This window comes from Haliotis rufescens, unplaced genomic scaffold, assembly GCF_023055435.1.
Source record: "Haliotis rufescens isolate VD_foot unplaced genomic scaffold, xgHalRufe1.0.p SCAF_109, whole genome shotgun sequence".
Classification (NCBI taxonomy): Eukaryota; Metazoa; Mollusca; class Gastropoda; order Lepetellida; family Haliotidae; genus Haliotis; species Haliotis rufescens.
In genome coordinates, this window is record NW_025963790.1 from 423,401 (window position 1) to 567,579 (window position 144,179).

The following is a 144,179-nucleotide window of genomic DNA, read 5'->3' on the forward strand; positions in this document are numbered from 1 at the left end:
ATAGATAAAAGCGACAAATATATTCCACAATCATAAGACATCACTGCAAAATACAAAGTCCTTTGTAAGTTTCTGACTATTTCATAAGCATGTGTTTTTGAATTATTTGAATCTCATTTCATAATTCCTTGCTACTCTTCATATGACCCTTTTTTAGTAAAGTGACAACCTGGTTTAGTCCATGTCCAGTTTCCCTTGACGTACAACCTTGTTAGAATGACATAGATACATGGTTGTTTGTTTGTTGTTTAACGCCGCACTCAGCAATATTCCAGCTCTATGACGGCGGTCTGTACATAATCGAGTCTGGACCAGTTAATCCAGTGATTGACATCAGGAGCTTCGATCTACGTAATTGGAATGACATGCAACTGACCCCCCCCCCCCCCCCCCCCCCCCCCCCGCCGGAATCCGTAGAACTGGGTTGATTATACATGTCAACAGGTGCACTGTCAACAACCATTGTATTGTATGTGTCATGTTGACATGGTGTAAGGAAAATAACTGACAAGGTGTAGTTTTCCTGAGAAGTGCCTTGTCATGCGTTAGATATTTAGTAATGAGGTTGTTGGGTTGAATATGGTATGAATAGGTTGTTTTGCATGCTATAAGAAAATGATTGGTTGCCTTGCTTTTCATTTTCTAAAGGTACCGACCACGAGTCATTGTGCATAAATACATAGCTTCATGTGCATCCTGCACAATCACACCCGACACGACATCCATTCACGCTCTGGTTACCATCTACAACAGGCATGGATGAGGCAGTGCTATTTGGTGTCGCTATGCGCTGTGCAGAGTTCCATCCCCTAATCGTCTGGTGATCATGTGGTTGAATTCCAGATTCTCAATTATCTTTCTGTCGGCATCATAATTATGGATGTGGATTGTAAGACTACCGTCACAATGTCCTTTTCTTCCGCATTTCAACAGACATTATAATTAGTATCGTGTGTGACAACCTCTATCTATGTCATAAGGGTAATCAGGGGGCACTGGTCGCTAAGGCGCCGTAATTCGCTACTTGAGTTGCGTCCCTTAGACGTGCCAGGAACGTATGATTTGTGCAGGGATCTGCTGATCATGGGTGGCGATTTCACAGGAACTCGTTATTGGTCAGTAAATAAAAATATAGTATTTCTCTCTCTCTCTCTCTCTCTCTCTCTCTGTCTCTCCCTCTCTCGCACTCACTCCCTCTCCCTGTCTCTCTATGACGTGTGTGTGTGCGTGCGTGCGTGTGTGTGTGTGCGCGTGCGTGCGTGCGTGTGCGTGTGCGTGTGCGTGTGTGTGTGTGTGTGTGTGTGTGTGTGGGGGGGGGGGTTATGCAATTTGTCTTCATCATACCCTACTCCCAGCCCATTGTACGATTCCAACTATATCAGGAGCTTCAAATTGTGGTTATGAATGAATCATTAGGAATATTGCTAAAAGCGGCGTAAAACTATACTCGCTCACTCACTCGCGTCAGTGCACCAGTTAAAACAACCACCCGAACACAACGAATGACTAACTTAACTCTACTGTGGCTGGATGTGTTTAACAAATAAAATAGCGATGATAGCAGGTTTTTACGAAAAGATAAGAGTATCCTGCCCCATCGATTGCACCCGTCATAAACACATGCAAAGGAAAGTAAACTTTTCACCTGAACAAACACGGAAGATATAGAACAAGTCAAATAAGGAATTGCATCGGACACTATTTTGTCACTATTTGGTGCGTCAAAATTCGAAATTTCACCACACATCTACTTCTGTTAATTACAAAGCTATTTTTTTATAAGAATCTCGGGGTCTTTATTCCAAAACTTTCTCTTTTATTGATAACCTGTAGTTTACTTAACTTTACTTTACTTAACAAAAGTGCAGTTATCAAAACTTTTCATGGTGTTTCTAAATATGAATTATGACAGAAAGACGGACGAGTATTTCACATCATTTATGGATAACAACGACTGGTTTATTGCATTGAGCGACGTTTCCACTTAGATCCTTACGCGTTATCATTCTGGTGTGTCATATCACGGCGTGTCAGCTTAATGTGGGAGGAAAGCCCGAAGTGATGCAGGTCTCAGACCTTTACCACCTCGGTGAAACCCACGAGCACGGGTATGGTGCTGACAAACCTAGAAACATAATCGGGGCGAACCGGGATTCGAACCAACAATCATAGGTTTCTGGCGTGCCAAAGGGACGCAACTCTGCACAGCGAATCGCGGCGCCTTAGACGACTGGGCCACCCGTGCCCCCCACCAAGTAATGGAAGGTTATATACATGATATGTTGTGATTAGCAGCAGATTAACATTAACAACGGGTAATGGATAACAAATTGTTGTTTGTTGTTTAACGCCGCGCTAAGCAATATCCCAACTATATGACGGCGGTCTGTAAATAATAGAGTCTTGAGCAGACAATCCAGTGATTGACATCAAGAGCATCGATCCACGCAATTGGGACATGATGACATGCATCAACCAAGTCAGGGAGTCTTACCACCCGATCTCGTTAGTCGTCTCTTACGACAAGCATAGTCGCTTTTTACGGGAAGCATGGGTTGCTGAAGACCTATTCTCCCCGGATCTTCACAGGTAGGATAACTAGGAGAACATAGATAATAGATGAAGCGGAAGAAATGACCCACAGGTAATGGAGCACATAAACAGTAAGGATTAAAACAAAAAAATCCACAAATCTCACGAATTATTGTTACTATTCCACCCACGTACACAACACAAACCTGACCAGCCCTATGGTTCTATCAACAGGTTCTAGGTCAACGAATATAAAGCATCATTTCGCAAGTAATAGTACGGAAGTGTATTCATCCGGCTGTCGGAGTTTTGTTCCGGGAGTAAGAAATATGGACACGACGATCCGCTTGAGAGAGTTTCTGTAGTATCACTTCAACACTTCTCCATCTCTGTCTCGTCATCATCCCTCGCGGACTGGGTGACTGCGGGGGTTGGTGTCAACGGTTTTAGAACCTTGGACGTACAATACACATGTCCTGATATACGATATATGCTGGGCTTAAACCGACAAAGACCTAGCTTAACTCGATATCCTGAACATGTGGTATCTGTGTATTGTAGTCTATACACAGGCTTCCGAACAAGGAACTAAGGTTGAGGAGAGCGATTACATATCAATTCATTATATAGGTTTCGTGAGAGGGTGAATTGGTTTTAACGCGCTTTTCGAACATTATTCCAGTTATATCAAGGCGTGTCAGCTTCAAGTGGGTGGGTGGGGGGCACGGGTGGCCCAGTCGTCTAAGGCGCCGCGATTCGCTGTGCAGAGTTGCGTCCCTTGGGCACGCCAGAAACCTATGATTGTGGATTCCAATCCTGGTTCACCCCGATTATGTTTCTAGGTTTGTCAGCACCATACCCGTGCTCGGGGGTTTCACCGAAGTGGTAAACGTCTGAGACCTGCTTCACTTCGGGCTTTCCTCCCACATTAAGCTGACACGCCGTGATATAACTGGAATCCTGTTAAAAAGCGGCGTTAAACCCAACTCACTCACTCACTCACTCACTCACTCAAGTGGGTGGAAAGCCCGATGTGATACATGTCTTAGATGTTTACCACTTCGGCGAGAAGACGGGATTAGGTATGGTCCTGACAAACCTAGAAATATTATTAGGGCGAACCGAGATTCGAGCCTACGATCATAAGTCTCTGGTGTCCCCAAGGGACGTCACTCTTCACAGGGAATTACGGGCCCTTAGACGACTGGGCCACCTGTGCCCCAAATCTACATAGGTTTTGAGTTATGTATGAATATGTTACCCGTGCTGAACAGCATGGATCATTTATATTATTAGACGAGCTTGGGATGAATAAACTTGTCAGTTACTTTTATATTCATGTATTGGAAATGTTGACATGTATAACCCCATCATGCTGTGAGTAATAATGAAATATGGTTTTACATTTGGTTGCCAAGAAAAGGGTCTACGTTCATGGTGAGATATAACCACTTGACTCCCCCTACCAACTCTGATAACTTGTAAGCCAGGTGTTTTGTATTTATTTACTATATCAGTAATCAGATGGAGTACCAATAAATGAGTAAGTATGGTTTCACGCCACTTTTAACTTTTTGTTTGTTGTTTAACGCAGCACAGACATATTACAGCTATATGACGGCGATCTGTAAATAAGCGAGTCTGGACGAGAGAATCAAGTGATTGACATCATGAGCATCTATCTAGGCATCGAGTCTGACCACCCGATCCCATAAGTCGCCTTTTATGGCAAGATGGGGCGTTGAAGACCTATTCTAACCCGGATCTTCACGGGTAGCCCCTTTCAGCACAACTCCAGCAATATCCCATTGTAGTCATGTGCACAGGTCTTCAGCGTGACCAGCGAACGCTTTAACCTCTAGGCTACCCTACCACACTGGAATGACAGTGCCTCGGTTGGACACTTATATACCTGTACATCACATTAAATATGCCTTGTGTAACATAACAGTATTTGTTTGTTGCTGCACCGCACTTTGTATTTAAATCTTTTATCTTGATGTTCTTTGTATTTAAATCTTTAACTAGATGTACTTTGTATTTCATTTTTTTACCTGGGTGAAGTTTGTATTTCAGTCTTTTAGTTGGATGTACTTTGTATTTCAATCGTTCACCTGGATGTACTTTGTATTTCAATCGTTCACCTGGATGTACTTTGTATTTCAATCTTTTCCTTGGATGTACTTTGTATTTCAATTTTTACCTGGTAGTTGTTTGATTTCAATCTTTTACCTGGATGTACTTTGTATTTCAATCTTTTACCTGGGTGTAGTATGTATTTCTATCTTTTACCTGGATGTACTTTGTATTTCAATCTTTTACCTGGGTGTAGTTTGTATTTCTATCTTTCACCTGGATGTACTTTGTATTTCGATCTTTTTTTACCTGGATGTACTTTGTATTTCAATCTCTTACTTGGATGTAATTTGTATTTCAATCTTTTACCTGGCTGTAATTTGTATTTCAATCTTTAAACTGGATGTACTTTGTATTTCAGTCTTTTACCTGGGTGTAGTTTGTATTTCTATCTTTTACCTGGGTGTAGTTTGTATTTCAGTCTTTTACCTGGGTGTAGTTTGTATTTCTATCTTTTACCTGGATGAACTTTGTATTTCAATCTTTTACCTGGGTGTAGTTTGTATTTCAGTCTTTTACCTGGGTGTAGTTTGTATTTCTATCTTTTACCTGGGTGTACTTTGTATTTCAGTCTTTTAGCTGGGTGTAGTTTGTATTTCTATCTTTTACCTGGATGAACTTTGTATTTCAGTCTTTTACCTGGGTGTACTTTGTATTTCTATCTTTTACCTGGATGTACTTTGTATTTCAGTCTTTTACCTGGGTGTGGTTCGTATTTCCAGCTTTTACCTGGATGTACTTTGTATTTCAATCTTTTACCTGGGTGTAGTTTGTATTTCTATCTTTTACCTGGATGTACTTTGTATTTCAGTCTTTTACCTGGGTGTAGTTTGTATTTCTATCTTTTACCTGGATGAACTTTGTATTTCAATCTTCTACTTGGATGTTCTTTGTTTTTCAATCTTTTACCTGGCTGTACTTTGTATTTCAATTTTTTACCTGGCTGTAATTTATATTTCAATCGTTTACCTGGCTGTTCTTTGTATTTGTATCTTTTAGTTGGATGTACTTTGTATTTCAATCTTTTACCTGGATGTACTTTGTATTTCTATCTTTTACCTAGATGTACTTTGTATTTCTATTTTTTACCTGGGTGAAGTTTGTATTTCAGTCTTTTAGTTGGATGTACTTTGTATTTCAATTTTTTACCTGGATGTACTTTGTATTTCAATTGTTCACCTGGATGTACTTTGTATTTTAATCTTTTCCTTGGATGTACTTTGTATTTTAATCTTTTACCTGGGTGTAGCTTGATTTCAATCTTTTACCTGGATGTACTTTGTATTTCAATCTTTTACCTGGGTGTAGTATGTATTTCTATCTTTTACCTGGATGTACTTTGTATTTCAATCTTTTACCTGGGTGTAGTTTGTATTTCTATCTTTCACCTGGATGTACTTTGTATTTCGATCTTTTTTTACCTGGATGTACTATGATTTCAATCTCTTACTTGGATGTACTTTGTATTTCAATCTTTTACCTGGCTGTAATTTGTATTTCAATCTTTAAACTGGATGTACTTTGTATTACAGTCTTTTACATAGGTGTAGTATGTATTTCAATCTTTTACTTGGATGAACTTTGTATTTCAGTCTTTTACCTGGGTGTGGTTCGTATTTCTATTTTTTACCTGGATGTAATTTGTATTTCAGTCTTTTACCTGGGTGTGGTTCGTATTTCTATCTTTTACTTGGATGTACTTTGTATTTCAATCTTTTACCTGGGTGTGGTTCGTATTTCTATTTTTTACCTGGATGTACTTTGTATTTCAGTCTTTTACCTGGGTGTGGTTCGTATTTCTATCTTTTACCTGGATGTACTTTGTATTTCAATCTTTTACCTGGGTGTAGTTTGTATTTCCAGCTTTTACCTGGATGTACTTTGTATTTCTTTTTTTTACCTGGATGTTCTTTGTATTTCAGTCTTTTACCTGGGTGTGGTTCGTATTTCTATCTTTTGCCCGGATGTACTTTGTATTTCAGTCTTTTACCTGGGTGTGGTTCGTATTTCCAGCTTTTACCTGGATGTACTTTGTATTTCAGTCTTTTACCTGGGTGTAGTTTGTATTTCTATCTTTTACCCGGATGTACTTTGTATTTCAGTCTTTTACCTGGGTGTAGTTTGTATTTCTATCTTTTACCTGGATGTACTTTGTATTTCAGTCTTTTATCTGGGTGTAGTATGTATTTCTATCTTTTACATGGCTGTAATTTGTTTTTCAATCTCTTACCTGGATGTACTTTGTATTTCAATTTTTTACCTGGCTGTAATTTGTATTTCAATCGTTTACCTGGCTGTTCTTTGTATTTGTATCTTTTAGTTGGATGTACTTTGTATTTCAATCTTTTACCTGGATGTACTTTGTATTTCTATCTTTTACCTAGATGTACTTTGTATTTCTATTTTTTACCTGGGTGAAGTTTGTATTTCAGTCTTTTAGTTGGATGTACTTTGTATTTCAATCTTTTACCTGGATGTACTTTGTATTTCAATCGTTCACCTGGATGTACTTTGTATTTTAATCTTTTCCTTGGATGTACTTTGTATTTTAATCTTTTACCTTGGTGTAGTTTGATTTCAATCTTTTACCTGGTTGATCTTTGTATTTCAATCTTTTACCTGGGTGTAGTTTGTATTTCTATCTTTCACCTGGATGTACTTTGTATTTCGATCTTTTTTTACCTGGATGTACTTTGTATTTCAATCTCTTACTTGGATGTACTTTGTATTTCAATCTTTAAACTGGATGTACTTTGTATTACAGTCTTTTACCTAGGTGTAGTATGTATTTCAATCTTTTACTTGGATGAACTTTGTATTTCAGTCTTTTACCTGGGTGTGGTTCGTATTTCTATCTTTTACCTGGATGTAATTTGTATTTCAATCTTTTACCTGGATGTACTTTGTATTTCAGTCTTTTACCTGGGTGTGGTTCGTATTTCTTTTTTTTACCTGGATGTACTTTGTATTTCAGTCTTTTACCTGGGTGTGGTTCGTATTTCAATCTTTTACCTGGATGTACTTTGTATTTCAGTCTTTTACCTGGGTGTGGTTCGTATTTCTATTTTTTACCTGGATGTACTTTGTATTTCAGTCTTTTACCTGGGTGTGGTTCGTATTTCTATCTTTTACCTGGATGTACTTTGTATTTCAATCTTTTACCTGGGTGTAGTTTGTATTTCCAGCTTTTACCTGGATGTACTTTGTATTTCAATCTTTTACCTGGATGTACTTTGTATTTCAGTCTTTTACCTGGGTGTGGTTCGTATTTCTATCTTTTACCCGGATGTACTTTGTATTTCAGTCTTTTACCTGGGTGTGGTTCGTATTTCCAGCTTTTACCTGGATGTACTTTGTATTTCAATCTTTTACCTGGGTGTAGTTTGTATTTCTATCTTTTACCTGGATGTACTTTGTATTTCAGTCTTTTACCTGGGTGTGGTTCGTATTTCTATCTTTTACCTGGATGTACTTTGTATTTCAGTCTTTTACCTGGGGGTAGTATGTATTTCTATCTTTTACATGGCTGTAATTTGTATTTCTATCTTCTACTTGGATGTACTTTGTATCTCAATCTTTTACCTGGCTGTACTTTGTATTTCAATTTTTTACCTGGCTGTAATTTGTATTTCAATCGTTTACCTGGCTGTTCTTTGTATTTCAATCTTTAAACTAGATGTACTTTGTATTTCAGTCTTTTACCTAGGTGTAGTATGTATTTCAATCTTTTACCTGGGTGTACTTTGTATTTCAATCTTTTACTTGGATGTACTTAGTATTTCCATCTTTTACCTGGATGTTCTTTGTTATTCAATCTTTTACCTGGTTGTTCTTTGTATTTCAATCTTTTACCTGGCTGTACTTTGTATTTCAATCTTTTACCTGGGTGTACTTTGTATTTCAATCTTTTACTTGGATGTACTTAGTATTTCCATCTTTTACCTGGATGTTCTTTGTTATTCAATCTTTTACCTGGTTGTTCTTTGTATTTCAATCTTTTACCTGGCTGTACTTTGTATTTCAATCTTTTACCTGGATGTACTTTGTATTTCAATCTTTTACTTGGATGTTCTTTGTATTTCAATCTTTTACCTGGATGTTCTTTGTTATTCAATCTTTTACCTGGTTGTTCTTTGTATTTCAATCTTTTACCTGGCTGTACTTTGTATTTCAATCTTTTAGCTGGATGTTCTTTGTATTTCAATCTTTTACTTGGATGTTCTTTGTTATTCAATCTTTTACCTGGTTGTTCTTTGTATTTCAATCTTTTACCTGGCTGTACTTTGTATTTCAATCTTTTAGCTGGATGTTCTTTGTATTTCAATCTTTTACTTGGATGTTCTTTGTATTTCAATCTTTTACCTGGATGTACTTTGTATTGCAATCGTTCACCTGGATGTACTTTGTATTTCAATCGTTCACCTGGATGTACTTTGTATTTCAATCTTTTAGCTGGATGTTCTTTGTATTTCAATCTTTTAGCTGGGTGTTCTTTGTATTTAAATCTTTTACTTGGATGTTCTTTGTATTTCAATCTTTTACCAGGATGTTCTTTGTATTTCAATCTTTTACCTGGATGTTCTTTGTATTTAAATCTTTTACCTGGATGTTCTTTGTATTTCAATATTTTACCTGGCTGTACTTTGTATTTAAATCATTTACCTGGATGTACTTTGTATTTCAATCTTTTACCTGGATGTACTTTGTATTTCAATCTTTTACCTGGATGTACTTTTAATTTCAGTCTTTTACCTGGGTGTTCTTTGTATTTCAGTCTTTCACCTGGATGTATTTTGTATTTCAATCTTTTATCAGTCCAACAAAATCAGAAAACAGGTATACATTTATTCACATGATAGGGTTGTATGTTACTGTAAATAAACTATATACATTATAAATACTTCCAATATTATAACAATCCACAGTATATATGATTTGTACATAAACAAAATATATGTGCAAGGTCCACGACTTCTCACAAGAATTCTGCAACATTCATCTAGTTCAAGGCAACAGGAAATACTGAATTCCAAAGGTCAAACTGTATTTAATAATACACCTCCTGGAATCCAACAGACAGACAAGGCTTTGTAAGACACGGTCGGTACAATAGAAAGTTACGATCTAATAATATCACTTAATTATCACTCATTATAAAAACAAAACAATGCAATCAAAAACCTGCAATTATTTTGTTTCCAAAATGAATAAAGTCAAAAGCAGTTTTCCGCAGAAAATATATGTAAAACTATCACAGGACATAAAGCTCGAAGCAAGGACTTTGATACATATCATAATATTCGGAATTGATATGCCTCAATGATTTTAAATTTAAATGCAATTTTGCAAGATGAATCTTAGGGCTTCCATGTGATGACCTTGACAGCGATCTGGGCGGCTTTCACGACTGCTGGGATTTCATCCTCTGTCCGGGTCTTGATCTGAAATAAGCAAGCACCTGTTAATGGGCTGGTTTTATCAGAAAGCATTATCTAATCACAGACTGTCAGCTGTTAACAGAGAGAGCGGGAGACAGGACGGGTATTTCTGTTTTTCAGTTAGTTATCTTCTCCCCTTCTACTCAGACATTTATACATCAGAAGCCCCCCAAATGTTGGCACTACTTTTCAGCAGCACTATTTTTCATCTAAGTTGTATTTCTGCATTGATCATAACCATTCTAATACTTCATAATCTACAAGGTGATGACTACAATCTTGACTGCCCTAAAGATTAAATTGTATATTCAAACTTTTATTGTAAGTTAATTCCCTAACCTCAGGAAGATGCATTTTCTTGACTTGACTGATCCCTCAAAAAGGCTGAATTTTAGTTAGCTAGGATTGAACTCCCATGTAGATGAGAAAATGAAATGTGTGAAGTCGAACAGGAATGATGCTGTGATTTTACAGATGCTTCAGAGTGATGCAGGTCCCAGATGATTACTTTATGATAGGCATAAACTTTGAACAGAATGGACTAAGGGACACAACTCTGTACAGCGAATTTAGGCCCAGGACTCAACTAAGTACCACTCAATAAAACCGTGAAGAAACTACATGACATGCACAACTGGGATAAGCAATGCTCAACTTAACACATCAATGTACTGATCAACATGCTCATCACTGCTCAACAAAACACAGCTTAACTAAGAACTACCAGACAGAACACTGCTCAACCATTGTGTTTTAATATCATGATCGATCATCAAAATTAATTGGTCATCGTAATATTGCTGACACATCACACATCACACACAATCATGATCAATCTATGAATATTTCAATTATTTGAAACACCACAACACAACTAAGAACTATACAACTAAAATCCTCAATTAAGCACTACCTAACAATGCACTGAACAACTATATGAAGTATTCAACTAAGCAATACTCAACTAAGCTCTACTCAACTAGGCACTGCTCAACTAAGCTCTACTCAACTAAGCACCACTCAACTAAGCTCTACGCAACTAAGCACTGCTCAACTAAGCTCTACTCAACTAAGCACTTCTCAACTAAGCTCTACTCAACTATGAACTTCTGAACTAAGCACAATTGACTGACGTCAAGGTCAACTCACCAGGTCCACATGGCTGAGTAGCGTCTCCCTCCCCTCGGGGGCCTCGGACAGACACGTGAGGGCCTGGGAAAAAAAGGGGACATATAAGATTAACAGGGGAGGCTCAGTTTCATACATTCTAGGTGGGAATCTTTTAATTTGAGTTCTAATGCACTTGGTGTCTTTAAGATCATACTCCAAGTTTCGAAGTCAGTTGTTCAGATGTGTGACAAAATTGATTTCATGCAGAAGGGCTATCATACTTGTTTGTTTGTTGTTTAATGCCGCACTCAGCGATAGTTATACGACGGTGGTCTGTAAATAATCGAGTCTGAACCAAACAATCCACAGTAAATGATATCATGAGCATCGATCCACGCTATTGGGATACGATGTCATGCATCAATCAAGTCAGCGACCCTGACCACCAGATCACGTTAGTCACCTCTTACGAAAAGCATAGTCACGTTTAATGGCAAGCATGGTTTGCTGGAGACCTATTCTACCCCAGATCTTCAGGGACATCTTAATCGCCATCAGATATTAACATGATATTATTGTTAACATTACATCTGTATGTCTGGCATTATAAAGCATTTGACCTTGAAAAAACTTTATAGCTTTTACAGAGAAATCTGCTCTTGCCTCTTAGCTTGTAATGATGCTTTGGGCAGTATTCAATCACCTCAAAGATCCAGGCAAAACAAAGGGACACAACTCTGTTCAACAAGTTGTGGTGTTTCAGTTGTGTTTGGTAGTTAAAGTAAAAATAATAACCGCTCAAAAGAATTCAAGAACCACCCGATTCTATCATATTACTATTGTTGTCTGTCATGGCATGGACCGCCTCCGTGGTCTAGTGGTAGAGCGTCCGCCAGGAGCGCGGAAGGTCCGGGGTTCGATCCCCGACCGCGTCATACCAAAAGACGTTAAAAGATGGTACTTGTTGTTACCCTGTCTGGCGCTCGGCATTAAGGGGCAAAAACAAGGACTGGTCGGCTCGGAGTCAGTATACTGTGTCTGAGTGGGGTATTCATGTTAAACAGCGGCATGGTATCACAGTGAGCTATCACTATAAATCGGCATCAGTCCGGCCTAGTACAAGCAGCCACACACACACACACGTGCATGCACGTCGCTATATAAGTGCAATAATCTTGGACGCGACGTTAAACCCAATTTCACCTCACCTCACCTGTCATGGCATGATAGATAACTACTGCATGGTCCTTGGAGCAGTGGGGTAGCCTAGTGGTTAAAGCTTTTGCTCATCATGCCTAAGGTCTGGGTTCGATTCCCCACACGGTTAAATGTGTGAAGCCCATTTCTGGAGTCCCCCCCCCCCCGTGATATTGCTTGAATATTGCTAAAAGGGGCATAAAACCAAACTAACTCAGACACTTGGGTGGTACTTAACTTCTTTAGACTAGAATACATATTGTTGTCTCATAATGACTAGTTTGATGATTCAGTGGTGCCAAACTTTCAACAGTTCATCCTATCTGACCGTTGTACTTACTTTAAGGGCGTTGAGTCGCACCTCACTGATGGGGTCATTGACAAGCTCCACCAGCTGTGGGATAGCGTTGTCTTTTATTGCTGTGTATTTTCCTTTTGTTGTGATTGTTATTCTGTCAAAATCAAATCAGGAAAATAGAATCATAATACAAATTTACATAAACATCCACATAAATCCTGCAATATATTCTCACACAACGTTTGTAAAGTGGTGTTATGTAATGCTTGGAAAACTCTGACAGGTTTATTGAAGTGACCAAGGAAATATTTCAGGGAGATTTGCTATAAAATGGTATCTACTAACTAGAAGTAGGACGATCCACTCATGCATTGTGAAGTTTTTTAATGATACAAGTAATGATCACAATTGCACACTAAGTAAAAAGTATCTATTCTTACCTTAAACGTATTCTTTAATAAATGTTACACCAAACACTGATAGATTTATTGCAGTGTCCAAGGAAATGGAATCTACTAACGTCATCAAGGCTCCTGCAGCATTAGCTCGCACGTCCGGCGTGGCGTCTTTCAGCATCTCGACGAGGGCAGCGACAGACTCCACTTCCACAGCTTTGTTTTTGCCATCGAGGGGAACACTGGAACAACGAAATACACTGATTCTACACAAACACAGGCATCAGATGGAGTCCTTCAAAAACAGGAAGTCAGAATATTCAGGGTTAGGGGGCTGGTCATTTATTATAGGGGTGGTGTCAGAAGGAATCAGGGGTGGGTTACCAATAAATGACAGTCTCTAGGGGAGGGTAATAAAAGAAATACCGTATTCGACTTATTAAGCGCCCAGGGCGCTCTCAAAATTAGAAATAGGGGGCTCTTATTTGAATATTATTTTGGTGAAGAAAAAAAACAGTGTTGAAAGACCGTAAATTTCGTGGTTTATGCTGACAGCCTGAAATGTTTACATACGACAGATATATTTTTCCAGGATTTAATTTGCCATAATAAAGAGACATATAACACAAGAGTGTGTATTATACACGAATAAATAAGTCTAGTGTACATTGATCAATCGGAAGGGGTGCTAATTGGGATTGTTCACTAGCCAATATATTAGCAAATATCGCCGTGGGCGCTTATTAGAGCGGGGCGCTTATTACGGTGAATACGGTACACATATTTTGGGGCAGGGGACAATTTTATAACAAAACATGAAGTGCCTTCCAGGGACATCCTCTATGTCTCAAGGGTTCACGTTTCGGTAATGGTTCTCACGGTCTCAAATTACCCTCCCTTCTTCCCCTAATGCTTATCATTTCACCCTCCTGAAAATACAGCGAACAAAAGCACTGTAAATTATATCATAAAATGTCCATTTTCATGAGTCACCCCAAATTTATCATTTTTTTATGACCCTACCCCAGAGATGGTCATATTTTTTGGTGACCCTCCCAATTCCCTCTCTGGGACCCACCTCTTATAGATGACACGTCCCTTAGTTTTGGGGAAAATCTCTGTACAAAGGGACACTACTTTACATACAAATGATTTGCTTATCCTTGAATTTGTTAATGCTGCCATCAGGAAATCACGCTTTCTGAGTCCAGAAGTGAGTGAGTGAGTTTAGTTTTACGCCACTTTTAGCAATATTCCATCAATATCATGGCGGGGACACTAGAAATGTACCCATGTGGGAATCGAACCCTGATCTTCAGCATGACGAGTGAATGCTTTAACCACTACGCTACCCCACCGCCTCTAAGTAAAGCAACTATGTTCATTACGAACACGCTTATAACAAACGGACAGATATAACGACCTTGTTGTGTGGTCTCGGCCATATACTGTATATACGCTGTATATATGCTTATAACGAACTATGGTTATAACAAACATAAATAAGTGGTCACTTTGAGTTCGTTATAACCGTAGTTTACTGTATATCATGTGATGTTTCAACTCCGGAGGGTATAAAATCACACATTCCAAGACAGACACGATGTGTCGCACTCACCTGAGGTCCATGATGTCACGTGCAGCCTTGGCGCGGATCACCTCCGAGTCGTGAGCGAGAAGTTGGGTAAATGTTTCCATGGCGCCAGCCGCCAGAGCTTTCTTCGTATCTACACGCATACAGTAGTGCAGAGTGTCCAAAATCATCTCCTTCAAAATATGTTTGAAGTTTACTGTTTAACCAATCATATCAATCACATGAAACATCATTATTTTTTGGAAATATTCAACTTTGGGTGCTGATTTATAGCTGCACTCAATTACCTTGATTTCCTCCACTTCTGACTGCAGCTTCTTCACCAACATAGGAACCAAATCTCCCATCACAATGCCCTCCGCACCTGTCACAGGTAAACAGGAGAAATGAAACAAAGAAGTAAACATGATATATAGAAGATATTTCATGTGTCGAGTGACATAGCATGTTTCTCACATCGAGTGACGGGAATAAAGGAGATATTTACACGAGCGACAATATCTCCTTTTCCCCGTCACGAGATGAGAGAAACATGATTTTTCAGGACACATGGAATATCCTATTTATTATATACTTTTTGTGCTGTTGTCTAGTGGAAAATTAAATTATTTCATTACAAAAAGTATTTTCGTGTTTGCAAAATCATAAAAAACATAAACAAAAGTAACAAAAAATATTTAGGGTCGCGAAAAATCTGTATCATACAAATAGATATGATTATATAAAAAATCAACTGTGTGAAGCGAAAGAACACAGGCTGGTCAAGTAACAAAAATGGCGCTTTGCGAAACGAACGGTGTCGATTGATGAGTTAAGTGGGAAATTTACAGTTTATAACGGAATACTTTCAAGAGAAAAACAAATGCCATGAAGCGATAATTACTCCATAAATGACCATCTGTCATTATTTTGCCTTGTCAATGTGGAACTAGCATAAAAAGGAAGTTAACAGTTTGTGAACGGGTCAGACACTTGCGATAAAGGGAGACAATTTGAGGGTAGGTCACTCTTGTATGACAATAGTTTCGTCAAAGTGTTATGTTTACAGCAGTGAAATATCAAGTGTTATGTTCACTGCAGTGAAATATCAAGTGTAATGGTCACTGCAATGAAAATATCACTTTTCTCAACTTCTCAGTCTTTCACACTTACGTATATTGTAAAGTAAGCCAACAGGATGAAGGAAGTAAACAGGAAGAACTAAAGCTAAGTAAACAGGACGAAGTAAGTAAACAGGATGAAGTAAGTAAACAGGATGAACTAAAAATAAGTAAACAGGATGAAGTAAGTAAACAGGATGAACTAAAACTAAGTAAACAGGATGAAGTAAGTAAACAGGATGAACTAAAACTAGGTAAACAGGACAAACTAAAACTTAGTAAACAGGATGAAGTAAGTAAACAGGATGAACTAAAACTAGGTAAACAGGACAAACTAAAACTTAGTAAACAGGATGAAGTAAGTGAACAGGATGAAACACATAAACCCCTAAATTAGGCAGTACGTACCTGGAGGTGTTTCCGATATCATTTCAATAGCTTTATGAGCATTCTTCCTGGCGATATCCTCTTTGTCATCAAACAGTTTGGATATCGGCATGATGATCCCATGTTCAAGGAAAGCATTCCTCCCGATAGCATGGCCTGAAGTAAAACGTAATCTCATGAACGTCAAGAAATGAGATCATCAATGTATAATACACAACATAATCTTCATGAAACTCTTATCAATATTATCATTTCTTGAATCACCTAAGATTGTTGATTGATAGTTTGTTGTTCAAATATTCCTGCAATATGACGGCAGTCTGTAAATAATCGAATGCAGCCCAGACAATCCAATGATCGATATGAGCATCGATCCATGCAATTGGAATACGAGACATGCATCAACCAAGTCACTTGTCTGACCACCCGATCTCGTTAGTTGTCTCTTATGACAAGCATACGTTGCTGGGGGGACCTATATTATTTCCCAGGAATCAGCACGGGAACAAATCCAATCCAATGCTCTAAAAGAGACAAAATGCCTAGATGGTATACGGTGGACGGGGGCCATCTTCCCAAGGCAAGGGACTTTAAAAGTCCAGCTTCCACCCTTGCCAAACTAGGCTGGAAGTTTGGAGTTACGTTTTGGCAGGACTATTGAGTCTATGCATAATCCATTCAAAATCACGTAATGAAATAGACAATCTGTCCATAAACTGCCGTGCAGATTTTAGTCAATTGCAAGATTTGCAAAGCATGAGCACCTTCAACTGGACGTCGACAGACATTTTCCAAAACTTTTCATATTTTAAATCAAGGTTCTCAAGTAATTTCCTGTTTTTTAACAATATAGATCTTGATTATCGATCAGATCGTCTTGACTGGGCGTCGCCATTTTGCTTGAAGCAAATGCATGTAGTATGGTAAGTGGAATCTGATTGGTCAATAGGAGGGACATAGAGGGGACATTAGTCATAATAGCCACTGGTGGCGCTACAATCAAGCTACAAAATTCTAACCAAGTTCGGCAAGGGAGGAAACTGGACTTTTGTAGTCATGATCAGTTATCTCCCTTGCCTGGGAAGGTGGATGTGGGTCTGTACCTGCGATGACATGGAGACACTCTGTGGACTTCTGCCTTACTGTGATGTCAGCATCCACTAAAAGTTCTTTTAAACTCTGAGCAATACCTGAAATGGAGACAAAACACATCAGCCGTTGTTCTTGATGCAACAGATAATCAAGGACTACAGTCAAACCCTCAAAGTGTCGAACTCATGGGGACCTAGGGAAAAGTTTGCGTTTTCCAGGGTTTGAGACAACCAAAAAAGTGAATTTCCGAGAACCAAACATCTGACTTTACATGGAGATGGGCACTGTGGTAGACATGGTAGAGAGAATTGCCTACCCGACCTGCATTTACAGAATAACCTGACGTGCAAGGTACCTTATTCTGTATGCCCACTCTGAGGTCAGGGTCTACAAAATGTCATTGAAAATATGATGGCTCATAATGTGAGTGGACATTTGGGGGAATCGGGCCATGCAATCCACATTGAGCACTATATAAAGAGATGCAGATAAGATGTAAAGTTGGTTTTACAAGTCTGAATTCTCTCTTGCAGCATGTGAAAGAAGCAAAGCATGTTACGCGATCAATAAAAAACATGAGATCCATGCATGAGTGTGTAAAAATCTTCAGACTGTTGATCTTTAATCATAAGGCTATGATCTGAGAAGTATCATTTGAAAGAGCTTATTACAGTTACATTAAAGCATTTTATGTTCAAAATATCTTAAGAGTTAAGAACTTTCTGTCTCTAATGTGTGAAAACATTTGTCCCACTGGCCAAATAACATCAGGCAGGTAGTGATTAAATAAACTTGACATACTCATGTTACTGCGAGGTCAGTTATGATAAACTTTGTCGCATGATACATGATACAATACTACAAACGTGACATTTGCAATTCTCTGGATAAGTTTCATTATGCTAATGCATTGTTGGTCAACCTGAAGAATTAACGAGACATGATTTTTGTTGGTTTGTTGTTTAACGATGCACTCAGCAATATTCCAGCTATATGAAAGTGGCCTGTAAATAATCGATTCTGGACCAGACAATCCAGTGATTGACATAATGAGCATCGATAGGCGCAAATGGGATCTATGACATGCATCAACCAAGTCAGCAAGCCGAGCTTGACCACCCAATCCCTTTAGTTGCCTCTTACGGCAAGCATGGGTTGCTGAAGACCTATTTTACTCCAGATGAGTGTTAGCCAATCAAATGAAAGAGAATCTGTTTGCTGCTGAACTAATGCCTAGCAACCACTGAACCCTGTGCCATAGTAAGATTATTCACTTCAACTCATTTGCATCATGATGAAGACCTATATGTCACAAGAATGAAAGCTTCAGACATTGTAATAATGTATCAATTGACCTATTTTTGGCCGTATTACTATGGATGTATATTTAATTACGCCATACATATACTTATATGAATGTTATATGGACCACTGCATTTGTCATGCAAGGCACAAATTTTCAATCAAAGGCAGTGAATAAAACGAAAACAAACATAAATCTGAGTCAATTATACTCAATGTGATAACAGTAGACTGAGATCTCTTTTGTTTACAGTTAATTTTCATGCCTTGTTAGACACCCTCTTCAATATCGACTTGTATCATATTTGTATCGGTACATGACCATACATGTGTTACAGTGTAGAGTATGACATACAGTATGCTATACTTTCAGTGAATGTTACGTCCCTATAGATGCTGTAAAAAATACATAAAAAAACAAAATCTCACCACATCTAAGTGCCTCAGCTATGTGCTCTGGGTCATGCAGATAATCACAAAGTGACATGACTGCTCTCTGACGAACAAGCAATGTGCCATCATTCAGTTCACGATTCTGAAGATTGAAATGACAAAAATAATGAGAAACTATTCAAATTAATTTGTTCAGCTCGGACTGTCAACCAAATTGTCATAGAGTTAACATGCAAACACATCTAAATATATATTGAAATCTTGATGCGAGCAAACAAAACAACATGACAGTACCCAATATATAAGATGTACCTTTACATTAAATTAAAGTACTGATACTGCAGGCTAATATTTTATGTATCAATTTAATTCTTTCAAAAAGTAATTGTACACATAGTTATTATAATAAATCTCAGCGATAAATCACTGCACCAATGTGAATATAATAATAAATAGTGATATATATATATATAAGTGAGACACAAAAATATATATCGCGTGAAACCGAAATGTTTGTTATGTTGATACAAAATTATAAACACTTGATAAACAACAACCGATTGAGAAAACAAACGAAATACACGATCGTGAAAGTTTGCTAAATTTATACAAACTGTACCAGTCTCGGTAATGCTCGATCTCCATACGCAAATGGTGTCCGTGTAACATCAATTTGTGGGGGGTATTTCGCGGATATTACTGTTAGCGCCATGGTGTGAACGTGAAATGAACCGCTTTACTGAAGTTCCATTCACACCTGGCTCCAATTTCCGCGTGCGTTGCTATAACAACAGTTGGTCACCGTTAGTAAGCCGCACATGGTATGTAGGTGAACAGTAGATTAGACCTTATAGAATACTTCATTACACAGAAACATCCAAACACCAATTTAGACCGTTATTTTTTATATCATTACAGTTTACACAGTGAAGAAAAAATACCAACGGCGGCTTGACCCATTTCTTAGTTTTACAAATGGCGACTTGGCAGGCGCGCGATATTTGAATCATTAAACATCTCAAGCAAAGAAATACTGAAAAAAAATCTCCTTGGCGTTGCTCAAGTTGGTTGGTATGTTTATCTTTAATTCCGTTTTATCGTAAGTCTTCCTGGCGGATAAAAATACACAAAATACAAATATAAACAGTCAAATTTAGATCGTCTGAGAGAGAATTTCACTTTCCGATTTACTGGCTTCGGCCGTGTCTTCACTCAATGTCTGCGTGGCATATTAGGCCTAAGTCTAAAATGTAGGACTTACTTATGAAATCACCACGGCTATGCGTCATTTATTTCAGGTCTGCAAAAAAACCACCACCAGACAGCTACCAAACTATGGAATATGTAGATCTACGTAGTCTGCGTGATTTACTGTGTTTGGTCTCATTGAAAATGTGCCGGGTTCTTATTATGATACAACCTTTATGGTGATTGTGTCTTTGTGTGGCTATTTCTATGAGCCGGCAAATACCGATAAAATAACATTGTTGTAATGTTCTTCGGCGAAACCAGAGGACTTCAAATTTAAGCAAACATTGTTATAATATTATTCGGCGAGACCAGTCAACTACAAAGTATGAAATTATAAGTAGCAAGCTCGGAGGTTCACACAGTTTAACCAGCGCTTTTAAATCGTTCACACTTCAATGAACCCATCCAAACTGACGTTCCATTCTTAATTAAAGAGGTGTGTACATATTCTGGTACATGTAGCTCTCTACTGGTTTTCTTTGGCAGGGATGTATTTGATATGTTTCAAGTAAAAAATTTTCTTTTCATTTCATTTATCAAAAAGTAGGCTATGGGTCAATGGGAAAAGTGCACAAGAAACATGCATCATACGTGAATCTGATCTCAACAAAAGAAGACGAAATAAGAAGACAAAGAGAATCAATTCTTGCAGGTAAAAACAATTATGAATAAATATTGTATATTGCATTCAAGTTTCAACATTGAAACAATAGGCTGCTCATTGAATCAAGTGATAGAGAGAAAGTTTAGTTTCATGTTGCAGTCATCAGAACTTATATATCACACAAACAGGTGCTGTATCTTATCTGATGTACACTTATGGGGAACTCTGATAAGTCAGTAATCTCAATTATCTCATGTTTGGTGACAAATCCATTCAGCACTTTTCATTATGACCCCTGGTAAGTTAGTGTGGTATATTTTAATATAATTTTATTTATTTGGTAAGATGATTTAGGTCCATTTACCAACAAAAATAGCAAACTGAAAAAACACACAAGAAACACGCACAAAAAACACATGAGATCTTTGATGTTTGCCTTGATGGCAATATATCGCCTAGTTTTCATACTTTTGGACACAAAAGATCAGATGCACGTGAATTTACAAATACCCAGGGACTTTGGAGCCTTTTTCACTATTGCAATACCCCACACTTTTGCAATAGTATTGAGATAGTTGTCAAACTATTTTAATAGAAACTGCAATAGTAGCAACCCAACTTTAAGGCTTGATAATTATATTAATCAATGTAGTAAGAATGAATAAAGTATTTCTGACAATCCCATTTTACTTCCTGCTGCTACTCAGACCAAAGGAACCTAACTGATCTGAAGGGATTGTGTTCTTTGCTAACCAACCACAAAGGCAGGTTTGAAATTTGCATAAAATATGTTTTATTAATATACCTATTGCAACTATTGAAACTATCAATTGTTATGCATACTATCGATGACCCTATTGGCATTTTAAAATTCCTAACAAATGCTACCATAGGGCACACAGTAGGAATAATGATATATATTGTTACACTCTAACTTTATGGCGGAAGGTATGGGGTTCGATCCCCAGCCGCGTCATACCAAAAGATGTTGTTGTTACCCTGTCTGGCGCTCGGCATTAAGGGGCTAAAACAAGGACTGGTCGGCTTGGAGTCAGTATACTGTGTCTGAGTGGGGTATTCATGTTAAACTGCCTCATGGTATCTCAGTGTGCTAGCACTATAAATCGGCATCAGTCAGGACTAGTACAAGCAGCCACACACACACATACACGTGCATGCACGTCGCTATATAAGTGCAATAATCTAAATCCCATTTCACCTCACCTCACCTCTAACTTTATGATCCGTCATCAAACATTCCTAGGTGATATCATTTCACCATGAGCTAGATAATGGACAGTGTATTTTAGAAAGTTTTCCTCCTTCATTTTCATTGAAGTTAATACCATGTGATTCAATTTCTTATTTCCTGGGTTTATTTAAAAATCGAACTCTGCATTAAGCATGTTCTTATATTCATTTTACATCTTTGTCAAAATTACTTTTGAAAAGAACATTAATAATATCACTAGCTTTGTACAATATCCATCCTCATAAAATATTTCTTTTAAAAAAAATGATTTCTCAATGTGGCCTCCAATGTTTGAGTCTGTTATTAAATTCTGTTTCATCCTGGTTAACTGAGTTAATAGTGGCTATGTTCAGATGACAATCTATTGTCATTGAAAAGTTGTCACAGACAATGAACAACTAGGAAAACATGTATACATCTTTCTTCTTTCATTTTAGATTTTCGTAAACATTTCCAAGCAGCACCCGATGCAGTAAATAGAAGTGAAGCGAGCACGGCAGGTGTCACAGTTGTGACACACCCACCAGAGTCTGTCACATTGTGCTACTCATCAGATGCTAGTGACTCCAGTATGGGTAGTCAGGATGAAATACTTCAACGTAAACGAAGGAGAAAAACGAAGGCTGAAAGAAACAAAACAAGATCTAAATCAGTTTCTAGCAAGGTATCTTCGACAGTTCCATGAGTTTTATTTCTCACAGTTACACCATAGTGTAGAGTATTACTATTGGTATATCATTTAGAATAAATATACAATGACACAGCAAGATTATTAAATGAGCATGTGTTTCATACTGATTTTGCAAAACAAGTGTCAGAATTTTTGTATTTCCCAAGCGAGAGCAAGGGTAATACAGGATTTCTTACAGATTTTTATGCAAGTATAATAATGTCTTTATTTCCCATTATTTCTTAATTCTTTTGAGCTCCCCTTTTAGTAAAATACACTGATCACGACTGCCGTTTCTGAAAACCATAATTGATCAACAATCTTCACCTAAGACGTCGTTTCTAGTGTAATGTGAATTATTGATAGAATTCACAGATTAATATTAATGTTTGAAACTGAAAATTTGTCATGCTTCTCAAACTTTCGGTAATTACTTGTTTACCGCAGGATTCAACAGGTTTACAACCAGCAGATGTGAGATTGGAAAGTGGCATCAGACAAACTGAGTGTTATTGTTTTGACTGGTATTGTTATTTATGCGTTGTGAGACCTCATGTTTTGAAAATCATGGCTGCTTATATTTTGTTAACATGAAAAAAGTTGAATTCAGTTTGCACTGTAATTCTATTTCATTTTCAGAATGACTCAGACAGTAAAGCTGATGTAAACAAGCACTTAAAGACTGCTCACAGCATATCTTATGTAGGTGGTATTAAATACTGTTTATATTCATTTCACTGTTATATAATATTACATATTTATTGCCACCTCAACTCAGTTATAGATATTTGATGATTTTCAATCATAAATGATTTCTTTGTAAGTGAGGAGTTTGTTATATCTGGTTACCATTATGATAGGTAACAGTCCCTGCTTACATACCTATCTTAGGGAATAGTAAATACAGTATTCGACGTAATAAGCGCCCACGGCGACATTTGCTAATATTTTGGCTGGTGAACAATCCCAATTAGCATCCCTTCTGATTGATCAAGACTTATTCATTCGCGTATAATACGCACTTGTGTGTTATATGCACCCTTAGTTATGGGCTAATAAATTCTGGATTATATATATTATATCTGTCGTACATAAATACTTCAGTCTGTAAAAACCACGAAATTTATCTTTCAACTCTGTTTTTTTCACCAAAATAATATTCTAATAAGAGCCCCCGATTTCAAATTTTGAGAGCGCCCTGGGCGCTTATTATGTCGAATACGGTACGTGAAACTGTTCTTACATCCAGTAATATCTTGGTGTTTGTTTTATATTTGTATCCTATCTCTGTACTTCCCCTTTGTCCCCAGCCATTGCGATCCAAAGGCCTAAGCCAGAGAGATGACAGTTTCAATGTTATAACACAAGGCAGATTAACAGTAAGTCTGATGCCAGTAAGACAAGCCAACATAAGTCTACATATTGAACATTGATAACAACTGGCTCACCAAATATTCACTAGCCAAGTATTCCACAAAGGAACAAACTTAATCCCTTGAATTGTTTGTTTATTTTATGTCAGATTTGAATGATAATTAACTGATGGCATCATATCCAGACTGTATAAGTAACATTACTATCTATAGCTGTCACTGGGTGACTGGCTGGGAATTCTTGTGTTCAATTGTTGCTTAGTATGGACTATTATCTCAGGGGTGCCCACTTTCGTCTACATTGTTATCAAAATAAAGTTTTGCATCAGTTCTTAAAGGGGTAATAAGCTGACCCCTTCAGAAACACCAGCTGGTGTAGGATAACATAAAGAAGAATAAGAGAGAGTTGAAAATATTTATTTTATACCGTGACCAAATGTAACATATCAGGGTATAGTCAACAAGGAATATTCCTTAACACTGGAGTTCTGAACTGCAGCAGCAGATGAACAATATATATGAATTCAACAGTTCAACCAAGTTTAACTTAATGTCATGGAGCATAGAAGAATCTAAGGGGATTCATGCCTTTCTCTTAGTGGTCTTTCAGCCTTTGTAACCTTTGGGCAAGTGAGTGAGTATGGTTTTACGCCGTCTTTAGCAATATTCCAGCAATATCACGGCGGGGGACACCAGAAATGGGCTTCACACATTGTACTTTGGTCAAGTTCCCTGTATATTTCATGGCTTCAGTTTTGTATGATCCAGATAGTGTACTACACTGTAGTAGCCAAATAGTTAAAGCGAATTCACATAAAGACGAGGAGATGGCGTTACAATTTGTCTAACACTGTTGCTGGAATACATGTATTGCTAAATGCAGTGTACAACGAGATTCACATGTGTGATATATATACATGAATATTGTTGACAGCAATGTAAAACAACGTTCACTCACTCTTTGATTTAGAAAAGTAAAATCTATGGCAAAAATGTTTGGTTTATGTTTCAGAAGAGACTTGGACTCTTTAACAAGAGCAAGAAGTCAGAGACAATATCGCGAAGTAAGTGTCTTTCTGGTTTTTCGATTCCTTGAGTCTGACGTCTCACAAATCACTTTATGGTGTACATGGTATTCTAAATACAGATTTGAAGGCAAGAGCTTTGAAAAGAAATTTGCAAGAATATTGTTTACAAGATAGAAATTTCATCCTGAAATATATCTCATACTTCTAGGAAATCTCTTAATTTAGTATTTTAAAAATATCTGTCAAAATATAATAACATGTATTACCTAATGCTGGTGAATACTTCAAATGATCACAAATCAGAATTATACAAAACTTGACCTTGATGTAATATGTATTACATATTTTTGCAACATGACACCACATTTTTCAACCTGAAATCAATGTTACAGAACCGATTGTGCTGACAGAATCTACAAAGAAGGAAACCGAGGACGACTTGAAGAAGATATTAAACATTCCTCATGATGATAGCTCTGATGTTCCCATTGAGGTTGATGTGCTGACAGTCAGTAAACGGTAAGGGTCAACGATGCCCCTGCCTTTTATATTTTTGATAAGAAATTGTTAGAAGATGTTGAAAGGAATCCGAAAAACTCTGTGTTGTGCTTGGTAAAAACTTCAGTTCGGTTGTGAAGCAGAATTCAAATTCTCTCATGGGAGTCTGCAATTTATATAAACGTTTTTATATTTCATTTGAAATGTTCAAAATCATTACAGTTATTTATTTTGATTTTTTTAAACAAATATTTCAATCTGTGTCTCATCAGCACATTTAAGCATATGTATCTGGTAGGGCTGGGACGAGTCCAAATTTGCTACCCAGGTACCCACCTCCCTATTACCCGACCCTACCCGGGTACCCGCTGTAGGTCTCAAGAGATAGGAAAAACATGTCCGATTTGGAATCGTTTGACCATACTCCTGTCAAAATACATTGAGATACACGTATAAACCGATCTGGTCATGCATACACTGAAGTTGACTGGTGTTTTATCATCATGCAAACATATAAAGTCAGAAGGAATGTGTGCAAAGTCAGAAAGAAATGTGAGCATTTATCCCTAATAGTGTAACCACAGAGTTCTGGATAATTTTTGCCATTTAACAATATAATCACGTGACTAACCACGGGTCCGGGTAGTCCTGTGGCTACCCGGGTCCTACTCAGTACCCACCCGACCCAGGTACCCGAGTTACTCGTCCCAGCCCTAGTATCTGGATATTTGTTCTTAACAATGTCAGGGGCAAGAAGTAGCCATGAAATGTCTTAACAAGGAATATAGAAGTTGTTATCCATAAAGTTAGGTTCATGTCTTCAACAATTGTATAGTATACTATATGATTCACCCTGTGACTTCAGCAGTCCAGTAATGCCCTCTGGCCATTCAGCAGCAGTTTTATACCGGCCTGTGGCTAGTAAGAAGATGACACCAGTCTCCACACTGTTACAGGGGAAGTCTCATACCATCAGGTAGTAAGAAATATACCTCTCACTCAGGCAAAAAGTTGACATTAAAAGCATACACAAAGATGTAATTGTTAATTCAAAGTGTTCCTGACAATCCAAGATGTATCAAGTTTATAATCAACAATCTGGAACAAGTTGGGTGGACATGTAATTATCGTGTTTGAGGTTGAAGTCAGCATTGAGACTGTCTGGGCTGTTGTACACTGATGTCATAATGGTGTACACAGATGTCAGGATATGTATTGGGATATACACATCTTCCTGAGGCAAGGGAGTTAACTGACTCTAAAAAGTCCGGTTTCCATCCTTGCCGAACTAGTTAGGTGGATATTTTTTCACATTCTGCTAACCAGGCTGATTCAGTTATCACAGAAGATTATGATGTCATTGTAGCCTTGCTTCATAGCTTTCCAGCGTGACATCATTGTATTCCAAAGGGACCTCATATCTGTCTCACACGTGTGAGAGTTTTACTATAATATAACTTTCATTTACTCACTTCTGCTTTTTGGATAAGAGTTCAGTTCATTGTGATGATTTACCAGTATAGTACTCAGCACTGGATGATCCTGGATGATCCTGGATTCAGGAAGCTAATCAGGCACATGTTTTATTTGTCACTATCGTAGTGAGATGAAGTTTTGATATTTTGTTTCTATAGCTCCATATCCACTGGGATCTCCACATGTCCCAACTCAATGGAGCTAGACAATTTTTCCAAGGTCAGTAAAATTGTTAGTTTGGTAAAATTAAGCAAAACCTTCTATCTGAGATATTTAATTCACGACATTCCTCAGCTGTTTATCTGATTCAATGATTTCCTGTTGCTATTTTGTGATACTGAAGAGTAAGACATTTGTGTTTATGCTATTAATTATACAGTCCTTTTTTTCTTTAGTTCAGGTCTTTTGTATTTTTACAGTCTTTCTTTCTTCATTGGTCCTGTTATCAGTGAAAAAAAAGTGACCTTTGCTGAACTTGAAAACTCTGAATGTGTTTGCTTCTTGTAGGCAATACAGATATCACACATCAGTATCATATTGTGACAGCTCTAACCCAAGGATGTTTATGTTAGAAATCTGAAAAATGTCTTTGATTTAAATTATATTGCAACCACGGCTACAATCAATGTTTTGTTTGTTAATAGATTCTGCCAATACATGACATAGTCCAAGAATTATCACAAAAGCTGCAAGACCATAAGATATTCCGAGGAATTAGTAAGTTGCACATTACCCAGTGAAAATACCCACCCCATGCAGCTGATGATATACTAACCAATGACTCATCAATAAGTTAATCTCAGGAATTGGATGTTTTACTCAACATTTCTGTCTTCCTCATTGTCAATAAAAGATGAGCTGGGTTTAAGTCCATTTTTTAAAAATCCAATAACATTAATGTGAAATGCTAGTTTAAGAGGCTTTTGTTAACCTTGCAGTCCATTAAATTACCACTGTTAAAATTCTAAAAATGTTCCATTTCAGACACAGTCAGGGAAATATGTGATGATCTCAACAAACAGATGAAGCACAAGTTGGTGTCATTATTACAATTTTGAATGTTGATGTTCATGTTTCTGCATGTACTTCAGAATCATATTAATCTTCATGTATGTTTATCTGAGGTGCTGATTATGATTTATGTAACCAAGAACCAGACTATTCTGACAGTTCTGTCAATGTACCTGTATATATTTACCTCCATTGATATGACATTGCTTTGTAAGTCACTATTTTTTTATTTGTATCTTAACACAACTATCGCCTTTTCTCATGACTCCGAACACTTTCAGTGCCCTGCGGACTGTGACGCCTTGCTCCACCCGACTGCGGATGTGTGTATTGTCAAGTGGAGGCAGTGTTTGCAGATCACTAGCAGACAGTTTCACCCCTCAGTATATAGGTGGGGACTCAAACTTCTATCAACCCTTCAAGATTTGGGTTAGAATAGGTCTTCAGCAACTAATGCTTTCCGTTAAAAGGCGATAATGCTTGTCTAAGAGGTGACTAACGGAATTGGGTGGTCACTGGTCAGGCTCACTGACCTGATTGATGCATGTCATCATATTCCAATTGTGTGGATCGATGTTCATATCAATCACTGGACTGTCTGGTCCAGAGTCAATTATTTACAGACCGTGTCATGCAGCTGGAAGATTGCTGAGTTCGGCGTTAAACAACAAATAAATAAACAAACAAATCATAATTCTATCATTTTTCTGTAAAATAAGAATGAATTACAATATGTATCAGGTGAGGTGAAATTGGGTTTAACGTCGCGTCCAAGATTATTTCACTTATATAGTGACGTGCGTGCACGTGTGTGTGTGTGTGGCTGCTTGTACTAGTCCCGACAGATGCCGATTTATAGTGCTAGCACACTGAAATACCATGCCGTAGTTTAACATGAATACCCCACTTAGACACAGTATACTGACTCCGAGCCGACCAGTCCTTGTTTTAACCCCTTAATGCTGAGCGCCAGACAGGGTAACAACAAGTACCATCTTTTAACGTCTTGGTATGACGCGGCCGTGGATCGAACCCTGGACCTTCCGTTCTCTGGGCGGACGATCTACCACTAGACCACGGAATTGGTCCAATATGTATCAGAGCTCCAGATAAAATGCATTTTTGTGGAAAATTTCCCAATTACTTTTGAGTTGCTTGCTTACAATATCCAAGAAATATGTCGGAAACCTTATTGAGTGACAACACTGTGTAGTACTGAGTACCATCAGTCGCTGTCAGTTTGCATACTTCTATTTCTTTACAGATCTTTACTGGTATTTGCCAATCGAATACAGGCATGACATCTACATAAATCCTGCTGCAGTGAATAATGCACAAATTGTCAACTGAAACAGTAGTTTAAGCAAAATTCATTTTAAAATTATTTTTAGTCGTCATAGACACCCAATCGACGACCTAAGGGAGTTAAAGCATAATGAATACCCAGAGAAACCTATCAATACCTACGTGAATGACAACATGGGAGTAAATTCCCCTTAGCTCAGAAAATGATCTGGAGCCCTGATGTATGACAAACTTTCAGTGCTTCAGTTGTCTGAAAAAGAAGTCAACCTTTAAAACAAGTCTACTGTCTTCTCTAATTTTTTATTCAGGGGAAAAAGTATCTGAAGGTGAAATCTTAAACAATTACTCAGCCTTAAACATTTTTGAAAAAAAACAACTCACATATTGATATTCTGTTTACATTTCAGAGAATCCTTTCACACCTCACTCAGTGGAAAAGGAAAGAGATTCTAAAGGCCCAACTTGGGCCAACCAAAACAGAGAAACATCTTCTCTTGTGTATGAGAAAGTGGATGGGTCTGTCCAAAGTCAAGCAACCATAGCACGACATCGCCATCAAGCAGGACACAGCTCTCTACAGGACATACTAGGTGGTTCTCATCAAGTCAACCAGCCACCTACATCGGTCCGAGATCTGGCCCGCCTAGCTCAGAATACAAATCTGAGATCTCATTCTGGGATGTGTGCTTCAGACTCCGCATCCATGAATGCAATAGACCTTCTCAAACATAATGACAGCATGTGCTTGAAGCGGGAAATCAGCTGTACCATACCCAACCCGAACCAGATCAAACAGCAACCGTTGACTGCTTTAAATCTTCTAGCACAAAATGATACTTTTATGGAATCTAGAAACCAGGACAGCTTCTCAAGTCTCTCAAACAAAGACAAATATGACGTAGTGATGGCTGATGTGTTGCCCGACAGAGATGCATTGAGTCAGAATTCAAATTCTCAGTCATCAGGTTTCCATAGCCACTCCAGTGAGAAGATTATGCCGTCACGAAGACATCCAATTTTTGAGCAGTTGCTGAAAGGACTGGAGCCCTCCCACACAGAGGTTCCAAGACACAGCCCACTAGACACTATAGATTCTTCAGTTCTGGAGAATAGATGTAGCCATGGTGAAATGCATATGGTAAGCCTATATAAGGTATTCAGTGGCAGACCCAGCAATGGGCTGTTGGGTTCGACCCCTACATCTCTTTCTATTGGAATAGTTGTGTATGAAGTTACAAAATCAAAATGTGACCCCTCCCCAAAACCCCTTATTCCTGGATCCCCTTATTGCATTTATAACAAATAAAAGTTTTGACAAATTAATGCATTGCTGCCATATAACCTGTTATGGATATTATGCTAATGAATGATAACCAAGAAATGTTTTGCCTAACCATGAAGCATGTGGATTTTGAAGATTTCGAGGGCTTCTTTCTTTAACTTGCACTTTGTGTCTATAGTAATTTAACCTATGACTCATCAATGTAAGACAATGAATATTAGTTCAGGGATTTTTCTCGGATTCCTAACTAAGTGGCAGGCAGATTGGGAAAAGAAATTGTTATTTTGTTCAATGTCTTGCCAAAGCCATAATATTTGTAATAACTAAAATTAAACAAATTGAGAGATATTTAATTCCTATTTCGGAATTATTACAGACATCTGCTCCCGATTTGGGCCTGATTATTGGCCTCTGAACACGTCCAGAGGAGTCCCAGATTTATAAACTCCTTACCTTTAGCATACCAAGTCATCACACTCCCTGTATGGGAAATGTGTGCTCCTCAGCAGCGATAGAAACTAACAGTTTTAGTCCACTAGTCCTTATAATGATAACATATAGCAAAACCCTTAAAAATGGCAAATCTTTACTAGTCCTTTTGATACCTTAACTATTTGACAGGTGGCAAGGACTACAGGACTGGTGCCAATTTCTAAGGCTGTCCTTAGCCATTAAAATATTTTGCCCTAGTTTTCTGGGTTAGTTTATAAATGTCCAATATGGACCACTTTATCTCAGATGCCAGGCTATAACCTCTAAGCTTCTACTTGAATCTTGTGCTAGCAGGTAAAAGTAATCTTAGTATGAAAACTTCTTCCAATCAAACGCTGTATCTGAAATCCAGAACATGGTTTGATGTGCCCATCATCTGCCTACCAGTACACCATAGACAATAAAAAACAGTTTGTATGAATGTCATCTACTATATTGTGGGCTTATCTACAATAATGTTGACACCCATTAAACTTTGTTCTTACGAATACCAGAGCTACCAAGAAGCTGTGTATCAGTGTAATATTGGAATCACCATTACCCAATTAATTATAAGTTTCTTGTGGACAAATACACCTAAAATTAAAATACAAAACAATATTATAAACAACACTGTGTAATATCCAAAGCGGTCTTTCCAGAATGCATATCTATATTTTTGTACAGATCTGCATATACATTAACTCGAATGAATAATGCACATCTCGCTCATTGTAACTTCGACAGGTATATTGCTAATGAGACATGTGACACACTAACTGTAGCACATGAACAGATGCAAGTTAGAAGTCACCTGAAACAGCATTTATTAAGCAGAATTATTATCTCAAAATGTCTACTGATTGGTTTAAATATACCAAATAAACTAGACCTAATTTGATTACCCATAAGAAACATTATTTGGAGCCCTGGTAAAAGACCTACACAAGATTTTGCTCTCGACATTGTCATGGCTTCCTTCACTTGCTTGTTGAAGGCTGTTGTTGCTGAGTATCGAGAGGAGCCCAAGTACATGCCTCAGTTCCATGGCGACTTCTACAAGGACTCTCTGTGGTTTGAGAAGACCATCTTGTCAAGTATAGATCAAGGATCAGATCGAAGACTTCAAGCAGACATCATGGAAACTGATGTAAGGAAATGACCATGTTTTGGCTACGCTCATGTCAGTTAAAATTAAAGTGACTATTATTTTATATTAAAATGGATATGATGAAACAAAAATTGGAATAACCTGTCACTTTAACTTGTCTTCAACCATCCTTGCCAAGACCAAAATCTTCCAGAGCTTTTGTTTGTGTGAGAGTGATTGAGTAGGGTTTTACACTGTTATTTGCAGTAGGTTATAACTGTTTTAAGCAATAATTCAGCAATTTGGACACCAGAAATAGACTTACACATTGTACCCATGGTGGGAATTGAATCTTGGTCTTTGTGGACTTATAAGTAAATGAAAAACTAGATTAGTTTGGTGTGACAGAGAATGTCAGTTTACTATTTCTTGTAAGACTGGCCATGCCAGAGGGCACTCATGTAGACTCCAGAACCTTCTGTCAATAAATCAAGAGTGAAGAGCTCCTTCACATAGGTATGGGGTGATACAAACATCTACTGACTGAGTACAACATGGAATTGGCTGACATTCCAGTGTTCGGTTATCACAGTGAGGTTCTCAGTACCCTATGCCTGTCTATGAGCTGATGAATCTGAAGATATGGTCACAATGTTGCAACCCGGCCGGTTGGTTGTCTACCTATCATTGACTGTTGCTTTTTCTGTCAACCAGTTTTGTCAAAGCCAGACTTGATTATTGACATACCACTGTGATAAGCCTGAGTACTGATGCTAAAAACAACATTCACTCACTCAAGATTACAATGTGTAAAATGATATAGCAGAGCAGTAAAATGCAAACTACAGCATGAAACCTCATTGGTGAATCTGTGCCTTCCCATCTATCGCTGGGATGTCTACCCAGAATAGTGATAACATACAGCAATACACCTGAAAATGTTTGAAATTCAATTGGCACCATTAGAAATAGGCACTAGTCCTATAGTCCTTGCCAAACTGCCCAATAGTTAAGGTATCATAAGGATGAGTAGAAATTTGCCCTTTTTAGGGCACTATGTAACCATTATAAGCAGTAGTGGACTAAAACTTTAATATCCCAGTCCAGGCAAGCGAGCTGGTGCTTATTTCCCTGCTATCTATTTGTACAGGGAGCATAGTCCCTTGAAATCACTTTACATGACCATTTATTCTCAAGTTTTGAATGTATTCTTGTCTGTGTACATCTGTGTCATCTCTTGTGCAGGCTCATTCCATGGACATCCTGGAGTACCTTGACCGAGGCAACCAGGACTCACCATCCACCTTTCCCCACAGCAGTCAGTCCAATAGAACCGACTGGTCAAACACTGCTGACCCATATGCTCTGCCCAAACCCATGTCACCAGATTCACCTCAGATGTTTCCCAGAAGACTATACTAATTGTGTTGTCACAAAACTGACAAGAATCCCATTCTCCACTTACCAATATGTTCAACAATCACAATCTTCACACCTTGATGTTTTCAAGGAATGGTCACTACAGCAGATATCCTCACTGTACTGAGTTCAATATTGCCTATACTGACAACCTCTCAAGTGATTGCCACCCAAACAATGCCAGTGTTTAACACATACGCTTGTCCACGGGACAAAATACCAGTAAACATTAGTCATTTCCCTGTTTTTTTCTGTAACACTGCTCCTGTACATGGCAAAGAGATATTTGTCAAATCCCTGGGCCGTGTTGCTATCTGAGTCTGCCTGACTGGTGTATGGAGTGTGAGCAACCTTGCTGTGTTGTCATGCAACAGTCTAGGGTTTTTATAACTGGACCAAGCCTGCTAACACTTACTCATACAACCACTGTTTCGTGGAGCATGTGTCACCTGAGCCACTTACCAGTACCTGCGTATCTTCACTTGGTATTATGTATGAAGACAAGAGTTGTTGCCATGGAGAGTGTTAGAATATTCCATAGTGATAGCTTGTGATTGACGCCTTTATTTATAGATGTATTGCGTTACATGCTTTCTGTATTAATTATTTTTTCTGTTTTACTTGAATGGAAATTCTGAATTCTGAATATTTATGAAATGATATATCACATGTATAATGAATTGTTCATTTAATATGTACATACTAGTCATTTTCAGTTTTTTTATTTACAAATGAAAGGCACCTGTGATAAATGCTGCAATGGACTGTGTTTAATGACATGTATGACAACAATTTTACAAAATTATATGATGGCAGTTTTGGGGTGAAAAATGAGTTTGTGTCACAATTCATCACAGAACTGATTCATCATGATAGATGTGACTATAATACAGGATCATTGTGGGTTGCATAGCAACAACTTGCCAAGGGTCCTGTAAGACCCCTGTTCTTATTCCATGATTCTAACCATATATTGCAGAGACACATTAATATTTGGGCTAAAAGCAGAATGCCATATTTCTGCTTAGCAAGTAATCTGTCACTGTGCCCAATTGAATCAGATCAATGGAGTTTATTTGCTTTAGTCAAGACCAAGAGAAAAACTACATTGGGACAAACAATAAGAGCTATCCTCAAGTGTTCAAGTATTACTACTAAAATAAGAGGGTCATTGTGATTAGCTTTAGCCAATAGTCAGAAGAAAATGTCTAGTAAAATTCTGTTTGGTATGGTAAGCTCAGATAATAGAACTCCACGTAATAACACTAACATCTACTGAAAATGATTTTCAGTGTCATGTTCAGGAAAGCAGACTTAAAGGTTTTGGCACAAGAGGAGTTGCAGAGCAACAACTTGTCAAAAGTGTTTGGGTTATGTTCTATAAGTAAATGCCTATGAATGTTTCTAGCAACACAATTGCTGAGACACACTAATAGTTAGGCTAAATAACAAGTATTTGGAGGTGGTGGTGGAGAACTGTGGGATAATTATTGTTTCATAACTTTTTGAAGATTTAATTGTAAGATAACAATTGAGGTCACTAAGGTCTAAGGTTAATTTCACATCTGTATTGACAGACATAATGATGAAGCTGTGATCCTAAAATGTATATCATGTCATATTACATGAAACGATGGCAGATCATATGCCAAATGAGTGTCTGTGATAATTGATATATTGTTGTTAAAGCCTGTTAATGTTCAACTTGAAGTACAGATCTCTCTACACTTCCTATTTTTGTTTGTTGTTTCTTAGTCTGGTCTGAAATGTTTTTACTTTGACGTAGTGTATGTTGCTTAACACTGCAGTCAGGAATATACCAGCTATATCACTGCAGCTGGTAAATATACCAAGTCTTGATGCAGCAAACCAGTCACTAAATGTACCGATCCACACCACAATCAGTCAAGTCACAGACCCCACCTGATCCCATCTTCGTCAACACTGGGTCTGGAATTAATCTCAACCAATGGCAAAGAATAGAAATGTGCTGGACTAAGATAAGTTTCTTCATCCCCAAGTTTGTTACCATCAACAGGAAAGTTTCAAGACTTTCATACTTCGCTGGTCGTTGCGATTGACATCTCCACAATGCATAAACACACATGTACAGCAACAGTTTTCAATGTTTACTACAGTCATAGAGTTTGCAAAATGTTTGATATTGGCCTCACAGTCTGAAAATTTAAAGACTTACATACTTCGCTGGTAGTTGCACAATCTCCACAATGCATAAACACACATGTACAGCAACAGTTTTCAATGTTTGATACAGTCATAAAGTTTGCAAAATGTTTGATATTGGCATCATAGTCTGCAACTTATTAAGGATGATATAAGCTGGACAAAACCCACCACTTGACACAAAGCAGGGTCACCACTTTTTAATGCAATAATATTGCAGTTCACAACAAGAATAGGCTTCAAATGTCACGAATTATGCCTTTCACTGACAGTTCTGCCAATCTCATGATATTCCTAAATATGTTCCATAGTCTTCCTTCATGGCCAGCATCTTCAGCATCAGTTCATCATGGCAAGTCAGGTGGCTCCTCGTCCGAGTCAAACTCACAGTCATCATCTCGGATCCACTTCCCATCCCAGTCCTTCCGCCAGCCCGATCTGGGAAACAACAGTTAAAACAATTAAACAGTAATTCTGTAATAGTTATATTACCCATAAGGGTAGCATGATTATATGTAATAACTTTCTGAAATTTGCATATGTGCATTTTACCGATTCTCAAAGCTGTTGGTCAATTGAAGCCATATGACATCAGAGTGCTTCATTTATGAGAAAAATACGATATGACGTCATCAATTCTTCATGAGTCCCAAACTGCTGCCATTACACCATCTGAACCATAGGCTGCATTCAGTGAAGTTTCTCAGTAGAGTTGACATTTCATACGTTTTTTCTTTCTTCATTTTTGCTCTTAAAATGTCAATGAGTAATATACTACTCAAAATATGATGAAGAACATCATCCACAATTGGAAGACTGCATGTTGCATTACTCATCACCAATGACAGATTCCCTATAGTCATGAACATGTTCTTGACTTCTTTTGAGTAATATATTATAATCCACTTGAAACTTGGAATTGCAGATTATCAGTCCCACGTGAAAGGCAAGGAACTTGCACCATATTTACTTGGGGACAGATAATCCATAATTCCTTGTAGCTCCTAGGTTATACCCTAAATATGAAATACAGTTAAAGTTTCTTAGCCCAAGACAGATGCAAGTGTACAGGAATTGAGAGGAACAAAAAGTCCAAAATACAATGTAAAGGCTAATCTAATATTTTGCAATATTTTGTAGTAACTTTCTTGTTTTTTGCCTTTGGTAAAATTAACGGTATCGCAAAAATTTGAGTCGGGTAGCCTTGTGGTTAAAGCGTTTCCTTGTCACGCCGAAGACCCGGTTTTGATACCCAAAATGGGTACAATGTGTGAAGCCCATTTCTGGTGTCCCCCTCTGTGATATTGCTTGAATATTGCTAAAAGTGGCAAAAAACCTCTCACCCACTCTGAGTGAGTGAGTGAGTGAGTTCGGTTTTACGCAGCTTTTAGCAATATTCAAGCAATATCACGGCGGGGGACAGCAGAAATGGGCTTCACACATTGTACCCATTTTGGGAATCGAACCCGGGTCTTCAGCATGACGAGCGAACGCTTTAACCACTAGGCTACCCGACCGCCCCCACTCACTCTGAACACAAACCCATATAGCTATGTTAATTAAAGCCCTTGCATTGACTTTTGCAATCTGTGAAAATTGGAATAGTTAAAAGACCTACCCAGCCATCTGCCAATATTTTTCTGCTAATTCCTTCTTCTCTGAAGGAACTGTTTCTCTATCCTTGTCTTCTTTTGTCACTGTACTGTCTTTGCTTGACCCCCCTGGCTCGGGGGGAGGAGCGGGTGGGGCTGCTGCTCTCTCACCCTCCATTCGGCCAGCATGGGTCACCAGGTGGCCATTTTGTCCACTATTCCAGCCCGATTCTGAATCAGTCTTCGCCTCATTCACAAGGTTCTGATTGTCACCAAGCATTTCTGATTTTCTTTGGTATGGTTTTAATACAAATTCAGAGTCAGGGCTTTCAAATATTTTTTTAAGCTGCTTAGGATGTTTCAGCAGGCCCTGACTCTGTATTGCCTCAATGGCCCTGTTTCCTGGCAGTGCCCTAGACTGTGTGGCTTGTGGTGTTGAGGACAAGCTCAGCTTAGGTTTGCGGTCGTAAGGCTTCACTTTCTTTTTTACTCTAGGATCATATGGTGCAATGCTGCCGATGCCCTTGAAGTGTGTACTGGCCTGGAAGAATCGATAGACAATTAACATGTGTTCATGTTGACAAAACAATCAGTGTTTCTTGAATAGCCTTGAGAAAATCATTCCATGGTAAAATCACACTACAGTAGAACCTTGCTGACTTGAAATCCCCGGACCCCCAAAAATACATTGTCTCATCTATATATTAAGACAAGCATTGTGCCTATCATGTACACAATTTCATTAAAATCAGATCTTAGTTCTCGCTACCGCTAAACAAAGATCTGAGGACATCCCATTACGGGTCACGTGAGACCGACCTTGCGCGAACTATGACCGACCAATGGAATGACCAATCAGAAGGAAGCTTTCTCATGCTTTACGGCACTAATATCAAATTGGTGACTACGCTTCAAAACATATTTTGACAAATTCTCGATTACAAATTTGAAACCTAAACAAAAGAACATTCTGGAATGGCTAATAGATGGTCTAGATTGTATGAATTCATGTTAAACCCGTAACTATCGTTCGGAATACCCCGTGTTAAAGTTTTCGAAATTGCATGATTAGACATTCCGACTGTCACTTTCATAATGTGGTAAGCGACGCTCTGATTGGTCGGATGAAAGGTCGTTCTGACTTTAACACGGGGTATTCCGAACGATAGTTACAAGGTCATCTTCCTTTTCTTCCAGGTTGGCCTCTAAGTTGTGTTTATAAAGTAGCTGCCATAGAAATAACCATATACATGTACACAGTTCCTTGTGGTGCCTACTATACCTAAGTATTCATACACAACCTACATCATGACCTTATGACCTTTTCACCAGAGAGTTTGCATTTGACTATGTAACCTGAAACAGCAGGAGATAGGTAAATGTTTTTTTCAGTCATGCAGCATGTTTCTTTGATAAGGTACTTCTGTACTCAATGTATAGAATCCCCAAAAATTCACCAGGCAACCAGACTGGCAACATTGCAATGTTACTAGACAAGATCAAATGTTGCCAGTCCAGAATTTTCTAGACTAACGAACAAAAGTAACGAAAGGGTAAACATAAGAATCGTACTGTTTAATTGTCAACTTAGCAGGCGACCATTGGGCAAGCAACTTTTCAAAACTGACCATCTCGGACTGTCTTGTTGGCAGGTATTTCAAACACTGCTATACTACAAAATTGAAATCTGACCCTAAATCTCTGCCATTAGTTTCAAATCATATTTTCAGGCATCCAAATCCAGTTTATATTTCATCTTACTGGTATCAAAGGTATAGAGGACAACTTACAATCTTGATTTCACTGGACCCTGTCTTGACGAACGCCTCGTGCCTCCTCTTCCTGATGAGTTCCTGCAGTTCTGCCTTCTTCTCCTCGTGATGCTGTAGACCTGTGACAGCAACATAGCTGGAGTCACTGACCCACTGGTGCACCGCTCTACCAACACTTCAGCTATATCACAACAAAGCCGCAATAAATAAAATACTTTTCTCTTGCATCTAACCATTCCTCCTCCCCACTCTGTAATCAATAGTTATTTTCTGATCAAGCTTTTAGCAATATTCGAGTAATATCACGACGGGGGACACCAGAAATGGGCTTCACACATTGCAGGGTATGAAACTCCCAAAGATTTCAGCCAGACCAAAGGACTGGCTAGCTGAAATACTTGCCAGCCCTGACCAAAACCTGCCTGCCCACTATAATCATATGTTTCTCAGGATAAGCTAACGAGGTTTCTTTTTGGTTACATTTTATCATTCATCTTTACATGTGAATTAATGCTTATCATCAGGAAATATTTAGAATATTTTCACATATGAAATATAACCCGACCGTTGGGCAGGGTGATTTGAAAATCTGGCAGCCCGAGTTGAAATCAACCCGTCTTGGACGGTCGGGCAGGCAGGTATTTCGAACACTGCACATTGCACCCATGTCGGGAATCAAACCCGGGTCTTTGGCGTGACGAGCAACGCTTTAACCACTAGGCTACCCGACTGCCCCTCTGATCATAGACATTTTACCATATTAATATACTTATTTGATTACCTTGCAAAAATATGTATGTCAATATTAGAAGTAGAGAATGTATGACTCTCAGCAGAGAGAAAATTTATATGATGTAAAATCTGTAATATCAAATCATTACTATTCAGGACTCTTGAACTCTTGTTACAAAATTATTTCTTACTCAATTCCTGAAGAACAAATAATATAGGAGGAGATGGTATTGTGACTTAACCTAGCACCTCACGGATTACTTGGAGTGTATACTTCCCAGGGAGCAGAGAATGAAAACTGACTTCACACTGGCCCAGTGATTGGGATAATGATAAGATTTATATGATTTATCCGGGTTTTAGAACATTTGAGCAACAATAAATTTGGAAAAAAGTGCCATATAATAATAATAATCATAATAATCATAATAATACTCTATTTATTGTGGTCATGCAGGGGTTGATTTAGCTATAGAAACATGCACCAGTGCAACCTATCTAATATTTATACCAAGTGCATGTCAAAATCTTTCAAGTTTGTGTCTAACTCTTACTTGTCGACACATCAGTCCTTGAACACACTCAATACCTCTAAGCTTTATTTACCATACTACATCAGTAATCCCTGTGTTGTGTGTAAGTTGTCAGGCTATTTTGGCTTGATGTCATCAAAGTATGGGGACTACAACATAATGGGCACATGTTTCAACTAGGATAAATTATGGGACCTGGGTGCAACCTAGTTTTGTCTGGTGCAACAAGTTTGTCATGTCAATATGCATGTGGTGCAAGTTAAATCAAGTTGCTTAAATCGAACCTAGTCATGTGATAGTTTTGTTCTGAGAATCCTACCTGGCACTGATCAACAAGCATGAAATACTCATATCCCCTGCCAATATAACATGTCTGGTTGAGTGCATGGCACATTTTAAAGATCTGCTCTGGAAACAAGCACTACCCCCATTTTCAATTAAATGAAAGTCTTTGCCTTGGAAACTTGAAAAATAAATTTTAAAAAAATCCCATACTATCAAAAGGCACCAGTTCATCATTTGACCTATCTATGTGCCAAGTTTGGTTAGGATGTCTCTCACGGTTTATGAGTTCTGCTTCGGAAATGAAACGTGACGGATGGACGGATGGACAGCACCCATTCCTATATCCCCTTTCCATAATACTACCATAACACACTCTTGTAATGGACAGTACTATCTGCTTTTGTTGCTACAATGTGGGCCCACTTACTGGCTTCATGTCTCTTCCCACTGCGATGAACTGCCAACATGTCGACTGTGTCAAACACAGGCTTATGGTGGCACACGACACATGCAAATCTGTAATGAGATATTCGAAGTTGTTAATAACTGTCCATTTCACATCATAACAAGTTACTGTATCCTGCCTTGAAGGGAAATAAATTTCTCAGCAGGAGAATAAATCCTGTATACCCCGCCACGAAAAAAACAGGCTGCACACATATTTCTGAGAAGGAGAATAAATCCTTTATATTCTGCTTCAAAGCATAAAGCAGCATGCTTTTTCTGAGTCAATGAAAGTCACGTGACTCAGTCGAACAGCTCTTTTCTATCAAGTTTCAATCTGTTTTAATTCTTTTACAATGTCATATTAAAACATGTCGGTATGATAAACTTGGCATAACAGGATCACTCGGGGAACATGGGGTTTCATCATCTCATTAAGTTTAAAACCTAATGCAGAATGTATAAAACCCCATGTACCCCTCGTGATCCTGCTACAACTCATAACATACCCTCTGGCAACATAGCCAATTTCTTGCTGCCATGTGCCACACAATGCCAACAAACAAAATGCGACCAATAATCAGTCAGATCATCTGTCAAAATGAGATTATCAAAACGAACCTGAAATGTAAAAAAAAACATGAAACAAATTCATTGTCCAAAAAACAACTCTCAGTAGCATGTATGTGATCCATGCGATTTGATCACAGCCTAGCACCATCGTCTCATGCTCTCAATAAGTTTCTGGATGGTTGCCAAGGGAAGATTGTTCCACTCTTCAGTAAGAGCACTGCCAAGTTCCTGTAGAGTTGCTGGAAGGACAGAGGATTGTGAAATCTGCAGCTTGTTTGACATGCGTTCGATGGGGCACTCCATACGGACAATGGTCTCCTGCTCTATGTAGGCATCAATGACCCTGGCACTATGAGGTCCATAAGGATGAAGTCTGGTCCAATTGCACAAGCATACGGTCTCACATACACATCCAGAATGTCACACCTGTAGCCCACCTGTCATCGTGCCTCATAGGACGTGGAGATTGGTTCTTCCAGTTCTACTGATCCCACCCCAAATCTTGACTGAGTCCCCTCCATAGCGGTCATGTTCAGCTATGTTAGAATCCTGACATCTTTATCCTTGTCTTTCTCCACACTCAGGCATGACGGTCTGTGAAGTCGAGACAATATCTCGACTTATCAGTGAAAAGTACTGGAGCCCAATCTGTCAAATTGATGTGATCTTCAGCCCAATACAAACGTGCCTGTCTGTGATGTTAGGTCAGTGGGGTGTGGGGATTACGCACTGAGTAGAAACGTTAACACCACAGGCTTTCCGCATGTCATTTCTGAGCATGGTGGCAGTCACGAAGTGATGACATCTTGCTGCCATCAGGAGAAAGCTGTCTTCCCACTGTGTTGTGGAACGCTGCCTGTTGCCTGGTATCTGATCGATCCAAACATAGATTCCAAGCCATGCTGATCACACTTACGATGTCACCAAAGATGTTTGCAACGTGACATTTTGTCGAGTTTCAAGCATGCCTATGCATCTGCCTAATTCTTCGGTCGTCAAACGACGTCTTTTACACTGAGGGGTGTAAGTGCATTCAGTTGTTGCAATCCTCAGTAGCATATGTTGTTGTGCTCTCTGATCATGTTGTGCAATGATTCTGTCACGATACCTCCAAACACAGGTGTGCATACATTGACATTCTTGCGAATTAATGAATGGAAATGTACTACATCCCATTGTTCTAGTGTACAAAAAAAATGGTGGCCTGCAAGAAATTAACAATTTATCCATTTTCCGTAACAAATTACTCGATTAAATATGAAACAAAGTCCTTAGTTACTTCGGAAGATTTATAATATTTCCTTGTAGTGGCATAATCTATTTTGTTATTTATTTGGGTGTTTTGTAAAGGACGCCCATCAGAAAGATGAGATGGTGTTTGCTGAAATTTACAATAGAGACGTACTGATTGGACTACTTTCTCTGCTGAACGACAGATACATTTGATCAAATAATTTACTCATTTTCAAAATAATGAAAAAATAAATTTAATCAGAACTAATTAATAATGTGTGTGATCATGCATTACCTTCCATTGCTTAGCAGGGTGGCTTCATCTTCAGGGATGTCAACAGCTAGCAGGTCCCTGATTCGTCTTTGCTGTTAAAACAAGAAAAAAAGAGGGTATTTCTGCTCTGAGGAAGACCAATGCACTTCCTTGTTTTATGGAGGTCCATTACCAAAAATTAAAAATATAATTTTAAGGGTTATCTTATTCATATCTTATCCTCACTCATACTAATTTCTTGTCTCATCTCATTCCGAAAAGGTACTTAAACTCCTGTGTTGTGTTCCCAAGAACAGAGAAAATCATCTCACCTGAACACACCTCTCAGTCCACAGTTGCTCTGGAAGCATGTGACCAAGACAGTACGCTCATCACTGTCATTTCGCTTACCCTTACCGGCTTCACACGTATACCGTATTCGACGTAATAAGCGCCCAGGGCGCTCTCAAAGAGTTGAAAGATAAATTTTGTGGTTTATGGTGACAGCCTGAAATGCTTATATACGATAGATATATTTTCCCAGAATTTAATTGCCCATAATTAAGGGTGCATATAACACATGAGTGCGTATTATACGCGAATAAATGTCTTGTGTACATTGATCAATCGGAAGGGGCGCTAATTGGGATTGTTCACCAGCCAATATATCAGCAAATATCGCCGTGGGTGCTTATTAGAACGGGGCGCTTATTACGTCGAATACGGTACTTGAAGTGGGGACAGCATAGTAGGTGCTATAGCGTACGAGTCAGGATAAGCATAAATCATATTTTACCCTGAAAAATACATATTTTACCTTATCCTGACTCATACTAATTGTTTGAATCCCACAGTTGGTGGTGGGATTTACCGTCTTTCAGATCATGATCTGTTCAATTAACTCCATGGGAACCTCCGTACTTGTCAGAGTTGGACAAAATCAGGAGACTTCACGGATTTGTAAGTGCTCATAGAACCACATTCCAGCTTACTGAGGTTCCCTTGTTAAGAAAAGGTCATAATCTTGACACAATCGTTATCACTCATATCTGAATTACATAGTAATACAGAGGGCGTGGACTCTCGGTCGGTGGTTATGGGTCAGTAACCTGACATCTATTTAGCCCAACCACCCGGCTGGTGCAAACATAAGAGTGCGACAAGTGTACTAGCTTAGTCACCCGCTTCCAGTGTGGCTGCCGGGGCCTAGGGGTGTGTTCGGGAGAGATGATTTTCTGTTTTTTTGGAACATGGCACAGGAGTTTCCACTACGTTTTCATAATGAGATGAAGTTAACAATTAGTATGAGTCAGGCTAAGGTAAAATATAAAATATTAATGCCATTTTATTGAAATCATGTTTTTCTTGAGGCTTATCTAAATCATTATTCTAGGAAAATAATCTCGAAATAGGCCCTGAAATTACATTTGTTACTATATTTTGAACATTTTGAATGTATGTATGTATGTATGTATGTATGTATGTATGTATGTATGTATGTATGTATGTATGTATGCATGCATGCATAGTGTGTGTGTGTGTGTGTGGGTGTGTGTGTGTGTGTGTGTGTGTGTGTGTGCATGCATGCATGCATAGTGTGTGTGTGTATGTGATGTACTATTTAAGGTGTAATCAAAGGTGAGACGAAAATAAACAACTGTCTGTCTGTCTGTCTGTCTGTCAACAACCCCACTGTGACCCTGACCTGAAACACTGCACCTGAAACACCCTGACATGGATTTTGTCACAAATATTAACAACTGTAGAAATAAGCAAAGTCATAGATGCCAATTTTGCTTATGATGGCTGACAGATAATGTTAAATACAACACTGATAAGGATTAACACAGCAAACTCATCTGAGGTACTTTGAGTGAGAGAGTGAGTGAGTGATTGAGTGAGTATGGTTTAACACCGCTTTTAGCAATATTCCAGCAATATCACGGCGGGGGGACACCAGAAATGGGCTTCACACATTGTACCCAAGTGTGGAATCGAACCCGGGCCTTCGACGTGACGAGCAAAGGCTTTTACCACTAGGCTACCCCACTGGCCCCTTGAGTAAAAGAAGTGTCACAAGAGTAACATCACGACTGCAATATCCCAGCCATATAGTGAGTGAGTGGGTGAGTGAGTGAGTTTTACGCCGCTTTTAGCAATATTCCAGCAATATCACGGTGGGGGACACCAGACATGGGCTTCACACATTTTACCAATGTGGGGAATCGAACCCGGGCCTTCAGCGTGACGAGCCATCCCTTTAACCACTAGGCTACTTGACTGCCCCAGCCATATAGTGACTGAACCTAGACATAGATGTCATGTCCCAATAGCACTTATTAGACTTGAGACATTTTAATGTCTGTCCTGCTATGACCATGATGACAACATCTTCCACGTATTGATAACTGAGATGGTAGTAGGGCCCAGAGTTCAGCTTTTAGCTTTACACAGCTACATGGACTTGGATTTCATTGACCGATTATCATCCAAATATCTTTTTGTAAATTTGGTAATGATATAAAAGAAAAGTTGTTCATTTAAATTTTTTTGAAAATGTCGAAATGCCATCCGTCACTTGCAAAATAACTGGGTTTCAACAATAGTCATGATATGATGTCAGGAGCAGGAGACATGAATTACCATAGGAATACCAACAACACATTGAATAATTCTTAACTAAAATTACACCAGTTTTTTGTGATATATAATTTATATTCTTTATATATAAAAATAAATCAGCATACCTTGTGCATACTATCAGACAAACGAATGAGATGAGAAAAACAAGCACTAATTTACTATTTCAACATAATCATATTGCTACCAGTTAATAAGTGCTAGCCTATATCCTTACTATCACACCAAAGTATGTGTGCAGATTAACTTTCAAAAACTGTCATCCTTCCTTCATTAACAACAATCTGAACATCACTTTTGAAACTAATAACAGCTTCATAAGGGTCGTAATTTGAGTATGAATCATTATATTGATGGCAAATTAATATGTGAGGGATCTCAATTTTTATTACCAGTAAGTATCATTATTAATTGTCAATCATCGTACAGGCTGCACTAACAGGTAAACTTGCTGGGTTAACCCTTTACACTTTCCTCGATATAACACATTTTTTTAATTAAGATTAGATTTCCACCAGTCACTGAAATAGTAAATAGTGAGGTTATTACAAGGGTAATAATTTTATTGTCTAAATTGTCAGTTAGATTTGATAAACGACGGGTATTTCCACACATGTTCTACGTTATCGATTTCAACAGTAAATGTCCCGACAATTGTATTTTAAAAAAGCCAAAAATACACCTCGGGTTTTTCTCACGATAGCATTCATCATCAGTGCGTCATCATCGCGCTAGTGTGTCATTAGCCTACCTCTTGACTTGTCGACAACCCAGAGTGAGTTTTTTTCTTCGATTATAGTTAGATCTGTAGAAATTTCAAATACATATTATAGGATTTTGATTTAAAAAAATACTGTACTACCAACCCTTAATGAATTAAGAGAACTTCCGTCATTAGATTCTCTTTTGAAAGACATTCTCACTTATTTCTTTGCAAAATATTACATGTATCAACATGGTAAATTCCAGGATTAATTTTAAGTAGCCAATTAGAATATTCGTAGTAAATTATTTTATCCAATCACAATGTGAGATAGATATAATAGAAAGGAATTCCCCTCGAGAATCAACGCGAGAAACTCTTTTAACACGCGAGACATCCGGGCAGCTTGCGCAAATGATTGCGCACACGAACAATTTGTGTCTAGTAGTCAGAACCCGGTAGGAATCGGAGATATTTTAGAGGCGTAAGTCGGGTTGTATTGAACATAATTCGTTACAAGTAAAAGGATAAGAACAATATTGATTCAGATACTGTTTGAATATGTGATATGTGTCTTATCTCCGCGAGGTACACGACGCATGGTAAATCAAACGTCCTTGGGCTTCCGTCGAAGTCGAAATTGGATAGGTCAAATAACTGGAAGTCTTTTCATCATTAGATATTGGAAAGTTGCCAAACGTCAAATGTTCCGTATGTAAACATTTCAGTATTTACGTATATGCTTTCGTTTGTCACAGAGATGGCCAAATACATTTTTCCTGAACTTGTGTTCCAATTTTTAAACCTTCGAAATGAAGGCGTTGCCACTCTGTTGACAGATGTGTGGATTGTTGCAATCTGCCAGCAGAAATATGTAACGTCGACATTTTAGCATTCAGTCATACCTTTCAATTCATATTTGTATTTAACTTGTGGACATATTTTAAACCAGGCGTCGTGATAGCGATAGAATGTGTAACATGTCCAAAGAGATGAAAGCACTCAGTGGTTTTCAACTTAGGGAAAGTACTGTGCAGTCTACCTGATCATGCTGATAGATTGGTTCCATATTGACAGTGTGAAATGTCTGGTAGTTATCTTGAATGTAACATAGGTAATATGATTAAAAGGACTGACAATGCACATTGTACCTTTTTCTGTGGAATGTAATTGCAATGAGGTATTATGTCTGCTGTTTTTGGTATGAAGTCAGACATTAATTTGTTAACTGCTTTCCACTTTGGAAGCCTATCATTATGAGGATGTTTTACAAGCAGTGCACATGGAAATTGTGGCAGTATCTTTGTAAGGGCAAAGCAGCAGGTTGCTGTAGATAAATGCATGTTAGATTTTTCCAGTACCCTCTTTTGTTTTCAGTTTGTGCAACTTGGAAAATCAAACATGTTGAACAAGAAAACATGGAAAAAGATCATGTAACTTGTTACATGATCACTAAACTTCAAATCTTGCTTGCATTTGCTGTAGCTTGTTTATAGGGTTTTAGCCTTTTCATTCTGTTGTGGAGGTGGGTCCAATGTTCATTTTAAAAAAATTCATTCATTTTAGAGTTTAGATTGCAAATGTGAGGTTTGAAGACATGTTCAGTCTTGTTGTTTTTTTAAAATAACCATTGTGAATAGAATCAATACTGGTGGTGTAGCAATATTGCAATTATTTTGCCAAATTGTAAACATAGAAACATGGTATTGTTGAAGATAATACTATGTAAATTGCAATACTATGCATGAGGGTTAGTCAGTCTTCTGATTTTCAATATTGACATCTGTTGATATAAATAGTATTGGCTGTGAGGTTTTCTGTTTTGTTTTCTTGGTTAGAAGTTTTCATGCTTCACAAAAAGTAAGATTGACTTATTTTTGTGGTTTCAAACATCTATTTCTAATAGCTGAAATTCATGAAATTATTGTTGACAAACTGATCATAGTTTGGTGTAGTACTGGTAATGCTGTTATCACTTAAAATGAAATGCCAAATTTTAGATGGAAAATTCATGTATACAATACCATGTACGTCATGGACATGCAGCCGAACCTCGTCAAATTCCTGATTGTCTTGGGCTTCCCTTCCATTCCCTGCAATTTTTCATCTGTATTTTTCATCATTTATACTGGTCAAATTCCGTTTTCTCAACTCAGTTGGAAGTCCCAAGTATCCAAATTAAACATAACATTCCCCTGATGATTCGAAGTGTTCATTTGATGACATTTGAGAATTGTGTAAAACGTGTTAACATTGGTTAAGATTATGTTGGTGAATCTATTATTCAAGCTACGACTTTGACAATGACACTGGACCAGACAGCGACAGTGAGATCGATGATGCACCTGAGTTGTCACCCCCTTCACTACCACTAGCCACGGTCCTGAAATTAATGTATGCCTTGAAATCTAGTGTTGCATCTGGACAGGGTGATAATCTCCTGGTTTTCGAAAATTTGGTTTGTTGATTGTCTCAAATCCCAGATAACTTTGAACTTTTTTCCTGGTCCCCCGAGTTTGACACAAGGTTCGACTAACATGAATTGTTGTTCATCACTGTCAGTGTTATATAAACAAACCTATTGTTTATTTATTCATGAATGAAAGCAGCTCAACAATTGTTATGAAGATACTGAATACCGTAAATAATTTGAAATACCGGGAATATGTGAAACCTGCCATGATAAAATAGTTCCTTGTTGATGACTAACAAACTATTTCCTTATGACTGAAAGTCCCTATCATTTCCTACCCTGGATTATTTTATAGATAATGTTGTGTTGGCGTTGCTTTTTCTTATAATATTAGACATGTGCCAGTGGCTCTGTGCTGTGGTTAGTGTGAACAGCTGGTACTATCTCAAAATTTCTGTTCATATGCAGATTTCATACCAGTGCTGTCTACAAGCTGTGATTTATAACTGACAATGGCAGGAGAAGAGCAAGTCGAGGTGAGGTTTTATGATATTGACATATGTTAATTTCATGGTTAACAGACAACACCTGATACCCTATTTATTATGCTTATTTCATTGATTGACAGTAAGCATTTACCAGCTTAAGCCTGTTACAATGATGTATGAGGCACTTTCACACTTGTATCCAGAAGAGTGGCTGTCATCATGGTCATGTGGCATCTTTTGTCTTCAATCTTTTACCACCTTTACATCACAATATATGTTGTATGGGCAAAGTAGGTTAATTTTTGATGATGGGACACTTGGATTTATCTATTGAGGAACTTGAATGTTGAAGTAGAATGTTTTGTTGTAAATATGGAATAACCAACGTCACCACAAAGAGTTACATTTATATTTCAACTTCATGCAAATGATTTATAGTATGGTTTTATTAATTACCGTATATTGCTGTGTATAAGGCGAGTTTTTCATACCAAGAATTAGGGGCTTTCAAGGGGTGTTGTCTTAGACACAGGGTTAAAGAGTTTTGATGTTTTTACCCCTGCCAACACAAAGATATTACCGTAAGCACGAAACACCAGAAATACCATGTCAACAAATCTGTACTGAAGTACATAAACTATTCGTGTAATTACACTGTCTGGTTATAAACAGTCTTCATTGTATATCTGGAGTTATGTTCGTAGTCTATTTTATTAATTTTATCTAAAATTTCATTCAATATTGTTGACATTCATTTTGGAGAAATCGTATGTAAAGCGATCAGAAGATTGCTGTTATTTACAGCAACTATGGTCAGATTACCGCTATTGACTCCGTAAAACAAACTTTGGTGAATAGAGAATGGATATATATATATATATCATAAATGTCATACATTGTCTTGCCGAAAGTCACATTTGTTGTAGTTTGACTATTTATTATATGTCAACATAAAGTTTTCCCTATCGCAAGTGCATAAGCATCGGGAGTGATTGGTCAAATTGTTCCATGCAAAAATATATCAGTCAATAGCGATCTGCTGAGCCTATGCTTCGCTAGTGGTTATTCATTTATTTCATATATATTTAGTAAAGCTGCGACTAAAATAACATGATGTTGGAATAAATAATTCCTGATAAAATAATAGTTTCAGATACAATTCTTCCGATCATTGTTTCAAAATTCTTTTAAGTGATATTATTATTATTTTAAATTTGTATTGACCAAGTTTATTTGTTATGATCAGTTCGTTTCCCTGAATTTGCTGAAGGGATTCGATGTATATTGATTAAGCGGAAGACAAACATGTTTTTATTGCAAATGTAGGGATTGTGTATGCGCTGATGACGTGCTTCATTCCGATTTGCTTTTTAGATGGGGTATATAAGTTACCATTGATTTTGATGGCTTGTACAGCGGGGCATGCCTTATACGTGAGGTCGCTGTATATACGGCGATATACAGTACATAAATTGTTTGATAGGCATTTCTTAGAAGTTGACGGATGACAAAGTCGACACTATGGATACCGCCTTCCTTATTACGTTGCACTTGTGACGTTTCATTATGGACCCTTATACAGTCACAATTACTCAACTTGTTTTAATATATATGTATAACCCTTGTTTTCAGTGTCCTCTATGCATGGAGTTGTTGGAAATAGATGATGTGAATTTCTTTCCCTGCACTTGTGGATACCAAGTAAGTCACAGGGTGTTTGTTACATTTTGGACAAATCTTACATCATTTCATATCATGTCATTAAACTGACGAGTTGTTATATGATGGAAATATTGTTGTTGCAGTTAGAAATGTGTACTGGCCTGGTGGATCTCTGTGGTCCTGACTAACCAGTGTTCCTAGTGATATTTAATACTGAAAGGGAAACCAAATTTGTTTGTTTTTTTGTGAGTTTGCACAATACTTCCTTTCCAATCTGAGAGATACCCCCCACACCCCCACATCCCCAACCCCCACACCCCTGAGAATCACAAGTGTTAATTTATTTAGTTTTTTTACAAAGTCCGTGTTTACAAATTCTATTTTTGTTTTAGATATGCAGATTCTGTTGGCACAGAATAAGGACAGATGAGAATGGGTTGTGTCCAGCTTGCAGAAAGGTGAGGTCCGCTGAGCATTGCAACTCTCAAACGATGTCACAGTTACAGACCATGTTTAATCTTGTCAGTTTGGCTGAACATGCTGATGGTACTATCTGTAAACAGACATTGAAACTTAAACTTCATCCAAAGGTAGTATCTACGAGAGGAGATCCTGCCACTGCTCATGTATGTTCCCCAGTACTAGGTGGGACAGCAACGGTTGTTGTTCATGTATGTTCCCCAGTACTAGGTGAGACAGCAACGGTTGTTGTTCATGTGTGTTCCCCAGTACTAGGTGAGACAGCAACGGTTGTTGTTCATGTATGTTCCCCAGTACTAGGTGGGACAGCATCGGTTGTTGTTCATGTGTGTTCCCCAGTACTAGGTGAGACAGCAACAGTTGTTGTTCATGTATGTTCCCTAATACTAGGTGGGACAGCATCAGTTGTTGTTCATGTGTGTTCCCCAGTACTAGGTGGGACAGCATCGGTTGTTCATGTATGTTCCCCAGTACTAAGTGGGACAGCATCGGTTGTTCATGTATGTTCCCCAGTACTAAGTGGGACAGCATCGGTTGTTGTTCATGTATGTTCCCCAGTACTAGGTGGGACAGCATCGGTTGTTCATGTGTGTTCCCCAGTACTAAGTGGGACAGCATCGGTTGTTGTTCATGTATGTTCCCCAGTACTAAGTGGGACAGCATCGGTTGTTGTTCATGTATGTTCCTGAGTACTAGGTGGGACAGCATCGGTTGTTCTTGTGTGTTCCCCAGTACTAGGTAGGACAGCATCGGTTGTTGTTCATGTATGTTCCCCAGTACTAAGTGGGACAGCATCGGTTGTTGTTCATGTATGTTCCCCAGTACTAGGTGGGACAGCATCGGTTGTTGTTCATGTATGTTCCCCAGTACTAGGTAGGACAGCATCGGTTGTTGTTCATGTATGTTCCCCAGTACTAGGTAGGACAGCATCGGTTGTTGTTCATGTATGTTCCCCAGTACTAAGTGGGCCAGCAACGGTTGTTGTTCATGTATGTTCCCCAGTACTAGGTGGGACAGCTTTGGTTATTGTTCATGTATGTTCCCCAGTACTAGGTGGGACAGCATTAGTTGTTCATGTATGTTCCCCAGTACTAGGTGGGACAGCATCGGTTGTTGTTCATGTATGTTCCCCAGTACTAGGTGGGACAGCATCGGTTGTTGTTCATGTATGTTCCCCAGTACTAGGTGGGACAGCATCGGTTGTTGTTCATGTATGTTCCCCAGTACTAGGTAGGACAGCATCGGTTGTTGTTCATGTATGTTCCCCAGTTCTAGGTAGGACAGCATCGGTTGTTGTTCATGTATGTTCCCCAGTACTAGGTAGGACAGCAATGGTTGTTGTTCATGTGACAGGGGTTAAATTATGCCATTGCCCGACACACATGCCAATTAAATTTTGGAATTGGGCAAGTAATATATGTTTTCTTGCACATCTGTGGACAAGTATGGCACACAAAGTAAACTGGGTCAAGTATCCCAAGATACTCCAGTAATGCTTGGCAGCAATGGTGGTTTAGCAGCCAAAATAAGCAAACAAGCTTGAGTAAGTTAAGCTTATCATACACCTGTGTTACTGGAAGGTAGTACTAACCAGTTGTAGAGTACAAAAAATACAAACTAGACAAAGCTGTCCCAGGGTCACTCTTTTATTACCAAAACTGGTGAGGTGGATCTCAGTTCTGAAGCAGAAAGTGTTACTGACTTTATTATCTTGATTCTGGGCAAGTTAATTTTGAAATAGGGCAAGTAATAATGTTGGTCTTTCTTGCCCTTGGTCAAGTAACATTTTCAATAAGTTGTCAACCCCTGATGTAAATCACTGCTTGTTTGTCTGTTTCTGCTGCAAAATGGTTGTCATTTAGTAGCTTTGAAATTGTTGCAGTAACAAACAGTTCTTGCTCACAGGAGTTTATGCATTGCATGTTATTTTTTCAGCAATACCCAGAAGACCCAGCAGAGTTCAAACCTCTAACAGAAGATGAGTAAGTAGAATTTGCATTTGTCATTTATGTATGTGTTGCTTTTATTAGTAAAAGAAAACTAAAACAATTTCCACAGATTATTGTTTTGTTGTCACACATTCTGGTTTCTGTAACAGGTTATCGAGAATTAAGAAAGAGAGGCGCCAAAAGGACCTTCAGAGAAAACAGAAAGCAGCGGAGAATAGAAAACACCTGGCAAATGTCAGGTATGTGTGGAGTTACTCTTTATACTTTGAATATTTTATGTAGCAGTTTGTCATTTTCAAATTTTCGTAACAGGTAAATTTTAATATCTCACACTATGTATTTCTCCTCCTCCTTTTGATCTTGGTGTGGAAATGCCCTAGAACAAAGGTTTTCAGGTTCAAAAAACATTTCGCCTGATCACATCCCAGCATCACCATGGTCACCACCTCCCGTAATCCTGTGCATCACAACCTTACATAACCTGCCACATCATTCTCTTTCTCATTGCCTCATTGGACATGTTTGAACCATAGAAAATTACATTATTTTTTTAAAATCTTCCTGTTACGACCACAACATTTTGAACAGATGAATATGAAGAAACATCCATTCTGTAAAATGTGCTATCATACTCTTTCTCTTGTTGAGCCTAACTCCATGTGTTGCAATTATCCTGGACAATGACAATTATCCAACAGATGTTCTCAATGTAAACACATAAGAAGATTTTGGTGTAGTATGGGTCAGCTATCCAAGTCATTGTCTGGAGAGACGGAACACAGACCTTCATCCATTCAAAACCAAACAAGTTACTCAGAAGGCAGTGAGATCGGACGTTTCCTTATTCAAACAGACAAAGCAAATTAATATTATGCCACTTTTGTTTGAAGATGATATAGCCTCTGATAGTTTCCTTCAGTTCAATTTTCACGCTGAAGCTACGACCACACCAAACGACTACGACTTGTGCGATTGACAACGCCCTGGTTATTGCCACGCTGCCTGTCACGGATCATCTAACCGTACTTTCTTATGAGAAGTCACCAATAAACTATGAAGATTGAAGCTGATGTGCATCTCAGACTCTCAGCAAAGTGAACTCTCATCCCCTGTATCAAACCAGGATGAACAGCGCAAAGACGGGGAAGCCAATCCCTCACACAAGTTTTGGGGGCACGGGTGGCTGTGCAGAGTTGCGTCCCTTGGGCACTCCAGAAACCTATGATTTGGCATCCGAATCCCGGTTTGCCCCCATTACGTTTCTATGTTTCCATGCTTGTGGGTTTCACCAAAGTGGTAGACGTTTAACTTCCCGATCCATTGTCACTACACCAACGTCTCCAGTAGAGGCTTCAGGAATTGAATGTCTGTGGTTGAGTCTCTTTAAAGCCATTCATCCCGACCCATCACTTGTTCGTCCATGCCTCAACCATAGGTTGGAGAGCTCACCTTCTAGATTTTCAGGTGGCAGGGCATTGATTCTTAGCCGAAGAGGAGCTTCATATCAACAACTTGGAATTCAAGGCAGTAATTTTGGCAGTATATCATTGAGCCCAAGTCCTCCATACATTGCAGCTCTTGATCCAGTCAGGCAATGCACCAGTGGTCTTGTATATAAACAACATGGATCCACAAAGTTAGCGAAAATCATGATCTTTTGAGAGAGGCAGTCACAGGAAGGTATACCTGGGACTTCATTGGGATTTTATTTCGAAGAATCGACTCCCAAGCAAACCAGATTGGTTTCTAACCATCCCTTCTCCAGCATCCATTTTGAATCTAGATGGTCATGAAGACATCTCCTTATGCCCTGTTAGAGCTCTACGCATTTATGTGGAGGCTTCAGCGACATTTAACGTTGAAGTCATCGCAAGCGTGGCTGTTTTGGCGGTGTGCCAACCCTTACCTGCCTTGAATATATCATGACTCAGTTTTGATCTTATGATCCTCTTTTGGATGTTGTCAATCCATACCTGTTCTCGTCTTAGCATGTATCTGGTCGTGTAGGGTTGAGATCCACGGGATTACAGTGCGTGACCCATTTGTTGAGGTGGTGACCATGGTGATGCTGGGATGTGTTCAAGCGAAATGTTTGTTGAAGTTGGAAACTTTGTTCTTGGGCGTTTCTGCACCAAAATCGAAAGAAGGAGAAATGCATAGTGTGAGATAGGATAAGTATATTAATTTACAATTTATTCAAAAGAAAAAATCAGGTGCATGTAGCAAAAAGACAACCTTTTTTCTAGAGATGTGATTTTTATGACACTAGGTCATTGTTGGTAAAGCTACTCGTTTTGAGAGTGAAGCCACCCGTGAAGATCAGGGTTAGAATTATTATTTATAGACTGCCACCGTGGAATATTGCTGAGTGTGGCATTACACAACATACAAGCAAACCTGAGAGTGAAACAGGTGGACATCTTACATTAAATGAGCATTCTGTCACTAGATCTATTTATGGTCACACCTGTAATCTTTAATAATTCTAGTTCTTACCTTTTTGATACAAGTCAACAAACTCTATCCTACTGTTCCAAATAACAATTGCACTAATGTCGTTTCTTGAAACAGTGTCCTCTCTGTCTCCAGGGTGGTTCAGAAGAACTTGGTGTTCGTGGTGGGACTGTCCCAGCGACTTGCTGAGGCAGATGTCCTCAAGAAGCATGAGTATTTTGGCAAGTTCGGGAAAATCCACAAAGTTGTGATCAACCAGAGCACTACATATGCAGGTGCTCAAGTCCATGTGAGTACTGCAGTTACACTCTTCTAGGAATGTCAAAGTGAACACAATTTATGGATAACAACTTCTTTAATACTGTTAAGGTGACGTTTCGGTGTAGATTCTTATACCATTGTCAATTAAAGACGACAAAAATGTTGTCATGTCTTGCTTGACAACGTTATAAGCATTTATACCGAAACGTTTCCTTTACAGTATAAAAGAAGTTGTTATCCATTAATTGTCCACTTTGTCATCCGCTAACTCCTAAGTAATGCCTATCAACTTTTCTTGGCATGTGTTTGTTATTGATTGTGGTTCATAGAGTTCTGAAAAACTGCATTTTTCCAGTTTAAACTTACTTTTATATGTTGAACAATAACTTATCTGTTATGTGTTGAGTGATGGTCATGATGGCTGCAGTAATTTCACACAGGTTGAGGAGACTGACTAATAAGGCCCTTAGTTACAATTGTCACCTTCAGTACAGACTGGTGGTGTCAGTACCAGTTCATTCACTCCCAGCTGGAAATTGTTAATGGATGCCAATTGAATTCATACGGTTAATGCAGGTTTAATAATCTTGAGTTAAAGAAGAGCAGTTGTTTTGTTCATTTATTATTTATTTTCAACAATATGACAGATGGATTCTTTGACAATTATTAAATGTTAAAACTTTTAGTATGTTGTTCATGTTATTCTTGCACCAGTTTAAGCTGAATTAATATTTTCCAGCTAAATATGTAGGTTTATGTCTGTAAATATGTAATTATTTCCCATTTTGACACATTATCAATTTCCTTCTTCACTTCTTTCTTATTAGACAAACCCCAAAACATGCCTTTTCCACATCCAGGATGTCTGTTGTCAATGGTTACCTATCAGTTTCAGAAAAGTCCTTGATGCCCCTCTTTCCTTCACATTGCTTGCTTTTTGGGAATTTTAACATTGGTCTTATAATACATACGTTCTTAAGAACAGAATTTCAGTTACCTTCCTTGGATGTCTCTACATCGTATTCTGTATTCAGTTTTCGTTCCGTGTTACATGATCGAAGTGAAGAAGGAAATTGTAATATGTTGTGTGAGGAGAAGCGTACTACTGTCATGAACACCTAAACTCATGGAAGTCTGTAACTGTTTCAGGGTCCCAGTGCAAGTGCATATGTAACTTACACTCGGTCGGATGATGCTCTCAGAGCTATCCTAGCTGTAAATAATGTCCACATAGACGGGAGGACACTAAAAGCCTCCCTTGGTACTACTAAGTACTGCAGTCACTTTCTACGGGGCTCACAGTGTCAGAAATCTGTAAGTAAATACTGAAAAGATATTATGTTTCCATTCATTTTGGACCCATGAAGATCTGGGGTAGAATAGGTCTTCAGCAACCCATACTTGCCGTAAAAGGCGACTAATGGGATCAGGTGGTCAGACTCGCTGACTTGGTTGATGCATGTCATCATATCCCAATTGCGTGGATCGATTCTCATGATATTAATCACTGGATTGTCTGGTCCAGACTCGATTATTTACATACCGCCGTCATATAGCTGGAATATTTCTGAGTGTGGCGTTAAACAACAAACCAACCAACCATTCATTTTGATTGATTTCCTTCGTTATATTGTTTGGGTCTGTACTGGGAAAAACGTGTTGTTTTTCTTTAACAATTTTGAATGAGAAACTTGAGGATTATGATGATATTTTCAGGACTGTATGTACTTACATGAACTGGGAGAGGAAGCAGCCAGCTTCACCAAAGAAGAGATGCAAATGGGGTATGTGTGAAATTACAAGGACTTGATCACCACCATGTCTGTGTTATTATGTTTAGTTCGTTGTGTAACGCTGCACCCTGCTATATTCCAGTTATGTGTCTACAGCCTGTAAGTAATCAAGTCTGGACCAGACAAGACAGTGATTGATTTGTGAGCAACGATCCACATCTTTGGGGTGTGACCGAGCCTCACCATCCTATTCATTTTGTTTCCTCTAACGACCAGCATAGGTTGCTGGGGTCCAATTCTAACTTGGAATCTCCATGACCAGCATAGGTTGCTGGTGTCCTATTCTAACATGGAATCTCCACTACATGAATAGATTTCTAGGGACCAATTCTAACCTGGAATTCCCATAGGAATGTGTTACTATGTATACTTATATATAGCTTTTACAAGTTTGTTCATTGAAAGATACCTAAGCATTGTACAGATGTACAGAATATTTGCATCCTCTTCCTAGTCAAGGGATGAGGAACATGTCTGGATGATTTGTCATCATCTACAGTGTAGCAGTAGTATTGACTTCCTCTTCCTCCTCAGTTACTAGTAGGAGTGACACTTAGAAAATAACAACAAGCGAGGAGGAATTACGGATTATCTGTACCGAGTGAATGAATGGTGTTAATCCCAAGCCTTTAATGAGGGACTTACATCATTCGTTCGTGAGGGCGTCAGTTTCAGTTATAACATCTCGTGGATTCATTTCTCATTTCAGTAAGCATCAAGAATATGAGCAAAAACTGTTAGAACAGTTCCTCAACAGTCAAAATACAGCCAATAATCACACGACAAATAACAAGAAATCAAGGTATGTAACTGTTTTCCTGTAAGGAGGGACTAGATTCTGAAAGTTTGATGAAGTCATTTCGAGAATAACGTTTTGTCGCCTTTACAGTAAATAAAGAAGTTGTTGTCCATAGATTATCTCTACTTTGTCATCCATCAACTTCTAAGTAAGGCCTATGAATCCTGAACATTTCTTTTGGATGTTGTGAGTGGTGAAGACTGAGCACATACTTTCCTAAAAATATCCCCCCAAATATCCATGATCCATAACTTCCTTTATTCATTATATTAATTGTATGTTTTATATCAATGGAATCATTGATGATCACCCAAATTGAGTTAGAGACAGTGACTCTATTTGAAGAATGTCGCTAATTTTAATGTTTAGATCACCTGTAAAATTGGGCCCTATTGAAGGATTTTGAACTTTTTGTTAACTGTACATTGTGTAATTCATTCTATAGCAGAGATGCATTTTGGCCTTCCTGAAAAATCCTACTGATCTTTTGCATAATGTCATCATCCACTATATGCCATTCTCATTGTAGAAAGAAATCTAGTTCTCCTGTTGCTGATCAGGTGAACATCCCCCAACCAAATCCCCCAGAGCCTGCAGTAGAGACTCCACCCAAGTCTCAGCCCAGCCCTTCCACAGTACAACCTCCCCCAACAAACACTAGCAAAGAGGCGTGGCCTTCGTTACAGGGGCAGGACAAAGGGGAGAGGATTCCCAATGGCAATCGTCAGACTCACAGTACAGTCAATCATAGTAATAGGTCAAACACACCTCCCAATCACAGCAAGGCGGTTGGAAATGGCCGCAAAAGGAATACCAATACAGACAATGAAACACAGATAAAGTGAGTTCACTAACATCGTTAAAAAGATATCTTTTTTTAAAAACAAAAGTTATGTAAATGGGCCATGGGCCTATTGCTTACTTTTAATGAGCCCTTGTCCCATTATCTGCTACCCAGGACCCTGAATAGTTGTAGGGGAAGGGTATGGGTGACTAGACTTAAGGTCACTCTTTTCAGTGTCTGGTCTACTGTCATTTGATTTTGAGATTATTTTCTTTGGTGGCATATTCTACGTGTTACCTAGCTGTAAGATATTATCATTAGGTGTCGACAAGTATGAAGTATTTCTGTAACTATATAACCTAGAAAACAATCACTACCTGATTTTCTTATGCTTTGGGATTCTTCCTAATTGTAGAGAGCTGATAACTGAAGCTATTGCTTTGTAAACCAACTGGGATCTTTCGTGAATTGCCATAAACAAACCACGTAGGATTTATGAAGTTTGAGGCCCGGATTATGACATTTATTGCACCATCGGGAATCTGGTGCCTCAGAAGGACCCGTAATGCTAATTTGAATGCGCCAATTCACATTTCTTAGGGGCAAGTGATAGGCTCAAAGTATTGTTTGCATTGATGTTGTTTCTTAACAGTTGAAGTTGAAATTCTTATTACATGAAGGATATGGGACTTTGAACATCTGGGTTGTATTAGTAAGAGGATTGTTTTTAAAAATGATGACATACAAATATTGATGAAACATGTATTTTGTTTCAGCTCTCATTCGCCAGACAGGCCCCAGGAATTGACAGACACTCCCATTGACAGAGAATTGGCTCCACCCACAATATCTCAGAACAATGCATCCACAGTGCCCCGGCCTCGCCAAACCCTTCCCTCACAATCCCCCTCCTCTCAACCCTCATTCCCCATGCCCAACACCCAATCTACACCTCCCCCTCAGTCTCAACCTGTGGCCCCTATTGGCTCGAACAGGAAACCTATTATGTTTGAGAACAGTGCCAACAGTCTTTCATACTACAGTGCAGGAGGTAGTGGCTCAGCTTATCCATGCAACAAGCTGGTCAAGCCATCGCCTCAAGTTATACCACAGAATGCTACAGGTACTAGTCATGCCCACCAGCGATAGAAACTAAGTTTTAGTCCTAAAATGATAACATATAGCAAAACCCTTAAAAAGGGCAAATTTTGATTAGTCCCTCTGATGCTAACTATTGGGCAGTTTAGTTAGGACTATAGGACTGGTGCCAATTGCTAACACTGCATACTGTCCCAAAATAAGAAAGGATCAGAAGTAATGTAGTGTAATGCTCACAATGTTAGTTACAGTCTCTTCAACCAATCTTGCCCCTTAGACTCATCTTCAGTGGAATTGAGTTTTATTATGCTGACTATTATTGTGACTATTATTGTGCTGACAGACCAAACAGAATTTTACTTGACTTGTGCTTTGGACTAGTGGCTGATGTCACAGACTGTAGTTATACATGGTGCCTGGATTAAAATGCAATGCCATTTAAGCTAAAGGACCCATGTCTGATGAAATCAGATTTATAACTGTCAAATTGTCACACACAAATTGCATAACATGTTTCTACCTCAGTAAAATATCTGCCATTTGTGATATAACTAGAATACTGTTCAAAGCAGTGTAAACCTGACTCTCACTGACTGACTCACTGGAGACAGGTTGTACAGTAATGATTATCTCCCTTTGATTTTCCTCCCTTTGACTTGTGCTGTTGCTGCTTTAGATGTCCCAGCGTCCGTGACGCCACCAGCTCAGTCTGCTGACCCTCTGCCTGTGTCCAGCAGCTCGGAGTGGCAGTCATCGTCCTCCAACTACACATCCTACAGTAATAGCAAAGACATTCAAGATGATGATTTAGGTGAGTTAAAGAATATGTTTACCATTTGCAATAAGTTTTGCCTCTTTGCCTGTTCTGATAACCAACCAACTTAGGTTCCAAATTGAATACAGAAATAATTCTGTGGGACTGAACCTTCTTCATACAGAAATATTGCCCTTAAGTGTGATGTACTTTGCAACATGCCTGTGACACTTTGCTTGTTATTGGTTTGATGCTTGGTACTGTGAAATCCTGTTGGTTTAGAAACCCTGTGTTTCGGCCAGTTTCAGTTTATGTACAAACGAAATAGTGTTGTAGGGATAACTCTTCTCAACTCTGGAATTAGTCACTGTTTTGTAAAGTATGTGATCCCATTCTTACTGTAAGAGGTGACTATGCTTGTTATAAGAGTTGATTAACGGGATTGGGTGGTCAGGCTGGCTGACTTCGTTGATGCATGACATCGTATCCCAATTGTGTGGATGGATGCACATGATATCAATCACTGGATTGTCTGGTCCAGACTCGATTATTTACAGACTGCTGTCATACAGTGGAATATTGCTGAGTGCTGCGTTAAACAACAAACAAAGAAATCCTATCCTCCCCAGAGCTCATCACTCCACACCCATTCATAAATCATTGTCCCTGAGGATTTTCCTGGGAACTGGTTCCTAATTAATATGGATTCACTTCGTAAAAGACAATATAAATGAATTGGTCAAAATAATAGTCACGTTATATACATCCAGTTTTTATCCCCCGCCGGGCCAGACTGGCCGAAGGGGGATTATGTCGTGGCGCAGTTCGTCCGTCCGTCCGTCCCACAGAGGGAATTAAGCTTGTGAAATCAACTCCTCCTACAGTTTCCAGAGAATATCCCTGACACTCTACACACAAGATGTCGACATGTTGATGATACGCATATCGCAGTGCCGTTTCATTTCGACTAATTTTGACAGTTACTGCCCCTGTTTTACAGAGCTTCATGAAATCTACTCCTCCAGTTTTCAGAGAATATCACAATATCTAACTATAACTATAATTTTAGTTAGTTTCCTTCTTTAAGGCTTTTGTGGGTGAGCTACATCCTTATGGCATTAGCATTCAGACTGGATTACTCCCAACAAAATGTTCTGCACAATTTGTTTCAAATGCAGTGCCATCTACTGTTGTTATTTCATGAAATACAAAAAAATAAAAAATTCATGTGGGGGATGTTGTGCTCTCAGAGCACTCTTGTTTATGAATGAGGGGAGACTTGATTTGATGTATTTTCTGTTCCATCAGGTTTTGATCCCTGTGATGAGTCTTTCAAAGGTCTGGCTGATCTGATAGAGAAGGAGAATGGTCTCCACGGTACAACAGCCACAACAACACACCATTACACAAATATGCAGCAGCACCACCACAGTGGAAGCAGTCGGTCAGTGGGGCTGCAGGGAGGGGTCATGCCTCCTGTCCATCCCCCTCAGCCACGGAGTCTACCCCCTGGCTTCTCTCTCAGTCACATACAGCAGCAGCAACAGCAGCTGCAGCAACAACAACACTTTCAACACAGACAACAGATGCCGTTCTTTAGACAAGGTAGGCATGAATTACTTGATGAATCCAAGGGATTCGGTTCAACTTGCCTGTTTTAACCTTAAATCTAGCCCTGATATTAGCTGAGTGTGTTTCTATATCGTTAATATCGTATATCAGAAATAATATTGTATTATGCAAATCTTTGGAAAGAATAATACGTATAATTAAAATTCATGTCATCCTGACTTGACAAGCATATACATGTTTTTTGTCCTAGTATATGGTGTGTAGAATAAAAGTCTTTATCATATGTCATTGTTAAACTATTCGATGTTTAAGATGTTATTTCACTCACTGAAGTAACTTTAGAGATGGCATATAAATGTACAGTGCTTGATTGAACCTCCCCAATTATCAAAAAGTGCCAAGTGATTTGAAGCCATGTTTGTGTGCTGAAACATCCACACATCGATAAATACCTTTCTAAACTTATTGGGGATGTTATTTGTTAGGCAGTAGTTTTCTTAGCAAGTAGGTATTATAGTGATGCATGGAGCTTACTTGAGGTAGTTCCTGTCATGTGACGTCATTTACACATTTATTGAATGGTGATAAAAAGTTTATCCCTTTGGTTTCTTTTCATAGTGTTTAATACAATTCGTATTGACCAGGTGTATTTTCAGATATGACAAATCACAAAATGATGGACTTCTTACCGGGCTACTCTCAGCAAAGTTTCAGTCATATGCAGCAGCAGCAGCAACAACATCAACAACAACAACAACAACAACAACATCCACAACAACAACAACAGAACTCCCCGTTTCACAACTCCTTGCCAGATCGACCTCTGCCTGGGCGTAGTGCGATATCTGCAGAACATACTCACATGCAACCTCAGGTAAGCAATCCTATCTTAGTCATTGTTGGCATCCAAATTCTTGTTGATTTGATTCTTGATTGCATATTGTTTAACGCCACACTCAGCAATAATCAGTGCTCTGTAAATAATCGTCTGGTCCAGACAATCCAGTGATAGACGCCTTGAGCATTGATCTACTCAATTTGGATGCAAAGACTTACTCCCACCACGTCAGCGAACTTGACTAATTGATCCCATTAGTCACCGTTTATGACAAGCATGGGTTGCTGAAGACCCATCTAACCCGTATCTTCGCAGGTATGCCATTAATATGTCCAGTATGGGATAGCAAACATGCTGTTAGTGAGTTATCACCCGACACTACTGAGCACTATTACCCTCTTGGGTTCAAAATTAAATATGGATGAAGCAAGCTCTTTATGTGTTGATGTTATTGTTTTGACAGTCACTTTCTCCTTTGAAAAGTCATCCACTAACTATCAAAAACTATAATGCGACCCTTCTTACACGGCGAACACACGCACACGCACACGCACACGCACACACACACACACACACACACACACACACACCAATTTTGGGGAAATTGTTTGAAAATATACACAGTAATCTTAATTTCTGCATATAAAACAATGCCTAGCAGAACTGGAAATATAGTTTAAATCATCGTGTCTACTGATATTTTATCTTAAATTTCACATTAAAATGTACTTATTTCAGTTTGTCACCATAATTCCCTGAAGGGATACGATGTGGGTTTTATACCGCGCATAATATGATGTTGACCGATAGCACTCGGTCGCCCTTGCAAGTGGTGTATACACTGATCAACAACAAAAACACATGCCAGTCTGGCTGCACCTTTTTATTTTATATCGTTTAAGATATCTGAGTGAGTGAGTATGGTTTAGCGCCACTTTTAGCAATATTCCAACAATAACACAGAAGGGGACACCAGAAATGGGCTACACACATAGTACCTTTGTCGGGAATAGACCCTGGGTCTTCGGCGTGACAAGCGAACGCTTTAACCACAAGGCTATCCGACCGCCCCTTAAGATATCTGATCACAGCTTGTAACGTCTGGCAAGTACTTTCTCGAAAATATTCGGTTGGCAAATTTAAAATGGCCGCTTTGCACTTTTTCAAATTGATCCTTTTGTAGTCACAACCGGACAAGTCTGGCACACAGACCGTTTTCCGGATCCCTGGTCGGGTCCTTGTTGAAGATTTCATGAGAGTTAGCTCAATCTTTTGAACACATATGAGCAGCATGACGAATTTTGGTGTCCTGGAAAGTGTCACAAGTTTACCAAGAACAAAGACGCTGTTGTACATGGTTGACAACTGTAAGAACTGACTGATCAACTTGCTTCAACAAACTGATCACACTTGACACTGAACTTGGTGAAAAGCACAAAGTTTAGTGCTCAATTACATAGTTTATTGTGAACTCTTGTTATGTATGTCATTGTTTCCGCTCGTGTGCAGTGAACCTGACATGACACTTTTTGAATGTGAGCAATGGACACTCCTATTTTTCACATTCATTTCATGATGTCCCTTGAAGACCCGTGGTAGAATAGGTCTTCTGCAACCCATGCTAGCCGTAAAAGGCAACCATGCTTGTTGTAAGAGGCCACTAACGGGATCGGGTGGCCAGGCTCACCGACTTGGTTAATGCATGTCATCATTTCCCAATTGTGTGGATTGATGCACATGATATCAATCACTGGATTGTCTGGTCCAGACTTGATTATTTACAGACCCCTGTCATATAGCTGGAATATTACTGAGAGCGGTGTTAAACAACAAACAAACAAAATCATTTCATTATATGTCATATTCTCTGTAGATTTTCACCAGTATCTGACTGCTGCTTATTTCCATTGTGGTTGGTCTTGCAGCAACAACATGCCGATGTGTTCAAGATGGAGGACATGCAGAATCAACTACGATCGCTGTTGCCAAATATCAACATCAGCTTTGGTGCTCTTCCACAGACAAGTAACACAACTCAGCAAAGAACACAGCCAACGCCCAATTCTCACAAAAGTGAGTTCCCTGAACAAGACCATAATTGTGATAAATGGGACCTTGTTATGAATATGCAGGTATCAATATGTGATAACTAGATAAAAAGATCCTAGTTTTCACTCCTCAAAAGTCTTTGAGCTACTTCAGATATCTGTATGATTAAATTCTGAATCTTGATTTTGTCCTTCCCTGCTGAAAATTGAAATTGTCTTGAAACAGATCGATAACAGATTGCTTCAAATTAATTACTGAGACATTATCATGTTTGCTGATAATACTGAACACTATATTGGCTGTAAAATGTGAAAAGGATGCGGAAAAACTAATTCGTCACTATCCCTCTCTTCATTATCTTCCCGAAGCAAGAGAGTTAACTGACTTTAAAAGTCCAGTTTCCACCCTTGCCGAACTAGACTGGAATTACTGGGCTCGATCGTAGCGCCACCAGTGGCTATTGCCATTTATGTCCCCTCTAAGCCTCTCCTATGGACCAATGAGATTCCACCTCTCGTATCACTTGCGTTTGCTTCACTCAAAATGGTGGTGCCCAGTCAGGACGATCTGATCGATAATCAAGATCTATCTTGTGATAAAACGGGTCTTACATCGCGAAATGCATCAAATCACATGAGCACCTTGATTAAAAACATGAAAAGATTTGGAAAATAACTGTTGACAACGAGTTGGCGGTGCACATGCTTTGCAAATCCTGCAATCGACCGAAATCTGCACGGCAGTTTACGAACCGGATTTCGATTTGATTGGACTATGCATAGACTAGTTAGTCCAGCCAAAATGTAACTCCATAATACGAGCCTAGTTCGGCAAGGGTGGAAACTGGACTTTTATGGTCAGTTAACTCTCTTGCCTCGGGAAGATGTTTCTTCATACATATGTCTTCAAACCTAATGCATTTGCTGATGAAAGAACAGCTGAGCTGAGAAGTGTAGCAATTATCATTTGCACAACATTGCTGCTGCTTTTGCTGTGTGGCATTTAATGTGCAATCAGAGCAGTGCGATGCAGATAGTTGACAGTGGCTGTTACAACCTGTCAGGCCAGTTAAGCCTTCCTGCTGCTGATGCAGGGCACTAGCAATAGGTGATTGATGTGGTATTCAGTGTTTGTGTATTTGTTGTACTATTCATTCAGTTGTACCCTTTTGTTCAGTTGCAAGCTCCTTTTAATTGTCTTTAGCTTTGTATTAATTTTCAAATCACCTGCTTGCTTGTTGACCCTAGGAGCCCAACAATTCTGAAACATATTGCATTGCTTGTGACAATGTTTCGGTTAGACATGTCAAACAACCTCGTAGGCTAATATTAGAGATTATTTGTGTTTACATAATTTCTGTTACCGTAGGTTGGCCAAATTCCTGCACACCACCAGAGTCAGATAGCCCTTGGCTGACTTATGACCCTGCTATATTATCTTCAGGGAATATTCAAGATGGTATGTCTTGCTGCATATACATCACCCTGTGTTCATCTCATTGACATCCTCATCCTCATCCTCATATGCTACTGATACTCTCTACTTGTGTAGAATGTCTGCCGTTTGTTTGCTTTGCTCTAATACGGATTCCACACGTTGGCTGGCACCTCTCCCTCCATGTTGCTAAAACTGATTGGCTTTGGAGAAGTTTAGTGTTTGTTGATCACTGTGCTGTGTTTTGAGACACCTCGTAACATGCTAACACAAGTGTGACAAGATTCTAATCTTAAAAAAGATTGCAATATTTAATAGACATTGGATTATTAAGGCAATATGCAATCAGTCTCACTGAAAAGGCATGCCTTCATCTCGAAGATCTCACTCTACACACTATTTTGAGTTATTGTTATGTTTGGATTAAGAAACAAATGTATTTTTGCAGTTTATTTATAAGAGTAAATGGTTATGGCATCATAAATGATCGTAGCACTAGTAGTTACATCATATTAAAAGTATTGGTTTGCAGAGCCGATTCCCACGTACAGGGACGTTTCCGATAGACCTGTGCTTTTTAAGCAAACCTTGCTCTTTATTCAAGATTAGATAACAGAACGTCCTAGAACTTGGCTGTTTAAAGTGAATTTAGCTGCTGAAGTGGATTTTTAGCTCACCTGACTGAAAGTCATGTGCGCCAATGTCATGGCCTGGTTTTCCAGTGTCAGTGGTCCGTCGTAAACATCTTCGCAGAAACCACGAAACCAACAAGCTGAATTTTCACATCCTTGTAACACCAATAATGACACCCTAATTTGTTCAGGAGGTATGAATCTGGTTTGAAATATGGATGCCAAGGCAAAAAAACTGTTCATGATCATTGCTCAGTCATTTATGTTCAAAATAGAAGGAAATTTGGTGTAGGTGTAGTTTGTAGCTGGGGCACAACACATACGTTCTTTTTTGTGTGTGACATTTTACATTTTTGTTTGACCATGCTCCTAGTTCCTCTAAAACTTACCTCTTCAGAAACCACTTGACCAGTGCAACTGAAACGCCACATGATTGTTCCACCAATTTAGAAAGCTGAATGTATTCAAGAGGCTCAAATCTGAGTTTAAATATTGTCATCATGGCAGCCATATTGGAAAAGCTATTTCTGGCCATTGCTCTGCAGTTTTTATACAAAATGTAATCAACTTAGGATTTGTTTAGGTTTTTATGGGATTCAACACGTTTGAATATTTAAGTATCAATACTGACGGCAATTGTCTTGGTTAACGTTTTAGATTGCTGACTACATATCCAGGAGACCTACAGTGCCGTGGCAGTATTATGTTAATTAGGGAGCATCTCTATTGGATTAAATGGCAACTATAATGTAGTGTGCCAGGAGCTCGATTTTGCAATATAAAAGTATCCTTGTTTTTGTGATTGATCTGGTTAGGTCTAATTTAATTTTACAAAAACGTTTTCAGTTTCCAAGAAGTATGTGACAGGTAACGTCAAGTGAATGACTGAACAATTTCAGTGATAACCTCTAGGTCCCCAGTACATCATGCATGCCATTAAGGAGCACCCACAAAGGTTGCTAATGTGTGTTGACTACTGATTAGTTGCCTCCTGGAAAAATACCCACTCATAGCTGTTCACCTTTCACGTCTGTATTAGACCTGATAACACTTACAGGCTGTAATGTCAAGATACCATATTTTTGTTGTAATGTCAATATACCATATTTTAGTAAGACGCAAGAAAATATTTTGAAAGAAGGTTGTGAGAGTATATACTCTGCTTTGTTGGAACAGGATCAGGCTTTTCAATACTGTGAATATTATTCGAAATGATAAAACCTAGAAATGGGGAAAGACGTTTTAGTGTTATCTTAACAAACAACACCTGAAATGTAAGGTGCACTTTTTGTAGCAAGTCTTAATATGTGAAATACAGACTGTGATTGCTGCAAACCCAATAAACGCTTTCACTCTGCATGTTGGTTTGAGCATGCACAGTGGGTGAATCTTGTTTGGTTGACACACCATTTTGCCTTGATCATGTTGATATGACTTAATTTTTTCAACCCATTCCTTCCTGATCCATTTAGTGTCTATGTATTAGAGAATGTATCTCCATATGTTGAGAATGTATCAAGAGAATTAAGTCAGCCTCCTCCTGAGGTTTTCCCCTTTGTGCTTTGTATGGAAGAATATATAAAAATTTAGTCTGGTTGAATGATGAGGCATACAAACAAGATTACAGAGGAACATATGAAAGCTGCTGAGGTAATGGAGAATATTTGATAGCGCTGACACAGCATCACATCCATACAGTATTCTTTGTGGCATAGCAGTGTTAACACGTGTTACCTGTTGACAAGTTTAGCAAGGCCTCACACAGGCATTCATGACTTTGATTTTCATGACTTTGATTTGCATGTTTTGAACTCAAAATTGTTCTCTGTCCAGCATGGAGTTCATTTTACAACTTTTTCATCCAATTACAAAGTCTTATAGGATGCCTCTCAGACCAGCAAACTTACTTATTAATCCAGAAGAGTACAGTCTATTGAAAACTTCCCTTTGGACAGCTTGCACAGGTTTTTCTATATTTTCAGTGATCAGTACCTCTCTCTCTCTCTCTCTCTCTCTCTCTTCTCTCTCTCTCTCTCTCTCTCTCTCTCTCTGTCTCTCTCTCTCTCTCTCTCTCTCTCTGTGTCTCTGTTGATGCATTGATCCAGCAATGGCAACCTGTAGAGGGATTTTCATCACTAATCCATCACACTCAGTTAAGATACAGTTTGATGTCTTTCAAGCCTTAAGAACTAGGGAGGTAGATATCTCTAGGTACCCCATAGTTTGCGAGTCTTGTGTTTTGTCTTTGTTCATTGAGTACATTGTGTTGGCTGTTACTATATCTGTTTGAACTCATGACTGGAGGCAAAGGTCCCGCAATTGTAGTGTCACATCCTTTGGCACACCAGAAACATGATTTTGGGTTCGAATCCCGGTTCGCCCCGATTTTGTTTCTGGGTTTGTCAGCACCATACCTGTGCTCGTTGGTTTCACCAAACTCGTAAACTTGGACCGGCATCACTTCAAACTTTTTATTGAATATGATATATGATCAGGTGAGCTCCAGTGCTTTGTCACTTTTTCTATAATTCTTTATGGAATAGTATCATTGTAATTTGACACGATCATATCAAGCTATCAGATCAAGTAAAACATGAACAACAGGTATACTATGGAGCTGTATGTCTATGGGTTGCATTCATAGGAGAAAGTTTAGGCTGCCAATATGGGTGTTTAAGGCCCAGCTGAATGATTGATAATGCATGAATTATACCGTCATTAAGAACTATGACCAATCATTGATGGCTGCTGTAACTTTTTGTTACTTTTTCAAGCTGCCTTTGTCATCCATATTACTCATTGGTAGTGTGAAAATATGTTTCTTGAATGTAAATGTTGTGTTGATTTACCTGCTATTATGTTCTTGTTTTAAATGTTCATCAAATTATGTTAAACCCCCAAAATGGCTTTGAAATGTTTTCAGTCTCATTTTGTTTGTTATGTGTGTAAGTATTGCCATTATGTAAACACATATGCCATGTTGTCATCTGTTACTCTTCTATAACTGCATGTGGTTTAGTGTAATATGTTCTTTGCTGTGCACTCTTTTATGTTCTGCTTTTTCTCTCTTCAGGTAATACAGAAAGTGCTCCCCACTGGCTAAAGTCAATCCACCAGCTGACAGAAGTAGACACCCCCAGCCCTAATCACAGACTTCCATTTGTGCAACAGTTCCCGTCATTCTCAGCTGCCAGCATGTGGCCCCCTCAGACACACAACCCACCCCCTGGGTTCCAGGCTCCAATCAGAAATAATACAGTTCAGCACCCAGAGCCACACAAGATTTCTGAAGGTGAGACACCTGTAGTCGGTAATCATTTTGTCATCAATGTTTACATGCATGGATCATCAGCATTAGAAATTGTCACTAGTCCTGTAGTCCTGGTCAGACTACCCAATAGTTAAGGTATCATAAGGACGAGTAGAAATTTGCTCTTTTTAAAGGGTTTTTGCTATATCTTATCATTAGAAGGACCAGTGGACTAAAACTGTCAGTTTCTTTTTTCATGGGATGTTTTTTTTTGTGCAAGACCACCATCATTTCAAGCTTTCCTCCATCAATGTGACAGCTGCGATATTACTGAAATATGATTCACAGTGACTTCTGCCAAACTCACACACTCACGCACCCATTCTTAACTCAAAAGGTGTGTCTGCTTATGGCTTCCATCTTGATGTAATCATGAAAACGTGAACTGCTCTGAATGTTCCTGTTGAGCAGCTGTGCCTTTGTACTATGCCTTCTATGTCTGTCTCACAATGTGATGACATTCAACCTCCACGACATTGAGGCGGTATATTTGGCTCACTCCTAAAGAGCCACAAGGGATCCACAAGTGAGCCACTATGCAGAGTTGCATCCCTTAGTGTATGATCCAATGATTTTATGTTTGAATTCTAGAATTTCTGTTTGTCAACATCATGTCTGTGCTCTTGGTTTCACAAATGTGTCCTACGTTTAAGAACTGCATCGCTTCTGGCTTCTCTCCCACTTTAACCTGACAAACTCAGAAATTACTGAATCAATCCATCAATCATCAATCTATTGCTCGCTTGAATTGTAAAGATTTGTGTTGCATTATCTTGCAGGTCTTTAGTGTGGTTAGGCAACCCATGATATGTGCATCATCAGGCCAGCTCAACAAGCGACACCTTAAACATCTGCAGCCAGCCGGACAGATGGACAGACACATGCCCGCTCCTTGCATCCCTCAACAGAGGCTTCAACTCCGCTAGTTGCATGGTGTATTTATAGGCTTAAACCTAAGATAACATGTATACCATACAACTTCAAATAGTGCCCTATATTCTGCCCTTAGAGCCTGCAGGAACTTGACCTCTTGTGACTGGTTAACTGAATAACTTTGTTTGACTGGTTAACTGAAAAACCTCCTTTGAGCAGTTATCCTGAAGACCTTATATGTGACCAGTTGAATAAAATATGACTGGTGATCAGTTAATTGATATAGCTTATGTAAGTGTTGATACTGTTTAACATTTGAGAACCTATAAATGATCCCTGAATGAGTATGTGTCAACAAGAGAATACTTATCTTGTTCCCCTTTTCTCGCCACCAGTTAAGAGAACAATAGAAGAGGGTCCTGATGGGGTATACTGTTTAGCGCAACTGTTTTTTGTCTAAAAGATATGATGAATCTAATCTTATTGATTCTAATAAGCACTCTGTCTTGAATGTTTTATTGAGAGAGTGATTTAATGTTGATTCATTGATTGTATTAGAAACTTGGAAATGTAAAGTTATATATTTGGGATGTATGTCGATTTGACAGTTTGCTAAAGACTGAAATGCATTGTATATTGTGTATCGCCATGAAAATAATTGTTTAGGCTGCTGTCTTTATTGTGTGACAATGCATTGTTAGATATGGTTGAGTGTTGTGAAACCGACACAACAGATTTACTGAAAATGGACACATGAGGTCTTGTTCAAACAGGTTTATCCATAAAGGCACGTTTGCTCACCTTCAAAAGCTGTATCCACCTACATTCATAACCAGAGGTGATGACACCCCTTTCTAAGGTTACAAAAACAACAGTACTATGTACATTATGGGAAGAAGTTGGTATGTACTATTCAAGTATTTTGTTATGAATGGTGATGTTAATATTTTATTCCAAAGTATTTTGACTTTGTGTGGATCGACACATGCTCTGAGTAAAAGCATATGTTTGAAGTTATATGGTATCTTCAGATGATATTGTGACTGAAGAGGTAAGTACAGGTTTGAGTGAATAAGGCATCAAAGCAAGCTTTCCAAGTGGAATGGCACAGGATTTATTACACTGTGATCTTAAATGTACACTGTTTCCTCATACTGTTGGAATTTAGAACTTTTTTCTGATGATATGCCTTCAAGTTTTTGTTGCAGCTTTTTTGAAGTATCTTTTTCAAATTGATTACTTACTGTGTGAAGTCTTAATCTGAAGCTGATTTACAAACATAAATGAAATCTAATATACACTGTATGACATGTTATGACCGATTCCAATAATTCAAACTATTGAATGACATTTTGCACATTGTGACACTTGGAACATGTATGTTCCCTTGTAGTGTTAATGACAGAACCACTCTGGTACCACCTATATACTTTCATTTTCGGCCTCTGTTGTAAGAATGCATTTTTTCGCGATATTTTGGCAATAATATGTTTTGTATCATTCGCCAAGAAATGGACTAGCTGATATTTTTGCAACCCTTGATGCTGAGCTGTTTTTACTTATCTTGAGTAGAGTAATGATTCTGTTAATGCATATAGCCTCAAGTTTACTCGAGTAGGAGAATAGGAGATATATCAGTGACGCATCCTACAGGCTCCGTTCTGGACTTTGTTTTGAAACTTCAAATGATTGATGGCTTTGGTAAGCATGAAAGTTACTGGAGAAAGCTTTATAGGTATTGCTTCTGTAGCAGGGCAAAGAGGCGCCTCAAAGATGACACATATAACCTCTTTGGTTATGTGGACAAGGCGTCTGACCTTGGATCAGAAGTTCCGTGGTTTGAATCCCATCATGGAACTAGAAAGTTTTATGGCTGATGAATTTCAGTTTTTTTTGTGACAAACAAACGAAGGAGTAGAATGTCCATCTTAGATGACAGGTTAAGTTTCAAAAGTTTTTTATGAAGTTGAAAGTTGAATGAGTTGTTTAACATGAATACTACAAGCAACCTGCAATTCTTGAACGGAGCCATTTTACCCATTGTGATATTCGCATTTGTAAGCTGGCTTTGCAGCTGAATTTTTTTTTGCATGTTACCATCTTTTCCCATATGGATTCTACTGATGCACTTATATGTAAGCCAACCATTTGTATGATTCTTGGTCAAAATATGGCATGTGGTATAAAATCTATTGATGTATGCCAAGGATGAAGTATTTTTTCAATACGAGTTGGCTGACTCCTGGAATATTTTGACTTGGTATGGGATGAAATATGGACAATATTGATATGTATGAGGGCTGACTTGCTAAATATTATGCTGTATCTTATGACATTTCATTGTATATGTGATATTAGTGGCAAAGCATCAAGGGTTAGGGTTTCTGACTACTCCTAATGAAACCATCGTTGCCATGGAATGCAGGTTGGTTCGCACGCATTTTACATGAACTTGCGGGCTATTGTCGGTTCTTGCTGGAGTTTTGGGTTATTGCCTTAGCGCCTTCTACTTTCTGTGATGAATCTTATGGTCGCTCCAAATGCAGACATGTTTAGTCCAAGTGTTGGAAGCATACATGCTCATAACAGTTACTTGGTGATAATGGCGACGTTTTGTTATTATTGAGAGTGCTGCAAAATTCTATCTGATGGCCTGTTACTGACTGATACTGATAGGCCCTGATTGAATCTAATTTATGTCTTCTGTTGGTGGTAAAACTGACTAAGTTGTGAAAAAACTATTAAAAATATTGAAATGACATCTTTTTGTGTTTGTGATTTTTCCTGAAAACGTTTTTCTCTGCACAGGTGCTGTTAATGATCAGCCTGGAGCTAGAAGATAGTAGTCTTGTTATATTCTATAATTATCAAGCAGTTTGTGAAGGATTTAATGAAACTTTGTGTGTCTGCTTTATGGTGGTGCTGAGAATGGAAACAGACCCCTTATGACCGATATACAAGATGTCATCTTTGTAAATTATGTTTGCAATTTTCACGAACATCCCCAGTAATTGTAATTTTGTTGAAACTTAGTACACATCATCCTGAGAGTGGGGCATTGTCGTTAGGTTGTGAGTAACCATCGTTAAGAGTCAGGGTCATTTATTAGGTTGTTCTGCTTTAATTTATTGTATTCTAAACCAACCTCGTGTTTGTATGACATGCATGTAAGAACCTATGCCCGTGTTTTCAACTGAAAAAAAAATGATCGGATGAAATTAAGGGTCAAGGTAATTAAACCGGAAGTGCTTGTATCGTTTTTATTGTAGCTAGAGACATGGAACTTTCCATTTTAAAGTTATCTTGCATTGGATATACGTTTTCCCAAACTGGAAGTGATGTCATTAATTCAGAAGGGCTTACTTTTGGTATTCAGGGGCACATGATTAAATTGTCCTGCATTTGACAACATCCTGTGAGGTCAGCCATCACTTGATATGGTGCCAGGTTTTAGAAAATCACATGGGGAAGAGTAATGCATGGCATGATGGAACGCAATTCTAAGAAGAATCTTTCTTTCTCTCAAATATGTATAATGATATGTGTACAATATGATTGTTGCTCGGCAACAATCAAAAGAAGCGTTGACCCATTTCTTTGTAGCGAGTTCTGTCTGTCGAGATGGAAGGGGAAGGGCCTGAAACATATGGCATGGCAGGAAATGTTAACAAATTTCCATGTAGCAAGGTCCGTGGGTTTAAATTTTAGCGATATCTGCATGTCTCATCAGATCTACTTCATTATATAATATTACAACAATGTAGCTTTTACTTTGAAGGGATAAATGATGAAAAAAATATTAATAACTTCAGCACTGCAGATATATTAATGTCAACAGTATCACATCACTATGATTGTGTCAACTTAATACCCCATGTTCCTTAAAAATAGTAAATGTTTCAGGAGGTCATTGTTGTGAAAACATATTACTAGTGATGTTTTGATAATATGTTTGATTTCTACTTTTATATTACATAAATATTTAAATTGAAATGTGTCAAATCCTGATTCCTGATTTTGAAGGTACCACATGCAAATTGCAATTTGTTTTGTCTTCTGGGTTACACGTGCACTTTATGACTGACAGTATTGCTACTTGCATGAATACGTTGTTATGCTACAAACTTTTTTGCGCCGTGTTGATCCTCTGGATCAAAGTTATCTTGTTAACGATCTTGATTATTGATCAGAGGTATGACCGCAACTCATTTTCGACTAAGCGCCACAACTCGGGCAGTGTCGCCCTGTCTCGTGAGATCAATTAATTGTCTGAGGGGGAATCTCTGCTGTAAACTTTTCAATAAAAGAAAAGATTGAAGCATACTTTCTTAATTGTGTATGTATTTTGTGTGATCGATTATATTACGCAAATGTTAAGGGTAATGAAAAAAATAGTCTCTCGGTTTGTTTTGTCGTTTGAAACGACTTGGGTCTGTCTAGTCATATAACACACCTAATCTGCCTGTATATGGCAACGCTCACTAAAATCAAAACCGCACGAACACAAAAACGTAAACAAAAATTTTAAAATCTATTTATGACTCACATTTAAACGGCTACAAACCAGTGCCTGATCAAAATGAAAAAAAAAAATGTAATGGGGTTTGTAAAGGAAAACTTGCTATTCTGTCACACTTCAGCATATTGTTACAGATCATTTATACAATATTTATGTCTACGTGCATTTTATGTTTCTTTACCAATCTGGTCATATATAATTTACGTCTCCTGTCCCCACGAGTGTCAATAAGAATAATTCCAATTTGATGTCTACATATTCAGTATTACCTGCTTCCCCGATATACATTTCACTGGACTCGGGCTTCCGACCAGAAATAACCGACCGTCAACCAAGCCTACTGTCAAATGTACCACCAGATAATGTCGGTGTTCATAGATGTCACTGTCAATCGTCGCCACTAATAAATATGATGACTTGCCCCTGCACAAAGTCGCGTTTTTGTCATGACGTCTTGCCTCTTAATGCCTAAACAGGAAATATGTAACACACATTAAAAAAACAACTAAATGCAGCATGTGTCCCCTTTTCGAAAATTATCTTTTCAATAAAAAGTTGTGAAATGGCGTTTACGCCGCGATCAAGATTATTAGACTTCAATAGCGACATGCATGCGTGCATGCGTCTCTGTGTGTTACTTGTATTAGCCCGACTAATCCCGACTTAATAGTACTAGCCCATTGAGATAGCATGCAGCATTTAATTGAATACTCCACTAAGACAGTGTACTGACGCCGAGCCGACCAATTCTAGTTTTAGCCCCGAAATGCCGAGCGCCAGGCAAGGTAACAAGTACCATCATTAAACGTCATTTGGTATGACGCGGTCGTGGATCGAACCCCGACCTCTACTACTAGACCACGGAATTTTTTTTAAAAGAAAGGGGGAAAGAAGACGTATGTTGCCAAGTGAATGACGTTACAAAGGAAATATAGTCCAAGAGATGGGAGCGATTTATTTCACCGAAGAGGTCCATACAAGTTAATGCTTGTATCCAGGACAAAATGGCTGGTTTTTTTCCAAAATGTTTGTCTTACAAAAATCTGATGGTCCATTTTCACACTAGTGGGCGCTAAAGTAATGACTCAGCATTCTTTTTACATAATACTTCCTAAAAGTAAATGGATGTTTTCATCACAACTAATACTATTTTCTTTTAATTTTTGGTGTCAAAATAAAGAGAATACAACAACCTACACAGTCATACACAAAACTTAAGCGTTCTGATATATTTCGGGTACAATAACCAATATTGACACTTTATGTTCATTTTCCTTCCTTCACATTAAAAACAAACATTGCATAAATTGTATTTTCTACAACAGAAATGTGTTAGAAATTAAGATAATATTTCTTAGCATTCCTTTAAATGTAATTTAAAGATTATTGCAAAATTAGTGACCATGGTCGTATTTTAAAAATTGACAAGGGAGAAAACTTCTTGCAATGGTATTCATAAAAGTTGTCATTTGGATACATTTTATGAAAAATAAAACCATCTGAGATAAGAATCTTTAGTTGATGGGTAATAAAGAGCACAAAAACATTTCTCAATAAATGTCAATACAAAGAGGTATTTTACAGCAGCTTCGATTAGGAGATGAACCTACTGTGTTTTGAAATTTGATGTCCCACTGTAGAGTAGATACCTCTTCTTCTAATTTGGAACCGAGTGCTTTCCACAGTAGGGTTATCTCCATTCTACCATGAAGGCAACAACGCTTGGAAAACGGTGCTCTCTTGCAACACGTAACAATACAGGGTACAAAGGTTCGCAGTCTTAGAGCATTCTGAAAAAATGATCACAGGTAACAAATGTAACAATTATTTCTTAAGTTCAAGATTAAAAACACCATAATGTTGAGTATTTCAAAATAAGTGTTCAAAACACATAGTTTTTCAAAAAGAAATTGACAAATAACCCTGCACACTTAGTCCAAAGATTGTGCACTGTTTGGACTCACCAAGTCATTTCTTGGAAATCCGCGAGAGAAGTCATTTCTTGGAATTCGAACATGCCATTTTAATTGATGGGGTGACAGGTTGTAGAAATAGTTTTTAAATGCTAAAAGAATATATTTCTTCAACAAACTTAATGAATTAACATCATGATTGACATCATGAGCATCGATCCACGCAATTGGGATCGATGACATTTATCAACAAAGTCAGCGAGCCTGACCACCCGATCCCGTTAGTCGCCTTTTATGACAAGCAAAGTCACCTTTTACGGCAAGTGTGGGTTGCTGAAGACCTATTCTACCCCAGAAACTTCACGGGTCTCAGCAGATCTATGATGTGGTTCAACATTAACCTGTAGATTCACTGGGAATGAGCCTGCTGGTGCAATGTGATTACCAATGGAACTGGAGTATGAGTGAACAGCCGCCTTTTGGGGCTGCAGACTGTCAATTTGAAGTTTTCACAGATTCAATAAAAGCTTGAGAAAGAAAATTATGTGGACAGTTGTGGACCAGAAACAGTAGTTCGTGCGTGTTCTGAATTGAATCTCATGAAGTTTAATAAGTTGCTACGATTAAGTGTGCACTGACTTCAGTGATGTCGGGACATTGTTTTCACCTTTCGAAGGAAGCGAGAGAATCTAGGAGTGTTTTCCGATGGACTTTTAAATCCTCTACTGCCAAATCTTTACGGTGATGGTAGACGGAGATGGCAATGAATATTGATCACAAAAAGGTTTGTAAACAACATGTCATGAAGAAAGTTTCTTCAAACATAATGTTATATTTTACTGTCACTGTCGGTTGTTTCAACAAGGAAATAGTCTGTTTCGATTCTGGTTCCTAACATTTCATAAACATTTCATTCGAATGGAAAATATATGCTTTCGTTAAATCTCGAAATGTCTTCAACAAGGCAGTCAGGGTTACGTCCTAGAATGCCAAAAATATCAATCAAACGACCGTATTTCATCTATTAGACCCTAGGCCGTCTATTATTTTTGCGAGAGAGCCATTGACTCGGGGTGTATTTGACACCTGGCTTGTATTTGAGACCCAGCAAGTAATAGAGGAAATATTGATACGTTTTACAGTTCATATGGAGGTGGTCGATCGGCAGCCATTTTTTATAAATCGGTATGTAGGCTATCGATGTATTTATACCCACGTTTTTGTGTGAAAAGGCTTGATTTATTTGAAAGGGGTCTCTGTAGCAAAAAGGAAACCTTTTTAGCCAATCAGAATCAAGCATTCATCAATGTCATTGTAGAATTCAGGGTAAGCTACCATAACACCTGCGACATTTGGATGTGTCCAGTGCCAATATGATATACCTAATAAACTGCATTCCTGTGCATAATAATGAACATTAATGAATCGAAAAAATAATATATGTATTTTCGTTCCCATTAATAATCATTTTAGCCACTTGAATTACGAAAGAAACGAAATAGGAAATATATTGAAAATAAATGTGCTTTCATAAACTAGCGCTTATTATATAAAAAGCGCCGCCGTAGGCTTTATTTAGTAAACAAATATTAAAAACTCTCAACATCGCTGGGAGTTTTTCAATGACGTCTGCGTGTAGAGATAATAGATTACTGGGAGGAGTTTATGCCCACTCGATGACCCCTGACGTCACAGGGCATTGTTTCGCCGATGTGACTGGCAACAAAACATTCGTAACAACTTGTGTTATTACGGGACAATAGAATAGCTTCCCTTGATAAAGGGCAGTTACTCTGGCGGGCAGACCTTGCAATGTTTAGGTAATGTTTATGAGAGATGGGAAGAGTTTTTCGAACACAGAATTGAAGAATGACATTACATGATAATGAGGTTATCACGCTTGTGTGTTTGGGGATGGTAAATATCCTGTATTAGCCAAGGTAGCCAAGCCTCCCAAAATACAATGTTAATTCCTAATACCGGATATTTACCATTCCCAAACACACTCGCGTGATTACCGCATTATCATGTAATGTCATTCTTCAATTCGTGTGAGCAAAGTTACCTGGACAGAAGAGTAATATTGCTGACACCAGATACATTTGATGGAAGCATCTCTTGACAGAATAGGGGGCACAGGTGGCACAGTCGTCTAAGGTGCCGCGATTCGCTGTGCAGGGTTGCGTCCTTGGGCACGCCAGAAACCTATGATTGTGGGTTCGAATCCCGGTTCGCCCCGATTATGTTTCTATGTTTGTCAGCACCATACCCGTGCTCGTGGGACAGTGAGTTCTGTTTGTCGAGATGGAAGGGGACGGGCCTGAAGCATACGTCATGGCGGGAAACGTTCACAAATTTCCACGTAGCAAGGTCCGTGGGTTTAAATTTTAGCGACAACTGCATGTCTCATCAGATCTACTTCATTATGAAATAATATGACTACAATGTAGCTTTTACTTTGAAGGGATTAACTATGAAAAAAATATTAATAACTTTAGCACTGTATATATATTAATGTCAACAGTATCACATCATATACTTGTTAGCAGTCATTAACAAAAAAACAAAAACACAAGTAAACAAAAGTCTTTACGGCCATTTGTCATGCAACGCCTTTCAAATTTTCAACGTGAACGTGCCATCGGCATGTTGCAGACGGGAACGTCCGTAGCTGAAGTCGCAAGGACGAGGGGTTGTAGTCAATGGACTGTTTATGATTTACAGACGTGTCTACAGCAAACCGGTACAACCGCTGATCGCCCTCGGCCAGGTCGACCACGTGTGACGTCACATGCAGAGGATCGTCAGATTGTCTTACGTCACCTCCGTAACCGATTTTTGACCGCTACATCAAGCAGAAATGAACTGTTTAGGGGTAGACTGAGTGCGCAAACTGTTTGAAACCATCTGAGAACTGCTCACCTTCAAGCACGACGGCCATACTGCGGGCCGATTCTGACTCAATAACACAGACGTCAACGTCAATTGTGGGCACAGCGACACTTACGATGGACTCAGAGGAATTGGAATCAAGTCGTCTTCAGTGATGAATCCCGATTTAATCTTCGATTTGCTGATGGTAGGGCGAGGGTGTGGAGGCGCCGTCATGAACGTTACGCCCAGTGTTGTGTACAGGAAGTTGACAGATTTCGAGGCGGAAGTGTCATGGTGTGGGGTGCTCTCTGTGGCAATGCACGTTCCAGGCTTCTTGTCATCCATGGCAATCTCAACGCTGCTCCTTACCGCGAACAGGTACTGGCACCAGAACTTCTGCCTTTTATGGCAGCACATGGACCCGCTTTGATCTTCCAACACGACAATGCCAGACCCGACACGGCAATTTTGACAAGGAATTTCCTTCAGAATGCGGGAGTCAACGTCATGGACTGGCCGTCAAGGTCTCCCGACCTCAATCCCGTCGAACACGTCTGGGAGGGTCTTTGCAGAAGTCTGCGCACTCTCCAGAACCAACCACAGAATTTGAAAGATCTTGGCACCATTTTGCAGCAACAATGGCGTCGTCTTCCCAATCATGTGTTCACAAGCATCATAAGGTCCATGCGGAGGCATTGTGTGGCAGTTGTCAACGCACATGGAGGCCATACACTCTACTGAACTTGTGTGCCATCAGATTCACGTGCTTGGGACTTATGATTTAAACTGTTGATGTTATTACCGAATACCGTAGATGCTTGGAACAAATTATGGTTACCACCGTTAATTAAAATCCTTCTTTGGACATTAATGATACATTTGTCCGTTGTATATCATATATGGGATTACTTTTAAAAATGTGAAGTTTTTAATTTGACTCAGTATATATTAATGTCAACAGTATCACATCACTATGATTGTGTCAACTTACTACCCCATGTTTCTGAAAAAAATAGTAAATGTTTCAGGAGGTCATTGTTGTGTAAACATATTACTAGGGTTGTTTTCATAATATGTTTGATTTCTTCTTTTATATTACAAAAATATTTAAATTGAAATGAGTCGTTTCCTGATTTTGAAGGTACCACATGCAAATTGCAATTTGTTTTGTCTTCTGGGTAACACGTGCGCTTTATGACTGACAGTATGACTACTTGCATGAATACGTTGTTATGCTACAAACTTTTTTTTTGCGCCGTGTTGATCCTCTGGATCAAAGTTATCTTGTTAAATTAACGATTTTGATTATTGATCAGAGGTATGACCGCAACTCATTTTCAACTAAGCGCCACAACTCGGGCAGTGTCGCTCTACGTCTCGCTAGATCAATTAATTCGCTGCAGGGGAACTCATTTCTCTGCTGTAAACTTTTCAATAAAAGGAGAGATTGAAGCATAATTTCTTAACTGTGTATGTACTAGTATTTTGTTTTGATCTATTATCTTACACAAACGTTAAGGGTAATGAAAAAATAGTCTCTCTGTTTGTTTTGTCGTTTGAAACGACTTGGGTCTGTCTAGTCATATAACACAAATGATCTGCCTGTATATGGCAACGCTCACCAAAATCAAAACCGCACAAACACATAAACGTCAACAAAAATTTCAAAATCTATTTATGACTCACATTTTAACGGCCACTAACCAGTGCCTGATCAAAATGAAAAAAAAAATGTTAAGGGGTTTGTAAACTTGCTATTCTGTCACACGTCAGCACATTGCTACAGATCATTTATACAATATTTATGTCTACGTGAATTTTACGTTTCTTTACCAATCTGGTCAAATATAATTTACGTCTCCTGGCCCCACGAGTGTCAATAAGAATCATTCCAATTTTATGTCTTTTCTTTGAACATATTCAACATTATGTGCCCCGATATACATTTCACTGGACTCAGGCTTCGGACCAGAAATAACCAACTGTCAACCAAGCCTACTGTCAAATGTACCTCAAGATAACGTCGGTGTTCAAAGATGCCACTGTCAATCGCGCGATTAATAAATATGATGAATTGCCCCTGCACAAAGTCGCGTTTTGTCATGACGTCTTGCCTCTTAATGCCTAAACAGGAAATATGTAACACACATTAAAAAAACTAAATGCAGCATGTGTCCTCTTTTCGAAAATTATGTTTTCAATAAAAAGTTGAGGTGAAAAGGCGTTTACACCGCGATCAAGATTATTAGACTTCAATAGCGACGTGCAAAAATCTGATGGTCCATTTTCACACTAGTGGGGGCTAAAGTAATAACTCAGCACTTTTTTACATTATACTTCCTAAAAGTAAATGGATGTTTTCATCACAACTAATACTATTTTCTTTTAATTTTTGGTGTCAAAATAAAGAGAATACAACAACCTACACAGTCATACACAAAACTTAAGCGTTCTGATATATTTCGGGTACAATAACCAATATTGACACTTTATGTTCATTTTCCTTCCTTCACATTCAAAACAAACATTGCATAAATTGTATTTTCTATAACAGAATTGTGTTAGAAATTAAGATAATATTTCTTAGCATTCCTTTAAATGTAATTTAAAGATTATTGCAAAATTAGTGACCATGGTCATTTTTTAAAAGTTGACAAGGGAGAAAACTTCTTGCAATAGTATTCATAAAAGTTGTCATTTGGATACATTTTATGAAAAATAAAACCATCTGAGATAAGAATCTTTAGTTGATGGGTAATAATTTGAAACCGAGTGCTTTCCACAGAAGGGGTTATCTCCATTCTACCATGACGCTTTGAAAACAGTGCACTCTTGCAACACGTAACAATACAGGGTACAAAGGTTCGCAGTCTTAGAACATTCTGAAAAATGATCACAGGTAACAAATGTAACAATTATTACTTAAGTTCAAGATTAAAAACACCATAATCTTGAGTAGTTCGAAATAAGTGTTCAAAACACATAGTTTTTCAAAAAGAAATTGACAAATAACCCTCCACACTTAGTCCAAAGATAAATGATTAAATCTCTACCAACCTGCTGTGCACTGTTTGGACTCACCAAGTCATTTCTTGGAAATCCGCGAGAGAAGTCATCTCTTGGAAATCGAACATGCCATTTCCATTGATGGGGTGACAGGTTGTAGAAATAGTTTTAAAATGCTAAACGAATATATTTCTTCAACAAACTTAATGAATTAACATTCTACTATTTATTTTGCATGTGTAAGTTTTATTCGTTAGGTAGCAATTACTCCCAGTAAAAAATAATAAATCAAAATAAACGCCTCTCCATCCCGAAGCAGATCTATATGTATGTATGTATGTATGTATGTATGTATGTATGTATGTATGTTGTTTAACGCCACAATCGGCAATATTCCGGCTATATGACGGCGGTCTGTAAAATAATCGTGTCTGGACCAGACAATCCAGTGATTGACATCATGAGCATCGATCCACGCAATTGGGATCGATGAAATTTATCAACCAAGTCAGTGAGCCTGACCACCCGATCCCGTTAGTCGCCTTTTACGACAAGCATAGTCACCTTTTATGGCATGTGTGGGTTGCTGAAGACCTATTCTACCCCAGAAACTTCACGGGTCTCAGCAGATCTATGATGTGGCTCAACATTAACCTGTAGATTCACTGGGAATGAGCCTGCTGGTGCAATGTGATTACCAGTGCAACTGGAGTATGAGTGAACAGCCGCCTTTTGGGCTGCAGACAAGTCGGTTATTTGAGAGGAGGAATCTGCATGATTTGACTTGTCAATTTGAAGTTTTCACAGCTTCAACACAAGCTTGAGAAAGAAAATTATGTGGACAGTTGTGGCCCAGAAACAGTAGTTCGTGCGTGTTCTGAATTGAATCTCAACAAGTTTAATAAGTTGCTACGATCAAGTGTGCACTGACTTCAGTGATGTCGGAAAATTATTTTCGTCTTTCGAACGAAGCTAGAGAATCTAGGAGTGTTTTCCGATGGACTTTTAAATCCTCTCCTGCCAAATCCTTACGGCGATTGTAGACGGATGGCATTGAATATCGATCACAAAAAGGTTTGTAAACAACATGTCATGAAAAAAGTTTCTTCAAACATTTTTTATAATGTTATATTGTCACTGTCGGTTGTTTCAACGAGGAAATAGTCTGTTTTGATTCCGGTCACCATTGAATGTTCCAAACAGTATCATAAACATTTCATTCGTATGGAAAATACATGCGTTCGTTAAATCTCGAAATGTAATCAATGAAGCAGTCAGGGTTGCGTCCTAGAATGCCAAAATGCCAAAAATATCGATATCAAACTACCGTAATTTCTTCTATTAGACAGTGGGCCGTCTATTAATTTTGCGAGAGAGCCGTTGAATTGGAAATATAATATTATATATAATATATATATCGTATTGGAAATGACAAAGTCGAGCGGTACATGATTGAAATACAGAACCGACAACAGAAAGAAGGCAAGTCGATACAGGATCTTGGGCAAGCCATACGCCGCGTAGCTAATCTTGCATATCCTGGTGTGACTCAAGATTGTAAGATTGCTTGAAACGCAGTCATTTCAAATCCCGCCAGTTCCGCTGACAAAGAATAGATAATTCTTCTCAAGAAGTCGGGGAATGGTTTGTATATAGTTGTAAATATTGTATGGAGATCTGTCAAACTGTTGTTGGATACTGATTCCAAAGAGAATGTGACGTCTCAAGAACAGTATCTTACATTTACAGAGGGTCAGATGTGTCCTGAGTTATTAAATAAAGTACTGTCGGAAATGCTAGAAAACTGCTTTTTTGGCTTCATTTAATACATACGAGTCATAGGACTATTAAAAGAGCATATATCAAAATAACGAAATTGCCTTAATCTAGCCTGTCCTAACTGACACTGTGATTACCCTTAAAATGTACTTTTACAGGTAAAATGATGATCAACTTAGAAAATATTCGTGTGTTGGCATGCATGTATGAAATAGCCTATAACCTGAGGTAATTGCCTGACACCTGTCCCGAGGTGTTGACCTCACGCCGTCCCGCGCATTCTCACATGTGCAAATGTCACAAAATATTGCTGTTATTGTACTTAATTGACATAGGCGTTGATCGGGTAGCAATTAAGGATATGTACTGCATTATATTAGGTTGGAAACATGATGGAATAGTTAAGAGCTATGAAACGGGATGAGTATTAGAAGGTTGCGGTTTTGGAATCCAGAAGTATTTCTTGTTCTACAGATAATGTCTTGAGGTAGCATTTATCTCCCGCTGATGACGTATATGAATCTGTACTTTTGAATGTTGTGTTTTGTCATGCCATGAACCCTTTACACTTAGTCAAGATGGGCACAACAGGGTTCAGCTCACAATGTCTGACTGGCGTACGTAAGACAACGTGACCGTGTTGTGCCGCCAGTACACGTGTCCTGTATTTTACAGGGTTCTTATTTATCCGAATTTTCTCCATGATTTGAACTTTCGTTTCATATGACCTGAAGTAGACAATGTCCTAAATTCCTGTATGGCGTTATCTATGACAATGACACTGACGTTGGGCAATAGCTGAAGTTCCAACCAGTCTATGAACACATCACCTCCTATAATTTCCTTATGAAAATCACCAGTTTTCTTTTTCGCTTCAAAAACTAGCACACATCCATCAATAAGCACCATGTCATTGCAGCGTGCAAAACAATGACAGGATTACCTTTACCTGATGGTCTATGGGTGCTTTTTGTCCATCTGCCGGTAGCAACATGTAGTCAGTGGAATGATTCATCAAGGTAAATTATCTGGACGCCCTGACTCTGATAGTTATGAATGGTTCTGAGATAATATGACCTCATAGACAGGATTGAATATTTTCACCTGAAAAGAGCTCGGTCATCGCCACGTGCAGTGTATCGATATCCCATCTCTCGGAGAGCAATAGTTAGTGCAGTTAATATTAATTGTATCCTTAATTCCTCCCAAATTTTACCACAAGTCGTGGTTACCTGCTGCTCGTGAAGCTTGAACACTTTACGCCTAATCACCCTGTATCAAAGCTGTCTAATATCCTTTTACGTCCCGATTTTGTTTTTGAGACCACCCCTATACCTGTTTTGTTTTATTTATCACACCGTAGACTTGATGGTATGAATGGGAAACCATATAGCTTGGGCAGTTCGGTAATTCACCCTATCTAAATTAATAAATGGTTTCCCTCTATCTCTCTAAAGTGTAAAGAACTTGCATGCATTTCCCAATAGGGACTCCATATCTTGTACCATGGTTATAGCTATGCAAGTGTAATGTAACATGCATCATGGAAGCAATGTTAGATGTGTGTGATTAGATGTGTTTTGAAGACTACATTATTATCATTGTAACGGAGTCACGTGCGCATGTTTCTAAAGTCCGATTCAGACTGACATCATTCCTGTTTTCGTTCGAATTTGTCTCCTGTAAACTTGTCGATAGGATTCCTTGTGACTGAAATACTTCAAACCACAGGTAGGTCGATCGGTAGTTACTCGATATTTCAATAACAACAGTCTGTGAAAAATTCTATCCTTTTTTAACAGGCAAAAAACAGTTTTCTAGCATTTCCGACAGTACGTTACCTACTTCTGACGAAGTGAAACATGCAAATGGAAGTAGTCTCAAGTTGTATGGCAGGACCAGGATGACGATTCAGGTCAAGACTGTCAGCAAACAAGTTGACTTCCTTGTAGCAGGCATCAGAGGGTCAGCTATATTGGGACTAGATTTGTTTATTTTGTTTGTTGTAGCAGCAATATTCCAGCTATATGACGGTCGTCTGTAAATAATCGAGTCTGGACCAGACAATCCAGTGATTGGTATCATGAGCATCGATCCATGCAATTGGGATCGATCACATGCATCAACCAAGTCAGCGAGCCTGACCACCCGATCCCGTTAGTCGCCTCTTACGACAAGCATAGTCGCCTGGGTATCATGCAGAAAGTAGAGGTACTGTAAGTCCCCATGATCCCCTGCGAGGTACCCTAGCTTTGGTTACTGGTGGCCTATAGCTCGTATACATGATATTGTCATGCTCAAATATGTTTCATAAATTGTTTTTAAATATAATATGCTCAAATATGTTAAATGAATTGTTTTAAATATAACTTTACTTAAATGACTCAATTTCAAACATATTAAACTTGGTCTCGTCGCTATATGGCCGAAATAATGCCGATGCGACGTTAAATTTTAACTCACTCACTCTAAAATTACGATGTCAATTACTGGATTGTCTGGTCCAGACTCGATTTTTTACAGACCGCCGTCATATAGCTGGAATATTGCTGAGTGCGGCGTTAAACAACAAAAAACAAAAACAAAGTATGCCCCCAACAGTAGAGGTATTGATCGTGAAAAAGAAAGTCCCACTAACGTTTGTAAACCACACTACTTCTGATAATTGAAAACAGTTGAAATGAAACTACAGTGGAATCTTTCCAAACGGACTTCTGTGTAATCGAAAGTTTAGGCAGAGGTCTGGATTGGTGAGAGAGAATGTAATAGAAAATTAGAATGCAATAGAAAGGGTGACAGAAATAATATTAGTTATCATAGTTAACTCGGGATCGTTAATGTCGCATTGACAGAAATCCGGAATAGTCACAGTCCGGTTTTGTTAGATTCCACTGTATGGCTGGCTGTTTTATGTCGTCAATGCAATGTGCATGTCGATTGTCAACAGAGCAGAACAGAACGTTTCACGCCGCGTTTTACGGCATATGAAGTACAACAAACTTGAACAAGTTCATAGAACGTGAGTGAGTATGGTTTTATGCCGCCGTTAGCAATATTCCAGCAATATAACGGCGTGGTCACCCGAAATTGGCTTCACTCATTGTACCCATGTGACGTTTAACACACACACACACACACACACACACACACACACACACACACACACACTCTCTCTCTCTCTCTCTCTCTCTCTCTCTCTCTCCCTCCCCCACACACACATACACATGCGTACGCACACATACGTACATACACACACACACATACGTACACACACATGCGTACGCACGCACGCACAAACACACACACACACACACACACACACACATACACATGCGTACGCACACATACGTACATAGACACACACATACGTACACACACATGCGTACACACACACACACACACACACACACACACACACACACACACACACACACACACACACACACATTAAAGCCGTTCAGCTATTTATTGTCTGTTTAGCAGGCTCAAATAAATCCCTTAAAGATTTGAACCAAGGTTTTGACTGATGGTGTTAAAACAAAAATAATAATCAGAATTAATTTCGGATTCGAAATACAATCAAGTGATCATGAAACGACAAAGAACGCAACAGGACGCAGCGAATCGTGCCACCCGTGCCCGGGCCAAGAGAAGAAATACACGAAGATCGTGTCTCAGTCACAGACAAGTTGTGACGTCGCTCCCAGTGGATTGGTGTCGCGGCAATGGTGCGAGTTTAAACCTCAGTGTGGGATGTCATGACAGTATGGGAGTATTTGAATAGATAAATATACCTGATCTCAATAGGGCTAGTTGCAACAAGTACGTTGTCATTAAATTCACCCACCTTACCCAAGAAGGTGTTGATTCGATTGGTCAATGCTAATCCAATAATGAGTCGAGGCGTTTCTTCCTGGTTCGGTTCAAGTCGATCAGCGCTTTGACATTGTGGAGAAAATAGACTCGTTGAATATGATTTGAGGGTTGCTTGCATGTCATAAGTCAAGTACAAAGAAGTTCATGGGATTGCGTTACAGAGATGTAGGGTTTGGGAGATCTCGACCGTGTGTAGCAGATTGACGAGCGTGTAACAGAGCGACATAATAGGGTCTTTGTGAGTACAGACACCCGGAATCGGGGCAGTCGGTGGCGTCTCAGCCAAGTATTCAGGCCTCACTGTTTCCATTTTATCGTAAAGGCCTAGAGCTTTCCTCAGAACTACCTATCTTTGGTAGGTCGAAAAAAAATAATTGTGTACCCTCATGTTTATGACTTTACTTTGTTTTATTGAAGTTGTTTTGTTGTATTGATGTAAGCAATAAACCAGGCTAATGCTACATTAAGTGAACAATTTTAAATAATTGACATGTACACAACATCGCGTCGTTACCATACAGTGATGGAGTTTCTGCTTGTGACACAGAATGCTTTGTTCATAGATAGTGTGTTCAATCATTTTTTTCATCAATGATCATATTCCTGTTTATCCCACTTAAAGCGGTCCCAGGTTTATATAGATATATATATATATATATATACTGTCACAACGCAATGGACAGAGAACACATAGGTGGAAGCCAATAGGGACATGAAGCCAATTAAACAGTAAAAGTGATTATTGCTTGATGAGTTCATAGTAGGCGGATGAGTATACATTGACAAGAATGTCCCCTACCCACAGTTGACGGTGGGTGGTCTGACTGGGAGGTAAGGGTGACCGACTGTACGGCCTCGTGTGGAGGGGGGTTACAGGTGTACATCGAGACAAGGAGCTGCACCAACCCACCCCCGAGTCATGACGGAGCATCTTTCCAGGCCTTGAGGCTAAACGGGGCCACGGGTGGCCCAGTCGTCTAAGGCGCCGCGATTCGCTGTGCAGAGTTGCGTCCCTTGGGCACGCCAGAAACCTATGATTGTGGGTTCGAATCCCGGTTCGCCCCGATTATGTTTCTAGATTTGTCAGCACCATACCCGTGCTCGTGGGTTTCACCGAAGTGGTAAACGTCTGGGACCTGCGTCACTTCGGGCTTTCCTCCCACATTAAGGTGACACGCCGTGATATATCTGGAATACTGTTAAAAGCGGCGTTAAACCCAACTCACTCGCTCACTCACTTGAGGCTTAACAGCGCACTGAGGCTTGCTGTCTTGAACCATGCCAAGGTGAGACACATGATTCTTAAAACGAATCGGTCTGTACAACGGTCACTCTCTATACCAGTTCCTTTGTTTACTGATAAGTTCATCGTAAAATATATCAATATCAATATTGTGTCAACGCAAAAGTCTCCTTGCTTTGTAATATGATGCTGACCCATGAAGATCCGGAGCAGAATAGGTCTTCAGCAACCCATGCTTGCCGACTATGCTTGTCGTAAGAGGCGACTAACGGGATCGGGTGGTCAGGCTCGCTGACTTGGTTGATTCATGTCATCGATCCCAATTGCGTGGATCGATGCTCATGATGTCAATCACTGGATTGTCTGGTCCAGACTCGATTATGTGCGACGTTAAACAACAAAACAACCAACCATCTTACAGTATTTGGTCTTAAAGCGAATTTTCAAAATGAAAATCTTTTTAAACCTGTATTTAAAACTATCTGTCGTCGACACGTTTATACCAGCGTCACAGGATTTCAGTCAGTTTCAGCATTAATTATAAGTCCCGTATACAGAAGGTGAAGCAATAAGGGAGTCTCAATTCCGAGTGGACCCGTGAAGAATAGGTCTTCAGCAACCCATACTTGTCGTAAGAGGCGACTAACGGGATCGGATGGTCAGACTCGCTGACTTGGTTGATGCATGTTATCGATCCCAATTGCATGGATCGATGCCCGTTGTGTTAATCACGGGATTGTCTAGTGCCCGACCACTTGATCCCGTTAGTCACCTCATAGGACAATAATGGGTTGCAGAAGACATATTCTAACCCCACTTGACAATTAATTAATGAGCGAACCTTTAGACCCTTGAAGATCCGGAATAGAATAGGTCTTCAGCAACCCATGCTTGGCGTACAAGGCGACTAACGGGATGGGCTGTGCAAGCCCACTGAGATACCATGTCACAATTTTGACATGAATACCCACACAGACACAACATACTGAATCTGAGCCGACCAGTCCCTGTTTTAGCCACTTAATGCCGAGCGCCAGACATGGTAACACCAAGAAGTATAATCTGTTTACGTCTGTCGGTATGACGTGGCCGGGGATCGAACTACCGACGTATCTCTTTCTGGGCAAGCGCTCTATCCACTAGGCCACGGAGGCAGTTAAGAAACCAACACATGGAGCAATTAATTTGATTTAATCCAAATAGTATTCAGACACAGAAAGAGAAGTGCTATCAAAGTGTACATGAATAGTATTATAAGATAAGAAAGAGAAGACATCTTCAAGTTGGTAATGACAGTTCAACATTTGGTGGCCATCAGTGCATATCGGCATGTGTAATTGTGCTTCCTTATCGTTGTTATAACCAGTTTAGGGTCGGCGTGCACATAAACACGTCTACCTGGAACACCACATTCACATGGGTGACAATGAAGCCATAGAAAGTCATACGACGATCAGTGAACACTGGATAATTGCGCACTGAATTCTAAAATTATTTATGAATTGCGTCGTGGTCTAAACGCCACTTGGTATTTTGTTCAATTACATCATGGCGAATTAACAAAATACCATTGACACGGGTAACAAATGAGAAATGTTTTGATTCTGAACGATTTTCTATGAGGCCACGAAATGTCCCCCACACCGCTGTTGTACCGACAGCTGGTGCACGGGTTCACTGAATCTAAGGAGTTAATAAATCTATGGGCCTTTCAACCTTATGCAGGTACTGACACATCTAGAAACATAATCGGGGCGAACCGGAATTCAAACCCACAATCATATTTTTCTGGCGTGCCCAGGGACACAACGTATTGCGACGCCTTAGTCAGCTGGGCTCCCCGTGTCCCCTCTGGTCATCGATAGACTGGAGGATTATCAATAGTTTACAAGGTCACTTGCCTTTGCAGTCTATTGTGCCGCAATCCACATATGCCGTGTTGGTTCCGGGCCCCTTAGCGCTACGACTGTTGAAAGTCTATTTTAAAGTATGCGAGTTACAGTCACCTTTGCGCCACGACTGTCGTAAGTCTATGTTAAAGCATGGGACTTACTGTCCCCTTAGCGCTACAACAGTCGTAAGCCTATGTTAAAGTATGCGAGTTACAGTCACCTTAGCGCTACAACAGTCGTAAGTCTATTTTAAAGTATGCGAGTTACAGTCACCTTAGCGCTACAACAGTCGTAAGTCTATGTTAAAGTATGCGAGTTACAGTCACCTTAGCGCTACAACAGTCGTAAGTCTAAGTTAAAGTATGCGAGTTACAGTCACCTTAGCGCTACAACAGTCGTAAGTCTATGTTAAAGTATGCGAGTTACAGTCACCTTAGCGCTACAACAGTCGTAAGTCTAAGTTAAAGTATGCGAGTTACAGTCAACTTTGCGCCACGACTGTCGTAAGTCTATGTTAAAGTATTGGAGTTACAGTCACTTTAGCCTGTATTATTTGCAACATTTATGTGTCTATACCATCTTTGGCTGATCACAAACAAGGAACAATTGCTTACACTTCCAAGATCTCGTTCTCACATGTTATTGTCACACCACAAATACACAATACGACCGGCATCCCTGGAATTGGACGCGGGGAAATTAATTGACAAGATCATATTTTTGCAAAATCAAAATATTTGGAAATAATGCCAATCATTATAGGTAGTTACTGTGGGTGTTGGTAACAGAGTTAACACGGAGGAGCTGATGGGTATCGCATCGTATCCTGAGAATGTCAAAGAGCTCCCCAACTTTGACGAACTTCGTTCAAACATCGCACAGCTAGTACTGAAAGTTTGTATCGATTAGTATTCGTCAATTATTGTGCCCTGAACGCTTTTCGTTTCTTGAAAACATTTTCATCGCAACTATTGTGACATGCTTTTAATGCCTTTCGTAGTTACTGGACGTTGTGTAGCCGTGGTGTTTATATAGAGTGAGTGAGTATGGTTTTACGCCGCATTTAGCAATATTCCAGCAATATCACGGCGGGAAACATCAGAAATGGGCTGCACACATTGTATCCATGTGGAGAATCGAACCCAGGTCGTCGGTGTGACAAGCGAACGCTTTAACCACTAGGCTACCCTACTGTCCATGGACTCCCTGAGGTATGGGAGGCCAAACTTTGTTCAGATACATTGACAACTCGACAAGTGTGCCTAACTTTTGTGGTAAGACATCACGGCAAGAAGTAGACATCCCCATGGGCAACAACTGTGCTCCCCTTCTTGTGGATCTGTTTCTTTATGCATATGAATCGGAATTTCTGCTCGGACATGCAAAGTCAAAACAAGGTCATTTAGCCAAGAATTTTAACTTAGGCTTCAGGTATATTGATGATCTGATATCGTTCAATAACCACCAAACAGTCAATTCCCTTCCACTGATTTACCCTCATGAACTAGAAAAAAAGGAGACAAGTGGGACCGCCTCATATGTTTCATATTTCGACCTATGCATAACGATTCAGAGTGACAAAACACTCTCCAGCCGCTCCAGCCTTTGGTGTTTATATTTCACAACGTTTGAGATACATACGAGCATGCTCTTTCCACCAAGACTTTTCTTCAGAACATTCAAGGCCCCAGTAAAGCTTTCAAAAAGTTTTATGGTAGACAAGTGCAGGATATTTCCAAACTTGACGCATCAATGACAAAAATGACTTGTACCATATGTTCCTGTGTTTTTTCAGGTGAACAATTGACTTGCCTTTGCATGTGTTCGTAACATCAATGGCGTACATCAATGGAGCTGTCACAGACAAGATATTAGAACTGTGCTGTAATAATGTTATTTGAGGCCTTGTCAGTAGCAACAACTACAAACTTTGGATGACAGCTGGCTGAAACAGAATGGGTTTATTCCAATTCAGTTTCCTCTTTGTAAGTTTGTGCATTCTACCAATGACAACATCACGCACTGACTTAACCCTCTCTGAAATACATTCAACACATATAAACATGTTTTGGACGGCTGAATACATCTAGATATATTGTACTCAAACAGATTCATGTCCTGCCTGCTCACAATGGGACACATTGAAAACATGGTATTTCATTTTCAATGGATTTCTAATATAGGATTTTATTGCCAAAATCCTTTTGTAGAGGATATGGACAAATAAATAGGTCAACATAATGGTATGGGTTATAATGACATCGTGATGAATAGTGACGTAGTTTTACTGTTGTTGTTAAACGCCGCATTGGTCTATCTAAATGGCGGCCGATCAATAGTTGACAACGCTGCTGTTGACTAACGATTGCATAACGTCCAAGCTGTGTCGGGTTATCATGACACGCAACAATGTCACGGAGTCTTGCCACCCGTTCTATTCCGTCGCCTTGTACGACGCTGATATCAGACTATACGGAAATAAAAAACCCGTGAAGATCCTGGGTAGAACAGGTTTACAGCAACCCATGTTTGCCGCAAAAGGCGAATATGCTTGTCGTAAGAGTCGACTAACGGGATCGGGTGGTCAGACTCGTTGACTTGGTTGATGCATGTCATCGTATCTTAATCGCGTGGAGCAATGCTCACGATGTCAATCACTGGATTGTCTGGTCCAGACTCGATTATTTACAGACCGTCGTCATATAGCTGTAATATTGCTGAGTGCGGCGTGAAACAAACAAACGGAAATCTAAAAAAACCATCAGACCTCTTTTAGGTGTAGTTTGGGTCCAATTGAGATGGAATCTTAGATGTATGTCTGCATCACACCTTTCGTGATTCAAAGTTGAGTGTGCTTGTCGTAAGAGGCGACTAACGGGATCGGATGGTCAGGCTCCTGACTTGGTTGATCGATGCCATTGTATCCCAATTGCGTGGATTGATGCTAATGATGTCAATCACTGGATTGTCTGGTCCGGACTCGATTATTTAGAAACCGTCGTCATATAGCTGGAATATTGGTGAGTGCGGCGTCAAACAAACAAACAAACAAACAATCATGAATGTAACTCTACTGGAAGTATTAACTTTTTTTTATAATTTACACGACAAAAGACACCACCAAACGTCTTTCAACAGTCATTAGATGTACAATGTACCCTTGTGCACAATAATAATAAAAAAATATGTTTGAATTTATCATTCAGAAGGGAGAAATGTTGAGTTGAGAGGATAACATGTTTGAGTCAGTGACACCTTTTTGTCATTTTCTATAGAAGCACCTTGACACATTCCCCTCCAGGTTCAGTTTACAGATTGCAAGTGAACGATACAGCATTCATCGTTCAGAAAGTGTACCCATCGAATGCTGATTTCACGAACGGCGTTGATGGAAACTTATGTCTCGAATATATTTAAGTATAATACGTCGACACCAGACAATAATAAGTCGCGATAATCGGCCGAAACAGATTCCATTATTATATTTTACATTCAGTTTTTTTAATGAATATAATACGTCAGCGTCCCGATTATCCGACGAAACAGATCCCATTGTTTGTAAAAGGCAAAATAGCAGGGGGAAATTATATGAATGAATCACTTAAAATCAATTCTTACACCCGGCGAAAAGGGTACCAATGGACGATATTTTGTCGTATTAACATTTGCTTTGCGAGATAACTTCAATAAATATACTGCACTGATAACGTAATAATTTCACCGTGACGTACAATGTATTTATAATGTGTTTTACATTAGGTGATCTGGTCTTTCTTCATGACTATCTTTGAAGACAAAATAACGGAGTGGGACTAATTTACTTACTGATAGAAACAACATTCATCAGTTGAACTAAACGTTTAAATAAATTAAAACCCGTTCAGTTTCGGTACAAATTTACAAACAGCAATACCACGGCAGAGACGAGGAACATCATGGCGCAAGCTCCTCTACAGAAATCTTTTGTATTACCATTAGTTCGTTGGATGCATTCTACGAATAACGCAACTACACTTCACAAAGTTGGTCTGATAATAGGGATCTTTCAATAGTCTAAAGATACATGTTTTTCAAAGGAGACATTAACTACGCCTACGTTACGTAAACGTGAGGGTCACTTCGTGCGCGTCATTTCTTACTTTCCACCCACTAGCGAGGTTTGGGTTAAACCCATTCTCTGAATTACTCACCTGTGAATACATCCTTTATCTGTTCATGCTTTATGAGCGAATACGTCGATAGTGGCGTGGCGATATATATGCAGCAGCTATAAAAAGAAAGTTTTGTCCGATGTACCAGATTTCATATCAGATATGCGTGATGATTCTTGTTATAATAATACACATGCAATCATACCAACTTTCCAACCATGGCGTGGCATTTTAAAATCATACTGCACAAAAAACATTTTTTTTGTAAATATTTAAAATTGAAACTCTTACATTTACATCGTCGTTTTGTCGTAGGAAACGACGATGCAAATGAATGTTTGAAAACTGATTTATGCAGAGATTTCTATAGGATATGGAAAAGGTGTTGTCGCTTTGTTTGTATCATCATGTTCACATGAATCCAGCAGGTTTAGTGACATCCTGTTATGCTTGAGCATAATTTGGAGAAGAATATTCCTCAAAATAATTTACGTCAGGTGTGATAAAACATAATTGATTCATTTGACAAAAAGGTGAACAGAATGTTGAGCTTAATGTTGGCCTGAGTCACTCCAGGTTGTCTTCCCACGTACGCAGTGGTATCAAGAATGGCTAGTGTTTTTCAGGGAGATTATTGACTTGCCTAGACATGATTGTGTATATGAATCATAAATATGTGCTCATGAAAAAGTCGAAATTGTGCAATGGATTCTGCTTTAGTGGAGATTTCTTGTGATAATGGAAAGGATTTTGTCGCTTGTATCTGACTGAATGATACCGAGGAGTGTCGTCTATAAGTCTGTACAGTCGTTACGCTTCAATAGGCATGTAGACCTGTACACGACCATGTGTCATCTTGAATGTAAGGCCTCAGTAGGCATGTAGACTTGGACACGTCCGTGTGTCTTCTTGCACTCGACGTCTAAGTAGGCATGTAGACCTGTACACGACCGTGTGTCGTCTTGAATGTTACGCCTAAGTAGGCAAGTAGACTTGTACATGCCATTGTGTCTTCCTGAATTTTACGTCTAATTAGGCATGTAGACCTGTACATGTCATTGTGTCTTCATGAAAGTTACGTCTAAGTAGGCATGTAGACCTGGACGCGTCCGTGTGTCTTCTTGAATGGTACGTCTAATTAGGCCTGTAGACCTGTACACGTCCGTGTGTCTTCTTGAATTTTACGTCTAATTAGGCATGTAGACATGTACACGTCATTGTGTCTTCTTGAATGTTACGTCTAATCAGGCATGTAGACATGTACATGTCCGTGTGTCTTCTTGAGTGTTACGTCTAAGTAGACATGTAGACCTGTACACGTCCGTGTGTCTTCTTGAAAGTTACGTCTAATCAGGCATGTAGACATGTACACGTCCGTGTGTCTTCTTGAAAGTTACGTCTAAGTAGGCATGTAGACCTGTACGCGTCCGTGTGTCTTCTTGAGTGTTATGTCTAAGTAGGCATGTAGTCCTGTACACGTCATTGTGTCTTCTTGAATGTTAGGTCTAAGTAGGCATGTTGACATGTACACAACATTGTGTCGTCTTGAGTGTTATGTCTAAGATGGCATGTAGACCTGTACACGTCCGTGTGTTTTCTTGAATGTGACGTCTAATTAGGCCAGTAGACATGTGCACAACATTGTGTCTACTTGAATGGTACTTCTAAGTAGGCATGTAAACTTATACACGTCCGTGTGTCTTCTTGAATGTTAGGTCTTAGTAGGCATGTAGACCTGTACACGCCCGTGTGTCTTCTTGAATGTTTCGTCTAAGTAGGCATGTAGACCTGTACACGTCATTGTGTCTTCTTGAACTCTACGTCTAAGTAGGCATGTAGACCTGTACACGTCCGTGTGTCTTCTTGAAAGTTACGCCTAAGTGGGCAGGTAGACATGTACACGTCAGTGTGTCGTCTTAAATATTACGTGTAATTAGGCATGTAGACATACAAGGCCGTGTGTCTTACACGTTAGGGTGCAGTAGGTAAGTAGGAGTGCGCTAATCTGTGTGTGAAGATAATTTAGAAACGGATACAAGCCTTTTGCGAACTCGTATTGCATTTTTTGTGATAGACTTGCTGTTGTGAATCCCGTCCCCTCTTGTAGTCGTTTGTTTCATTGGAAATATAAGTAGGGGGCGTAGAACGGCTAGTGCTCATAAATTGTCAGACGTTTGAGATATCAACACTTCCACACTATCTAGCAACCATTTCACAATAATTTTAAAGAGTATTCGTTCCAAAACCACAGAAGCTACATATAACATTTCCCGTAAAATATATATCATGGCAACTCACGGTGTATCTCGAGAAGACTCAATGCCTATTTATAATTTGTGTTTATTAAAAATATATTTGTGTGCTCTTCGTTGGTGATTTTATTTTTCCTTTTCTTTTAACATCTCTAGTTAAAATTCGTGTCGGGAGAGACAACATTAAATTCTGATAACTTCCCACATCGTCCAAAGCCCATGAGATCAGATTTGTACAATTTGATCACGTTGTGAGTGGAGACGGATGTGTGAAGATTAGTGATATACAGATAATGTATCCTATTATCGAGCTCAGATCCCATCCAATAACCCCATCCCCATCCCCTTTTGTTTTAAAACACTAATAACATTACCGTATAAAACAGAATTGGCGACACATTCTCAACAAGAACAACAATAAGAAATTCTATTCTCTGACGTTGAAGTTTTATATTGAAAAACGCAGATTGTTTCCCGAATAGTTTATTATTGCTTATTGAGTTAATGCCCTTATGTTAATTAAATGCTGTGTACCCGCTATTAAATGACCTAGCGGTATCCACAGTGTTCGATAAATGGTGACCTGCTCTACCACTCACAAAGTTTTACATACAATTTTACGTGCCATTAAACACAGGATATGGTGAAGAACATGTTGAAAGAAAGGCAAAAGAGATGGGACATATGCAAAGTGAAGAGGGCAGAATGTATCTACTAAATCAAGGGTAGGTGTAGACAAATTGCAAAAGTAGCTTCTTTGGACACATTGTGTACTGTAAATGTTAATTAATTAAAACATTACAGATATCACACGCCTGTGTGTTACTAATCTAGTCGCCATCTGAGTAATGAATGATTTTATTAGCAACGATCCACGCCGTAGAAGTCATCCAAATCAAGGAGCCTGACGAACTGGAACACACCAGCTTATATATTCCCTCGATATCAAAGAACATGCAAATTATCACAGTGAAATAGAGATAAAAAGATATTTCTACAGGAATGTAGAACATGTTGCGTCAACAATGAGACCAAACAAATAAACAAATTAACAATAACTCTCACTGTCAGGCTATTGGGTTGCCTTCACGAACCAGAAAGTCGTTAAGCATGCGTGCGATGCTTTAAGAAATCAATATCATCAATTTATAAAGAACGTATCAATAATAATAATAATAATAATAATAATAATATGATGATGATGATGATGATGATGTTGGACATAATCTCAATGTCAGTGTTGATTTTGTTGATGGTTCTGTACAGCTGGACGGTACAGAAATGAGTGTAAACCAAGCGAAGTGCCATATCAATTCGGCTCAGACTCAGTTTTCAAGGAGAGGCTATCTGAACGACCACTGCATCGCATTTATTTGCAGTGTGTTGAGATGGTAAGCAACCCCAAGAAGTGCTTCGCTTGGATGAAGTCGGCTGGCCTGAAAAGTGAACCAAAAGGCCTTCTATTCGCTGCTCAAGACCAGTCACTTCCTTCTCGAGACCGTGAAACCAAACGTGAATACGAAATGTAGATTATGCAATGAATTTAATGATACGGTCCAACACATTGTCAGTCGATGCAGATCTTTGGCACAAACACAATATCTTAAGCGACATGATGGAGTGTCTCGATCATTTTATTACCGTCTTCGCCTTGGTTGTTGTTTTGACACAGAGGTCCATCCACGGTACAACACAGAATATGTAGAGGGCGTCATGGAAAATGATAAAAACAAAATTTATTGGAATAGGCCAATATATAGCCTCGGACCTATCATGGCCAACAAACCTGATCTTGTCCTTTTCGATAAATCCAGTGAAATCAGTTTTATTTTTGAGTTTTCTGTTCCTTTTGACACCAACGTGATTGACAAGATTCAGGAAAAAACATGGCAAATATGCGGACCTCGCTTTCGAAAAGTCACGCTAGCATCCCAAGTACCAAGTACGACGCCCCATTGTTCTTTGGTACCTCCCAATCTCTTGACTGAAGTTGGGAGAGTACCAGGGTTTGTTGCTAGGAATTCAGCCCTTCTAACAATCTGGGTAATGCAGAAGACTGCAATGTTGGGGAGTCTTCACATTCTCCGAAAAGTTCTTGGTGGGTTTGACTGGGTAGCGCTTTCTGGGAGAAGTCCGATTCGCCTGTAGAGGGGGCAAGGGCCCTGAGCTGATGATGAGCCAAACCAACCTGACTGTGCCAGGATCACCCAATCCCTCTTTGCTACATTTTTTATTTTAATCTGTAAATGATAATAATAGTCAACTTCTGTCGCACATTATTCCATGCACAATGGATGCTCGAAGCGCACAATCACAATGAAAAAAGTTAATCTTGAAAGGCGATCAAGAAGCGAAGAGTTTTTAGGCAAAACTTGAGGAGTGAAAAGATTGTAGAGGTAGATTATTCAATTCTGTGGCGGCGGCGAAAGAAAAAGACCGATGGCCATAATTCACAGTTTCAGTTGATGGATGACTCAAAAGTTGTTTAGATTCAGATCTCAGATATCTTTTGGGAGTGTATCTGGTAAGCAGGATACAAAGATTATGGAGCATCACCAGATAGGCATTATGTAACTTATCGACTGACTGGTAAGTACATGATACTGTGATGATACTGTACCAATAACTAAACATGATGGATTTTAACAGACGGTTGTTTGCTCACCATTTAGGAGCTGGACATCATGTGCTATTACCTTTGCAACACTGCTGTACCTGAGATCACGTTGTAGCTAAATGTGCGATAATGTAATCATGTCAGTCTTAAACAAAGCTACGAATATTACCTCACCTCTTGTGATATTTTAAGACTCGTGAAGATCTGGGTTAGAATAGGTCTTCAACAACCCATGCTAGCCGTAAAAGGCGACTATGCTTGTCGTATGAGGCGACTAACGGGATCGGGTGGTCGGGCTCACTGACTTGTTTGAAGCATGTCATCTCAGCGTGGGTCGATGCTCGTGATGTCAATCACTGGATTGTCTGGTCCAGACTCAATTATTTACAGACCGCCGCCATATGGCTGGGATATTGCTGAGTTCCGCGTTAAACAACAAACAAACAAAGTAGTAGACATACAATTTTAAAATTTCCTGGGTCAGTTGCGCTTTTATTAAGTAACGGATGTCCTCTATGCCATCAACCTGTTAAAGTTTGTGTTCTCTTTGTCTAACTGATACTAGTCATACAGAATGCAGACGAATTACAAAGGAAAGATTACACAGAACAGATACTGTTGAGTGATTGATGGTGATACATATCCGTCCTAGCATCTGCTAATTTGTATTCTTAAAATGTTTAATAAACATTTAATAAAGTAATGTTTCAGATACTAGCGTCCATATATGTTTATGAATAGCATGACTCCAAAGCACTTTCAAGAAGAATCACATATTACTGCACAGAATAAACACCGGGTGTTCTCGAGACAGATTAACATTGATACTTCAGTACTGAGGCCATTTGTTCTCTGGGCCGGCATGTTCGCTATTTAATTGCACACAAATTAAGAACAAACTATAAACGAGCTCCTGTCCCTTCAACACAAAGCTCATGCATTTAATCTGTCTGAACTTAAGATTGACACAAGGCGATCGGGGAACATCAGCTAAACTTATTGCCTTCTTTAAATAACATTTGTATGAAGGATCTGATACTTTTTCAAGGGAGCTATTATGTTACGTTTAACTGCTTCACTTTTTGATAGTGATTATTATTATTTGTAAGCACATTTCCTCGGAAGCCCCGAACAGGATGCAAAGTTACAATGTATTCCGAGGAGAACAATGAGAACAATGACGTTACCACGAATTCAGTCTTCACGGCGTGCATTTTATTCCACTCGTGTATTTCTCACAAAGCAGAAGTCAAACGGGGTTACTTCCTCGTAAACGCATGAATGGAATGATCTCATTCGGATTTTCCAGCATCAGATCCTATTTGTGACGAGCAGCGGTGTATATAAGGGTGTCACTGTCATTTACTTCACAGGGCCTGTGACCAGCGAGACCGTGACTGCAGAACCTGCCTGGCTAGACTATTTTTATAGGGTAAGATTATTTAACAAATACACCTATATCTATCATAAATTCGAAAGATTTCATAATCTGTAAAGTAACTGGTTTATATTTTACACGAAGAACTCTTAAATTATCACAATTCATATTCATACTCGCACTGGATTCACAGCAACGCGTTTCGTCAATTTGCTTTGAGGTTTTATGGTGAATTCTGATATACTAATGTAAAGGTCAAGATCATCCGTTTCTCTTCTATTACTGTAGTGTATCCGTCACAGACAAACTAGAGTAGTATGAAAGAATCGGATGACCCTCAACGTTATTGAAATAGTATATACCAGTATTATATATATTCAATATTAATTATTAGACACGAAAATTTGTAATGTTAATTGATTCAAATCAACTTAAGCTAAAAGACAGATAATGATGAAAATGTCTTTTCGTTTAGTATTTCATCAAGGGGCCAAGGAAAATGAACTTTTTCGCGCTGTTTGCCTTTGTGGTCGGTGTAACCGTGACTACTGGCCAAACAACTCCTAGTAAGTATTAACAGTAACTAAGTTATCTGTCCATAATTAGTATGTCATCTGCCTATCCTTCTCCATCCATTCATCCTTCCAACCGTACTTCATGTGATACATGACTTTAATGAGATGAAGAGATTCGACCTGATAATGTCTTGTCATCACCTTGTTCCTCAAAGTGGTAAATGTCAAAGATTTCAACACTTTGGGTTTACCCTTTTCGCCAACACTTTGAATAACTGCTTTTCAGCAACCCATTCATATACCTTTCACCACTATTTAGCGGTTTACTAACAATTGAATCTGTTTCGGCAGATAATCGAGACTGGTTAGTCTCTGGCGTGGACGTTATAGATTTCCTCTCATGACTTACACGCCATAATATATATTTGAAATAATGTTCACAGTGGCTTAAAAACAAACATATATATTTCTACTTGATGAAATAAACGTTTAAACTATTTATTTATCATAATCGTTTTTTTCAGACTGCGCACGCCTGCTGGATGTGATCGCTGTTGTAGATGGTTCTGACAGCATCCAGGTGAATGATTTCGACACTCTGAAAAACGCGCTTGTCAATCTGACGAACTTTCTTGATATTGGGACTGCAGGACCGATGTTCGGCGCCGTTATATATAGCTCTACCGTCACTGCTACAGCTCCCCTCAGTACGGACAGTGCACTATTGCAAAGTCAGATACTGGCATTTGTCCTTCCACAGGACGGAACAAACACACACCTTGGAATCGCTGAAATGACACGAATGATGCAGGAGTATGGTCGGAATGGTGTTCCCAAAGTTGGCATCGTCATCACCGACGGAAGGTCCAAAGACCCTGCAGCGACAATCGTAGAAGCTGCCAAAGCCAGAGCCAACGGTATCGAGATGCTTGCTATTGGAGTCGGTACTGTTATTGACATGTCGGAATTGAAAAATATTGCCTCATCTGATGACCAAGTCAAGAGCATTTCCGATTTCAATGAAGTAAGCGCAAGCGTTCTGGATTTGGTGAAGTTAGTTTGCAAAGGTGAGACCACTGTAGTACAGACAATGATTCATTAAAGCAGTGTCTTTATATTGGTTAGAATGGAGTGATATGATCATGCAGACTGTAAAGGCCATTCGTATGTTTGTTTCAGGAACAACCTTGTGAATGCATGAAATGATCTTTCCCCATGGGCACCAATTGCGTTCCTCTTCTTGTTGATCTGTTTTTTTAGGCATATGAATCAGAATTTCTGCTCGAATTGGCAAAATCAATATAAGATAATTTGGCTTAAGCTTCAGGTCTATTGATGATCTGATATCGTTCAATAACCATCAAATAGCCAATTCCCTTCAACTGATTTACCCATCTGAACAAGAAATTCATCTGCTTCATATTTAGATCGATGCATAAAGATTCAGAGTGACATCAACTTTCCAATCGTCAACTTTCCCTTTTTGTCTTGGACATTCCAAATTTGACGCACCAGTGACAAACATTATGTCTGATGCAATTCCCTATCTTGAGTCCCTTTGTACCCTGTGTTCACTCGTTTTTCGCGCGTGGCTATTTGACTTGCCTTTGCATGTGTTTGTGACGGGTGCCACCGGTGTGGCAGGATACCCTCACCTTTTCGCGAACACCTCGTATCATCACTATTAGATAGCGATTCATAAACACATGCTCATGACATAGTCGGGATTGTACAATCGAATCTAGCAGATATTTCATATGCATATCGAAAGGGTTTTGTTGCTTTTATTTATTGAATGTTGTCTAGAAGGCAGTATGTAAAAAATGAATGAATATTTTAATAATAGTTCATATTATTGACACTTTGGGCACAGAGCTTACACTGATTCTTGAACAGAATAAATATGTTATGTAGAAAAGCCTGATATTACGTCACGCTCTGCAGAATTGAGAAGACGATCTTATGCTCCTGGAAATGCATTGTATCTGACATTGTGTCTTTTTGTCACACTATACACTACCATGCCATTTACGTAAATGTAAAGCTATATAACAATATAGTTGCATCAGACGTTTTTATCTAAATTAGGTGAAAGAGGTATCATATCTTTAATGTGAGATCACAAACACTGAAGGACAACTTCAACGTTGGCGGACTAACTCCTGAGGGTATAAAACGAACGACTACCCTAAGCATGATACACTCTGTTTGTAGATTGACAGCGTTAATGCTGATTTTTAAATTACTTCCGCGTCTATTCGGCCTATTTTTATAATCACTTGATCGGGGGATTTAACAATGTATCACGGTCAGCGACATTTTGAAAATCTCTCTCGGTGATCGTGTCGGCTATGTTGATGTTCTGTTATAGACACAGTCAACGACTTACTGCAGTAATTCTTCCTAACAAAGCGACGTGTACATTGCTCATGAAATTATGACATAACCCCTGTGTACAATTAAGTACATTACTGGAGGGTAATTATCATTTTACCAGCATATGGATCCCAATGTGCCTACGAGGCCACAGATACCATTCGATAATTTTACACATCCTACGGGAGAGCAGAAACAAATACCATGTTCCAAGTTCATAAATTTGGCCCTCATTCTACGAAGGTAAAAAAACTCCTATATAGAAAGTGAAAGTCTATTCTATTGTTGGCTACAGTTGATGGAAACTGGACTGAGTGGACGGTTACAACCGGTGCATGTTCAGCGTCGTGTGGAGGAGGATCTAGAACCATATCCAGGACCAGGACCTGCACCGACCCTGAACCCAGCAACGGCGGAGCGGACTGTGTGGGATCAGACAGAGAAGATTATACAGAGACTTGTAACACTGAATGTCCAGGTGGGAACCAATAAATATACAAAACACTGATTTAGATGTGTATACGTTTAAGTTCACTTTACATCTTAGATGGATACAAATATCAGAATTGAAAATAGAAATACGCCTGCATATGTGTCTGTCAAAGAAGTTATTATTGAAAAAGTATCAGATTGGGTATTTATGTTGTTTTACATTACTAAATCGTTTTTTAAAAAACAGTTTTCTTACTTCGATTTCAACCCCTCTTTGTTAAGATCCGAAAAGTCTCCACATGACCAGAAACAGACACATTGCATCAGATCAGTATCTGGTTTCATTCAACCATGTAAAATTTCTATATATTATATTATCTATATTTTCCAGTTGGTGATCCATGCGATGGGTGTCGGTATGACAATGGTGTGGGGTACATGCGTGACGAGACGGACTGTGCCCGTTATTACCAGTGCGTGCGACCTGGGACAACCGTTTCATCCCACCACAGGACCTGTCCCCCTGGTCTTTACTGGAACCAAGGAGTCCTGGTTTGTGATTGGCCGGCTAACGTCCAATGTACCGCAGGAAGTGTAGGTGCGTAGTTAAATTTTATCCTCCATTATTTAGCAAACTGCTGTGTTGAGTGTTGCCTTCCCGTAAGTAGTGCTGGCATCTAACTACATTCACGAAGTGTCTATTCCGTAATACAGAAGAAGTATCTCCAAAATATTTATATGCGAACAGAAACCAATGAAGGTTGAAAACAAGAATCCATGGACATGTTCCAGGCAGGTCTAATATCAGGTTACAGAACATGAAACTCAATACTTTATATCAATGTAATTGCAGGAGTACTGCTGTCCGGCGTTAGGCAACAAACAAACACTTACCTTTTCATGCAAATTGTGTGAATGGCGGGTGCTAACGGAAAAGCAGGAATGCTTACCCTCTACACGAACACCCGATGTTATCACTGATTTTCAGTGGTCCGTTCATTTTATATTCACAGCTATTTTTCTGTTATTGATTATAACTGTTTCGAGACTGGTTATTTTATGGCGTTGACTTTTTTATATTTAAAACGAACAATGAACTTTGCATTTTGTAGAATTTTGTCATTTTGTGAAAATGATTTTGTCAGGTGTTTTTATTGCTTGTTTATGATGTGCAGCTGCCACAGCCTCCACAGTGCAAATTACCGTACCTTCAGCCTGCGATGGCTCAATCAGGGGTTCGTCTGGGGATCAGGCGAAGTATGAGAAACTTGACCATGGTATTTGGACTGAAATGCCCTGTCCTCCAGGAACTACATACTCGAGCACCATTTGCACCTGCATCAGTGACGGGTTAATATTGGCAGCAGGTACGTCCGAACACTTCTATATAAGTTGAAACTCCGTATGGAACCGTGAAGATACGGGGTAGAATAGGTCTTCAGCAACCCATGCTTGTTGTAAAAGGCGACTATGCTTGTCGTAAGAGGCGACTACCGGGTTCGGGTGATCAGGCTCGCTTACTTGGTTGATGCGTGTCATCGTATCTCAATTGCGTTAATCGATGCTCATGATGTCAATCATTTGATTGTCTGGTTAAGACGCAATAATTTACAAACCACCGTCATATAGCCAGAATATTGCTGAGTGCGGCGTTAAACAACAAATAAAACTCCCTACTGGATTAATTCAATTATGTGTTACCCTCAAGGTTATAAATAACCGAGTTAATAAAAATCGTTGTGCACTGGTGTAAATATCACATCACACGCACCAGTGTATTGTTTCCCTCACCCGGACGGCATTGTTGATGTCATTCGAATGTTATTGTGACGCAAGGACGGAATGACGTCACACTAGAAACGGCGTTAAAGCTTAAGATTGTTGATTTTTGTTAAAGTTAGCGGGCGTGATCAGTGCATATTTCTAAAGAGGAGTTCAAACGGATTGCGAAATAATGGACCACAAGGAAAATTAAACTCGTGAGAGAAATTGTGTATTATCCTCGCTCTAGCTCGGGAAATACAAGAATTCTGACATTCGTTTCGTAAAATCAGCATGACACACATGCTCTTATAATAATCTCAATTTGGAATCTTTCTTAATTTCAGGTTGTAAGCCTGACTTGTACCTCCCGTTCAACGGCACCGTCCAGGACTATTCCGGCTACAACGTCGCAGTTCAGAACGTTGGTGTTACTGCTGTCTCCGGCTATGGCATCTTCAACAACAACATCCAACTCCGCATCCTGCGTTTCTCCAACATGGATTTCGGCAACGTTCTGGTCATCTCTTTCTTGTTCCGACAAACTCAGGCCACGAGCAAGGCTCAGGCTATCGTCACCAACGCCGACTGCGAGGAGGCGGGCAGCATCTACATCACCACCAACACGTCAACAGTCTCCTTCCGTGTCATCAACGACGGTAACGTCACACATGAATTGTCCGTGTCTTACTCAGTAAGTAAACAAAGCCAAATGCAGAGCCTTCAACAAGAATGTTATCTGTATCATACACAGTGGTTATGTCAGCCATGCACAGTTAAAAAGTAGCTAACTGATTGATGGGGGTCAGACATCAGCATTTTTCATACAGTCCTCATAAAGAGATGAACCGTGCGCTGCTGAACACCTGAAATGGGTTTAAGGCTCTATGGACATTATATCTGTTGTATCACATATATATATATATATATATATATATGTATATACACGTAAAAACAACAAATGTAATGAGATAAAGGTGGAAACTAGGAAAGCCAACAGTAGACTTGATTCGTGTATTGTATCAACATTCCGACAACCCCACACAGCTGTTCTTACAAACAAGTGATATACCTATCAAGCTATTGCTACTCAGCATGTACAAAACCAACCGCCGTCTCTTGCCCAGTATAAAGAGGGACCTTTGTTACATAAAAATTTATCTGTCGCTGTCGCATTTGATTCAGGTAATAATGATGAGTGCATTGCAAAGCTATTACTGGATAAAATGTGTTCGGGTTATTTATGTCGCAAATTTTAGTGAGTCCGTGATTAATAGTTTCTTATCTATTGCAGAACACCGCCGCCATGAACAGTGTCAAGTTGACGGTAAACAATAACTTGATGAAAGCTGAAGTTAACAGTGCCTACGACCAAAGAACGTTCTCTGGTAAAACACGCAGGATATTCTAATATTACTGATCTATGTTATTTCCCGGGGATTCTTAAATATATTGACATGTTGAATATACAATGAGCGAAACGTACCATTATCCTCGGTCCATGGCGGTACCACTGGGGCAGGACATATTCATGGTTTTGCCAACATTGGTATGATTGCTCTATTTTTGATAGTGATTCCTGAGTTTGTTGCTTCCATAGGCAAGCATGACTGTTCGTACCATAAGCCTGATGTTAATGTGATACATTGTATTGTGTAGCGACGATATCATCCCAGGAGGTTTATGGTAGATATTCAGAGACATATTCGGTCTGTAAATAATCGAGTCTGGGCCAGATAATCCAGTGATGGATATCATGAGCATCGATCCACGCAATTTTGGATACGATAACATGCATCAACCAAGTCAGCAAGCCTGACCACCCGATCTCGTTAGTCGCCTCTTACGACAGGCATAGTCGCTGGTGTCATAACAGATTTTCATTGATCCATACATATACTTATGACTGCTAGTTTGCCTTTGACGCCCAATGGAATCTGTTTATTCCCTCGCATTGTCGTTTTATGTTTAAGATTTTAAGATTTTCAATATTGTTTCAATCTGAACACCCTTCTAGAAACCTACTTTTCCGCCATATTGTTGTTTTCAGAGGGTTATTTGTAATCTCGAGCAGATTTAACTTAATATCTACAGTACCCCCGGTATGGTAACCTGTAATCGTCTTAACGTCTTAACCATAGTACTCAAAGGAATCAAACTGAATCATATCCACTGCAATATAACGTTGAGACTAGAGAATCGGGACTCATTGTTCTGTGGCGTTGCCGTTTTGAATGTCAATATGTCCGGGTTTAAATATCATAATGGTTGTGTAAATAGCTGTTACCAACCATAATGTTGATATTCGCATGACATATTGTATTGTGTAACGACGGACCTTTTCTGTATCTCCAGGCAACATCAGACGGAGCCAGTGTGCGATCCAAGTGGGTCATGGGAATGGTTATGACTTCTTCCGTGGTCAACTTGATGAAGTAAGTTAACCACAGTGTTATATATGTTACAGTCTATGTGTAAGATGAATGAAATTTCCCGAAGGCAATTTGCAAAACGCCAAAATATTTAAGAATTTGTTTGTTTGGACTGGATAAAAGTTATAAAGGGTTAAATACATCACAACAGGCTAATAGTGCTGGGATTAGAAACTAAAAATTAAAAAAGAAATTCCTTGAAAATACAGTGAAAATTTCAGCCATTTTATACGTTTTCTACAATTGCCCCTTGGAACATTTAACGTTAACACACGCATAATTGAGTTGTGTTCACGTCGACCATCTTGTTTAGAGAGAAACCCCGTTAAACCGGAACCGCTAGTCCGCCGACTATACCTTCCAGTTGACTACTGTTTGAACGTCTATCTATTACAAAAAGGCATTCTTCGCATCCATGATTCGTTCATCTGGAAATGTGTTTAATCGGGGACATTTCAATGGGAGCAGGCCCGGTTTGATCAACAGAGGTGGATTAACAGACATGTTTATGTAATACTCATTCATACTTTATGGAATAGGCACATAACATGCAGATGCTTAACTATTCATGAACAATTCGACCTGAACTGTTACAAAAACAGATGGTTTCAATATACGTGCGTAATAGTACCATGTAGGTGAGTGAGTGAGTATAGTTTAACGCCGCTATTAGCAACATTGCAGGGGCACGGGTGGCCTAGTCGTCTAAGACGCCACGAGTCGTTGTGCAGAGTGGCGTCCCTTGGTACGCAAAAAGCTATGATTGAGGGTTCGAATCCCGGTTCGCACCGATTATGTTTCTAGGTTTGTCAGCACCATACCCATGTTCGTAGGTTTCACCAAAGTGGTAAACATCTGAGACCTGCATCACTTGGGGCTTTCCTCCCACATTTCGCTGACACGCCTTGATATAACTGGAATATTGTTAAAAGCGGCGTTAAACTCACTCACTGACTAGCAACATTACAGCAGCCGGGGCACCACACATTGTTCCCAAGCGGGAAGTCGAACCCGGGTCGTCGGCGTTACGAGCGAACACTTTAACCACTAGGCTACCCAGCCGCGTAGTTGTATCATGTAACTCTTAAGAAACACATGATCTACAATAAAATGAATTTATTTACGATTTTTTCATTCATTGTTTCATTCTGTTTCAGCTGAAGGTGTATACATGCATCCCTACCCCTCTGCTGACCAAGTAAAGCAGCTGGAGGATGTTGCCCTCACACTTTTAACTACTTCGTAGTAGCATATTTTACATCAATATGATTATATACCCAGTTAAACTACACGAACAGTGTAGTTTACATGTCCACTGTGTGTTGTACATAGTGCTATCTATATTTACTAATGCACAAACTATTACTTATAAGTTGTTCAATATTAAAGCGATCTTGCAATACTTATCGTGTTCATGTCTGTTGTTAATAACATCTTCTAATGAATTGTTGGTTTACACAAATACATGATAATTACTTATGTCGTTCATGTTCGTAAACCAAAGCTGCATTTTCAATGTAGCATACATTTAAAGAAGCGATGTCACGTAACGGTCTTTAAGAAGGTAATACCATGCAAAACTATTGTTAACATACCACTGATCTGTGTTCGATTCAAGGACGAATGAGAAAAATGACACTTGTCGAAAAACCGTTCTTTCAAAACTTGAGGTAGAATATTTTTTTCATTCCAAACTTTCAATATTGTTACGTGTTAACTCTCAGATCATCTGAATAATTGCGTAGGGAGGGAATGTGTGCAAGTGTGTTGTTTAACAGTGCACTCAGCAATTTTCCAGCTATATGACGGCGGTCTGTATATAATTGAATCTTGACCAGACAATTCAGTGATTGATAACATGAGCATCGATCCACGCATTTGGGATACGATGACATGCATCAACCAAGTCAGCGAGCCTGGCCACCCGATCCCGTTAGTCGCCTTTTACGGCAAGCATGGGTGCTTAAGACCTATTCTACCCCGGATCTTCACGGGTCTCTCGACAGACAAAAAGATATTTATGAATTTCATTATCATATAAAACGTGAACGCTGGGGAATTATCAGTCTCAATTATCGCCCGAAACAGATTCCATCGTGCGTAAAAGGATAAAAGAATGAAAAGATTACAAATGGAAAATCAGTGATGAAATGATAATACACTTTTCTCCCCATAACTGCTTCGCCTCTTATAATCATGTGTTCGGTGCCAAACACTTCCCGCAAATATACCGGCAAAAGAATGTAATATTGAAAACCTATGTACACGCACGCAAGCACGCACGTCCACATTTTGTGTGTGCATTAATCAATAGCCCCCGAAAGAGACCATTATTCAAAAGTGACTTGACACTTTGCAAATATCTTTTATGATGGTGGAATAGAATGGGCTTTGAGAGGGAACATAGAACCGAGCTGATGCCTTTCTCTACCTTAAAAATCAACAAAACAAAGTGAAACATCATGTGGAAACGATGTGTAAAATATCAAGTAATAAATACGACCATTTATATCCATTCCACTCTCCGCCAAGAGCTTGGTGAAGGTTCCTTCTGATTGATCACAATTACATACGTTTGTTTCGGCGAATGGTCGAGACTGGTTATTGGAAAATGGGAAAACTACTTTAAGGAACATAATCATGGGGATAGTATACTTATAGAACAAATGATGGTAGAACCATTATGGTTGAATCATCAATATGAAAAGTCATTCTTAATTAAAACTTGGTTTCATCAACGAGTTCAATTTATAAGTGATATTTGTCATAACAAGTGTTTTTTTTTCATTTGAAGTACAAAAAGAAAGAATAAACATTAAATGGACTCAACTAGATAATCAACATCTTTTAAATAACATACCTAGACAATAGAGAGGAACAATTAGAGATCAAGATTTTATTTTACACAACAAAGGTATCAACATTATTTGAATCTACTTTCTAGTACAAAAGCGTCTCGGATTTGGTAAGATAAACAAATTTGATAAAAATCTTAAGAAATGTGAAAATATATTATGTAAACAAATACAATGGAATAACGTATTTACCCAATTTAGAAAATCAATTAAATATGTGAAATTGTAAGAGTTCCAGTATAAATTCATACACAAAGCTATTTACACAAAAAAGAATTACTTAAGTTGAAATTGATTGATAACGATGAATACTCCTTTTGCAACTCTAATAGCGAAGATCTTTTACATGTATATTGTGATTTTGAATGTGTTCGTGCATTTTGGATGCAAGGTCAGACATTTATAAGAAAGAATCCTTATACTTGATACCGCTTTTACAAGATATACTATTGTCTTTGGACTTGATACTGATAACACTGTTGTGAAACATATTCTCCTAGCAGGTAAAAGATGTGTTTACGTCTCTAGCATCAAGCAGCAAAAGTCCTTTGTGACATTTTTAAAGGATGTCACGGACATTTGTAAAACAGAAAATATATGGCTTATGACAATTACACGCAATATTAATTTCACATAAAATGGAAGTATTTGATAAACATTCTCTGTTTGATCAAGAATCACTTCATATTTTATTAATATATGTATAAAAACAAATTTTGTAACCACAGCAAACAATTTTATCTAATTTGATTCTGTTTTTAATGTCTTCAAGTCAAGTATCCGATACCACTGATCGAAGCGCTCATAAAATATCACTACAATTCTGACTCCAATATATACTTGTTTATACGAACATATCAAATCCGACCATGTACAATTTATGTTTGTTTGTTTGTTGTTTACGCCGCACTCCGCAATATTCCAGCTATATGACGGCGGTCTGTAAAATAATCGAGTCTGGACTAGACAATCCAGTGATTGACATCATGAACATCGATCCAGGCAATTGGGATCGATAACATATATCAACCAAGTCAGCGAGCCTGACCACCCGATCCCGTTAGTCGCCTTTTACGACAAGCATAGTCGCCTTTTACTGCAAGTATGGGTTGCTGAAGACCTATACAATTTAAGTAATATCACATGCACCTTCGGGGCGGTCGAGTAGCCTAGTGGTTAAAGCGTTCGCTCGTCACGCCGAAGACCCGGGTTCGATTCCCGACATGGGTACAATGTAAGCCCATTTCTGGTGTCCCCCGCCGTGATATTGCTGGAATATTGCTAAAAGCGGCGTCAAACCATACTCACTCACTCACATGCACCTTCCTTTATATATTCACTGCATACTATTGACATGTAATATAAACTGTTAAAAATATCTTTTGATTAGTTTCAACAAAATCAAAATGCACTGTCGTGTCTCTGGATTTTCTGATTCATCGATCACATTGTCTGGTTTGTTTACAAGCCGCCGTTGAATGGAAGGATTGCCTAGGCAAATTGTGTGAATGGCGGGTGCCTTTCAACTCTCTAATGCAAGAGAATAACCTGTCTTGATTATCCTCCGAAACATATATCGTATGAAGTACAATAGCCTGACTCTGCACATAAGTACAACTTCAAAATAACTAGAATGCTGTTATTTATTTAAGTTTGTTGAGAAATATATTCAGCAAATCTTTGTTAGCATTTCTACAACCCGACATCCGTACAGTGGCATATGCCATGTTGATTTCCGAGAAACGACTAATTGAGTTCAAGCAGTGTAGTATACGCGTCAAAGTGAGGTGAAATTATATATTATATATACACTCACCGTCAAACAAAACGCGAACCATAGAAACAGATGGAGAAGTATGAACTTTAAGAAGCCATGTTTGGCATCAAGTGGTACACATAGGAAACAACAGTTAGTCAAGTGTTACTACAGTTTCCTTATTTTATCACGATATGCTGCAAGTGATTTCCAAAGAAAATATTATGTCAAAATTTGTCTCAAGCATCTCTATACACGGAGACAGCAACTGAGAGAACAGCGACACCTGGTGACACCTGGCATGATCCCTGCAGCATAACGTGGTCAGAAGAACAAGGTCGCAATGCAGTATTCTAACTCGGATCAGGATTCAGCAGTGCCATTTTGCCTCAAACGGGCTGTATGTTATCCCCTATTGTACGTTATCTGCTATTGATAAAGAACTGCTGCACCGACAAATTAAAACATGTCCGTCCGTAGCATGAATATATAGGTTTTATGTGCGCGTCAGATGTACGCCACACGAGACGAGGTGAGATGAAGTTAACGTCGTTACAGTTCTATGCAGGTACGTAGCGACGTGCATGCACGTGTGGCTTGTGTGTGGTGTGTATGTGACTATATAATTATATATGGTGTGTATTTCGCATATTGTATATCCTAAATAACTTTTATTACAAACGGTATTAAGGAGTGCATTAAAATATACTCAACAACAAAAGTTCCTGTGACATCAATATTTTAGTGCATTTTTCAAACAAATAAAGTTTAGTTTTCAATATTGTAGTACATGTATGGAATCAAGTCACAAAAACGCAACTGCTACAGAAAAGCATGCATTCCATGCAAAAGTTGACTTTTATGCAAGCCCCATGCATTTCACTACCCAAGAATTGGTATAAACACATGTGCGTTAACGGGATTCGATATGCATTGTATAGCATCGTGCTGACAACAGCCACTCAGAAAAACAACAAAATTACGCAATTATTCAACATTACGAAATGCCACGCCTGTCCGAAAATGAGCGTCTGCGAGCTATTGGTATGCTTGAAGTAGGATCGAGTCAACGTGATGTTGCATGACAATTTAACGTCCACAGAAACACCAGTTGCTGTTTATAGCAACGTTGGCAACAGACGAATGCAGCCAGAGACCATCCTCGGAGTGGCAGGCCACGCGTAACCAATAATCGACAATAAAACTGGATTCGAACAACACACCTACGAAATCGATTCCAGCCAGCAATAGTGACTGCAAGAAGCATCCCTGGCCTTCGACGAATATCTTCACAAACCGTACGTCGCCGCCTCAGATGTGCAGGAATTGTCGCCAGAAGACCCGCCAGACGTCCCATTTTGACAGGAGACCACCGTCAAGCACGTCTACAGTGGTGAAGACAGCGTCTACGCTGGACGGCCATGCAGTGGGAACAAGTTCTATCCACTAACGAGTCTCATTTTCACCTCAGCCACAGCGATGGGCGGATTCGAGTGTACCGACGTCGAGGTGAACGTTACGTCAATCAGAGTGTCATGGAAGAAGATCGTTTCGGGGGCGGCAGCGTTATGGTATGGGTTGGGATTACAGCAGGACAGAGGACTCCTTTGATAGTAGTAGAGGGAAATCCCAATGGACAGCGCTACCGCGACGAGATCATCGGCCCTGTTGTTCTACCGTTTTTGCGTCGTTAGGCCCAGGAATTACCTTTCAACATGACAACGCCCGGCCTCATATTACTCGACTTGTTCAGGTTTCTCTTCAACAAAACAACGTGAATGTCATCCCCTGGCCGGCTCGCTCCCCTGATCTCTCACCAATCGAGCACATGTGGGATGAGATGGATCGGCGCCTTCGACGTCAACCACGTGTTCCACAGACACTCCAGGAACTTCGAAACATGTTCCAGCAGGAATGGACAGATATCCCACAGGACTTTGTGCGACGCCTGGTCCATTCGATGAGACGCAGATGTGTTGCTTATATCGCAATCAGAGGTGGACACACACGCTATTGATTTGTAAATTGACACTTTTTGCATGTTTTTTTTTTTTCTATGAAATCACGCATTTTCTGAAGTCACTATGGCAAATTACACCATTTTGAACACTTACAGGGGTCTTTTATCTGTTGCAAACCGTAATTGTTTCAGATTTGGTAAAAAACATAACTTTGCATTAAATCTTATTCAGTGTCACAGGAACTTTTGTTGTTCAGTATATTTATGACACTTTAAGACGTATTCCTGTTATATCTTTACAATTTGTCCTTTCGTATATTATAAATAACATTTATCACAAACAGCATTTTCGAGAGCAGTAAAATATTTTTTACACTGTGAGACGTATGCCTGTTATATCCTTGCAATTTGTCCTTTTGTTAATTATGAATAATATTAAATAAAACGGTATGTAGGAGTGCAGTAAAATATGTATCACAGTTTAAGATGTATCCCTGTGTGTAACTGATCGTCGAAGACAGTGAGTGAGTGAGTATGGTTTTACGCTGCTTTTAACAATATTCCAGCAATATCACGACAAGAGACACCAGAAATGGGCTTCACACATTGTACCCATGTCGGGAATCGAACCCAGGTCTTCGGCGTGACGAGCGAACGCTTTAACCACAGGCTACCCGAACGCCCCGCGTGGAGGACGCGATGTAATGTAATCTTTGAGTAAAAGGGACATCGAAACAAGTCACTCCAACCTCGATTATCAGGTGTATGATAACTCCATTCTATTATATTAGTACCATGGATCCGCTCGTTGCCATCGTTACCATTGCTTTGTTTTGGATGAAGTAATCATCTCAATGTTTCTCCTTTGTTGCGTCCCACAAAACTGTTCTCGCACATGAGGATGATTGGTAGACTATATTTCGAGTCGTGCCATTCGGATCTGATTCAAAGCGAGGCAATGTTAATGCGTGTATCTAGGCTATACTACTATAATGGAGGTAAATTAAGCTAGATACTTGGGGATCGAGAAACTGGTGATTCGACTGCTTTCCGTGTTCGTACAATCCAAGTGAGTGAGTGAGTTTTGTTTTAAGCCGATTATAGCAATATTCCACCTATATCACGTGGGCAATCAAACCCGGGCCTTCGGCGTGACGAGCGAACGCTTTATCCACAAGACCACCAAACCGCCCCTCTTGCCGCCCAAATAACTAGCGCACGCATGAAGCAGACGCGCCGCTGATATCTTGGAATACAGTCAAACCAAATGCACTCACTCACTCACAACTGGTGTCTACACGAGTGATTGCATGTTCTTCTCTGCGCCACAGTCAGCAAAATTCCCAAAGTCTCAGGGCGATCTTTAAATCAACTACATTGGTAAGGCAGCCTAGTAACTGACAGCATGACAGTCGTACCACAATCTGGCGTAGTGACATTACACACGCCCATAAGTTTTTTTGCATATCGCAAGACAGGACTTTTGTCTTGTTTGTAAACAAACACGCTTGATCTGAAATTAGAGCAGGCCGCACTGAGGTAATCCTTTCAGGAAGCTTTAAATATTAAGTTACATATTGACAATGAGGGGCATGATGTGATGTATCGCTTACTGTCCCTCGCTGACTTGGTTGATGCATGTCATCGTATCCCAATTGCGTAGATCGATGTTCATGATGTCAATCACTGGATTGTCTGGTCCAGACTTGATTATTTACAGAACAACGTCATGTAGCTGGAACATTGCTGAGTGAGGCGTTAACAAACAAACAAACCAAATACTAGTAAAGAGCTCGGATCCAATGTAAAGTACACATAACAATACATATCTTCAGCAAGGAGGCTTGTACATACCTTCTTTCGGGATATCACCTCGTTCACAGATTGGCTGGAGTAAGTGGAGTATGAATTGCAAGGAGCACAGTGAGCACTGACGTCATTCAATTGTTATTATTAACCAACCATTCGTGAGTTTGGATAACCATAATACAAAGCTTACCATTTCAGCAGTAATCAACACGTGGTTTCAGAGATTTGATCTTGTCCCCATTTGTCAATATATATATTGAATATGTATTTTGAATATATATATTGAATATATATATATATATACTATGCAAACAAAAAATGAAATATTTTGCTTTGAGGTTGGTTTGTTGTTTAACGCTGCACTCAGCAATATTCCAGCTATATGACGGCGGTCTGCAAATAATCGAGTCTTGACCAGTCAATCCAGTGATCATTATCATGAACATCGATCCACGCAATTGGGATCGATGACATGCATCAACCAAATCAGCGAGCCTGACCACCCGATTCCGTTAGTCGCCTTTTACGACAAGCTTAGTCGCCTTCTATTGCAAGCATCGGTTGCTGAAGGTCTATTCTACCCCGGATCTTCACGGGTCGTTTGAGGTGGAACTTCAGGATAATATGCCAATGTCTGGCAATGAAAGAACGTGATTTATGTGGCAAGAAGAAATAAAGCTCCCAAACACAACATTGTGACCGCCATGAAGCACGTGACCATGTGACCTCGGACAGCATGTGAGTATGGTATGCCAGATTACCATTGCCTCTTCATGATGTTAATCACTAGATTGTCTGGTCCAGACACGATTATTTACAGACCGCCGTGATAAAGCTGCAGTATTGCTGAGTGCGGCGCAAAAAAACAAACCAAACCAAACCAAAACCATTGTCTCTCAGACTCGGTTGTTAGCAGACGCATATTGTTTTCTTGGAACCAATCGCTCAAAGGCACTTTATAAAACACATTTAATCATTAAGGAAGCAACATCATTGATCATGAAACGTCAGGCACACGTCAGAATAGTGTTGCACAAACGCTGCATGTTTCTCAATCTGTCATCAGCAGATTGTGGGTCCTATACCAACGAAATCGAAACTCCGGCCAAGGACAGATTTGTGAGAACGATGGCATCAAGGAATCGGCGTCAAACTGCCTCAAATAAGGGTCTAGTTGCAACAGGAAACTGTCGTCCACTTCTCGCTGTGTCATATGAATCAGAGACGTCAGTGGTGTAGGAAACGTCAGCACTAAGATAATCGACGTTGGGCTAATGTCATGTTTTCTTACAAATCGAGGTTCACTATCGACTTCCATGATCGAAAGATTCGAGTTTTGAAACGATCGAAAGAGCGTTTTGTGGACGTTTTGTGGACGTTAACATCTTACAGCAAGATCGTTTTAGGGTGGGTCCATATCATGGGTTGGTATCACAATGACTGGAAGAATTGCGTGCTCGGCACGTTTTATTTTTCAAGATGATCATGCACGTCCTTATCGTGCCAGGACTTTGTCCAAATTCCCAAAGCAAAACATCCATGTCAAGCCATGGCCAGCACTCAGTCCTGTCCTTTCCCCAATTGAACACACTTCAACGCTTTTACGTCAACGTCAAAATCCACCCACCAAACTCAATGCTGCTCTCACTGACGAGTTTAACAACATGTGTCAAGCTGACATTGGTCGACTTATCATAAGACTGCCTCGAAGAATTCGAGCATGTTTGGCAATCAGAGGTGCTTTAACCGTATATTAGTGACGTTGGCTGCAACATGCAATTTATTTTCTTCAAATACTGATCACCTTCTCCCCAGCAGATATGATCATATCATTTCCATTTACCAATACCAGATAGATCAGAAGATCTGTCTTGATAATTTCCTATATCCCCTATGTTTCTGACATAGTTCATGCGGGATACGAATAAGCTATTTTATTTACCGAGATCGAGAAAGTGAGGTAATACAGGTGATACAAGTAATACAGGAAACACAGGTAATACAAGTGATACAAGTAATAATGTAATGCAGGTAATACAGGTAATACAAGAATAACAAGTAATACAAGTAATACAAGTAATACAGGTAATACAAGTAATTCAAGTAATAAGGTAATGCAGGTAATACAGGTAATACAAGAATAACAAGTAATACAAGTAATGCAGGTAATACAAGTAATGCAAATAATACAGGTAATACAAGTAATACGGGTAGTGCAGGTGATACAAGTAATACAGGTAGTACAAGTAATACAGGGTGTACAAGTAGTATAGCTAGTGCAGGTAATACAAGTAGTACAAGTTATAATGTCATACAGGTAATACAGGCAATACAAGAATAACAAGTAATACAAGTAATAAGGCAATGCAGGGAATACAGGCAATACAAGAATAACAAGTAATACAAGTAATGCGGGTAATACAGATAATAGAAGTAATGCAAGTAATACAGGTGATACAAGTAATACAGGTAGTACAAGTAATACAGGTGATTCAAGGAATACAGATAGTACAGGTAATACAAGTAATGCAGGTTATACAAGTAATACAGGTTATACAAGTAATATAGGTAATGCAGGTAATACAAGTAACACAGGTGATACAAGTAATACAACTAAAACAGGTGATACAACTTATACGGGTAATATAAGTAATAACGTAATGTATGAAATACTAGTAATAAGGTAATGCAGGTAATACAAGTAATAGAAGTAATACAAGCAATACAAGTAATACAGGCGATACAAGTAATACGGTAATACGGTAATACAGGTAGTACAAATAATAAGGTAATATATGAAATACAAGTAATAAGGTAATGCAGGTAATACAACTAATACAGGTAAACAATTAATACAGGTGTTTCGAGTAATACAAGTCATACAAGTAATATAAGTAATATAGGTAATGCAGGTAATACACGTAATACAGGTAATACACGTAATGTAGGTGATACAAGCCATACAAGTAATACAGGTAATACAAGTGATATAGGTAGTGCAGGTAATACAAGTAATACAGGTAATACAATAAATAAAGGTAGTGCAGGTAATACAAGTAATACAGGTAATACAAGTAATACAGTTGATACAAATAATACAAGTAATGCAGGTAATACCAGTAATATAGGTAGTGCAGGTAATACAAGTAATACAGGTAATACAAGTAATACAGTTGATACAAATAATACAAGTAATGCAGGTAATACCAGTAATATAGGTAGTGCAGGTAATACAAGTAATGCAGGTGATACAACTAATACATGTAATGCAGGTTATACGGTGAATACAATTAATATTGGTAGTGCATGTAGTACAAGTAATGCAGCTAATACAAGTAATGCAGGTAATACAAGTACTATAGGTAGTACATGTAATAGAAGTAATGCAGGTAATACAGGTAACACAAGAATAACAAGTAATACAAGTAATACAGGTAATACAAGTAATTCAAGTAATAAGGTAATGCAGGTAATACAGGTCATACAAGAATAACAAGTAATACAAGTAATGCAGGTAATACAAGTAATGCAAATAATACAGGTAATACAAGTAATACAAGTAACACAGGTAATACAAGTAATACAGGTGATACAAGTAATACAAGTAACACAAGTAACACAAGTAATACATGTAATACAAGTAACACAAGTAACACAAGTAACACATGTAATACAAGTAATACAGGTGATACAAGTAATACAGGTAATACAGGTAATACAAGTAATGGGCCACACGTGCCTCCTGACTTTGCTGAATGCGTGCGACGTGGGGCGTTCCGCGAGCTTTCAGTCATTGTTCTGTCTGGTGTTTTTGTTGGGTGTTTACCGCAGTGAGCAATATTTCAGCTGTATCACGGTGACCTTTTTAACTTAAACCTGGGCCAAACAAACCATTGTTTTATGTAATGAATAACGTCCCACGCCTTCGGGCTCCGATGAAACACTGTATAGCAACTCTTCCATGCCTGACTATCCGATCCAATTTGATTGCCTTTTACAACCAGAATAGGTTATAGAGAATCTATATCAGAATTCCATGAGCATTAACAGCCTGTTGTGATGTACCTGATTCAGCTGGGTGCGGCGTTAAACAACATATGTTCCCTCGCTCATGGAATTTTGGCGTTTTCTGGTGAAGTTGGACACACCGAAATGTATGTTGATTGCAATGAAACTTAAACTTCTACATGAGAAGAGGAAAGAACATTATTGCTGTGGGCTTGACAATATTGTGCTGTTTGTTGTACCAGGCGAGTTAGTGGATCGTGAGGTCAGGCTGGTTGATATGTTTGATATCGTGTTGTCGAATCCTGACGTCAAGATTCGGTACGCATAAAATCAATCACTAGACTGTCTTTTCTAGATTTGATTGTTTACAGATCGACTTCGTATTGCTGGAATATTGCTGAGTGCGATGTTACAGTGTCACAATAGGTGAGGTGAAATAGGGTTTAACGTCGCGTCCAAGTTTATTGCACTTTTATAGCAACGTGTGTGTGGGTGTGGCTGCTTGTACTAGTCAGGACTAATGCTGATATTTTAGTAAGAGCGCACTGAGATACCCAGCCGTAGTTTAACAAGAATAAGACGTGACGGGATTTGACGTGTGGCGCAAATGGTGGCCATGTGGTTGCTGAAGACTAATTCTAACCCGGATCTTCACTGGTGTATTGTCACAAAGGATAAACGAGAAGCCTTGTGTTGACAAGTAACTACAAAACCTTGGTCATACCTGGATCAGGTGTCACTACCTGGTAGCAACTTAAATATTCAAAATGTTCAGACTGACAGTTTTTCCTTCAGCAAACCAGCCAATACATATCTCCCGGGGAGAGAGGTCTTCATTCGCAACCGGATGCAGAAACATAAGCGGTTTATACGTTTAAAAAAATACAGATCGGGCGCTATTTGATCGCATTGGTTTTGACAGGTGTGACAAATTGTAAATTTGTTATCTTCTTCAATGTATTTATCTAACAGCCACAGACAGATATGTGAGCAGCTGTGAAGGAAACCTAAGTATAGTTCCTACAAGCATGTTCTTGTGAGTTTAGTTTTACAGATGGTAAGTGTACTATGTTGCTAATTATACAAGACACAACCACATGCATGTGCGTGTGTGCTTGTCTACGCGCGTGCTTGCGTACGTGAATGTTACATAGGTAGTACTTAAAGGCAAATGATATTCCCATTACATGGATGGACATTTCATGTGCATATGATGCGAGTCTCAAACGCGTTGAGGCACTGTACTGCCTGCCTTACGTAACAGCCGACTTCTCGTGAGGACTGGATGGTTAGACACATTGTGTGTCATTCAAGTATTACTGCGTTCGATGGTGGAGCTAATCTCCCGGGTTCGATTCCCGTCAAGGGTATCATGTGAGGTGCCAACTACTGGAGACCCCCTCCATGATACTGAATAGCTATTGTGTCAAAAACTATACTCAACTACTGTCAACAGGCGACCGTGCTACAGTTAGAATATTGCTGTGTGCGGCGTCATGAAACCACACTCAATCAATGACAACAGGCGACCGTGCTACGGTTAGAATATGCTCTCTTGGGCGTAATGAAACCACACTCAATCACTGACAACAGGCGACCATGCTGCAGTTAGAATATGCCGTCTGTGGCGTCATGAAACCACGCTCAATCACTGACAACAGGCGACCGTGCTACAGTTAGAATATTGCTGTCTCCTGCGTCATGAAACCACACTCAATCACTGTCATCAGGCGACCGTGCTACAGCTATGATATTGCTGCGTGCGGCGTCCTGAAACCACACTCAATCACAGACAACAGGCGACCGGGCTGCAGTTAGAATATGCTGTCTTGGGCGTCATGAAACCACACTCAATCACAGACAACAGGCGACCGGGCTGCAGTTAGAATATGCTGTCTGTGGCGTCATGAAACCACACTCAATCACAGACAACAGGCGACCGGGCTGCAGTTAGAATATTACTGTCTTGGGCGTCATGAAACCACACTCAATCACTGACAACAGGCGACCGTGCTACAGTTAGAATATTGCTGTCTGGGGCATCATGAAACCACACTCAATCACTGACAACAGGCGACCGTGCTACAGTTAGAATAGGCTGTCTGTGGCGTCATGAAACCACACTCAATCAATGACAACAGGCGACCGTGCTACAGTTAGAATATGCTGTCTGTGGCGTCCTGAAACCACACTCAATCACTGACAGGGTGGTAGCAGTATCATGAGTCTTGGTAGACACAAGTAGTGGAATCATGAGAGCCTAGTCGACATTCCTTTTCTTGAACAACTGTGATGAAATGTTGTTCGCTTGGGAAATTGTGGTGGTGTTCCTCGAAGTTAAGATATTGTTAGACAGGTCGGGAAAATGATCCTTATCTGAAAATTTACTTTTATTTGAGGCATCAATTCCCTTGTTTGCAAAATTCAAATTCAGAAACTTGTCGTATTTGTCAACTTTAGTGAAATCTGTTTCTGGTTCGGCCAATCATTTCAAAGCAATATCAAGAGCTATGCTGACCTATCAATGCTGCAGGCTCTTGCTGTTTCTAGACCCATCTGTTTGCAAAAGTCGTTTGATAAGAGCCCAGTGTAGCATTCCGGACTTTTAATAAGCACTTGCTTATGAATCACTATGACATAGTCATGATACAATGACATATGCAATAGTATTATCATTTTGTTTTGGAAACGTGACCCATAACCAATCAAATTAATCTAGTTTCTTATCTAGTTAATTAAACCGTATCACAAATCTTATAGAAACAGATAATTTTGAACGAATACTGAACAAATAGTATATTATCTTGTGAGAACGTTACATTAGGAGAGATAGTTGGGCATTGATGATGTAATTAGTATCTGGGAAATAAGGGCAATGTGTTGCACTTCTTGACATGAGCTGCATTGGCGGCCACTGTGATCTTTCTAGAAATTAAATGTTTACTTTTGTAGGAAAACAACTAAATACTTAAATGTTAAATAATTTTGGAGGAGAGTATTAACAGACGGGCACCATCCACAATCAAGAAGAAAACATTTTTTATTCCATCAACTCTAACCTTTTGTATTTGTATTTAATAACTAAAACGTGATAAGAATTATGGTACAATGTGATGTTTCATCCCAGAACATACTTCATATTCGTATAAGGCTTAGCTAAGGACAATTTGTATTTTTTTTGTACTCAATCTTCAAATTATCTCTTTACTTTCTAAAACTTTGACTTCAACGTTCACCCAAAGTGCGATGTCAAATTACAGATTCACCTTTACGTAAGTACGTGTGTTGCTTGGACAGCATGAAGGACCCCAATCGTTACTGGTGGCACCCCCAACAACAATAAATTGTTGTTACGTTGTGTAATCTATTCGCGTCGTTTTCCCCTCGGTGTGATTACTTCAGTTTGGGTGGTTGAGTTCAGAATTTACTGCATCGTATCTTTACACTTGTGAGCAGTGCAAACTGTTAACAGTGCAAACAAACGTCCTGTTAGTGAAGGGCAATCTATCGCAGTGTGCCACATCTCAACAGTTGTGACGCACCGCCAGACAAAACACCAGGGTAAAGATATGGGTTGACCCTAGACTTCTTAGATACGGTGAAGGTGTTTAAATTTATGATGGGTCTGTGCAAGGTGGACAAACAATATGTGTAAAACTCTTGACAGAAAAGCGACAAGCCTGTATCGAGATTTTGAGCAAGACATGTCTGTACATGGTTGTGTGATACCCGGAGTTGTTGAAGAAGATGTAACCCTGACTGTAAGTAATATGTGCTATTAGGTCGACTATTCTTTTAGTTCACTCTATTAGTGTATACACTTGTCTAGGATAACAAAACTACCTTTTTAGAGTTAAAATTTATCACTGATAGATCTATAACATTTCATATTGGGATATGGACTAAGTATTAAGTATTAATACTAAGTATTCAGTTCTTGCCAGGATGATTACTCACACTTTGTGGATTGTCGTGAATCGTCCTATACTAAATATGTATATGGACCGACATAAATCCATGCAACCAAGAATTATAGACTAAACGTTAACGTTAAATAGTCAAAGATGTGGCGGTATATTTGAAACAAAAACACAATTCATTCCCATTTTACAACATGTCGCATATATTTTGTTTATACGGAATGTGATTAGTGTCGAGTTTATCACGTCACTGCATTGCACTCATTCATAGTAATGCATTATCCCATCAATGGAATGTCCTTGCACGTTAGAGGTTGTGGGAAATTGGTAAACGCGAACCCGTTTATTGAAATTAGGAACAAAACAGCACACCAACATAAAGTTTGATGTTCACATAGACAAACGTTATCTTCATGTGTGGTTTAAGATTTCTTTATAAAGGTAAATACTACTAATTTCATATATATGTGAAACCGTTAACACAGTAAATGGTTTAAGTGTTGATTTGGCGCAGTTGCTAACATTTACATCCTGAGCAATACAGTGCACACTCAACCCATTTAGATTAAATAATAGAGATGTCAGTATTACATACCTTAGGGAATGTCATTGATTTTTCCATACAGACTATTCGATATCTATAGGGACATAATTATTCATGTTATAAATCGATAAGTTGTAGTGTGGTCTTATAGATATATTTCAGTGCATCCCAAGTATTTTAACTAGTTCAGTTGTTAGTTTGACTACAATCATACCTAAATTAAAGAAATATTAATAACTGTTTAGCCACATTCAGAGTGATAGTTTTCTGTTGGGCCAACCAAAAGACTATCGGTACACAATCAGTACTTTAACTATCACCAAACCCTGCAGCAAATCTGGAGATTATACTTGTCTTTTTGACGAGTGTTGATACTTTTTGGTTACATGTAGGAATTTGAATCTCAACAGAGGACAACTCTCTTTGTTCTAACCCTATAAATCCTAAAACCAGTGCATTGTTGGACACTCAGCCTTGGGGTTAACCATGAACAGATTATATAAAGATCAGCTCCTCAAGAGTTGCTAGGATAAATGTTGGATTTCATACAGGCTAGACTTTGTACTTGTGGCTTAAAGTATGCACTTATTAAAATAACGTTCGATAATTTTGAGATAGATTTTGACTGCTAAGTTTTTGAATACCACGTGAAATGTTAATATTTGGATAAAGATTTCTTATTTCAAACATCCTGTCTTATGATCTGTTACGGAAATTACTGAATAAACTTAGTTATCTCGATGTAGGTAATCGGAAACAATACAGTTTTTGACCTGCAGTCCAAATGTTGCATTAACGATCTTCTTTGATCTACTTACCACATGATCCCTGAAATCCTTAATTGGTGACAATAACGATTTAATGTCTTGAACAGCATTTCACTGACATGAGTACCACAACGTGTCAGCTAAATGTTTGAGGCAGCATTAAATTGTTTGAAGTCTAAGACATTTCATACCTGTGTTCAACCCATTAACACTTGGGTTTTGCTGACAGATCAAAGACTAAAATTGTGTTGCATCACCCATCAAACCAAACATCAGCACATCCTGGCTGCTAAGGGAGGCAACACTGCACAACGTGTGGCGGATTCTGCAACCAGAATGTGTTATTACTCCTAAACACAGATTCCCCCTCCCTCCACTTTTCATACACGAGTTCAAGTTGTTGCTATCATTGTGTTTGTTAATCCGAAAAACAATAACAGCAAAATAAACCAGTTCAGATTCTGAAGCAGCATTACAGTTGATGCCACGTTGACTCTATATGGCAGATAAGACTATTGAACTCATACCAGCAGATTGGATGACAATTTGGATTGTGCAAGTGACCGCACCCAGAACGAACAATTAATTACAGAACTACTCTCAAGGATTTCAAACTTTCCATGTAAACACAAGACATTATTTATTTTGGAAAATATGATCAGACAATATTTGAGCATGTGATCATTGCACATGTATAATTCTCGGAAACGAAGCCTAGAGTTATTTGAGATTGTGCAAATTGTTTCGAAGGAAAGGTATCACAATACTTTTAAGAAAAGCTTAAAAATAGCAAAAATTGCAAGTTTAGCTGGTGAGCAATACATATGACAAGTTTAGATGACATAGATTGAATGGTTTTCAAGTTATGGCTAGGAACACTTGTTTGTGAATACATCGGTTTTCTGAATAACTACATCTTGATGAATATTGACATTTTTAGAAATGAATACATCGAAATCGGAGCAATATCAGATGTATTTGTTACTCACTGGTACACTGAAAAAGCACTTGGTCACAACAGCTTTCCATGACGCATATTCAAATAAATGCGACAAAACCCTCTCCACATTCTACTGATTCATAATGATGAACATTGAGTAAACATAGCTCGGGCGGTGGGACCGCATGTATTATATGCTGATGCTATAAAATCAAATCGACAAAACCCTGTCCTCATTCGTAAGAAATATCTGCAAGAAGCAGAGTCGATTTTGTCAAAGGCATGTGCTTATGAATCACTATCAAATCGTGAAAAGGTTAGAGTATCCTGCTTGTTGTTTGTTGTTTAACGAGTGCAATATTCCAGCTACATGACGGCGGCCTGTAATGATCGAGTCTGGACCTGACATTCCCATGATTGACCCCATGTGCATCGATCTACACTACCATGGGTTACGATGACATGCATCAACCAAGTTACAGATCTTGACCACCCGGTCTTGTTTGTCATGTTTGACAAGCATGATTTGCTGAAAACAAATTCTTGCCCGGATCTTCAAGGGACTCTAAAAAGAGACCAATGAGATTGCCAGTGGGGATGCCTACCCCCAATGTCTAACCCCAATATTTCCATAGATGTTATCAACGAAGAAGTCTAACATTTCACATTTTGTTTTCACAGTAAACCTTAGGTGACATTTGCTTTCATTTAAAAAAAATTGAAGTTAGATATGAAACTATATCTGAGGTCACCACATTGAGTTACAAATGCTTCATGGACGAAGGAATGAAGTTTTCCTGGTTGCAAAATATTCAGTCAAATTCTTGGCGTTTTTCAGAATCCACATGATATTCATTCCACTTGTCTCAAACAGGTTGTTGCAAATACAAATGAAGCTTTTCCTTGATTGTGTTAAGGATTATGGTTAATCTTTCAGACCCAGCAATGTATCTCTCTTTGTTCTGATTTGAATGGAGTTTGGGAATCCAGTACAACAGTCGAGTAGGTTTCAGTAAAAAAAAAAAAAGGAGATTGCACTCATGGGTTTGGGTTGATTTCTTCCGGCTTTGGATGACAGCTGGCTGGGACAGATTATTTTTTTGCCAATTCTGTTTCTTCTTTTTCATTTTGTGTATTCTGTCAATGAAAGCATCACACACTGACTAAACCAACCCTGAAGACAGGTTCTTCTTCTCTTTCAATACATACAGGAACCATTGTTTCACAAAAATGACCAGCCTCATGTCGTTCAATGCGGACTCATCTTCAGCTTTAAAATGTCTGTTTTCAACCACACATCATGGTGGTTCAAATGTCATGGAGTAAATCATCAGGTGAATTGTTAACATACTTACAGATCAGGGTTGTCATCTGGGTTCATACAATTTGTCATTGGTGCTGTCACTGTGAAAAGGTATTTTGGCAGCCATTAGGCAGTTACGAGTAATTGAAGTCATTCGGAATACGTTTTACTGTCACTTGGGAGTTATTTCAAACCACCTTGTACATAAGTACAATACTCTTATTTAATACGATGTGTTGAAAAATATATTAGTTACTCGTTTGTTGTCATTATTTCTGTAACCTATCACCCCACAATGAAAGCTGTCATGTGGATTTCTAAGAAAATGCTTAGTTGTGTCCAAGCAGTGCAATATATGCAACAGGTTATACTGATAAGTACATCCTGGGAATGTGGAACTCCTGCAGAGAACAGGTTGTTCAGTCCTAAGAAACATCTTACTTGGGGGTCAGTTGCCACAATTGTGAAGAGGCAAATATAATCGTGATGGCTTTCACAAATCGGTAAACAGTTGCTGGCTACATAGGTGTACCAGTCTAGACATAATTATATATTGTGTAAGGGAAATAGTTATGATGATCAAACATCCACCTATTCAACATTGTTTTCGATTCATGTTCTTCCCTCTAAAAGAAACAGTTTGCAACTTGTAAATGTATGTCTACCTTATCAAAAGAGTTCACCCTGCCTTTCAGAGACTAGAAGGTGTATCTCTAACTGTCACTTTACCTTCCCCAATTTTATTCTTACAATAAAACCAAACCTTTGTTTCAAATGTAAAATGACCAAACAACAGGTAACTTTTTTTAACTTCATGACAGCACACAGTTGTTGTTCTTATTTACTTAAGAATTAATGTATGGCAAACAATATGGGATTATATACAAAATTGATTATTATCATATGATTACCTATGATTACCTGCTGGTTAGTATCCTTGATTTGTCAGTATTTTTGTCCTCTTCATGTATGTCATCAAAGTAGTAGATTCCATCTCTCATTACACCAAGCTCACTCACTGACTCCCTCACAACTCAGCATCAGTTAATCATTTCAACCGTATTTAAGAAAAGACTTCAGGAGTAACATAGAGTACACTAGTGATAGGCTCTTAACATGGCAATTTATGCTCGCGTGTTATCCCTTTTACTTGCATTGCAAGTTAACAGAGGAATTGTGTGAATATATTAACAATGAATAGTGTCCAGACCACGATATATTTACGGGTACATGTATGCATCTTATGGAAATAGTGTGGGCTTTTTTAAATGTATACGAAAGTATTGCGGCAGCTGTTTTGAGTTGCCAAAATAAAGAGGGGTTGTATATTGTAGAACTAGACGCATCATAATGGCAAACATACATAGCCACACCAAAAACGCTCAAAGTGTGAATAACTATTAAGGTACAGACTTAAAAATATGGACTTTTGAAAAGAACATTGGCGCCAACGTTGCAGTTTCAGTGTCTGTGTATTCTTCTTGGCTACTCTAAGGCAACTGGCCATGCACGTAACTGTGCTTTTGTCACCATTTGAACACTTTTATACCTGTTATCTTCTCCACTAATGAGTCATCGTGCACCGACAGTGTTTGACGTTGCCCATACTATCGATCAGTGGAATTTGATAGAATTTAATAGATAATACTAAGAAACTATAACATGCCTTTCGCTTATATTATTTTACTTTGTATGTAGTCCTTAGGTGATTTGTTGAAAGCTCGTTCAAGACAAGAGATTACCCAACGAAAATTGGTGACCTATGAGTAACAAATGCCCTGTTCAGTTGGCATTGAACATCTCGGGAATATCATATAGCCCAATGAAGATATATATAAATAAAAGCGAGAAAAAACATTTCAATAATCATAATATCTATAAATTGTCAATGCAAGAGAATAGCCAATCTAGATTAACCTCTGAAACGATCCTTCCGACACCAGACATCTCTGCTAAAAGTCTATTGTACGATTTTGACTATATGTTTATGCGTCACTTCAAATAGTGATGATACCAATTTTGATGAAAAGGGTAAAGTATCCTGCCCCAATGGAGGCACCGTCACAAACACATGCAACTGCAAACCAAAATAGACTGGAGCTGCTGGATTATTTCACGACGACGTGAAGGGGAAGTTGACTGTTGGAAAGTTGAATACATCCCTTTGTCGTTCAGTAATGTGCAGTTTTTGGTGATATATAAAAACTGGTGTGGTTCTATTGGTCTCCCATAAGTAAGTTTGCTGGACCATCTAATACATCTATCTTTGTGCGGAGTTTTATTGAGCCTTGGAATCCAGTACAAAAGATCTTTTGGCAGATCTGGTTGGAGGCTGCTGACGATATTTTGGTCCATATTCACAAAACGAACAAAGATTTTTTTGTCAACAAAAGGGAAGCCACCTGCAGGTTGGTGACAGTAGGATAAATCGTAGCAGAAACAAATAGTGGAATCATGAGCTACCAAGTCCACGTTGTGCAACTCATTTGTGTAACTAAACAACGAGGATAGGAAAAGGAAACTGTTGGTGGTTCCTGAAACTTGAAATATTGTGTGATATTTTGGGAAACTAATATTTTTCTCTATGTCTGGAAATGTTACTTAAAGTTAATGCATCGATTCCCTTGTTTGGAATTTTCAAATTCAGGAATGCCTGGTCTTTGTTTATTTTTTTGGAGTCTGTTTCTGGTTTGGCCAAACGTTTTCAAGAAGTATCTTGTCGATACTGTGTTCTCTTGTTGTGTTTAAACACATCCATCAGCAAAGGTTGGTCAAGTGTACGATTCCAGCTTTTTCATAAGCATGTGTTTGTGAATTACCACAAATAATCAGAGAATAGCGTTATCGTTTTGTTTGGGAAACCAGACTCATAATGAAAAAAAATAATCGTGTTTTCATAAAAGAAAATGAAAAACTATAAAAGTATCACAAATCTCACTTAAGCAAACACTTTCTTTTGTCGAAAACTTAACAGATAGTATGTAATACTGCAATAACCTTGCATCAGGGCAGAAAGATGAACACCGATATCGCAACTGTTATCATGGGAGTACTGACAAATGTGTTGTACATCATTTTTAAGTAATCATCACAATTGTCAACTACATATCGTTGCTATTCAAGCCTCCCGTAGTCCACGTGACCCAAATCCAACGTAGACTATGGCGTTGACTTATTTGTTCATAAACTGTAGCAGAATTATAACTTAAACTCACTCATTAGTGAGAGATAATTTTATTTATTTCCTTATTTATTGTTTTTTCCTTGCCAAGCGAATATGAACACCCTTAGGAAGTGATATTTTAATTACTTGTGTTAATGATGCCAGCACACCATGACAACTTTGATTTTACTGTCATATTCCATGTCATCATGTGTCACCAAAGAAAGAAGTCGTTATTATCGGGTGATAAGTTATGATTTATTCGAAGAGTGGGACCTTTGCAGTATTTCGAAATATTGCATATCACGTCATTATTACCAACATGGTGAAGATACAGTTGGTAAGATACTAAATCCGTACGTCACACGTGTGTCGTACAAGGTTGAGCTCGTTTTATTAGTTTTGATTGGATAAATGTGACCTCTGTCACACCGGAACTACTTTTTTCATTCATAAAAAAAATCACGAGACGTCAATCACTTTTACAACTACAAGGTAGAACTGAAGTAATCTCGTGAAAGCGAGACACACTTACACACACTTTAGTTAAACCAAACAAGACACCCAGCAAACAATTCTACGTTGTGACAACGTTGATTTGTCGTTGCTACAACGCTGTGATGCTAAGTTGTCACAACGTAAATATGTAGATTGGTTGCTACAGCGGTTTTTGGCTGCTACAGCGTTGTTCGTAACCCAAAATACAACCAAATTGAGACGTTGTCACAACGTCCATATTTTTACGTTGTTACAACGTTTAACCAACACGTCGTGACAGTGTATGTCTTGCATACATATGGGCGACACTACAACCAATGCAGGACGTTGTTGCAATGTCCATACATATTAACATATGTTTTATTCCTCAATACCTTCCAGGCAGCCTGAATTTTTTGTACCAATCTAGTTAAGACATCAGGTACCAACCCTATCCATGAAACAGCAAGTCAATCAAATGCACTCTCTTTTGGCAGAGTACTATGGCATGGTTTGAATTATTTTCCAAAACAATTTTCAAGGTTATGTGCAAATTCTTCAAAACTTTTTCAACTCAATTAAATGATATTTGATTTTCCCACGAATTTGCAAAGTAAAAACTATCAGACAATAAGCCCTGCACAAATTGAAACATTTTTTTTCTTGGGCTTACCCGATACATCCATCATTGTGAGCCACACTTAGACCACCAGAATAGTCAATGCATGTGATGTCATATGATCCATTTCTTTGATCCATTAACAAATATGATGACAGCAACAAAATGACAATAGAATTCTTGTTGAGGTGATCTTTATTTATTTGTTAAATGACAAGTCAGAACCTGGGCTGAGTGGCTGAGGAGTCATTTCAGTCTTCAAATGAAGAGTCAGAAGAGCTTAATCATAGGATGGTCTGCACCTGTATATGTTGTTTATTTAAGAATGTGATACTTTGTTGACATAACAAATAAATTGTTGCCTTCCCCCCAATAATATATTGATGTCTGATGTCAGATACCGCACACTAATACACCAACCTCGACTCCATCACACCTCTCCTATTAGTATAAACGTGTTGTGATGAAATCAACGGTAATTATTCAGTTATATATATTCAGAATATATATATATTCAAAAGCAGAAAAAAATACCATTCTGCTGTATCTCACTACCTAGTGATTTAAGTGAGTATGTTGGCTTAGATTTTAAAACCTGATGTGAAAAATATATAAATAAATGAAAAATATATTGCCAAATAAAATAAATAGTTCCAATGTTGGAAGCACGAATGTTGAATATGAATTATGAATTGACCTCCCAATAGAAGTGTCAAAACTTTGGGGTATTTATTCTAATTAAAATTGTGATTATTATTTTTATAAATATACTTGCATTAGTATTTTCCATATCAATATGCATGGATGTTTATATATCTTCTAACATTTAAAAAGATAGAAACATTGTGAAAATTAACAAAATGCAATATATTGAGAATACCAGACGAAGTTGAAACAGCTCTGTAAATATTTATTGAAATACATTATTCACAATCGGACATGATTTCATGACCATTTCGTATCCTATCTCATCCAATACGTACATTAAGTTTTAACCTTAACTTCCAGCGGTAGTTAATAATTCCTAAATCGATGTTCGGTGTCTTTCACTGTTGTCGGCAACGTCGCGAGTTTAGTTTTCGATCACCAAACAGTGGCCGTGGGATTGTGTTTGCTCTTATTGAAGAGGGATTGATGATGACATAGCAGCTTATTTATTTGTGTGAAATAATGTCCGATATGCTACCTGACGTGATAACAACGTTGGTTCACATATTTTTGCTTTTCTTAGTGTTAACGCGCTGGACAGTTTTACATGGCGTCCTTGAAGCATTCACGACTGTGAATATATTTATACTTATATTTAGATAACAAATTAGCAACAATGTTAAACATAATAAAACAATAATAATAAATGAAATTTCACACCTAATGCCCTTTCTTAGAATTAACATGATGGGCAGTTCTCAAAGGCGTCTCTCAATCGTGTTCGACTGACGATAATTGCCAGCATTCAGGCATATGCGACTCAAAATGTTTCCCTCTCAGAAAACACCACCGGTTATCGTTAACGGAAATGTGAAAGCTCAGCGTTACATGGATGACAGTCTTCTTCAGATTGTTCTACCATTTGTTCAACAGCTAGCTTGTGGTGTCCTTTATCAGCATGACGACGCCAGACCCCATTCAGTCAGAATCGTAGAGAAATTTCTTGCAGCACAACAACGTCAACGTGTTGCCACCAACCAACCTACGAGAGCTGATACAGTCAATCCAAGAAGAATGGCGACTTATCCCACGTGACGTTATCAGATGACTCACCTCTTTCTGTGCGCCGGAGAGTTTTTGCGTGTCTTGTAGAAGGGGGTGGGCATACACACTATTAATGTGTCATTGAACTTGAGCGATTTTAGATTTGTGTGTCCTTTGTCCATTACGTTGAAAGCTTGTTTTTGCTGTCGAACGTTAATTCGGACAACTGTCATGCCATTATCGGTTGATGTATGACTGTTAGTTTATATATTGATTTAATTGAGATTTTTTATCTTTTTAATGCATTTTGAGTGAATTAACTAGAGTGAAGTACAACTATGGTAAACCAGAAGACAAACCCCGGGAGTACACATTATGCAGGAGGCAACAGCTGATGGTGAGTCTGCCAATTACGGAAATATCGAAGGTGGCAGCAGAATTAACGTGCAATCGGCGCAGCTTGTAAATGCCGTGCAGGCTGCCAACTCGGCTACCCAGGTAAAAGAGCAACTGGGAAAAATACTCCAGTTGCTGGAACATTCAGCGCCCGGCCCGGTTAGCGCAAATCAACAGGTAAGGCTTGGTTTTAGTTCTCCCGCCATTTCGCCCAACATAGGGAGAATCCCCGATGCTCACAACGAGGCCGACGGTGACGCGGCTTGGCCAGCCAATCACAACGCAGGATACGGGGATTCCCTATCCTTCCGTGCGGATGGAATAGACGCACACGTCAAACAACAGGTGAGGGAAAAAATCTAGCGTGGCGAGTTTGTCGACCTCGGCACAATCCTACCAAACACCGAGGGAGGTCACGAGGACGGTACGATTACCATTGCGTACGACTCCTCGAGTAAGATAATTTTTAAACCAATAAAGCAGCAATCAAAGCGCCTGTCCCTGGCAAGCTGGACTTCAGCTTTCCACATTTTCATGTATATCTATGTTAGTAGGCACTCCGAGGTCCGCACAACCCAGGGGTTGCTGTTCTACATGGAAACCATAAGAACGGCGGCACTTCGATTCGTGGGGAATGCCTGGTCAACCTACGACCAACAATTCCGACACAGAATGTCAAGGGACCCCTCACGACGCTGGGACAACATCGACGGGGAGTTGTGGCTGAAGTACATGGTCACACAGCCGGTACGACAACCAGAATCAGGCGGACGGGGCGCAATGACACGCGTACAGGGGGACATCGCCAGTCAGGTATGCTGGGATTTCAATAAACTTGGCTGTAGCAGGGTCAACTGTAAGTACACTCACAAATGCGGTAAGTGTGGCAAACATTCCCACAGCTCTAGGACCTGCTTTCGAGGGAATGGGGTCCAACCGACCCCATACAAGCCCAATTAGCCTTTCCCTAACAGAAAACCAGCCGTCAAGGCAGGTAAATTCATTGGCCCCTTCCCCCGTGGATCTCAATGAAATGGCACCCTTGTTACGCCAATATGCTAGGATCAATTACAGAGATGCAAATTATTTATGGGTAGGTTTTAGCTTTGGCTTTAAGCTCAAGTTCCAGGGAAGCCGCACGTGTCGCCTGGCACGAAACTTGCGATCAGCCACGCACCAAGACACGGCAGGCTACGTGAAACAAAAACTACAAAAGGAAGTCGACCTTGGCAGGATGGCGGGCCCCTTCAAGGACACCCCCCTAGACAACCTCCAAGTATCCCCAATAGGCCTGGTGCCCAAGAAGCAGCCAAGCTATGGTCAGCATCTGGGTAAGCATGCAGAGGAATTCCGTCTAATTCACCATCTATCCTATCCCAGGGGTAAATCTATAAATGACTTCAAAGACACAGAGGCCTGCTCCGTTGTGTATGCCAGATTTGATGAAGCTACTCATATGGTTCAACATTAGCACTACTAGCAAAATTCGACATTCAGTCGGCCTTTGGAATTATACCAGTCCACCCATCCGATTTCGAGCTGCTAGGCAACAGATTCGAAGGTGAGTTCTATTTCGATAAATGCTTACCATTTGGCTGCTCCATATCTTGCGCCATATTTGAAACGTTTAGTACCTTCTTGCAATGGTGCATGCAATCACATCTTCCAACGTGTCAGATCATGCATTACCTGGATGACTTCCTAACGGGGGGCACAGCAGGCACCAGCCACTCCAAGATCAAGGAGGCGACAAGGGAAATCCAAGACATCCTGTCAACAGGTAACATCAAGGTCACAAAAAGGGCCCTTCAGTCCCTCATAGGCAAGCTTAACTTTATGTGCAGGGCTATACCAATGGCAAGGGCATTCAGCCGAAGGCTAATCGATCTGCTTAGCAAAGGTAAGGAACCATTTCACCACATTAGGATTACCAGCTGGGTCAAGGAAGACCTACAAATGTGGTTAACATTTCTTACGAGTTATAACGGCATTTCAGTGTTTCAGGACCAACTATGGGTAGACCGCGATTTCCTCCAGCTGTTTTCAGACGCAGCGGGTGGTGTCGGCTTTGGGGCCTACATGCAGGGCAAATGGTTTAACGGCGCATGGCCAACCCAGTGGGTGACCGACGGAACTACACGGGACTTGACGCTCCTGGAGCTATTCCCCATCACACTGGCCATCCAACTCTGGGGCAAGCAACTCGCAAACAAAAAGGTCCTCCTTTACTGCGACAACCAAGCCGTCCTAGCAATAATCAACAAGCAGTCGACCAAGGCCCCTAAAGTGATGAGCCTACTCCGTCGCCTAATCCTGCAGTGCCTCCGATTTAATATTATGTTTAAGGCAAAGTATGTATGTTTCACTGCTAACACTATTGCCGATGCTCTCCCGAGGTTTCAGCTCAAATGCTTCCGAGAGGCAGCACCAGCCATGGACCAGAACCCCACACCTATCCCGTGCAACATATGGCTGATCTGAGGCAGGAAGCCGGCAGACTCCTACAACAATCTCTGTCTACAAATACATGGGCCACTTACCAAACAGGCATCAATGCCTTGCACCAGTTCCGGTCCACACACCAGCTGGATCAGGTCATAAACTTTATTGCTTATCTGTCAGTCACTCACCACTCCCCTAACACAGTCAAGACTTACATTGCAGCGCTGTCTTCCCACCACAAATTCCACGGGCTCACCGACTGTACAAACCATTTCCTGGTAGGCAAGAATTTAGCAGGATTAAACAAATCAGCGGGCCGACCAGACACCAGAAAACCGATCACTGCAGATCTGCTGCAGGTAGTAACCAACAATCTGCCTCACGTATGCTCATCAGCATATGAAGCCAGACTGTTCAAGGCAGTCTACTGCACAGCCTTCTTCGGTTACTTTAGGGTTAGCGAACTGGTCCAAACTGGACCCTCAAAAACAGGTTGCGCCATCCAGAATTTAAGTTTCTCGGGCAACCCTCAGCAGCTTTCAATCCATTTATCACACTCAAAGTCTGATCAGTACAGGATGGGGACAACAGTTACAATGTCATCGATACCAGGTAATCCGCTATGTCCGGTAGTCGCCATCAAGCACTACCTGGAGGCGCGCCCCTCTGGCCCATAACAGGCATTCGTTCATTTCGACCATTCCAGACACTCCTAAAAAAGGCCTTAGCACACAGCAACATAAACACGGCTTGCTATTCTTCGCACTCCTTCTGCATTGGGGCAGCCACATCAGCAGCCATGAACGGGGTGCCCGAACACCTCATACAACAATACGGCAGGTGGAAATCAGATTGCTACAATGCTTACATACGCTTACCAACAAATTCAATATTGCACAATTAATTCAAATAGTCTTTCATGGTACTTACTACACTTCTTATTGTTTACAGTTTGGATGGTGGGATCCAGCTACATGGCCAGGGCACGGCAGTTTGCTCCTGAAGGGCACCAGTCCGAACCAACCGAGGATGCTATGGCTGGCACGAGGGGGGGATGAGGTGGAAGGAGCCAGACACCATTCTGGATGCACAGGTCAAGGTGACACGGCACAGCCCCAGAGCCCTCATCATTCACCTGGGCTCCAACGAACTGTGCTCGGTCAAGGGCAGCCAACTCTACCTTGACATGGTGGCATCAATTCTCGGATACAACTCCAGCTTCCTGACACCAAGATCATCGTATCCTCAATTCTGCCCAGGCACTACTGGCACGATGCCAGGGATCCACTAAAGATCGAGAGAATGCGGAAGAATATCAACCGCCGACTGGCCAACCGAGTCAAAGAGCTCCGCGGGACAATGGTGCCACATCCCCAGGTCCTGGCATAAGACAAGACATGGTACGCCTGGGAGGGCGTCCAACTCAGTGACAAAGGACTGCGTGTGTTTACGGACAATTTATTGCATGCCCTGGCACTTGTTTTGCGCCAGTAAGGATATTATCTCCACAGGTTAGTGTTTCTTTTAAGTACATAGGCAAGTGGGGCAACAATGCTATCTCCGCGTATCGCGTGGCCGTGGGTGTGGGGTAGCACTCTGGTGCTTTGTGGTGGGGTTCTTGTAGGCGACACTGCTAGTAACAAATTAACATGCTTCAAAATTAATACTTTTGCTTAAGGCTACCTGCTTTTCAGCGGGAACCTTTCCGGGGTTACCTGCTTCTCAGTGGGAACCTTGTCTTTCCCAACTTTTCAGTCGGGGAATCGTAAAATAACATACGTTGTGGAAAACAATTGCCACGTATATGGGCCCGGCGGCGGAAGTCGTCTTGTCAAGCGGTAGGTGATAGTTGGGTCCGCGGCGGTAGTCGCACAATGGTTTTGCTAATGGGGCCAGGCAGTGGGATCTGCTTTGGCCGGCTACCTGGGGCCGGGCAGCGGTAGTCTGACTTAGGCCAGCAGCGGGAGCTGCTTTTGGCAGCGTGGGAGTTGCCAAGCAATGGTAGCGTTTAAATATGCTACCGTGGGGGCCGGACAGTGGTAGCAGTCTTAGGCCAGCAGCACTAGCTGCGAATTGCCGTTGGCCACGCTAGTGGCCATGGCAACGGTAGCATTTTGGTTTTACACAATTAGCAGCTTAGTAGCCCACTAGTACCTGCACACGCTTGGCCATTTCACCAAATCTCATCTTCTGTTTTTATTATAGGCACGGGCATCCACGGCTCGGTGGCCCATGCCTCTCCTTGGCATATCACGGGATAAATCTCATTTATTACTTGCCTGTAAAAAGATCACCCGTTTAATAAACAAACAGCTGTATTACACATTGTGTAATACAAAAACGCGTGCTTATGTACTCTCGGAACACGTTTCACAAACAAATATTGAAAGCTCTCAACATCCCTTGGCTTATTCAACGACATTGCGTGTGGAGTTGATGGATCACTGAGAGGAGCTTATGCACACTTGATGATCCCAGCAACCTTGTTGCTAGGCTGACGTCACTTGGCATTGTTTCGCCGATGGATCTTGCAACAAAATTCCACAAATTACGTCATCGGGTATTGTGACGTTATTGTAAACTTTTAGGTGCAAGGCCCGTTCCACAAGGCGATCGTATTGTAGCGCAACGACAGTCGTTAGGTCTTAGTTACAGTATGTGAGTTGTGATAGTCTTAGCCCTGCGATAATTTTGTGAATTCTAAAAGTGGACCGTTGTATGGTATTAAATCCATACGTTTCAACGTTTAACGTGTTTGAAGTATTATTCTGTTAAACTCAATTGGACTATGCCGTGGATCTCGTTTGTGTCAGCCTATTCATACTCAACAGCTAGTATAATTCTAAAAACGTTATCAATGGCAAGTAATAAGTAAAATACTAAACGAGCTCCCGAGTAAAACCAATTTTATGAAACTCATGAATAGTTGTGGTATCTGACGAGCTTTCGCACAACTATTCATGGGTTTCATAAAATTGGTATTACACGGGAGCTCGTTTAGTATTCTATATTTCCACTACAAACATCCAACACACGTACACTTGTTTTCACTCTGGTAGGTATCGATGAATGCACTGATGGTACAGATAACTGCCATGAACACGCTGACTGCACAGACACGGATGGCTCCTTCACCTGTAAATGCAAGGATAGTCATGTTTGGGACGGGGTGGAATGCGAATGTAACTACATGCTGCAAACAAATTGATCTCAAACTTGCAGTGGTCATAAGCTATGTTGAATAATTTGCTGTAACCCGTTGTTTGGCTTCCTATTCTTGGATGATGTATACAACTCCCACTGGTGCCTCAGATTAGAATTTGAAGGTTTTGTAGCCAGAGAGACTAAACATACCCATTTAGATAATACTAGTATTTGAAATTTAGTTAAGTGCATTAATCCTATCCTATTCGAAATACCCCAGGAAGAAGTTATATTGACAAATTACTCCCACTTCATGTCAATGTGCTGCAAAATATTGCTTTGTCCAGCGTTACGCAACAACAACAAACAAAGATAAATCATATCAAGACAAAGTTATGATCATTTCATCGTTTTCAATTGTTGTGACCCAGTGTCATTGACATATTATTAATGAAATAGGCATAACACTGACATTAATGTCCTGTACTTCAGCATCTGGTGCTGCGACGATATCGGTGCACCTCCTGCTGCTCACAGTTGTTGTTGTCCTTGCAAAGTTGTGCCTCAACTGTATACAACCGGACCGGAACACGACTAATAGAGTGTAGTTGATGTGTTTTATTTTCCTACAAGACTTCATAGAAGTGGAGACTACATTGCATTTAATGTTGTGGTTGATTTATTGTGTTTACAGGACACTGAATTGGTTAAAGTAACATGATCCAATATTTTGAACAATAGACGGTCGTTTTACTGGTGAGATGTGTGAGATGTTCCATTCTGATTAGAAATTTATCAGTGTGAATAGTGGAACAAATACGCCCATATTTGAACAAAAATATATCCCAGCACAATTCCTGAAGAGGAACATTTCATTGTATGTTATTCGGGCCTGCATTTCAGTGATTCTTATTTTCGTCTGTTTCACGACATATATGTATGCTATTTCACGTGTAATCGTGTTGACTTGATGGATAGTTTCACAAAATGGGGAAATGTGTGCCAGAAGGTACCAACAACGTGATGGCATTATATAAAAAATTGCACCGGCTTTACCTCAGCCACAAAGTGACAAGG

At 39.3% G+C, this 144,179-nt stretch overlaps 5 protein-coding genes across 13 annotated transcripts; 3 read left to right on the top strand and 2 right to left on the bottom strand.

Annotated features, from left to right (window-relative positions):
• Positions 1–9,496: 9,496 nt before the first annotated feature.
• Positions 9,497–19,780, bottom strand: LOC124114880 (radial spoke head 14 homolog). Its single transcript, XM_046475674.2, has 10 exons — positions 19,594–19,780; positions 19,011–19,116; positions 17,291–17,377; positions 16,209–16,343; positions 14,988–15,064; positions 14,725–14,873; positions 13,232–13,348; positions 12,754–12,865; positions 11,256–11,318; positions 9,497–10,109 (listed from the first exon to the last, which is right to left on the bottom strand). The coding sequence occupies exons 1-10, from the start codon at positions 19,684–19,686 to the stop codon at positions 10,026–10,028; spliced, it is 1,023 nt and encodes a 340-aa protein (XP_046331630.1). The 5' UTR covers positions 19,687–19,780; the 3' UTR covers positions 9,497–10,025.
• Positions 19,781–19,850: 70 nt separating this feature from the next.
• On the top strand, positions 19,851–35,434 carry LOC124114875. Of its 4 annotated transcripts, none has more exons than XM_046475666.2 (15): positions 19,851–20,045; positions 20,770–20,877; positions 22,519–22,745; positions 23,391–23,453; positions 24,062–24,130; positions 25,137–25,188; positions 25,545–25,671; positions 26,516–26,626; positions 27,285–27,345; positions 27,771–27,843; positions 28,111–28,159; positions 28,419–28,528; positions 29,850–30,580; positions 32,193–32,345; positions 33,531–35,434. In XM_046475666.2, the coding sequence occupies exons 2-15, from the start codon at positions 20,784–20,786 to the stop codon at positions 33,705–33,707; spliced, it is 2,097 nt and encodes a 698-aa protein (XP_046331622.2). In that variant the 5' UTR covers positions 19,851–20,045; positions 20,770–20,783; the 3' UTR covers positions 33,708–35,434. The 4 variants fall into 4 exon arrangements, with proteins under 4 accessions (XP_046331622.2, XP_046331624.2, XP_046331623.2 ...); XM_046475668.2 differs by having other exon boundaries at positions 26,519–26,626; XM_046475667.2 differs by having other exon boundaries at positions 20,773–20,877.
• Positions 35,435–35,818: 384 nt separating this feature from the next.
• LOC124114882 (sodium channel modifier 1-like) lies at positions 35,819–46,932 on the bottom strand. Of its 3 annotated transcripts, none has more exons than XM_046475676.2 (6): positions 46,812–46,932; positions 43,348–43,418; positions 41,230–41,318; positions 39,271–39,371; positions 37,507–38,021; positions 35,819–36,326 (listed from the first exon to the last, which is right to left on the bottom strand). In XM_046475676.2, exons 1-6 carry the CDS (start codon positions 46,860–46,862, stop codon positions 36,236–36,238), a joined length of 918 nt encoding a protein of 305 aa, XP_046331632.1. In that variant the 5' UTR covers positions 46,863–46,932; the 3' UTR covers positions 35,819–36,235. The 3 variants fall into 3 exon arrangements, with proteins under 3 accessions (XP_046331632.1, XP_046331633.1, XP_046331634.1); XM_046475677.2 differs by lacking the exon at positions 46,812–46,932 and adding an exon at positions 46,697–46,791; XM_046475678.2 differs by lacking the exon at positions 46,812–46,932 and adding an exon at positions 46,628–46,678.
• A 98-nt stretch (positions 46,933–47,030) lies between these two features.
• LOC124114872 (CCR4-NOT transcription complex subunit 4-like) lies at positions 47,031–75,052 on the top strand. Of its 4 annotated transcripts, none has more exons than XM_046475660.2 (19): positions 47,031–47,132; positions 49,530–49,597; positions 51,182–51,250; positions 51,604–51,669; positions 53,627–53,673; positions 53,790–53,879; positions 56,212–56,383; positions 57,505–57,669; positions 58,072–58,139; positions 58,858–58,950; positions 59,477–59,788; positions 60,508–60,854; positions 61,506–61,640; positions 62,892–63,188; positions 63,800–64,029; positions 65,919–66,066; positions 67,411–67,500; positions 71,182–71,400; positions 72,198–75,052. In XM_046475660.2, the coding sequence occupies exons 2-19, from the start codon at positions 49,574–49,576 to the stop codon at positions 72,203–72,205; spliced, it is 2,580 nt and encodes an 859-aa protein (XP_046331616.1). In that variant the 5' UTR covers positions 47,031–47,132; positions 49,530–49,573; the 3' UTR covers positions 72,206–75,052. The 4 variants fall into 4 exon arrangements, with proteins under 4 accessions (XP_046331616.1, XP_046331617.1, XP_046331618.1 ...); XM_046475661.2 differs by having other exon boundaries at positions 63,812–64,029; XM_046475662.2 differs by having other exon boundaries at positions 56,230–56,383.
• Positions 75,053–103,690: 28,638 nt separating this feature from the next.
• LOC124114878 (protein PIF-like) lies at positions 103,691–112,709 on the top strand. Its single transcript, XM_046475672.2, has 10 exons — positions 103,691–103,845; positions 104,267–104,357; positions 104,831–105,373; positions 106,978–107,160; positions 107,506–107,712; positions 108,290–108,481; positions 109,223–109,569; positions 110,170–110,263; positions 111,231–111,310; positions 112,465–112,709. Exons 2-10 carry the CDS (start codon positions 104,291–104,293, stop codon positions 112,507–112,509), a joined length of 1,758 nt encoding a protein of 585 aa, XP_046331628.2. The 5' UTR covers positions 103,691–103,845; positions 104,267–104,290; the 3' UTR covers positions 112,510–112,709.
• The last annotated feature ends 31,470 nt before the right edge of the window (positions 112,710–144,179 follow it).

What these genes read in the sequence shown, in the direction of transcription:
- LOC124114880 (XM_046475674.2), bottom strand. Translation starts at nt 19,686, where the DNA reads ATGGCGCTAACAGTAATATCCGCGAAATACCCCCCACAAATTGATGTT. An exon ending in TGCGACTCAACGCCCTTAAA is followed by an intron (nt 11,319 to 12,753) that starts GTAAGTACAACG and finishes TTTTTTTCCCAG; the next exon opens with GCCCTCACGTGTCTGTCCGA. An exon ending in TACTCAGCCATGTGGACCTG is followed by an intron (nt 10,110 to 11,255) that starts GTGAGTTGACCT and finishes TGCTTATTTCAG; the next exon opens with ATCAAGACCCGGACAGAGGA.
- LOC124114878 (XM_046475672.2), top strand. Translation starts at nt 104,291, where the DNA reads ATGAACTTTTTCGCGCTGTTTGCCTTTGTGGTCGGTGTAACCGTGACT. An exon ending in AATTGTCCGTGTCTTACTCA is followed by an intron (nt 109,570 to 110,169) that starts GTAAGTAAACAA and finishes TATCTATTGCAG; the next exon opens with AACACCGCCGCCATGAACAG. An exon ending in CGACCAAAGAACGTTCTCTG is followed by an intron (nt 110,264 to 111,230) that starts GTAAAACACGCA and finishes CTGTATCTCCAG; the next exon opens with GCAACATCAGACGGAGCCAG.
- LOC124114882 (XM_046475676.2), bottom strand. Translation starts at nt 46,862, where the DNA reads ATGTCTTTCAAAAGAGAATCTAATGACGGAAGTTCTCTTAATTCATTA. An exon ending in GTTCTCTTAATTCATTAAGG is followed by an intron (nt 43,419 to 46,811) that starts GTTGGTAGTACA and finishes TTGTTTTAACAG; the next exon opens with CAAAGACGAATCAGGGACCT. An exon ending in AAATATTGGCAGATGGCTGG is followed by an intron (nt 36,327 to 37,506) that starts GTAGGTCTTTTA and finishes GTTGTTTCCCAG; the next exon opens with ATCGGGCTGGCGGAAGGACT.
- LOC124114872 (XM_046475660.2), top strand. Translation starts at nt 49,574, where the DNA reads ATGGCAGGAGAAGAGCAAGTCGAG. An exon ending in CCTGCACTTGTGGATACCAA is followed by an intron (nt 51,251 to 51,603) that starts GTAAGTCACAGG and finishes TTTTTGTTTTAG; the next exon opens with ATATGCAGATTCTGTTGGCA. An exon ending in TATACCACAGAATGCTACAG is followed by an intron (nt 60,855 to 61,505) that starts GTACTAGTCATG and finishes TTGCTGCTTTAG; the next exon opens with ATGTCCCAGCGTCCGTGACG.
- LOC124114875 (XM_046475666.2), top strand. Translation starts at nt 20,784, where the DNA reads ATGGGAAAAGTGCACAAGAAACATGCATCATACGTGAATCTGATCTCA. An exon ending in CTAAATCAGTTTCTAGCAAG is followed by an intron (nt 22,746 to 23,390) that starts GTATCTTCGACA and finishes TTTCATTTTCAG; the next exon opens with AATGACTCAGACAGTAAAGC. An exon ending in CAGACATCATGGAAACTGAT is followed by an intron (nt 32,346 to 33,530) that starts GTAAGGAAATGA and finishes TCTCTTGTGCAG; the next exon opens with GCTCATTCCATGGACATCCT.